The sequence below is a fragment of the Osmerus eperlanus genome, chromosome 7, assembly GCF_963692335.1.
Source record: "Osmerus eperlanus chromosome 7, fOsmEpe2.1, whole genome shotgun sequence".
Lineage (NCBI taxonomy): Eukaryota > Metazoa > Chordata > Actinopteri > Osmeriformes > Osmeridae > Osmerus > Osmerus eperlanus.
The window spans coordinates 7,039,228-7,183,406 of NC_085024.1; the positions used below are offsets into that span (position 1 = coordinate 7,039,228).

The 144,179-nt window shown below is 42.4% G+C and overlaps 3 protein-coding genes, 2 long non-coding RNA genes and 1 pseudogene across 9 annotated transcripts in view; 3 read left to right on the forward strand and 3 right to left on the reverse strand.

Annotated features, from left to right (window-relative positions):
* The window catches only part of nacad (NAC alpha domain containing), a 14,998-nt gene extending 2,334 nt beyond the window's left edge, over positions 1-12,664 (reverse strand). For both annotated transcript variants that reach the window (XM_062466844.1, XM_062466843.1), the window contains exons 1-4: positions 12,441-12,664; positions 8,674-8,960; positions 2,724-8,397; positions 2,340-2,579 (exon numbers count right to left, since the gene is read on the reverse strand). In XM_062466844.1, the coding sequence (XP_062322828.1) occupies positions 2,340-2,579; positions 2,724-8,397; positions 8,674-8,960; positions 12,441-12,525 (6,286 nt within the window). In that variant the 5' untranslated portion in view covers positions 12,526-12,664. The remainder of the gene's footprint in view (positions 1-2,339; positions 2,580-2,723; positions 8,398-8,673; positions 8,961-12,440) is intronic.
* Positions 12,665-14,334: 1,670 nt separating this feature from the next.
* On the reverse strand, positions 14,335-69,350 carry tbrg4 (transforming growth factor beta regulator 4). 2 transcript variants are annotated; one of them, XM_062464711.1, is made up of 11 exons: positions 69,245-69,350; positions 63,660-64,140; positions 22,138-22,455; positions 21,071-21,245; positions 20,598-20,755; positions 20,335-20,442; positions 20,053-20,197; positions 16,433-16,678; positions 16,132-16,243; positions 15,925-16,039; positions 14,335-15,290 (listed from the first exon to the last, which is right to left on the reverse strand). In XM_062464711.1, exons 2-11 carry the CDS (start codon positions 64,068-64,070, stop codon positions 15,189-15,191), a joined length of 1,890 nt encoding a protein of 629 aa, XP_062320695.1. In that variant the 5' UTR covers positions 64,071-64,140; positions 69,245-69,350; the 3' UTR covers positions 14,335-15,188. The 2 variants fall into 2 exon arrangements, with proteins under 2 accessions (XP_062320695.1, XP_062320694.1); XM_062464710.1 differs by lacking the exon at positions 69,245-69,350 and adding an exon at positions 66,302-66,322.
* A 36,957-nt stretch (positions 69,351-106,307) lies between these two features.
* Positions 106,308-108,492, forward strand: LOC134024120 (uncharacterized; annotated as a pseudogene).
* A 15,980-nt stretch (positions 108,493-124,472) lies between these two features.
* On the forward strand, positions 124,473-125,906 carry LOC134023938 (uncharacterized). The gene is made up of 3 exons (XR_009930818.1): positions 124,473-124,596; positions 124,747-124,797; positions 125,343-125,906. It is a non-coding gene; the product is annotated as an uncharacterized LOC134023938 (long non-coding RNA).
* Positions 125,907-126,078: 172 nt separating this feature from the next.
* On the forward strand, positions 126,079-126,600 carry LOC134023111 (uncharacterized). Its single transcript, XR_009930738.1, has 3 exons — positions 126,079-126,168; positions 126,337-126,399; positions 126,519-126,600. It is a non-coding gene; the product is annotated as an uncharacterized LOC134023111 (long non-coding RNA).
* Positions 126,601-131,538: 4,938 nt separating this feature from the next.
* LOC134024260 (uncharacterized) lies at positions 131,539-136,396 on the reverse strand. Of its 3 annotated transcripts, XR_009930866.1 has the most exons (6): positions 135,186-136,396; positions 133,791-134,003; positions 132,654-133,700; positions 132,318-132,486; positions 132,046-132,239; positions 131,539-131,953 (listed from the first exon to the last, which is right to left on the reverse strand). XR_009930866.1 is itself a non-coding variant. In XM_062466845.1 (5 exons), the coding sequence occupies exons 1-5, from the start codon at positions 136,348-136,350 to the stop codon at positions 132,104-132,106; spliced, it is 2,730 nt and encodes a 909-aa protein (XP_062322829.1). In that variant the 5' UTR covers positions 136,351-136,396; the 3' UTR covers positions 131,539-132,103. The 3 variants fall into 3 exon arrangements, 2 of the variants coding, with proteins under 2 accessions (XP_062322829.1, XP_062322830.1); XM_062466845.1 differs by having other exon boundaries at positions 131,539-132,239; XM_062466846.1 differs by lacking the exon at positions 135,186-136,396 and having other exon boundaries at positions 131,539-132,239; positions 133,791-134,445.
* Positions 136,397-144,179: the final 7,783 nt, after the last annotated feature.

The following is a 144,179-nucleotide window of genomic DNA, read 5'->3' on the forward strand; positions in this document are numbered from 1 at the left end:
GCACTCCTATGGAAGCAAATCAGTGACATCATGTTTTGAATTTTAAAATTAAATACTTAATATTGAAATGTAAACAACACCGAATTCACGTATGAATATATATTTCAATGTAAAAAAAAAATCAGATCAAAAAATTCAAGGCTCGAGCTGAAAAATTTCAAGCTTAAAATTTTTCGGCTCAAATTTGATAGGTACATTTTTGGGGGGCTAGAATTTTTTAAGATAAAAATGTTTTGGCTCGAATTTGAGCAACCTGAATTTTATTTTACATTGAAAAATATTCATATGAGAATTTGGTGTTTGTCTAAATTTCAATATGAAGTATTCAATGCCTTTTAAAATTCAAAACATTATGTCACTGATTTGGGGCCCCACAACTCCACCCAAATAGAATGACTTGCTCATCTCCCCCTGAATACATCAGGTGTGTTCAGGGGGACTTCATGCAGCGCCGGCTGCGCCAAATTCGGCTTCCAATTAATTTTCAATTAAACCGGGCGTTGACACTCGCGTAGGGCATTGTGGGAAGGCGAGCGGAGCGTTGCAAGTTGGATTTTCTCAACTTTATGTAAATGAGGAGCGTTAAACGCTAGCGTTGGCCAAGCTGATTTGTTTCTTGTTTCTTGTAACATAGCAACCGTTGGTCAGGGTAAACATTTGTAGGTTTCACAGTTTCAAGATGGAGGAGAAACTTATTATGTGAGGCTGGACACCCATTCTACCCACCTCACCTTCCCACAGTACACCACGCTCGGGGGGGTGTCCGACAGGTTAATACAGAGTTGTAGTTCTCTAAGATCACTGTTGTAGTCATGGCCAAGCGTGCAGACTTGGGTTCATGTACTCACGATATTGATCAAAATACTACTTTTACACAACATTTGTGTATATTTTACGAGCGCAAGATTACAGTAGAATACATGTTATGCCACTGGTCACTCAACCAGTCGTTTGTCAGCTGGGCTAGGGAGCTAGCAGTGGCACGGAACAGTCATGTAATGTGACAAGACTGAATTTAAAAGTATAAAAACACTAGCCTGGTCCTACCAGACTCTCAGACATTTCATTTGTACAGAGAGTCTGGGATCGCTCGATTGACAATCTTTAACTTCCTTGAAGGTGGGTACTCTGTTGAAGTTAAAAACTATTGTATCTGCCATAACCAATTGCTAGCGTTCGCCTTAGCCAACTCCTTTACCACCAACGGAGCTAGCTGGAAAATCAAACTTTTCCCGAATCCCGTGGGGAGGAGGGCCACAACATCATGGCCACCAAGAAAACTCAGCAAAGATTGTTCTTGCTCCAGCTTTAACTTCTGGATATTCGGCAGTTGTCACAACGGATCGAATGGCTTCGCTCGCATCTTTCTCCGCCGCTATTACTGAACTACAACTCAAACTAGCGAACGATATCAACGTAATCGATCTCAGCCACTCCCTCTGTTTGCTGATTGGACCACCAAAAATGTGGCTGGAAAAAAAAGATTAATATCCCTAAAGCTTAGACCTAGTACAGAAGGGAAATGAAAATTTTGCGGAAGTACGTAGGCGGGCAGAGCGAGGCTATAAAAACACACCACTGACAACATCGGCAACCCTGCACCATGCATTATTATTTTAATGTAATCTTTAAATTCAGGCTCGTCACATTACGTAACAGTGTTCTGAACAGAACTGGGTGTGCAGACACATAAGATAAGTTTCTCCTCCATCTTGAAATTGTAAAGCCTAGAAATAAATACCATGACCAACGGTTGCTACGTTACAAGAAACAAGGATCAATCCGATTGGCCAATGCTAGCGTTTAACGCTCCTCTTTTACATAAAGTTGAGAAAATCCAACTTGCAACCCTTCGCTCGCCTTCCCACAATGCCCTATGCGAGCGTCAACGCCCGGTTTCATTGAAAATGAATTGTAAGCCGACGCCCCGCGCCGCCCGCTCCGCTTAAGTGGACACACACCGTTAGACTTTTTGTCCGACTTGAGACGGCGCCGAGGCTAGGTCACTGTGACGTATGTATTCAAAGTACCGTGAGATTGATTAGAGAACTGCCGGCTTTGTAGCCGAGCGCATTTTCTCGAGAGCAACTGCACGGGTTCTAATGACGACACAGCTATTTCAGGACTCACACACGATAACTTTGACGTGTGTTTTGTGTGGAGTTTACTCGTATTGGGGGGGAGTGTTTTCATTTGGGGGATGTACTCGTATTAGTGGATGTGTTTTGCACTTCAGGGCCACCGTAAGAAACAGTACTGTGTAATAGTGATATAGGGAAATATAGCTTGAGACATATACTGATGTATAAGAAATGAAAAAGAGGTTACTATTTACATACAGTTGTTCTTGAAGGACAAGTCAATCTCCTCTGAAATCTTGTAGCTGTGGCTGATTGAACAGCCTGCCTGTCTGTCAGCAAGTGGGTGGGAGATGGAAGGCTGGCTCTCTCTCTGATTGGATGAGCCAGACTCCTTATTTAAATAAGAACTGCCTCTGTTTCCCAAAATCGCTCTGGGTTGAGTCCTGTGACCTTGTCGTTGAGCAGCACTGTCATCCTCACTGTCTGTGACCTCCTCAACTGCGAAAACACAGACACATAATACACACACACACATAACACACACACGTATTACACACATACATTATACACACATTTTATAAGAGGATGAATGTTAGAGTGTTGGGCTTTTGCCCATACAACTAAAGAAAAAATTTAATTCACCTCTGGGCCTCTCCTCCAGACTCCATGACTGGCCTGGTTTAGTCTGCCTGTGGGACTCGAGCTGGGGCATGGGCAAGGGCTGGAGGAAGGTGTGGGGTTGGGGGTCCAGGTCAGGCACTGTGTTTGGGACCCTGTGCTCCTGAGTGGGCTGGGTCAGGCTGGAGGGGGCTAAAGGTGGAGCTAGAGGCAAAGAGACACTTCTGGTGGGTGTGGTAGGTATAGGGGAAGCACTAGAGGGAGTAGAAAGATCGGTGATGCCCTGTTGTCCCTGTATGTTGGTGCATGAGTTTAGGTGTGTGTCTGGTAGGGAGGATTCTGATAGAGAAGTAGGAGGAGCAGGGAGATGTATGGCATCAGTGGAGGGTGGGGCTGGGGGAGGGGAGGAGGGGTGGAGAGGCTGGGACTCCTGTACCAGAAAGGGAACGGTCACCTCTGTCCCCTTCTGAGGGCTAGGGGGAGGAGAGGAAGAGAGTGGTGAGGAGGAGAGAGGGGGAGGGGAGGACGGAAGAAGGGGCGGGGAGGAGGATGGAGAGTGTGTGGAGGTGGAGATGGGAGAGGAGGAGAGTGGGAGAGGGGAAGAGGAGAGAGGAGGAGGGGAAGAGGAGCAAGAAGGAGAAGAGGAGGAGACGAGAGGGGAGGAGGTAGGGGGAGGACAGACAGGGAGAGGGGGAGGAGGAGAGTGTGAGGGTGGAAAGGAAGCTGTGCTCAGCTGTGGAAAAGAGATGTGGCCACTGCCAAAGTTGTTGTCATGTATGTCTTTGCTTCCTGTCTGGCTGTCTGATATGGCCCTGTTATCCAGTACTTCCTGTTTGAGGAAAACAGCAGCATTGCATTTGACAGGGGCAGGATTGGCAAGTTTCAGATTAGGATTGGACTTGGGGCTGGGGTAGAGGTCTGGAAAGTAGTCATCAGCACCGGCAGAGTGTCCACCAGAACCGGGCTGGCTGTCCTCTGTTATCTCTGACTCAGCCTCGGGGTAGTCCACAGATGTCCTCGGTTGAAATTGTGAGGGGCCAGGTTCACGGAGGGCCTTCTTGCCCCTCTTGGCTGTGGCTTTATAGAAGGCTTTGCCAGCCGCCAGGGTGCCATCTGCTTCGGCCTTATTTGGGACAGATAATTCCTTTAGTTCATCAGCAGACCCAGGGCTCGTCTGTGCTGGCCAGTCCAGCTGAGCTGCCCTTTCCCTGCCTCGGGCTCTGCCGTCCTTCCCTCTCCGCCCCGTCTGTGCTGAGACAGGTTTGTCTGTGCTAAGCTCACCCTCTGGGGTGCAACGTTCTGACTGCTCCACTTCTCTCTCAGTTGGAGAGACATTCCGCTTAACTGTCATCTCTCCTCCTTCGAGCCCTCTCTCCTTTCCTCCTTCCATCCTTGTCTCTGTCCCTCTCTCCTCCTCCTCTTTTCCTCCTGAGGTACTAACACCACTGTCCTGTCCTTGAAAGGCACCTTTGCTGGTTTTTGTTTGATCCATGCCCCTGTCAGTCACACCACTGATTCTGCCCTCTATGAGACCCTCAGTCTGAAGTCCTTCCTCCTCCTGTTGCTGCTGAATCTTTGCATTCTCTTCTTTGTCCTTGACAGTGGGGAGAGCTTTCTCTAAAGCACCTTTACTTGGCCTGGAGTCTGAGTGTCTGGTTCTGGGGTTGAAGGAACCAAAAGACCCTCCCAGTAGAGACAAGGTTATGTCACTTCCTATTAGTCTGGACATGCTTGTGTCTTTCTGGGTTTCAACCTCTGGCAGTGAGATACTACTGGAACTCTCCGCGGACGGGGAGGCCTGTGTTGTTTCTGATTGGAGCGTTGAGCTTCTTGTGGGTGTCCTTGGCTGATCAGGGAGTGGGGATTGCTCCTCGGTGAGTGGTATGTTAGAGATGGACTCCCTCACAGTTGCACTCTGAGGCCTTGCCTTCTCTGAGAGGGCATTCAGAGTCACACAGGGGGGTTTTGCCAGGGGGTAGAAGATAGAATCATGGTTGGCAGACTTTTTCCACAAGGGCTGTGTGTCAGTGTTATCACCTTCATGGTCCAGAGTCTGTAGGTTGCTGACATCATCCTCAGGAAACCGGGAACTTCCATCCTCTCCTCCGCCTGCCTCCGAGATCTCCTCGATGGAACTCCAGAGCGACAGGTTGGACTCCAGCCCTTCTCCAGCCAGCTCTACATCTGCCATCTTGTCTGGACGACCACAGAGACTGTTGTTGTCCTCTTCGTCCCCCAACACATCGTCCTCATTGTTCCCTTGAGTGCTGATGTTGGGAGCCACCGGTGTGTGTCCACTTTGTCCATCCATCTCACACAGAAGCACGCTCTCTGCATCCAACTCATATCCCTCCCCCAGAGAGAGGGAGAGGGACTCACCAGCTCCCCAGGCCCCAACACTAGCCCCAGACCTCAGCCCCCTGCCTAACTCCAGGTCTAACCCCAGCCCCATCCCATCAGACCCCCAGGACGCAGCCCCAAGACCAATTTTCCCCCCGGCATCTGTTTCCGAGTTCTCCCTCTTGGGGGAGATGGCCATGGGAGAATGAGGGGAGCCGAGGGCCCCGGGGCCCCCCTCCTCTGCGCTCAGAGTGTTCTCTCGCAAGTTCTCCTGGGCCAGGTCGCAAGGGCAGAGGTCAGGTGTCAGGCCCAGGTTGTCAGGCAAGTCAGTGAGGCCCTCCGGGTAGGTGGACACTGGGATGTTGCTGGAGTTAGAGGTGGGGTCTTTGGGGTAGGAAAGGAGAGGGACCCCCTTGTTTAGGTCATTGGTAGCAGTGGTCTCCTCCTGGCTCACAGAGGAAAAGGTACCCTCAGGGTTCTGACTTTCTGTTGGAGTGTTGCCATTCTTCTGGTCCAGTTCCTTCTCTGTGTCCTCCTTCCTCCCAGACCCCCCCATGGCCACTGCAAAACCACACACAGCCAACTTCTGGGGCCCGGGTGTCACCTTGAACTGTTTCCTGCCCCCAACATGTCTTGGTGTGTGCGATTGAGATGGCCGTGGCTTTATGAGCAAAGTGAAAGAGTCTCCTTCAGTCCGGTTTGTGAGTTCCTCCTCTTGAATGTCAGTGCTCTGTTTGTCCCTTTGTGACTTCATGGAACTCTGGAAGAGCTTCTCCTCCTCTAGCTCTGTTGTAGCTAGCTTGGGCTCAGTAGCAGGGACAGGGGTGGTGTCAGTAGCAGGGGCAGGAGTGGTATCAGTGGCAGGGGCATGGGTGGTATCAGTAGCAGGGGCAGGGGTGGTATCAGTAGCAGGTGCAGAATTGGTATCAGTAGCGAGGGCAGGGTTGGTATCAGTAGCAGGGGCAAATGTGGTGTCAGTAGCAGGGTCCGGGGTAGTGTAAATAGCAAGGGCTGGGATGGTATCAGTAGAAGGCGTGGTGTCAGGAACAGGGGTGGGAACTGGTGCAGCAGCAATAGCACAGATTAACATACTGTCAGTAACAGGACCAACAGGGCCAGGGGTAAAGGTGGGGGTGACAGCAGATTTGAGGAGAACAGAAGGAACAGGAGGGTTTGAGGAGCTAGACGAGATCTCCATTTCACTCTCACTGCTGCTGGAACTGTTGGATGACTCTGGACAGGCCGGAGGAGGTTCCACTGGGCTGGGATCTGGAGGACTATTACCTTCAGGTTGGCTCCGCGGAACTTCTGCTTCTCTCGCGGGGCTGGGAGGCCGCAGTTGGGGTTGTGGTTCTGTGGGGTCCAGCAGATCTGGACCTTGGGGCTCCAGGGATTCTGCATGCCTCTCTGTGCTGTACAGACGCTCGTCTTCCTCACCATTGTAGGAAGCAGAATCAAGAGAGTCGTCTGTTTCGTCATGGAAACAGAAGGACTCGTCCAGACCCTCATTGATGGACGTCTCTGACAGCGAATGAAGGAAGGAGGCAGAGGTGTCCTCTTCTGTGGGGTCCTCCACCAATTTGCCCTCACACTCTTCCTCATCTTCCTCCTCCTCTTCCTCCTTAACTGCTACCTCGACTTTGGCTTCCTTCCCCACTTCTATCTCTGCCCCCCCTTTATCACCATCATCATTTTTGTCATCCTCATCATCGTCGTCATCTTCCACATCTCCTTCCTCCTCTCCAGCTGCGTAGGCGTCAACGTCGTTCCCCTCGTTCCTGCTGTTCCCCTCTCCTCCCTTGTTCTCGTCCTCTGTGGGGAAGAGGGTGATTTCCATGGAGTCTGCCTGGAAGATGAAGCTGGTGTGTAGAGGGAAGGAAAGCAGGGAGGCCGGAATCATCCTCTCATCCTCTGGTCCATCGTGGCTGTAGGCTCCTGGGAAGAGAAGGAAGGGCCCAGGGCTCTCTCCATCCAGACCCTCTGAGGTGTAGGCTTCCAGGGGAAGGCCAGGGAAGTCTGGAAAGAGACTACTAGAAGCCATGTGTGGAGTAACAGGGCTGGAGCTCAGCTCTGGGAGGTCCTCTCCATCCTTCCCCACTAACTGCATCATCTGTAAGTTGAGATCCTGGGAAAAACAGGCCTCTAGCTCCAGCTCTAGGCCTCTTGGCAGGATTGGCTTGTGATACTCTACCCCCCCAGCTCCAGCCTCTTCCCCTGGGCAGAGAGATCCCTCAGACTCCTCTCCTTCCTCCTGGGAGTCGCTGCTCCGGCCACTGCTGCTCCTCAGTGGAGAGGAGTTCTCAGTAACCCAGCGGGGTCGGCAGCTGCCTTGAGACACCATGATCACCTCCCCTCTCAGCACCTCCTCCTCCTCCAGGATCACGTTCTCTGTCGCCCCCAGGCGCGATCGCATTCCAAAGCTCTCTGACAGAAATGGACGGAAATCTCCTCCCCTCTCTTCCTCCTTTGCCACGCTTCCTTGTCCCCTCTCCTCTGCCACCTCGTCTCCTATCTCAGACAGGGAGCCCACAAAGCATGCAGGCGCTTCTTGGGCATCCTGCCCCTCTTCAGCGAGGAGCAGGTTGGGGGAGGTGGAGGGAGAGGTGGAGGAGGTGTAGGATGAGGTCCAGCTGCCTCCTTCCGCTGTGATGTAGGACCCGGAGGGAGAGGTGAGGGGGGAGCATAGGTCCTCACTGTCTGAGGGGGAGGTGGGGGAGAGGGGGGAGGCAGGGGAGCCAGGATAGGAGCGGTGTTTGAGGTGTGAGGAGCGAGAAGCCATCTTGATGGGTGTGGAGGGGGCGGTGTAGTACAGGTCAGGGTCCAGCGACGATGGCACGCCCACTCTTAGTGGATCTACAGGATAGTCTGGTTCGGAGAAGGACAGAGCGACAGGATAGGCCAGCTCAGAAAGGGACAGGGAAGGCACTTCACCCTGGGAGGGAGACAAACCCGCCCCCTGGCTGTCTATCAAGTCAGCTGTGGTTGGCTCTGGGGATGGAGGGGGTGCAGGGATGAGAGCGGTGAGGAGAGGGGACAAGAGAGGGGCCGACGGCAGTACAGACCCTCTGTCTTCCTCCTTCTCCTGTTCTATCTGTGGGGTGAGGTCCTGGACACCCTGCCCAGTGTCCAGTTCACACTTCTCTGAGCCTGTAACTCTGGGTTGGGACTCTGAGGAGGTCTTGGGGACCTCCAGAACTAGGCCTCCAAGCATGGAGCTCGTCTGGCTACTCCTTCCAGCCACATGCTTCTTTTTCTGGCTCTCCATGGTTTTGAGTAGCGCCTCCTGGCCCATCACCACCCTTGTGTCCATAGTTTCTGGCTCCTTATAGTCACTTTCCACCTCTGAGCCTGTAAGAACCTGAAGAAGAGAAAGCATCAGGTGAGCAGTTACCGGCTCATTGGCAATTTTTGAGGTTTTATGACAGAGGGCTGTGGGAGCCAAGTTAAATATTACTTTTAAAGGCTAGTTGTTGTCACACAAAAATCAACATTTTTGATGAGGTACTGCTATCCTCTATGGAATATATAAACTGTTGAGTTGTGATTGTGTCGTTGACAAATGTGATGTTATTTCTTATAGAAGGTTACTGTATGTATTGGAATACACATAAGCACCTATACAGTAAACACACACCTTGATTCTTTCCATTTTTACTGGTACACGGTGCCCGCAGGGTCCATGACCCCCAAACTTCCCAGAGAGCCTGGGAATGTTGCCATGGCGATGGTCAGAGCCCTCGGGCTGGGGTCGTGGGGTCGCAGAGGAACTAGGCATGGCTCGGACCAGCCGCGGCCCAAACGGAGAGGTGCATGTTGGGAGCAGTTTTTGAGGTGTGCTAGGGGAGGGGCTAGAACCACTGTCGCTAGGGGTGGAGCCACTGTCACTTGGGGTGGAATCTGTGGAGGGATGCCTGGTCATGTCTGAAAGAAAATAAAAAAAAAAGAAGAGATGGTTCAAAAGAGAGAGAGAGAGAGAGCGAGAGCGAGAGCGAGAGCGAGAGCGAGAGCGAGAGCGAGAAAGAAAGTCTGTATAAACACTTCTGATCCTTGATTATCTGTAGTTTCTACACACACTATTTGTATATCCCTTTGGATAAAAGCGTCTTCTGAATAAATAAAATGCAAAAACGTAATGAGTGTATCAAAGAGATGAAACCCCATTGCAAAAGAATAGGTCTCCTGTCACTTCAGTCCTTTCATGTCTCTCCTTGAACCTTACTCTACCTCCCACACACTGACACTCTAATGCCATTGAAATGTCACACAGCATCAAACAGTTCAGTCCACTACCAGAACCTAGCACACATCTAGAGGTCTCTTGTTGGCCATCCTCACTCTCTGTCTGTCTGTCTGTCTGTCCCTCTACATAATGATTAGACTCTCAGATTAGCCAGATGCTTTTAGTGAATTACTGTGTCTGAGTCAAGCAAAAACACACGTACACACACACATCTCTGTCACTCTGTCTCCCAACCTCTTTCTTTCTCTCTACCACACCATCCACTCCACATGTCAACATGAATGAGCGATCACTGGGAGCAAATGAAAGGAATGAGCACTGAAATGGAGGCAAAGGGGAGGAGCGAGAGGAGTGGCCGGATCAGTCAGGAGATTTTCCATCATCAGAGTAAGCTCCATAGCTTCAAAACGCTTCAGTTTCACTTCATAAAATATCCTCACAGTTAGCATTTTCCACAAAAGTGACCCAGAAAGATGTGAAGCTCTGTGACATGTACAGTGATCGTACAGTGGCCTGTACAGACACCCTGGTATACGGGAAGACACACACTGAGAACAGGCCTCAATTCTTCTACTGAACATAACCATCCCACACTGACTTCAGTCCACAAGTTGATTGTCCATTATTGTATTCTGAGACCAGCCACATACACACACACACACACACACACACACACACACACACAGACTGCCAGTAATCCAGATATCTCTTACTAATGGACCCTGTTTTCCACAACCCCCACCTCCTCTCTCACTCCTTCCTTCCCTTTCTTTGCCCGTCCATCCTTTTCTCTCTGTCTCCCCGCTTCTTTTGCTTCTTCTGGATCTTTATAATCCTCCATTTAACCCTATCTGTCCTCTAATTCCATCAATCTCTGCCATCTTTCCCTTTCTCTTTCTTTATCTCCCTGTTTCCTTCCTCTATCTCTGTAGCTAACCTCTATGCAGTTGTAGCCGCCACACTGTCTCCATCATGGCCCCAATAACAACCCTTTGCAGTGTGTACATGTGTGTATGTGTGTTCGGTCTCGCTTGGGGGTTACATTTACATTGTCATTTAGCAGACGCTGTTATCCAGAGCGACTTACAGTAAGTACAGGGACATTCCCCCGAAGCAAGTAGGGTGAAGTGCCTTGCCCAAGGACACAATGTCATTTTGCACGGCCAGGAATCTAACCAGCAACCTTCTGATTACTAGCCCGATTCCCTAACCGCTCAGCCACCTGACTCCTTTGTTCATTGTAGTGCCGTTGCTGACTCATGTTAAGAGGCTAAGCCCTCTGTAAGTGCACACAAATATTCACACACACATTTGTTTATCACCAACACTAAAACTTGGGTAATAGAGGAGAGGTCAAGTGAAATTGCACGTCTCCCTACTGAGATAAAAATACTTGTTTTGCAACCTAACTAATCTACAGTCTGACCCCAAAAGTCACAGCACAAAATCCAGCACTCTCATGTAACATTTTAAGCTAAATGTGTCCCTGCATCTTCTTCTAAATATCCAAAACACCCCCAAGCATGCATGGTAAACACAGAAGCAACCCTTCTTCTTGCAAAGCCCCCTGCCAATTGCATATAGAAGAGCATGCTGCGGCAGACTGGAGCTGTGTCACACATGCATGCCCCACAGGGAGCCTCTATTTCAGCCCCCACTCCAGGAGAGTCCCAGGCCCAGAGGAGAGCTCCAGGGACCAATGGCCTCATATCCTAAGCCTTATTTGTGTCTGTCTATTTAAATGGTAAAATCCTTTCTCTCCCTCTTTCATTATACCATAGTTTATAATATTGTGCATTGGGAGAATTGTGATTTGTGGATTAAATGAAAAATAGTTGATTTTGGAGAAGTGGGGTAATACCACTGTTTAGAATATTGTACACTGGGAGAATTGTGATTTGTGGAAGAAATTAAAAATAGTTGCTCTTGGAGAAGTGGGGTAATACGTTACTCTAACTGGTGGTCAGGATTAAACAAATAAAGCAGTTTGATAATTGATACAAGTGCAACTAAGTTAACTGATACAGGTGCAAATATATATTATAAAATTATGTTTGATTGTACCTTAACAGTAACAGTCTTGGTTTCCTTAATACATAAACATAATTTGGACAGTAACTTTCCAGTTCCCACTGTGTGTGAGTCACAATGACGGAATATAAAACTGCAGTCTGTGAAACACACAAAATTCCTTGTTCTAAACAGAAAAACACCCGTCTCCCCATCCTGTCTTTTCCTCCTACCTCTCCCTCTTTCCTCTGTCCCTCTGTCTGTTACTTTCTCCTTCAACAGGGCATAAGAACACCCATCATCCCCCTTTCAGCCCTCTGTCCCTCAATATTTTTACTGTAAGACATATACTTTCATCCCTTTTTCCTTCCCTCTCTCTCTCTTTACTTTCACCCACTTTCCCTATCTCGTTGTAAGTATCAGTTTCATACACAACCAAGGTTGAACAGCAGTCCATAACAGTGAAACCAAGTCTCATTCTAAAAACCAAACATTCAGATTTGTTCTGACAGCTCCACAGCCAGGTGGCTGGCTGTAGCCCTGTATTCTGTACAGTGCTGCTGATGCTGCTCTCCAGCAGGGAGACATTCTGCTCCTGGCTCCTGCAGTGTAGAGTGGCGTGGTTGCTGTGTCATGGTCCAGATGAGACTGGGGAAGGGAAAAGAAGGGAAGGGAGGATTCGCTCCCCCTGCCCTCAGGAGCATGTACGGCCGCAGAGGGGGTGGGATAGGATAGGACTGGGACTAAGGCACAAGCATGTAAAGTGCATATGTGGTGACGGAGGGGGACATGTAATAGGTTATATGGCGTGATGGCTGGTGTGGGATTTAGGGATGGGGTGTGGTTTGTAAATAAAATGACGGGTTGAGGCCATGTTGAGAAAAGCGTGCAGTTAAAAACATGGTACACAGGAAAAAAGGCAGGTAGGCAGACAGGCAGACAGGAGAGACATTTAGACATGATGTAGATCTAATTTCTCCTCCTTATCTACTCCCCACATAGTAATTCAAGCAAGGATCTATTTCCGTCACTAACAGCTCTATTGTGCTCATCCTGTCTTCCTCTCTGTCCTTATCTCTCTCTACTCTTCTCTCTCCTCCTGTTTTCCTGACCCTGTCCTTCCATCTCCTGTCCTCTCCCTGTGGTCCTACCTGGTCCAGGAATCCCTGTCTCCTCGGCTCCCCGCTCCGGGTCTCTCGCTGTGGGGACAGATCTGTACGTACTCTCCCCTGGCATGCTTCTCTCTGGCTCTCTCTGGCTCTGACGCAACAATAAACCACGCAGCCGGAACAGCCAAGGTGAACATGGAGAGGGAGAGAGGGAATGAGGGAGAGAGAAAGAGAGAGAGGGGAGAGAGAAAGAAGGAGGGGGCTAAATGCTTAGCGACCCAGCACTCAGATCTTCCCCTGCAGCATGTGTCAATGTGTGTGTGTGAGAGAGAGAGGGAGGGACAGTGAGAGAGACAGTCTCTCTCTGTGTGGTGCAGTAAAGCAGAGCTGTGATGATGCTGTTGTTGCTTTTGCGGGTGTGTGTGCCTCACGATGCAATGTTTGAGTGTGTACGTTTGTGTGTGTAGAATCTGAGAAAGGGCTGCAGTATTCACTCTCATTACTTTGCTCCTGTCCCCTCTTTGTTGCCACCCCCCACCTCCAACCCGCTCCCTCCTTCTCCCCCTCCCTTTCTCCCAGACATTGGCTCTATCCTCAGAGATGATGTCAGCAGATTTCAGCTGCTGTCTCAGTGATGCCCCCGATTCTACAGGAGACGGCATTGTAGAAAATGGAGAAAACAAGGGAAGGATGGAATAGAAAATAAAGAAAAGTGACAAAAAGAAGACGAGGATAAAACCGTCTACATTACATCCTTTTCCACTTTGCCCCCAGGGGGGTCAGAAGGCACTTAGACAGACCCCCTCCCCCACCCCAGAGCATCTGCCTATTCTCTCCACCTCCTCTTCTGTCTCATCCCTTGTTCCTAGACTGCCATTTCAGTCTTCTCTGAGCCTCAGTCACAAGGAGGCGGGGAGAGAAGATGAGAGGGGGCGAGGGATGCGATCATCCCCGATAGTTTCCATGGCAATGCCAAGCTTCCCACGGTCGGGGCGTCGGGGCATTAAGGCTGTCCTGAGCCAGCTCGGCAGAAAGAAAATGTACCTCCCTCTAGCGCTGAAGATGCTGACAGCCTCACTACTCCACAAATGACAGCTCAAATAACATGGCAGCCAATCGGCATCACACTGAAGAATAATGGTCTCCCCTCGCCTTCTTTTCTCTCATTCCCTTTTTTTTTACTGATGGAAAATAGTTATTCCACCAGATATTAGGCTAAGGCCCTTCAAATCAATAGGGGGGGGGGGGGGCTGGTGGGGGGAGCTGGCTAGGCTTGGGGGGGAGGGGGGATCTGCTACTGAGAAGGCTAACCTATCAGTCAATCAGTCCATTAGCAGAGCCTTTGCGGGAACCGTTCTGCAGCGGAATTGTTCCGTGGTAGGCTGACTTGTACAGCCGATGTACTGTTACTGACCATTTTGTGACCTCACAAAAACATGGATTCTATTTGTGTTTATCAATGTTTGGATGCCATCTTTGTTTCTCCCTCTCACATTCTCACCCACAGCTTGAATGTGCTCAGTGTGATTCTGCTTTCTCAGAAGATCCTACTCCACTGTCCTCCCTCCCTGTTCTTCCTCCAACATCTGTTCTCTGCCACCCTCCAACTGTCCACTCCTACGCCACCACACCCACCACCCTCTCCGGCCACCCACACACACACACCTCAGCCGCCCATCTTTCTTACATCAGCCATGCTAATGTCCCGTAGTAAAAAGATGTATTGGTCTGGGATATGGAAAGTAGTGTGTGTGGGTGTCTGTGTATGTGACCTACGTTGCCTTAGTACTTGGTAATGACCAGGTGGACACACTGCATGTCATACCTCCTTAAACACACGAGTGAACCAGGGGGGGAAGATGTTGTTCTGTTATAAGCAAATGAGTAAGAAGTCCCACTTGCAGCACAAACAAATCACCTTCAGATAGAGACAGGATGCCACAAAATTTGTCATCTTTATTAGCATGGGCGTGAGCTACAACACTTTGCAAGACCGACCACAGACTGTACAGTCAGATTTAAAGCTTTTCCTGTGTGTGTGTGTGGACCAACCACCTAATGGAATACGGATATGTGGTTGCGAGTCCACCGTCTTCTACCACCTTAGTTATTCATTAGTGGTTGTTTGCATGTGGTGTGCCATGCAATATCGTGCTCTGTCTGAATATCACACTACTGTCTAGATGACACACCTCATGCTACCTCACACTGCACATTCTTACATACAAACCCCAAACTGGCAAGACACACCCTCAGACACACTAAGAACATTAATAGGTGCACACACACACATAATCCTGAAAACATATTAGGGGTCTTTTTTTTTTACAGGATTACAAATAAAAACGTTTTTTAATCTAACATCACAAGTGTCAGTGATATTTAGTTAATCAATTCACAAGTCATATAAAGCTCAACATTCATGGCGTTGATTCTATGATACCCACCATGCGCTTTGCTCCAAGGCCAGAATGTCACTTGGGGACACATCTTTTTAGTAACAAAAGACGACTTTTCTTTGATAAAGAACTCTCTCTGTTTCTCTCTCTCTCGCTCACTCACTCTCTTTCTCAGAACTCTCATGTGGCATCTCCATAGTAACAGAGAAAGCCCCACGCATCACCAAGGGAACAGAGGTAGAACAAGTGCTTTGGATGCAGTCTTGGATGCATGACCAGACTTATTAGCACTTAAATTTAATTTTGTGTGTGTGTGTACACAATATGTGTATGTTCAGTGTTGGGTGTGGCTCCGGCTAAGTCCATTGTGCAGTTCATTGGTCAGGTCAGGTCATTTAGCCATGTCCTCTGCCACAGCCTTCCCTATCTTATCCTTCAAGTACGCCACTTTCTGTCTATCAGACTTTAGCTCCACCCACTCATAGTACGGCACCTGGAGAGGGACAAAAGGGACTGGTTTAAGAGCAAGAACAAAAGTACACAAGCATCATCACCATGCATCTCTATTCCTAGGTGTGACTGTCCGACGTCCATCAATACCTTCAGCCCCTCCAGCTATACAAAATCCAGTAGAGATTTGTCCCAGGTAGATTCAATAACCTAGTTTACCCAGTGTGCATCACTGTACACCGTCAAACTCGAGGCCTTGGAGTAACATCATTGGCTAAGGAGATTGGCCTAGATGAGACAGAGAGCTAGGATTGGCCTAGATGAGTTGGAGCTGCCGCTGTTTTCCCCCCCCCTGCTTCGGTCTGAATGGCAAGCCTATTTATAACCAGGGGCACCAGCTTGGTCTGGTACACAGTGTCACACTATATGAGCCAACCTGGAAACCCTGTACAGATCAGCATTGGGGCAATGTGGTTTGCATAGGGCAGCATTAGCATTGAGGCTAACTAGTCTGCATAGGGGCAGCATTTGCATTGAGGCTTTGTGTTTTGCATAGGGCAGCATTAGCATTGGGGCTAACTAGTCAGCATAGGACAGCATTAGCAATGAGTCTAACAAGCCTGCATAGGGCAGCATTAGCCTTGAGGCTAACTAATATAACACCCTCCCTGCCACACCTGCACAGTGATGAAGCCATCCAGTTGCAAATGCCGTTTCATCATGGTGAAGCGCCCCAGCAGGTCTTTACTTCTGGAGCCAAAGTGAGGGAACTCCCAGGCCAGGAACGCCAATCTGACAGAGAAATACAGAGGCAGAAAAGTTGAAATAAATAGATATTTCAAGAGTCTGACGCTGAAGAGGGATATCTCCCCAGCCACACTCACCTCCGTGCCCCAATAGGTAGCAGTTTGTTCCCTCCTCCAGCGGGCAGGTGAGGAGCAGTCAACCCCACAAGGTCCACTGGCTTGTTCTCACTGTCAACAACCATCTCACCATCTTGGAAGAATGATGCATGACAAATACAGCCATTAAAATAACATAACATATTTCAATACAAATAAAAGGACAACTCAATTGCAAAAGTATTGGAGTGACAGATTCTGTCAGAAATTGTTGTCATTGCGTAGCCTCATGTTGGAACTAATCGAGGTGTGTGAGACAACATATGCTCCATGACCTCCTCACCTATGGTCCAGCCGTGCACAGTGCTGACCCCAGTACGCAAAGCCTCTGGCCTCTCCCCCACCAGGGCCTCTAGTGCCCCCTTCAGCCCACTCTGCAGAGGCGAGAGGCGGCTGGCCGCAGGGGGGGGGGGCGGCCCGGGGGGTTGTAAGGAAACAGTCTTTGCCGAGTCTGGATGCTCTAACTGAAGTGTAGCAGCGATGTGAAGGAGCTTCAGACGATAGTTTACTACCCTGGACGGACTTCCCTCTGCAGACGTGTTTCAGTGTGAGAGAAAAAGTGAAAGAAAATAGAAGATGAAGAAGAAAAGGACAACAGAGAGAAGAAAGAGGCAGACCGTGTAAGAAAAACTAAAAGTACAGTGACATAGGCCACCACGTTTCTGTGAGAATCCCAAGTACACCAAAGTCATAGTGAAACTAAAGACAGAGTGAACCAAGGCAGGCTGCCCTCTACTGATCAGTATGTACAGGGTTCTTGCAGGTTTCAGTAAGTCAAATTTAAGACCTTTTTGAGACATTTTAAGACCATAAAGATTGACATTTAAGACCTACACGACGCATTACCCCAAAAAATATTCACATCAAAGAAATTCTGAAAAAAACATTTTATTTCAATGAATTCAGTCATTGAAAAACCATACATTTAATTTACAGATAAAACAATCACATTAGTAATTTTTGAATATTTTTGGGGCAAAGTTTGCAGCGAGCCTTGTACCTGGAGCTGGGTACCGCTTGTAACCAACAGCGGAAATCGCTGTGATCTAGCCATGTCTCGTTGAAAGTACACTTTCCCATTTTCCACACGTAGCCGAACTTTAACAAACTCTGAGGAAGCGCAGACGTATTTCGCGGGCAGGTATTGCATTTATAACAGGATTTGTAGTTTTATCACCGTGTACGTACCAACACCAATATCCCCCAGAAAGAACTACAACACACCGAACCAACGTTCTGAGGGCAGCGTTCTGCTGGTTTCGTTTGTAGAGCTCCGCTTTGTAGGCTGCGACTCAATACTTTTTTGCTACTTTGTCATAACTTTCTGCGGCCAGCGGTTCTGGAAATGAACGAGGGTAAAACCTTTTTTAGACCTGACTAAATGAAATTTAAGACCTCGGATGAAAATCTGGCCGTTTTTAAGACGTTTTAAGGCCTTAACTTGAAAGTTCCGAATTTTAGACTTTTTAAGACCCCGTGGGAACCCTGTATGTAGGATCCTCTATGTTCACAATCTGAAGATTGACTTAAAATCAAACTGAAGTCTGGGTATGTGTGCTGCTTACCTGGGACATCCATGTGTTGTTTGACTTGTGTTTATTGGCCAATTTGTTATGGCATTCAGTGTTTCCCATACATTGATTTATTTGTGACGGCCCGCTACAATAAAAAAGTTATTTTATTCGATACATTTTTTAACTGTTTAACATGGCAAAAAAAATAATTGGAGAGCTGGGCACGGTGCATTGATACACAAAGCTCCTTCTGGCCCCGCTCACGTTCTCTCTCTCTCTACAACGGACCAGTCAGTGAATAGCCCCCTCTCTCCGCACATGCTTTTGATTCAGAACATGAGTGGGAGGAACTGCTTTTTCCCTCAGACAAGACGGCAGGAGAATCAATCCAGAGTTTACGAACGGTTAGGCCCGATCCTAATGTCCACCCTAACAGACTCATGGACTTTGAGGTGCGTTCTCGCCAAGTCTGTAAGGGCTTAGGGCTGTCCCACTGTCAAATCGTCAAGTGCGCGAGGGCTCTATTGCAGACATTTTGAACCCTTTATGCACCCTTTTTGTAAGTCAGTATTTTTGCAGACTTTGGCTAAGGTAATTGCCTACAATTCACAGTGTTGTGATGTGAAACCATAGACTGTATATAAAGATGGACATAGTCATAGTAACATCACCCATTGGTTTGTGAAAGCCTCGATTTTTGCACTTCCAAAAAAAAAAAAAAATGCACATCCGGGTCGCCATCTTAGCTGATTTTTGGAACCAGAAGTGACCATATTTGGACGAGAGGGCGAAGTTGTGAAGGGGCGAAGGACGGGTCCATGGGCAGGTCTGACTGAGAAGCCATGAGAATGACTGAGAATGGCCCTTCTCCTCTACTTGCCTCTATGCACCTGGCTAGTAAACTGTGCGAAGTCACTACAAACATCGTCAGCTTCCATCAAGAAGACCCCCCTTGTCCAAACGGGCTGTCAATCACAAAGACTGGATCTGTCAATTAAGCCAGCCATACCCCCAAATATACTGATCTTTGAGGCCTAATATCTACCTAATTATCAAATTATTTTTAGATGGACTAAGACACTGCTAAGAAGAAGTGAATCTAGCTAATTACAACATAATGAATTGTGGATTTTTTGGGGGAGTCAATTAGAGTTTTTTGGAGCCAGCCCCTGGCAACCATTGGCGGTATTGCACTTTACGCAACTTCCACATTGGCATTCATTTTTCAGCCCCGGAGGTTGCTCCTTGCGTGAAACACGTGGGTTACCATACCAAAGAAAGCCCGGTAACGAGAGAAAAGTCCCGGTGTTGTGTCCCCAGATGCACCCCCGCCTGGAAAAGCACCCCCTTGCGGGAGCGCATGTACAAACCACTCAAATCAAAAAGTTTACGATTTTGTGTTGATAGCAATCAAACAGAGGGGAGACAGCTGTCTTACATTGTAATTTTTGGTTAAGAGAATAGAAGAGAAGAACGTCAGCACCACGACATCGCATTCTGAGGAAATATACCCCAGCTATGATTACGGAAGGAAATTTATTTTGTTTAGCAGGTTCAAAGTATTTCACATGGCTGTTTTGACCGTAGGTCTAGGCTACGAAAACAACAGCCTTCTTATCCAGAATATCAGCTGTCCTGAAAACGGACCAAAGGTTCACATGCCTATAGCCTACAAAAGACAAGTACTAAAACATCTATATGTATCAACATCAAAGTAAATGTTCTCACCATCAAATCCTTTTTAAGATAGGAAATATTACTCTTACTGTCAATGAAATCAATGAAAGAATTATAATCCCCTTCCTACCATGGACTATTCTGTTTTCAAACCTGCCAAACCTATACACATATTAAATGTACCTAATTCTGGGGTAAAAGGGAAGAAACATATGCGGGTGGAAGGCTTTGTTTTCCATTTGATGTACATGCTAACTTTGACTAGGAAAGTTTCACATGCATGACACGTACTCTGGTTACTCATACTAGTCTCCTCAATATACAGCAAGAATAATTTGATGCTGGGATATACAGAACAGAAATTACAGGGGGGTGCATTGCATGGCAGGGCTGTATTGTCTTGCCACGCAATGCACCCCCCCATGTAATGTGGCACTTTCCTTGTCAGAGTTAGCAGGGGGTGCATTTCTATGTAAGTCTGTATGTACACTCACATTAGACCGATACTAGAACCTAGGTTTGGGCTAAGCCCCTAATGTTTACAATGTCTTGCTCCCCCCCCTGCCTACCACCACAAATATAATCTACTTATGTGGGAAACACTGTGGCATGGTATGTATGAGTGATCTAAGAGTGATCTAATCATGTGCTGGCTGTATGGGAGAGGGCTGAGGGGGGTAGGGTGTGTGTGTGTGTGTGTGTGTGTGAGTACCTGAGAGTTTGGTCAGGTGTGGGTGCTGTGTGAAGCTAGTGAAGTACTGTGGTCGGGACTGCTGCAGAACACACATAGACCACAGCACATCTGTCTGGAGGTGGGGTTCCAGGCCTGAGAAGCTGCTGTCCAGGGCAGAGTGGACCTACACACATACAGGGATGCAAATGAGGAAAATTAAGGCTGTCTAGAGGCCACAATATGTGCACTACTGTTGAGAGTTGACATAAAGGGATAGCTACTGTTAACAGTTCAACATTATCACCTTCTCAAAATTGTTACCTTGTCGTAGAACTCCCATTTGCTTGCCTGGAAGCCAAGCTTGGCCAATGACATGATTAGATTACAGAGCTGTAAAGTGTTATAGGTCTGATTGTTCACAATGTAGTGCTGGGAAAGGAGCAAGAGAAAAAAAGATTAATGCTACATGTAATCTGGGTCTGAACACCTCATTGATATGCATTAGCTCACCGACCTAAAGCCAAAGTAGCCAGAACTGGTGGACACAGGTGGACAGCTGTAACTCTTTTGTCTCTGGGACTCACCTCTGTGAAGGCCTCAAACAGAGGCAGATGAAGCCACTTGAGGAAGGCCAGAGACTTGGCACAGCGGGTGACATCGACAGAGCTGAGCTCAGGCACCCTGGGTAACAGTTCCGACGCCATCCGCTGGGACACCTGGGTGTGATTGAAGTTAAGCTTCCCTGATGGAACAGGAGAGAAACTATTTATAGTATTATGTATTTTGACTTACATTTACATTTACATTTAGTCATTTAGCAGACGCTCTTATCCAGAGCGACTTACAGTAAGTACAGGGACATTCCCCCAAGGCAAGTAGGGTGAAGTGCCTTGCCCAAGGACACAACGTCAGTTGGCATGACCGAGAATCGAACTGGCAACCTTCGGATTACTAGCCCGATTCCCTCACCGCTCAGCCACCTGACTCCCGACTTCAGAGACAGGAGGGATATACTCAGATTGTGAGTGTCCAGGTGTATGTGTGTGTGTGTGTGTACCATAAGCAAAAGCCATGTCCAGCAGTAGGGGCGTGTTGAGGTCGGGGGAGGGTTTCTGTAGGAGGTGATAAGATAGGGCTCGGAGCAGGGGGACAGACCTTCGACTCTGAGAGGCCATTGCCAAACACATCCTGCGGATGTCCTCAGCACTGAACCCCTCCATCAGCTCCAGTGCCTGAATGGGACAGAGGGAGAGGATGGAGAGATGAGGGGAGCAAGAGGAGGAAAGGTGAAAGGCAAAAACACATCATTGGTACAGTGGCACAATGGTTCTATGGTGGGGTAACCAGGTGAGGGAGTTAAGTGAGGGGTCAAGTGATTAGATATTGACTTGACACGTGGAGGTCACAAATAATGATTTCTGTATTACTTTTATAATGTTAAAGTAGTTGCATAACCATAAGTTAGTTCTTTGTAAGATGTGACTAGAAAATGTCTGGGACATTAGTGTAAGTCCGAGGTCACAATGTTACCAAAGTGTATACTTAACGAGGAAAATAGGAGTAACGTCAAGGCCATTTCTATGAACTATTTAAGACTAAACAAAAGTCTAGTCTGTCAAGTACCATGAATGCGGTGTCTTCTGTCTGTGCTTATGAAGGCTATGTTGATTGTCACCACCTGACATTTCTTGTGAGAGTAAAACCTCCCATATTGTGATACTATTTAACTGCCCTTCATTCCTGTATTCATTGTCCAGTCTTCTGAGATGCTCAACCTGAGAATATCAGACAACTGCACCTTATAGATCTGTAATAAATGCTTAAGATTTTGTCTTGAACTTTTATTTGGCAATTTACTTAATTGACTTATACTTTCATAGCATAGGGTAAAACAAGAGACCTCTTCACACGTACACTAGCACTTTTTTGCCATCATAGTTCCAAATATTTCTAGGGTAGATTGTCTATTCTCTCCCACAGCATGGCATAGCAATGGTGGTCCTGCTTTGGCCATGATAATCGACACGAGTTAACAAGTGAGGTAAGCCATGGTTTTGGGAGGGGATTTTATTACGCGCACTTGTCTGGTGAGCTACCAGGGCAACCAATTTTTACGTGTGTTACCTTGTCCTCCAGTCTGTCCATGAGAGCAGGGGACAGATGTCCTGCTCTGGCCATCAGAGTGCTGACCGTTCTCGGGTCAGAGATCTCAGCCCAGCGCAGCTCCAGGTGTTTCAGTGCCGCGCTAACTATCTTCTCCGGCTGGCCTTTCCGCCCCGTGCCCCAGTCCACCAAGTAAGCCAGCTGCTTGTAGGCGAGTCTGCGTATCCGCCACAGCACCTCTGTCTGGACAGAGCGAACCACCGCAGCCCCGGGAGGGATGTTCAGGGCGGTCAGAGACCGCAGGACTGAGACAAGGGTGCCGTTCCACACCGTACCGATCTAGGTGGAAAAACAAGATCACAGGGAAAAAAAGAAATGAATAAACCCAGCTAAGGCTGTGAAATATGACCAAAATCTCATATCTTGATATCGATCGACAACGATACAGAACATTTCCTGTAAATTCAATGAATAAATAGTTCATATAAAATAACCACACAGAGTGGCTAATTTCGTATTTTCTCTTATTTATTATATATTCAACAAATAAAAAGTATTTATTGATATTTATTTTTCTCAAAATGTTGACCATTTTGGTCACATATGCACACATTTCACATACACATTTCATCCCGAAATTATATCTGTACAACCTCAAATATTTGGGAGTGTAGCGGACTACTTGTACATAATTCACGGGACAAGTTCAAGTGGACACTGCACCTTTAAGGTTGCAGTGAGCTCTGGACTATGTTGTGGGTAGCTAGCTAGGTTTTCTGTTAAAAAAGTAATAGCTGTTTATCAATCCACGTTTTCTCTGTTCTTGTGTTCTTGCAAACTCGTTTTACATCATATTTCATAGCCAAGTATGGTTCCAATCCAAAAAACCAAGTCACCAAGACCGCCAAAAATACCCAGAAGTGTTCTTGATCCGCCCCTTTTATCGAGGATGCATCATGGTAACTTGGCCAGCAAGAACGCATATGATTTCCCAGAATTCTTTGCAAGATGTCAGGAGAGGCCATAGACACATACAAGTAGACACAGCAAGGGTTCTCTTTCAAGATGGCGTCCCCATTCATTTCTATGAAGTCGCTCTGGATAAAAGCGTCTGCTAAATGCATAAATGTAAATGTATGAAAAGTGCTCAATGGCGCAGTGAGGCAAGCGAGAGCGCGAAACGGACCGCGCCATCTTTCCAGTTCTGGCCTGTCCGGTCTTGTGCAGAACAGTGGCTCGCCTTGTTCCTAGCACCGAGCAGGCCCCCACCCCTTGCCCCTCGGCTTGAAGCAACAGCCCCGGTGGATGTAGGTGGTATGGCATTTACGGTTAGGCACCCGGCTCTTCCGGTCGTTTTTATTCTATTAACTCCAGTCAACATTTACAAAACTATCTCCCCCAATAATTTTTTTATTAATTAGTTTTCTGCAATTTTAATTAATTGCAGAAAACTGTCAGAATGTGGTACAAGTCCGATCAAGAAGCAGATACATGTGAACTTTACGAAAATCAATACTATTAGTACTGTAGTATTATACGTGCAGGGCCTATACTTTGCTCTTTTTGCTTTGTGTTTTTAGTTTGACTGCTTAAGTTTTGCGTCGGATTAAAGAAACTTGAATATCTGGCTCCGTCGTTGTTCTAGCTCGGCAAAGCAAGCTAAATTAAGCCTACATATGTTACTATTATAACTAGAAAGTGCATTTCCTGCAGAAAATGCGTTGGAATGCTGAAAGATTAATTAATTTATTTTTAATTGCTGAAAATACAGAAATGAGAAAATACCCGCAAGCTGAAAGCTGAAATGAATTTCAAAAATGTGTGAGTCACACAAAAGAGGCAGTGTGGAAGCTGAACTGCATCATCTAACAAAGCTAAGAGCTTAAATAGCCTACAAAGCTGAACTGTTAAACAGAAGAAGAAGTAGGCTAGCTAGTCGTAACAAGAATATTATAGTTTTAACAGCTGAAATTATAGTTGGGATCGTAATAGCAGATCATGTAGCCTATCATTGAGTGCGTTTACTCGGCTTTCTTAGTAGGATTCAATGTGTTGATGGAATGAAACATACAGCAGTAGGGCCGATACAGGAAGACACGGCGACACTTTGTTGCAGAAGGATGATGGTGCAAGTTTTGTCCGTGGAGCATACAACAATTAATAAAAAGACACATGTAAACGGAGTAGCCTAATCGTATTATTGGCATAAACCGACAATTAGTAATCGGGTTTCTCATGGTCAAGTGAACGCACTCAATGGCGTAGTAGAACAAAACAGTTCCATTAGCAATAGTAGTAAAAGAGATATTAGCAGCATCTGCAGAATTAGTAGGTGCTCTTAGTCTTTTAATGAGACTAGTTGACTTGTCTTGTGTCTCCACTAATAAGCTAATACCAATCACCTGTGTAAGAGACTGAGTGGCGCATGTCTGTTTGGTTGCCACGGTGAGGGTGCAGCTATGATTGTTAACGCGCTGAGGGCAGAGCATAGATTTAATATAACTAGAGGAAGCAACTTTTGTCTTCCAAGATGGCGTCCCCATTCATTTCTATGAAAAGTTCTCAGTGGCGCAGTGAGGCAAGCGAGAGCGCGACTCTTCCGGTCTAGCTTTAAACAGTGGCTCTTTTTTTCCCTAGCTCCGAGACCTCGTGCACGCTTGCAACTAGCTGTACACGTCATACTTTGCGACAGCCATTGGCGAGCATAGATTTATATGGTTGCGAGCGTGTGAGCTAAGGCATTGCAGTGGCAGAATGGGGTACAAGTCCGATAAGAATCAGAGACATGATGCAAACTTTACGTAAATGTATGTTGTCATTGTATAGTATTCCTTTCACTTGGTTGTTAAAAATAGGCTATTCTAGATGGAAATCATCACATATGTTGCTTTTTTTCTTGTGATTTGAGTATGATTTCCAACGCATTGTATCGGATTAGATAAACTGTTAACATGAACAACTAGCTCCGTCGTTGTTCTCGCCAGGCAAAGAAAGCTCAATAGTTATTTTGGTAACAGAAATCTTCCATAATGCAGACTTACCATAGCTTACTATCAACTGTATTTTCAAACGAAATGCCACGAAATTCACACTGCCTTCAATTTACATATCAGTGTAGAAATGTGGCCTGTGTTTTATATGTTCTACAAAACCAAACGCCTATTAATGGATATAACGTGATCTAACAAGACTTGGAAATAATGTAATAAATAAAAGCTTGAGAAGTATGTCTAAAATATACTTTATTTAACATTTGCCTTTGAAAGGGGCATATTAACAGAACTAGGCCTATATACAAGACGTTTCTGAAAAGAAAAAAAAAACTGGATGAACTTCAGCTTCTGGTGTGGAAAAACAGAGACTTTCATCCATCTTCCGTTTTGTGCTTTACGGAGACATGGCTGAGTGAACTGATCCCAGACTCTACAGCTAGCAGGTTTCAAACTGCTGAGAGCGGATCGTGACCCTGTGCTCTCTGGCAAAACGAAAGGCGGTGGTATTTGTTTTTACATTAACAGTGGCTGGTGTGAAGATGTGACAGTGATTCTGCAGCACTGTTCTCCTGATCTGGAATCATTTTTTATTAACTGTAGATCTTTTTACTCGCCACGAGAGTTTGCATCATTCATTCTGGTTGGCGTCTACATGCCTCCGCAGGCTAGCGTCAACGAGGCTCAACGTGTGCTCGCCAGCCAGATACTGAGTGTGGAGCATGAAAATCCGGATTCCTTCGTTATTGTGGTAGGCGACTTTAACAAAGACAATCTCACTCAAGAACTCCCAAAATATAGACAATTCATCAAATGCCCTACCAGAGAAGGAAACACCTTGGATCACTGCTACTCTACAATCAGCAAAGCATACCATGCGGTCCCCCGAGCAGCACTGGGTCACTCTGACAACGCCATGGTCCACCTGATTCCTGCATACAGGCAGAAGCTAAAGCGCTGTAAGCCTGCTGTGAGGACATCAAAACAGTGGACCAGTGAAGCTATGGAGGATCTGCGGGCGTGCTTGGACTGCACTGACTGGGACATGTTCACGACTGCTACCAATAGTCTGGATGAGCTCACAGAGGCTGTGACATCATACATCAGCTTCTGTGAGGACTGCTGTATACCAACACGCACCAGGGTGAGCTACAACAACGACAAACCCTGGTTTACAGCTAAACTCAGAAGGTTGAGGTCAGCGAAAGAGGCCGCGTTTAGGAGTGGGGACAAAGACAGATTCAAGGAGTCGAAGAACAGGTTTAGCAAGGCGGTGAGGGAGACTAAACGACTGTACTCGGAGAGACTAAAACACCAATTCTCTGCAAACAACTCTGCTTCTGTCTGGAGAGGGCTCAGGCAGATTACCAACTACAAGCCCAGAGCCCCCCACTCCACTAACAGTGCGTGTCCACTGCAGCGACGCGAATCGCTTGCCATCGCTCGCCTTCCCACAGTTCACCACGCTCGGGGGCGTTTCAAACAGATTAATGTAGAATGTAGTTCTCTAAAGTCACTGTTGTAGTTGTCATGGCCAAGTGTGCAGACTTGGGTTTACGTACTCGCAACATCGATCAAAATACAACTTGTATACAAAATACAAAACTGTTTGATAGACATACACGTTGACATGTGTAAAAAACGTTTTATTATATTACTCAAAGTCTCTGCTAATCTGTCGATACGATAGGGAGTTCCAGCCGGGCTAGCTAGCTAGTTACCACAGAACGAAGTTACGTAATGTGACTAGACTGAATTTGAAAGTACAAGCACCAACAACTTCGGCAACCTTGCGCCATGCATCGTTTTTTTTGTATTAACATCTCTGTACGAATACAGCTATGTATCGTACAGGACTGGGTAAGCAGCCACACAAACGATTAGTTTCTCCTCCACCTTGAAACCTAGAAAGCTAGAAATGTTTACCATGGTTGCTACGTTACGAGAAAAAAGAAAACACTCCGATTGGCCATCGCTAGCGAAAATCGCTCCTCATTTGCATAAAGTTGAGAAAATCTCAACTCGGTCGCGTCGCTACCCACAATGCACCACGCAAGCGATTCGCCTGGCTCCATTGAAAATGAATGGAAAACATGTTGTTGCTCGCATCGCGTCGCTGCAGTGGACACGCACTGTAACGACTCCCGCCTGGCCAACGACCTGAATGAGTTCTACTGCAGATTTGAAAGACAATTGGACAGTCCTGAACTACCCCTTCCCACCCAGGAGGCCTCCCACCTCCCCCCCTCTACAGTGACGACTCTCCATTCAGGAGGGTGAAGTTAACAGAATTTTTAAGAGGCAGAATCCCCGCAAAGCAGCTGGGCCGGACTCTGTCTCTCCAGAGACAGAGTTAAGCACTGCGCTGACCAGCTGTCTCCGGTGTTTACCTACATCTTTAACACCTCCCTTGAGACATGCCATGTGCCAGCCTGTCTCAAGTCCTCCACCATCGTCCCTGTGCCCAAAAAGCCAAGGCCAACAGGACATAATGACTACAGACCCGTCGCCCTGACCTCTGTGGCAATGAAGTCTTTCGAGCGCCTGGTGCTGGCACACCTTAAATCCATCACAGACCCTCTACTGGACCCCCTGCAGTTTGCCTACAGAGCCAACAAGTCTGTGGACGATGCAGTTAACATGGCCCTCCACTTCACCCTACAGCACCTGGACTCCCCAGCATCCTATGCCAGGATCCTGTTTGTGGACTTCAGCTCTGCCTTCAATACCATCATCCCCGCCCTGCTTCAGGACAAGCTCTCCCAGCTTGTCCACAAGTCTCTGACTCCCGGTCCATCAGCACCGGATCACCTCAGGGCTGCGTCCTTTCTCCTCTGCTCTTCTCCCTGTACACCAACAGCAGCACCTACAGTCATCCGTCCGTCAAACTCCTGAAGTTTGTGGACGACACCACCCTTATTGGGCTCATCTCTGGTGGAGACGAGTCTGATTATAGGTGGGAAGCGGCCAACCTGGTGACCTGGTGCAGCCAGAACAACTTAGAGCTCAATGCTCTTAAGACAGTGGAGATGGTTGTGGACTTCAGGAAGAACACAGCCCCACTCACCCCCATCACCCTGTGTGACTCCCCAGTCAACACTGTGGAGTCCTTCCACTTCCTGGGCACTATCCTCTCCCAGGACCTCAAGTGGGAACTGAACATCAGCTCCCTCATCAAGAAAGCACAACAGAGGATGTACTTCCTTCGGCAGCTGAAGAAGTTCAACCTGCCAAAGACAACGATGGTGCACTTCTACTCAGCCATCATTGAGTCCATCCTCACCTCCTCCATCACCGTCTGGTACGCTGCTGCCACTGCCAAGGAAAAGAGCAGGCTGCAGCGTATCATCCGCACTGCTGAGAAGGTGATTGGCTGCAATCTGCCTACCCTCGAGGACCTGCACACCTCGAGGACCCTGAGGCGAGCGAGGAAGATTGTGGCCGACTTCTCCCACCCTGGACACTCCCTGTTTCAGTCACTCCCCTCCGGCAGAAGGCTGCGGTCCATCAGGACCAATACCTCACGCCACAAAAACGGTTTCTTCCCTTCCGCTGTTGGCCTCTTCAACAAGGCCAAGGGACCACACTCACTCTAATGACTTCCTGCTTAAAACACACTGCTTTTTGCACTGCATTACAAAATTGTATCTTGTACATTTCTATTTTTTGTAATATTTGTATTTTTATATTGTAAATTACGGCAACTTATATTTTATTTTATTGTACATTTTATTTAATTTTAATTCCACTTAGTACTGCTAGTTTATGTACCCTTAGTATAGATAGTCCACATATTTAAATTTTTAGGTCCCTATATGTTAATTGTATGCACCTTCCTGCCAAAGCAAATTCCTTGTCTGTGCAAACTTTCATGGCGAATAAATCCCATTCTGATTCTGATTTCCATCAGATATAAGTGGGGGTGAAACAGTCACTGAGGACCTTCATTGTCCCACAAAAGCAGTCTGGCTTGATGACACGATAAAAAAAAAAGAATAATGGGTGTGTTTAACAAAAGCTTCTGAAGGCAAGACTAATCATATTTATATCATTTCTTATTGTGGTTATCACTTAAAGTATTAATCTTCGTCTTTGCTCCAGGTAGACATGTCAACAATCTATGCTCACGCTTAACATAATGTAATATTTGCCATCATGTCATGAACGTAAAAACGTTCTTGACAGAAAAATCTAATCTGTTTTAAAATAAAGGGAATAAACTATATTAACAACATTTCATGTATGTGTGACAACCATTTGCTAAACTTGCTACAACAGGGCAGGCAACTCAAGCCATTTCTCCCTGTGCTCATTCAATATGGCTCATTCAGCTCCAGGTAAATCGGCTATCGGCCAATGTGAACTTTTGTGCTCGTGCCGTTAGTATCCGCGAGGACATTTGCAGGCAACTTTTATTGACATGAGCAAATAAATGGGGTGCTAGTTTACCCATTTCGGATTGGTTTCAAATTTAGCAAAAATCAGGAAAAATTATTTTATGGAAAAGCTAGAAGTATGAGCCAGGTTCGAGAATAGAACAAAAATGATTGGGGGAGATAGTTTTGTAAATGTTGACTGGAGTTAATAGAATAAAAACGACCGGAAGAGCCGGAAGTCTAACAAGAAATGCAATACCACCTACATCCACCGGGGCCGTTGCTTCAAGCCGAGGGGCGAGGGGTGGGGGCTTGGGGCAGAGCGAATAACAGAAATGTAGCTAGAATCCACACCTCAAACAAGTTAACCTAGACGCAAAACTATACGTCCAATCCAAAAAATAAGAATAAGCCTACTACTTGCTACATCCATTCAGCGACGAAGTGTTGTACACATACCCTTTCCGTTTTGAGTTAATGTTATGTGTTTTTGAGTTAATGTAATGTCGTTTCCGATTTGGGGGAGCGTGTCTTTGTATTGGGGGGAGGTGAGCACGTCATCCTATTTGGGGGAAGTTGATTCGTATTTGGGGGGAGTGTTTTCATTTGGGGGATGCACTTATATTAGTGGGTGTGATTTGCACTTCAGGGCCACCGTAGTTAAAGGTGCACTTGATATTGACACCTGTGACACCAAAAATTCAGTAGTCGGTGCCAATACCAGTACAATAACACGATTCTCGATGCTGATTTCGATACCATGTTAAAAAAGGGTTTTCTAAGATTCCATGTACTTGAACTTCTTTATTAACCCATAGAGGAGTAGCGTCGCACATACAGTTAGGTCCATAAATATTTGGACATTGACACAATTTTCAACATTTTGGCTGTGTATACCACCACAATGGATTTGAAATGAAACAATCAAGATGTGCTTTAAGTGCAGACTTTCAGCTTTAATTTCAGGGTATTTACATCCAAATCAGGTGAACGGTGTAGGAATTACAACACATTTTATATGTGCCCCCCCCCCTTTTTAAGGGACCAAAAATAATTGGACAAACTAACATAATCATAAATCTAATTGTCACTTTTAATACTTGGTTGCAAATCCTTTGCAGTCAATGACAGCCTGAAGTCTGGAACCCATAGACATCACCAGACGCTGGGTTTCGTCCCTGGTGATGCTCTGCCAGGCCTCTACTGCAACTGTCTTCAGTTTCTGCTTGTTCTTGGGGCATTTTCCCTTCAGTTTTGTCTTTAGCAAGTGAAATGCATGCTCAATTGGATTTAGGTCAGGTGATTGACTTGGCCATTGCAGAACATTCCACTTCTTTGCCTTAAAAAACTCTTTGGTTGCTTTCGCAGTATGCTTCGGGTCATTGTCCATCTGCACTGTGAAGCGCCGTCCTATGAGTTCTGAAGCATTTGGCTGAATCTGAGCAGATAATATTGCCCGAAACACTTCAGAATTCATCCTACTGCTTTTGTCAGCAGTCACATCATCGATAAATACAAGGGAACCAGTTCCATTGGCAGCCATACATGCCCACGCCATAACACTACCTCCACCATGCTTCACTGATGAGGTGGTATGCTTTGGATCATGAGCAGTTCCTTCCCTTCTCCATACTCTTCTCTTCCCATCATTCTGGTACAAGTTGATCTTGGTCTCATCTGTCCATAGGATGTTGTTCCAGAACTGTACAGGGTCTTTTAGATGTTTTTTGGCAAACTCTAATCTGGTCTTCCTGTTTTTGAGACTCACCAATGGTTCACATCTTGTGGTGAACCCTCTGTATTTACTCTGGTGAAGTCTTCTCTTAATTTTTGACTTTGACACAGATACGCCTACCTCCTGGAGAGTGTTCTTGATCTGGCCAACTGTTGTGAAGGGGTTTTTCTTCACCAGGGAAAGAATTCTTCTGTCATCCACCACAGTTGTTTTCCGTGGTCTTCCAGGTCTTTTGGTGTTGCTGAGCTCACCAGTGCGTTCTTTCTTTTTAAGAATGTACCAAACAGTTGATTTGGCCACACCTAATGTTTTTGCTATCTCTCTGAGAGGTTTGTTTTGATTTTTCAGCCTAACGATGGCTTGCTTCACTGATGGTGACAGCTCTTTGGACTTCATATTGAGAGTTGACAGCAACAGATTCCAAACACAAATACCATACTTGAAATGAACTCTAGACCTTTTATCTGCTCCTTGTCAATGAAATAACGAACTCCCATGAGGGAATAACATACACCTGGCCATGGAACAGCTGAGCAGCCAATTGTCCAATTACTTTTGGTCCCTTAAAAAGGGGGGGGGCACATATAAAATGTATTGTAATTCCTACACCGTTCACCTGATTTGGATGTAAATACCCTGAAATTAAAGCTGAAAGTCTGCACTTAAAGCACATCTTGATTGTTTAATTTCAAATCCATTGTGGTGGTATACAGAGCCAAAATGATGAAAATTGTGTCAATGTCCAAATATTTATGGACCTAACTGTATGTGATCGTTCGAATGCGGGTCTCACATATGCGATTTCGAACATTCCAACTGAATATTTTCCGATAGACAAAAACTATGCAACAAACGCTTTAGTATGGCTTCAAAATGTACTAATGAGAAGGCTAATTCAACCAATCCGTCCGACTCCGTCCGTCCGTAACGGAGTCGGAGAATATAATTCAGCCTTAACAAGTAACAATAGCATGGTAGTAGAATTGCTACAAGTATTATGCTAGCTAATTTAGCCTGGAAGCTAACGAAAGCTAGCTAGCTACTGTACCGTTTCGGATAAATAACTTGCGCTGTGTGGACCGTCGGAAATATTTAGAATTTACGTCTAAAATACTTGAAAAATATCAAAATGTCATAACAATACATAAAAACATGTGCAATATAGCATAGAACAACATAATAAAGTGCAATTGATGCTTATAGTGCAACAAATACTGGAACACTGAAGCGTATGCTGCCCCCATCAGTTCCGGAACCGATGCTGCTAACACTGGCATCGTCGCTAACGGTGCCTCAAAAAAATGGGCATCGTCTGTGTTTTGACATTTTAGAACTGGAAGGTATCGGTAGTATCGGTTCTCGTGACATCCCTACCTGTGATACATATTGTACAATTTCAGGTGTCGATAACCATAAATCAATTCTAGACTTGCAACTCCCACTAAGTTGTATCCATGAGAACTGTCTATAACCCTGGTTTTTACTTCTCCAAATATCAATAAGTGAATGGGTATTAAAAAACCTGTGAAATGTTAGATTATAATGATTATTGGTAAACTTAGAAGGCCATCTGTCAAGCCAGTCATCTGGCGCCATATTAAAATCTCCACCCATCAAAACCAAATCTGTGTGATACAGATCCTTATAGAGAGTAACAACATCAGTAATCTTTGTCAATAACATTATATTTTCTGTATTATTGTTATAACCATAAATGTTTAACAAAATAAGGAAAGAGCCTTCTATATTGATGATAACTACCAACCAATTACCGTCTTTATCAGTTTTGTGAGTAACCACTTTTCCAGGGTTCCTATTAAAACTAATTGCAACTCCAGCAGATTTATTTGTACCATGGCTGAACAAAATCTTGTCCCTAAATTCAACATTTCCTGATCTCAGACATTCCATTTCTTTCTCCATCTTTGAGATTTTGTGCTTACAGTCATTGACTTCAGCTGCATTGAATTCTAATGTTTTAGCTAGGCTAGCAGTTAGTGTGCAATTTTGCTTCAGTTGCATGCTGAGATTCTCCAGTTTTTTTTCTTGAGTGTCGAATCTAGCAGCCAATGTGTTTATTGCTGCAAGTATAGCAGAATTTGTTACCTCATCTTGATTTGGTTTGATTACCTTCCGAGTATGTGCCCCTTTTGATGGAGTTGATGGCATAAAGCCACACGTGTCTTCTCGACTTCGCTTATCTCCTTGGCTATCAGTATCCATCAAGTCCACCTTAGCATAGCCATGATCGACTGATGATGGCTGACAACTACTTTCTTTATGCTCTGATTGAGACATTTTACCTTTTTTCCTGCTGGAAAATTGTCATTTTTTCAAATCAAAAACTTCTGTGGGGTTATTTCAAGTATATTCTTACTTTGAACAAGAGCACTTCACCAATACGACCGCTTAGTGCGGCATCTTGCCGCCTCCACGTGTTGATGAAGAAAGTGTTTTGTCCGTCTCTTCATAAACGGAGTGACTAAGTTCAGTTGAGTTCTGGATTTTAATAAGTATTTATCAATCTGCAGATTGGGAGAGAAAACCAGTCTTCTGACCATAAATGACAACACAACACCAAGCTTAGGTCTCAACCAGGTCTCTCTCCGCTCCGAAAGCCGGAGGACCATCTTTTATAGGGCACAAGAATGTAAACATAGATTGTGACAGTCAGGCAGTAATGACGTTTCAACAGTCTCAGAGAAAGAGATTCACTGCTCCCAACACATGACAACTCTCAGACTAGAGTTCATAGTTGGAGCTCTCCTTGTAGTCATGACAAGGAACGTTTAGCCAGTACTTTCTCCTGACCCCGAACATCTATTAACCCTGACACATAGACACAATATACTCTTATTAATAGCAAGCTTACATGAGAACGTACTAACTAGTATCCAATGACTAGTTCTATAAATTAGTGAATAATGTAAGCACACAGGAAATCCCAATTTCTTCCACAGTGTACAGCTAGTTGCAAGCGTGCACGACTGTTGGAGCTAGGAAAAAAGCGAGCCCAGAGAATGTCTCTGGCGAGCCACTGTTTAACGCTAGACCGGAAGGGCCGGAACTGGAAAGATGGCGCGGTCCGGTTTCGTGCTCTCGCTTGCCTCACTGCACCACTGAGCACTTTTCATAGAAATTAATGGGGACGCCATCTTGGAAGACAAAAGTAGCTGCCTCTAGTAATATAACTCTATGGCTCCGAGACTCGTGCAGACTTGCAACTAGCTGTACACGTCATATTTTGCGACAACCAGTTGCGAGCGTGTGAGCTTAGGCATTGCAGTGGAGTTAATGGGGTACAAGTCCAATCAAGAAGCAGATACATCATGTGAACTTTACGAAAATCAATGCTATTAGTACTGTATAGTATTCCTTTCACTTGGTTTTTAGAAATATAGGCCTATTCTAGATGGAACATACGTTCCACATATGAATCAGACTCACCAAATATACGTTGTTCTTTTTGCTCTGGGTTTTTAGTATGACTGCTGAAGTAATGTGTCGGATTAACCCTTGTGCTGCCTTCGGGTCACATGACCTAAAGGTTAACAACGAACCATCGTTGTGTTTACCCAATTTTACCCAATACAAAAACAAATAAAAATAATTTTCTTTTAACCTTCGCAATGTGGGGGGGTCTGAGACAGCCCAGTGGTCAAAAGAAAATGCTTCACTGTTTTTGTATGCGGTAAAGTTGTCGCAATACGACGGTGGGTCACAATTATGGAGTTAGATTAGTTTCATAATTCACAAACAAACGTAACACGATTCACAAATGTATTTCATGATTCACAAATAAATGTAACGCGATTCACAAATGTATTTCGTGATTCACAAATGTAACACGATTCACAAATAAATGACCCCATTACATTTGTTTGCAACCTGACAAACAGGAGTTACAAATCGGAGAACACGAGTTACAAATCCCTGCATTTGTGTGTGTGGATTTTTGGAACTTTTCTGACGCGCTTTGATTCACAAATGCATTTTTTCAAAAATATATTCTCTGCAGCATATCAGATGTCTCTTCCAATTTTAGCCAATCACAGCTAGCTTGCTAAACGTTAGCCTAGGAAACACTTAAAATTACTAAACATGGATCCTGCCATTCTCAAGAATATTCAATCACGTATGATAATCGGTTTAATGAGATTAACAAGGAATATTTCACCTGCATGCTACCAGACGACAGTGCTCGTGATCTGAAGGAGACATTTTGTCCGTTATTATGGCAGGTTGTTGAAGTCCACATAGACACGTTAATGTATTTGGCAAAAATTTGAAGAGACGATCTGATGCAGAGAATATCTTTTTGAAAAAAATACATTTGGGAATCTAAGCGCGTCAGGAAAGTTCCAAAAATCCACACACACAAATGCAGGGATTTGTAACTCGTGTTCTCCAATTTGTAACTCGTGTTCTCCGATTTGTAACTCGTGTTCGTCAGGTTGCAAACAAATGTAATGGGGTCATTTATTTGTGAATCGCGTTACATTTGTGAATCACGAAATACATTTATTTGTGAATCATGAAATACATTTGTGAATCGTGTTACGTTTGTTTGTTTGTTTGAATTATGAAAATAATCTAACTCCATACACAATGACTGATGGGTCAGAATGACCCGAAGAACACAAGGGTTAAAGAAACTGTTAACTTGAATATCTGGCTCCGTCGTTGTTCTAGCTCGGAGCTTAATTAAATAAGCCTATAAATATGTTACTATTATAATGATGATGAGTGTTGCTTTACTATTACTAGCTTATAGTTATTGTTAATGCCATCATTGGCATTAACTCTCTTCTTTTGCTCTCGACGAAGGCAGTCGCATTTTCTCCCTCTCCTCCCCCTGACCTTCCCTGCTTGGCTTCGTATTGTCTTGTCTTGTCATATAGTGAGAGACTCTCTCCGCAACCACTCTGCAAACTAAGAATCATGGAATTGATTAGCTGGTCTCTCAACGCAATTGACACCATCTTCTCGAGGAGGAGCTTGGGTTCGGGGGAACCTGACTGTCCTGCCGGGACGTTCGCAGCTGGCTACTCGATGGACGCGTGGGAGAAGTGGCGTGTCGTGTGCCTGGCGGCGCTTTCCGTGGAGGACATTGAAGACATCTTCCTATTCGGAACCGTGATTACAGGGTTTCTGCTGATTGGATTGGGCGCTGCCCTGGTTTATCGGAAAATTGATGAAACGGTAACAGCTGTCAAAAGCCCCCTAAGGGTGCCCGACATGATTGATGCGCTGGGAAGAGCTGTTGCAGCTCAGACTGCGGCTTTTAACCGCACTTTGGATAACAACACGGAGAAGCTCGCGGCTCTGCAAAGGAAGTTGGACCGACTCGGAGACCTGTTGGTCAAAGAAAATGAGTATTTGTGAAAATGTAATGTGGCTACTCGCCCAAACAACCCCAATCTTATCTGCTTTCGGCCCCGTACCCAGCACAGGCCTTGGCCAAGACCGTTGCTGGAACAACAACTCCCCTGGAGAGTGCTGCTGCGAGACTCTCTTGCCGTCCCTCCTCCTCCCCCCTTCCAACAGACACCGTGGATTGCTGTCTCTGTCTGGGACATGAGCAAGGCTGTCTCCATGGCAATACAATCTGCGAACTGAGAATCTGCCTGATTGTGGACAGGCGAAGGCGCTAGAGCCCGACCGATATATCGGCGGGCCGATATTATCGGCCGATATTGGGCATTTACCAAACTATCGGTATCGGCATTTATAATGGCTGATAAATGAATATTAATGTTTTTTTTTTATTATTATTATTTAAGTGTCATATCTTAAGTTTGTATTTTTATACATTTCATTTATCAGAAACTGCATTAACATATTATTTTAGTGAGGAAATAATAACAGGAGTCAGATGGCTGAGCAATTAGGGAATCGGGCTATTAATCAGAAGGTTGCCGTTTCGATTCCCGGCCATGTCAAATGACGTTGTGTCCTTGGGAAGGCACTTAACCCTACTTGCCTCGTGGAATGTCCCTGTACTTAGTCACTCTGGATAAGAATTTCTGCTAAAAGTGACTAAATGTAAACTACAAATAACTACTGTTGGGGAAATCAGTTTGTTTTGTTACGCGTTTATGGATTTTTAAAATATTTTTTATATCGGCCGATATCGGAACGCAGATTTTTAAATCACCAAATATTTGTATCGTATCGGCCTTAAAAATCCTTTATCGGTCAGGCTCTAGAAGGCACCAACCCAGGCCTATTCATACACTAACTTTCACCTACTACAGATATGCCATCACATCCACCGTCCCCCATCCAACGCCTTCGCCTGCTTCGTTCCCCCAGTGTGCCAGGCGGGTCTGTGACTAGCGCCTATCATGGCTGCTGGACCGGATGGCTGCTTGTCTGCGCTGGCTTACCTCCATACCCCCTCCCCGTTGCAAGTTTCTGTAATGTTGTAAAATGTATGTGCTTGCGTGCTGAGGTGTTTTTTTTCCTGTTCCCACACTGTACTCCTCTAGGAGTATAGTCTGGGGGTTGCCTTTTTTTCTCTCCTCCCCTCTCCTCATGTTATGCTGTAATTCTTCCCTTAACTTGTCTTCCCGTCCTGTCTACCCCTTGTCAGTCTGTGTATATGTATGGACGGGGGGATTGCCACTTTCGCTAGTGTAATTACTATGTGACAGGCTATGTTGCTGTCACTTGTGTACTTGTGCTGTAACAATAAAGTTCTACTACTACTACTATTGTGGTGTTAACTGACATAACGTTACATAACCATAACAATATTGTGGTTATCAGACATGATTTATATATCTTTGTCTTTGCTCCAGAAGACGTCAACAATCTATAATGCCACGATTAACATGCCACGATATCACTTATTATATTACGCTATAATTACGTTTGTCATGCCATGAACATAATAACGTTCATTACAAAATGTTTTAATTTGCTTTAAAATAACGAAAATAAACTCTACAAACAACCGTCGTGTATGTGTGCAAACACTTGTAAAACTCTCTACAGCTAAGGCAGGCAACTGTAGATTATGAAGCCCTTTCTCCTTTCCCCTTTTTCCCCTCTCCCTTTCCTCCTCATTCAGCTCAGGTCAGTGATCGGCTAATGTTCACTTTTGTGCTTGTGCTCTGTTCGTATCCGCGAGCACATTTCCAGGCAACTTTTCTTGACAAGCAAATAAATGGGGTGCTAGTTTACCCATTTAGGATTGGTTTCAAACTTTGAAAAATTATTCAATGAAAAAGTCTTTTAGAGTTTATTCAATGTTCGAATAAACATTTGAGATAGTTAGGGATAGTTAGGGAGATAGTTTTGGATATGTTGATATGTTGACTGGAATAAAACCAACCGGACGAGCCGGGTACCTAACCGGAAATGCAATACCACCTACATCCACCGGGACCGTTGCCTCAAGCCAAGGGGCGAGGGGTGGGGGTCTGGGAGAGGCGGAAAAACTTCATAACTTTACGTTTTACTATTCATATTTCAGCTAAACGGTACGTGAATATCAGCATCTGAATTCAAATGTGACGAAAAATTGTCGGTGTAGTTGCTGAAAATGTGCTTATTTTATTGATGAAACGGCTAATTTGTAAATTTGTTCTGACTTTTCGATAACCTAGCTAGCGAGTCCAGGGTATTGCGCAATAGCCAAAAAACCCCCGTCTCTATTCATTCTCCGTCCTTGCAGTCTTGCAAGACCGTTCTCGCAAGGATGCTTTCTAGAACGTTCAAAAGAACATACTTGCGTTCTTCGTATTGATAAACAGACAATGTCGTAGTAGGTCAACTTTCCAACTACTTACAGGAGCATTTGTGCGAGTGCAAATTGTTGTGGTGTGACTTGTTTTCATTTCTGTGTAAGAAATATTAATCTTTATCAAGTATTGCACAGTCAGTCAGTGAAAAGGTTAAGAAAGCTTTATTGCTTGCGGCCGAAAAGAAAGCGCGAAAGAGCGCTTGGGTTGAATTCGTTTTCAACAAACAACAAACTACGTTGCTCTGATTGGTTGTATGTCTATCCAATTGAGTGAAGAGGCATTTTTTTCCGGGTTCAGTTGAAACACGCCCCATACTCACAGCCCAAGGGAGCGGTATCAGACTCATATTCTGACTAGAATTATGAGTATGACAACGTCAGGCTAGGGAGAACTGTCACTCTCGGGAAACTTCTGGGTTGTGAACTGGTTGCAGTTCCACTCTGGTTCCATATGAGGGCGCTCAACAGTGAGTGCAGAATGAATGGAAATCTATGGAGCTATACCCCTCAAAATCCACTTTTCTCAGGATATATTTTTTTGTCACGCTTTTTAAGCGTTGCTTTTTTGTTCTAAAGAAACTTTTAAAATGTCAATGATGTCATAGAGCATTCATTAGCAGAATGCTAGCGTGTTATGGGCAACAACAACTCACCCTGTAAGAAATCGAAAGGAAATAAGTACTCGTTCATTCAACTTTCGACCTATAATCCATGTTGAATTTGCACAAACTACAATCAAATCTGAGATTTCTCAATGACTGAGAATTCTCTCCCTTAAAGATCCTGTAAAGTAAATTCCATGTTTTGCTTTTAAGTACATTATATACGTGTGAAATGAGTTCCTGAAAGCAAAACTTTGTCGCACTGAAATGTGGAGTTAGACCGAAGAACAGTTTCTCTTCCGTTTTCAGATCAAGTTTTAATGGGCGGAGCCCAAAAATGCCCTATCTACGTCATTTCGCCCCATCTACGTCAGATCACTGAATGGCTCTCCTGCTGTACTGTTATTGTAGCTTACATCAGCTAGCTAGCTAGCTTCAGGATGTCTCCCACCAACCGCAACTGCATCTTCCCTGGATGCAAGAACTCCAGCTGCGCTGCAACGCCATTTAAGTTCCCTATTGATAATGAAAGGAAAAATAGGTGGATAGATTTTGTGAAGAGCCACGCTCATGGAAAGTTCGGATAAACTCCAACAGCCGCCTCTGCGCCACTGACCATTTCACGGCGGACAGTTTTAACATGGACCAGAGACAGACAGGGTTCACCAACACACGGCTTCTCTTGCAGCGCGGAGCCGTACCGAGCATCGCCCCCCCGGCCGTTCATCCTCCGGTCGCACCTGGACCATCCACCGCCGCCAGCAGTTCATCACTCAGTTCTGTGTGCTTGTTATAATTATACTAGATAACTTTTCCAGAGGTATCTCTGCTATAATTAGTGCAAACCGCTAACTTGATATTAGGCTACTCGGTGTAGAATGATGGTATTTTGGTGAAATGGTAGCTAATGTGTTTGTGTGTGTGTGAAGTAGCCTAGTTGGAGAGCTCACTGTCTGCTGTCTCTGGTGTCCATTTTTACTGTACAGCTCAGGGGAACATGTAATTTATATGCATCTGTATGTTTCACTCATTGAACAAATAAATTCAAATTCTATACGGTTTTGTTCGGCTTGACATAGCGTCCATTATCTGGGTCGGAGGTAGGCACTAGGCAGCGAAGGGCGGAGCTGAAGCTCCTTCAGGCGACACGCCCCCCCAGTCTCAAGCAGAGAAGACTGCTGATTTTTTTCACGATTTCAAAGCCTAATTTAACATATTTGTCGGTGTTATTTTTTCATTCGAATTTGGATGGGTAGTTCATAACACATTATTCTGTGGTGTGGCGAACTTAAAACTTGTTTCCAGGTCCACTTTACAGGATATTTAAGAAAGGGAGAATTGGCTGAAGCTCAGATTTAGCTGGGTCTGCCCACTCGTCAGCTCATCACTGAGTCTGCTACAAGATGGGGAACAAGGAAGCAAATGATTGAGAGGGTACTGGAGCAGCAGGGTGCCCTTACCAATGTTTTGGCCACTGACAAGAAATCCAGGCATCTAGTCCCTACCTGGCAGGATATGGAGGTCCTAGAGGCAGTCCAGAAGGCTCTCAAACCCCTTCAGGACTTCACAGCTGCTCTGTCTGGTGAGGACGATGTTACTCTCTCATATGTCAGACCTGTGCTTCATCTTTTCAATACAAGTCTCCTGGCACCTGATGAGGAAGATACTGAGCTTATTGAATCCATCAAGACTACCATTGTGGATTATCTCAACACAAAGTATGCTGACCCAGCCACTAGTGACCTATTGGACATGGCCTCACTTGTGGATCCAAGGTTCAAAACAAATTACGGTAACACTTTAGAATAATGGTCCGTTGTTAATTTTATAGTTGGTCCAATTTGGTCGTTGTCTCTCATGAACAAAGCTGTATCAAGGGAGTCAAGTGGCTGAGCGGTTAGGGAATCGGGCTAGTAATCTGAAGGTTGCCAGTTCAATTCCCGTCCGTGCCAGATGACGTTGTGTCCTTGGGCAAGGCACTTCACCCTACTTGCCTCGGGGGGAATGTCCCTGTACTTACTGTAAGTCACTCTGGATAAGAGCGTCTGCTAAATGACTAAATGCAAAAATGCAATGTATCATCTGCCAGTTGACTAATTCGGATTTATTTTTGAAAAATAGATAGACCATGTATATTGGGACTATTCAGAACCTTGAGCGAGAGTAACTCCACAACAATTAAGAATAAAAAGGGGGAAATTGGGCAGCCTTGACGCACAGACCTGTTAACAGGAAATCTTTTAGAGGTATTGGGATAGATTAATACATTACTATTAATATCCTTGTATAACATTTGAACTACAGCTATAAAGGATTCCCCGAAACCAAATAAATCCAAAGCTTTATATATAAAAGGGTGTTCGACCGTATCAAACGCTTTATAAAAGTCAAGAAATACAATGAGTGCCTGTGACTCCACATACTCTGAGTAATCTAATAGATCTAACACCAACCTTATATTGTTTCTTATATGGCAATTAGCCATGAAGCCAGTTTGGGTTTCATTTATAATTTCTGCCAGATTTCTTTTTAACCGTCTAGCAAAAACGAGTGCAAACTATTTATAATCTACATTCAGAAGGGTGATTGGTCTCCAGTTTTCTATTGATAGAGGATCTTTGTTTGGTTTTGGTATCAAGCTAATTATTCCTTGCTTCATTGTTGTAGACATTTCCTTCCTATCAACACAATCTCTATACATTTCCAGAAGTGGGTCTTCAATAATACTCCAAAAACATAAGTACAATTCAGTAGTCAATCCCAGGATCCTTCACAGTTTTCATTTGTTTTAAGGCCTCTACAAATTCGCAGTTCGAAATAGGTTTTTCACAGTTAGTTCTAAATTATTCTGAAATGGTGGGGACATATGTTTTAATGCTATTCAAATATTCCACACAAGATAATGGTTCAAATTTGGATATGTATACATTTTGGTAAAAAGATCCTATATGTTCTGCAATTTCTTTGTGATTAGTGCTAACATTGTCTTTAATTTTCAGTGTGGAAATATTGTTTCTTTTACACTTCCGTTTTTCCAATGCAAAAAAATAGCTAGTGTTTTTTTCACAATTTTCTAACCATCTGGATCGTATAAAGGATCCTTCAGCAGCATCTGTGTACAGTGTTTCGATGTCATTCTGCAGTTCCATTAACTTTAGTTTCTCGATTTTTGAAAGATCTCTTCTATTCAATAAAACATTCAAGTTTTCCATAATTTATTTTTCTTTCGCATTACTAACCTTTTTAATTTCTTTGCTGCGTTTAATAGCAATTTCTCTCATTTTGAATTTGAAATATTCCCATTTCTGAATATTACTCATTTAATTTTCATTGAAAATATCTTTAGCCATTAAATTAACAGAAGATTGAAAGGTTTTGTCTTTAAGTAATCTATTATTTAGCTTCCAATACCCACGCATTTTATTATTACTATCTTTTGAGCCAACTAAGTGTATAGAGATCATTTTGTGATCCGTCAAAGGAGCATAACGATGTGAAACATCAGATATGTATTGCAGGCAAGAGGTGGAGGTTAACCATAAATCTATTCTAGATTGTTGTATACATCTTGAATTACACCAGGTAAATTCTTTGTAACTTGGCTTAAAGAAACGCCATGCATCTGTTACTGATAATTTCTGACATAGATAAAGTGTGGCTTTAAACTGTGAATATTGAGAAACTCTTTCTGGAATTCTGTCTACCGAATCATCTGGAGAATCATTGAAATCCCCGCCTTCCATCCTCAGAGTTGAAATGTTCTAAAGTATCACCTGTAAACTTGTTAAACAAAAAGCCGACCCCTGCAGAGCGATGAGAGGCATGAGACAAGTATGCTTGACCCCCCCACTGACTTTTCCAAAATGTACTGTCTGTCTCACTGGAATGAGTTTCTTGTAAGAGGATTATGTTAGCATCAGTTTTCCTAATAAAAAGAAACATTGCTTTCCTTTTAGTATCGTCCCTAAGTCCCCTAACATTAAGAGAAACTATTTTTAACGAGCTGAACTTAAAATCAGTCATCTTTTATAAAAATTAAGAAGAGAACAAGAAAAAGAAAGAAAAAAGGAGCACAATGTCTTGAGAACTTTAACATTACATTTAGTCATTTAGCAGACGCTCTTATCCAGACCGACTTACAGTACAGGGACATCCCAACAAAGCAAGTAGGGTGAAGTGCCTTGCCCAAGGACACAACATCAATTGACACGGCCGGGAATCGAACTGGCAACCTTCAGATTACTAGCCCGACCCCCTCACCGCTCAGCCATCTGACTCCCCCTTAACAAATATAAGTCTTGGATAAGTGGGCTTATTATTTAGGTTTCTCAAGGAATAAGTGTTAGAACCTTTTAAGATCTTGAGTACCAAAACAGAAATGTAACCATATTAATTACACATGGATTGTGCATTCATCAGAAATTCAACCTCTTATCAACTAACATTTGTCCAACCTATTCGATACCAGTTTTTAAAAAGAGGCAAATATAAGCTGTGATCAGAGTCAAGTGTTGTTACCAAAAACTTAGCTGGATTCTGCTGTGACTCTTTTCCCGTCAATGATAACGTCCGGGCCACGCCATGAAGTCTTCTTCCCGTCTTTCCGCGCTTTGTCAACGAGAGGCCAAAGTTTATTTCGACATTGTCTCTCCCAGTATGTTAAATCTTCAGCAAGTCGCAGATTCTTCTCCTTCATCTCGGTGGCGCTCACTGAAGCCCTCCAGATCCTCTGCTTGAAGGTGCGCATGGTGAACTGTATTATCACTGGACGTGGTCTCCTGTCTTCTCTAAGGCGTCCGATCCGGTGTAAGGTATCGATGAGAAATCCCAACTTGTTTTTCTCCTCTGGAACTATTTTGCAGAAAATGTCAAAGATGTGCTTCCTTACATCTTTTGCAGTCTCCCTGGCAGCCTCCGGGAGATTGAGTAGGTTGAGGTTATAACGACGACTGTAACGTTCAGCTTCTTCAATCTTTGTCTCTTGTTCGGAGATCCGCCGATTCACAGCTTGCACTTTGTCAACAGTCAACTTCATCTGGAGATCCATCCCTTCAACGTTTTCTTTGATGGCCACGATGTCTGCTGAGATTTTTTTTATATTTCTTTCAAGTGAAGAGAATCTGCTAGATAAATATTTGATGGCATTTAATATGTCTGTGTTGGATACCGTCTCCTCTTGACTGTCTGAACAGACTTTTTTGGAAATAGGACTTGCAAGAGGGGATTCAGATAAAGATGAGTGTATAGGGAATGTAGTTTCATTCTCGAAATCCATCACAAGGGTTCCCCTCACCTCCTTATCTCGCTTTTGCTTTGGCATGGTTGACGGGTGGTAAGGAAGCTAGCTTGAAGCAGGCGGACTAGCGTTAGCTACACTTGGTTGAGGTTGTCAAAGTCTATATTTCTCCCGTTAATAAATCTTGGAATCTTGGACTAACTCATTACTCGCAACTTTCTACAGAATAGTCCATTATATTGTAGTTTTCATTGTAGCAGCTGGTACTCAAAACTTTTCAGAGCTTAACGGAAAACATGCGTGCTGGCCGCCACCTACCCGCCCCCTCCTCGTTGGCTTCCAATTCATTTTCAATGAAACCAGGCGTTGACGCTCGCGTAGGGCATTGTGGGAACATTTGTGTAAAAATACAGAATTTTTACTAGTGCAAGATTACAGTACAATAAGTGACCACCGGTCACTCAACCAGTCGTTTGTAGGCTGGGCTAACAAGCTAGCCGTGGCACAGAACAGTCACGTAATGTGAACAGACTGAATTTAAACGTATAAAAACACACTAGGGACACTGACAACGTCGGCAACCCTGCACCATGCATTATTAGTTTAATGTAATCTTTAAATTCAGGCTCGTCACATTACATATCTTTGTTCTGAACAGAACTGGGTGTACCAGACACATACGATAAGTTTCTCCTCCATCTTGAAATTGTAAAACCTAGAAATGTTTACCATGAGCAACAGTTGCTACGTTACAAGAAACAAGAAACCAATCCGATTGGCCAACGCTAGTGTTTTCACGCTCCTCATTTACATAAAGTTGAGAAAATCCCACTTGCAACGCTCCGCTCGCCTTCCCACAATGCCCTACTCGAGCGTCAACGCCTGGTTTAATTGAAAATTAATTGGAAGCTGACGCCCCGTGCCACCCGCTCCGCTGTAGTGGACACGCACCGTAAGGCAAGTCGACTGGATTTGGAAAATGGACCGGCCGGGATTTGATATTTTCGTAGCTGCAAAAAGACGTACTAGCAGTCACATCAAAATTGCCCGCATAATCATACAGTATGATCAAATATTGGGGGGGACGTCTCCCATAATCATACAGCATGATCAAATATTGGGGGGGGGGGATGTTTCCCATAATCATACAGTATGATCAAATATTGGGGGGGACGTGTTATAACGTTAATATTCATAAACTGGTTTCCACAAACAACTCATTTGAGGCACAAGCTTCTGAAATGTTATGACCATGTTAAGAGTAAAAAAAACAATTGTTCACTTTTTAGACATGTTACTTTTGTTATTAGTAATTGGTTATTCTTTCTTAATTGGTCATAGTTCACAAGTAGTTCTCACTGAGGATATATTTATTCAGTAATAATCAAATACCTACCAAGGAACTACCTTTGTACTAAATTTGCTATTAGCTACTTACTGCTTAGTTAATCTTGGTTACATTTACATTTAGTCATTTAGCAGACGCTCTTATCCAGAGCGACTTACAGTAAGTACAGGGACATTCCCCCCGAGGCAAGTAGGGTGAAGTGCCTTGCCCAAGGACACAACGTCATTTTGCACAGCTGGGAATCGAACCGGTAACCTTCAGATTACTAGCCCGACTCCCTAACCGCTCAGCCACGTGACTCCCACATGGTTCCATATTAGTTAATAGTATTAAGTTTGGTGTTATTGTTGTACTACTTATTACTTCCTGCATAGCTACTCATTAATTAATGAATTTTCAAAAGCTTCAGCACTACATCTTAATATAGGGAAATGTGAAATATTGAGTCTATTTGATACTGATGATGAGTACATATGCAACATTCCGTTGAAAAAAATCTGTCAAATATTTGGGAATTGATGTAACCAAAGATATGTTAACCACATAACAGCTTAACTTCAGGGACGTCAGGGAGTCAGGTGGCTGAGCGGTTAGGGAAGCGGGCTATTAATCTAAAGGTTGCCAGTTTGATTCCCGGCCGTGCAAAATGACGTTGTGTCCTTGGGCAAGGCACTTCACCCTACTTGCCTCGGGGGAGAATTTCCCTGTACTTACTGTAAGTCGCTCTGGATAAGAGCGTCTGCTAAATGACTAAATGTAACTTTCTCCCTAGACAAAAAAAAACTAAAACCATTATGAATACAGTTAGGTCCATACGTATTTGGACATTGACACAATTTTCATCATTTTGGCTCTGTATACCACCACAATGGATTTGAAATGAAACAATCAAGATGTGCTTTAAGTGCAGACTTTCAGCTTTAATTTCAGGGTATTTACATCCAAATCAGGTGAACGGTGTAGGAATTACAACACATTTTATATGTGGCCCCCCCCTTTTTAAGGGACCAAAAATAATTGGACAAACTAACATAATCATAAATCTAATTGTCACTTTTAATACTTGGTTGCAAATCCTTTGCAGTCAATGACAGCCTGAAGTCTGGAACCCATAGACATCACCAGACGCTGGGTTTCGTCCCTGGTGATGCTCTGCCAGGCCTCTACTGCAACTGTCTTCAGTTCCTGCTTGTTCTTGGGGCATTTTCCCTTCAGTTTTGTCTTTAGCAAGTGAAATGCATGCTCAATTGGATTTAGGTCAGGTGATTGACTTGGCCATTGCAGAACATTCCACTTCTTTGCCTTAAAAAACTCTTTGGTTGCTTTCGCAGTATGATTCGGGTCATTGTCCATCTGCACTGTGAAGCGCCGTCCTATGAGTTCTGAAGCATTTGGCTGAATCTGAGCAGATAATATTGCCCGAAACACTTCAGAATTCATCCTACTGCTTTTGTCAGCAGTCACATCATCGATAAATACAAGGGAACCAGTTCCATTGGCAGCCATACATGCCCACGCCATAACACTACCTCCACCATGCTTCACTGATGAGGTGGCATGCTTTGGATCATGAGCAGTTCTTTCCCTTCTCCATACTCTTCTCTTCCCATCATTCAGGTACAAGTTGATCTTGGTCTCATCTGTCCATAGGATGTTGTTCCAGAACTGTACAGGCTCTTTTAGATGTTTTTTGGCAAACTCTAATCTGGTCTTCCTGTTTTTGAGACTCACCAATGGTTTACATCTTGTGGTGAACCCTCTGTATTTACTCTGGTGAAGTCTTCTCTTAATTTTTGACTTTGACACAGATACGCCTACCTCCTGGAGAGTGTTCTTGATCTGGCCAACTGTTGTGAAGGGGTTTTTCTTCACCAGAGAAAGAATTCTTCTGTCATCCACCACAGTTGTTTTCCGTGGTCTTCCGGGTCTTTTGGTGTTGCTGAGCTCACCAGTGCGTTCTTTCTTTTTAAGAATGTACCAAACAGTTGATTTGGCCACACCTAATGTTTTTGCTATCTCTCTGATAGGTTTGTTTTGATTTTTCAGCCTAACGATGGCTTGCTTCACTGATGGTGACAGCTCTTTGGACTTCATATTGAGAGTTGACAGCAACAGATTCCAAACACAAATACCATACTTGAAATGAACTCTAGACCTTTTATCTGCTCCTTGTCAATGAAATAACGAACTCCCATGAGGGAATAACATACACCTGGCCATGGAACAGCTGAGCAGCCAATTGTCCAATTACTTTTGGTCCCTTAAAAAGGGGGGGGGGCACATATAAAATGTATTGTAATTCCTACACCGTTCACCTGATTTGGATGTAAATACCCTGAAATTAAAGCTGAAAGTCTGCACTTAAAGCACATCTTGATTGTTTCATTTCAAATCCATTGTGGTGGTATACAGAGCTAAAATGATGAAAATTGTGTCAATGTCCAAATATTTATGGACCTAACTGTATGTGGCTTCAACGTGACCTTTCTATTTTTGGAAGAATTCTCTTAACCAAGGCTGAAGGCATCTCAAGACTCAACATCTAAAGAAATTAACAACATACTTAGCAACTTTGCTTGGAAAAACCGACACCATTACTTAAAAAAAGATATACTTTCTGGGCCAAGGAAAAAAGGGGGTTTTGATTTGTAATTTTTTTTTGATTTAAATAACACATTCAAGATAAAATGGATCAAAGAATGTCTTAGAGCATCAGACTCTCTGGTACTTTATTCCAAACAATATATTTAAACAATTAGGTGGTCTTCACTTTCTACTCACCTGTAACTATAAGACCACCAAATTGCCCATAAAATTATCCAAATGTATTCAACAGGCCCTCCTAGCGTGGAAATTATGTTACAAACAGAAATTTTCCCCACACAAAATCATATGGAATAATTTTAACATAACTGTTGGTAAAAAGTCAATTTTCAATCAGAAGTGGTTTGATAGAGGTATATTATATGTTAATGATCTATTTGACACCAATGGCGCATTGCTTAGCTATGATCGATTCCTTCTCATTAAGTCCTTTCCTGTAACGAGTAAAGAATTTAACTCTGTGATAAAAGCCATCCCTAATGGCCTATCCCACCTGTTGAAGAGTCACCTCCAATTTCAAGAAGTACTAAGGTTAGAACCCCACTTGTTTTTAAATGGTATAGACATTATGGATATTAAATGCAACAATAAACACATACGTAACACATTATTTGAAAAAAGGAGGATTAGTCCCAGAGGGAAAGCTTACTGGAATAACATCTTTAATGACATTGACTGGCAAAGAGCATGACTTTTGCCATACAAATTCTGTATTACTAATACAATTAAACAAGTGCACATTAAAATGTTACACAATATATATGTAACAAACTTGTATTTATCTAAATTTTTTTATATTGAAAATAAATGCTCCTTCTGTAATAAGGATTCTGAATCTTTAACTCATCTGTTCTACCACTGCTCATCTTCACTTACCTTTTGGACTCAGATTGAAAGATATGTATTGTGTAAAACTAAGATGACTTAAAATTGACTGCAAAAGTGTCATCACTTGTTTTGTTCATAAGAATACCAATTTAGAATTCATAATTAATTTGATTATTTTATTTGGCAAATTCCATATACACAAAAGCAAATATGCACAGGAGACCCCTAATTTTACCAGATTCTCACGTGAATTTGCATTGTATACTGACACGCTGGTCTTGATAAACACAACAAAAAGTAATAGAACGATTAAAATTTACAGAGAGCTCTTAGATCGTAGATTAGCATCATCCTTTTTTTTTGTCGTACTGAACTTTTGCTTCCAATTATTGTAATGTATTTGTCCTGGGTATCTTTATTATATATTATTTTGCTGATATTGTTTAGTTGTTGTTGTATTATGGTTGATGTGATGAGCACTTGTCTATATGTTTTTTTGTATGTTGTATCGCAATAATAAAAATAAAATAAAAAAATTGGAAGCCGACGCCCCACGCCGCCTGCTCCGCTGCAGTGTGAACGCACCGTTACACTATACATTAACGAAAGCTATTTGTCCTGAAATCCATGTCATGTTTTCCCTATACCTTTGTACTCTGGTGCACCGTCAATGAGTGAGTTTGGAGCGCGAAATCAGACAGACATTTGGCACATTTTTATGGATGGTAAATATCCAGTAGGATTTGGCTAACATAATCCCTTAGATAACGACTAGGTGAATTTCACTAGAATTTCGATTGCAATACTATACAGCTTGCAGTGATGGGCAGTATCGTCAACGCTACTATCTTAACTACATTTGTCAGTAGTTTGGCGGTAACGTCACTATTTACAAAACCAAGTAACTTTTCAGCTCTTTTATTGATCAAGTAGCGCAGTAGCGTCCTCAAAAGCTAATTTCTCCTGGACATTTCTGATGTTCATACATAAGGTTGGTGGATTATTGTGTTGACAAAGCACTAAAAAAAGCATCTCACATATCCCGTTCTGCAGTTCACGTTACAACCGATTTCACGAGAGCTGAGTACAGCGAGGGCTGTCATCGTCTCATCTCCACTCAAACAGCGCCTGCGCGGCCAGTCTGACTAGATAACAGCAATTGTGTATTAGCATTGTGGATTAGGCTATTGTTCAATAAATAAATCAGAAACTATTTTAGCCTTTATCTGACTGACAATTGTGTTGATCACTAACATTGCATTGACTTGGCATGCAGTTTGTTTAACTGAAAGTAGCTACTAATGTATCAAGCTACTTTTGACAGATTTTTGTAACTTAGCTTGCTACATTTTTATGATTGGTAGCCATCTGTGTAGTGAAGCTGAATTTAGTAGCTTAGCTCACTACACATATCAAGTAGCTTGCCCATCACTGACAGCTTGTATGAATGGGACTTTTTACAAGCTAGCCGACAGCTAGCAACAACTGTAGCTAGCGTTTTGGGCCACTTTCCTGTTCTCTGAATTGGATTATCTAGCAAATTATTTTTGAGTCCTGCCATTTGTTCTTTCTTCCTTCATCATTTTCATCCCTTTGGAATTGCGTTGCTGTTGTATTTCGCAGTAGTGGCCAATGCTAGACTCATTATAGAGTGAGTTTGGGTTAGGGTTAGCCATGTACTTATTACTTATTTAGCCATTATGTTTGACTCAGTTTCTCATCACAGTTTGTTGAATCTTTTTATCAAGATGGCGCCGTTTGCCTAGGTTGCTAGGTGCGCTCTCAGAGGCAGAACCCACGCAAAGCAGCTGGGCTGGACTCTGTCTCTCCTGACACCCTCAAGCACTGTGCTGACCAGCTGTCTCCGGTGTTCACCTACATCTTTAACACCTCCCTGGAGTAGGGATGGATATCGAGAACCGGTTCTTGTTTAGAACCGGTTCCCAGTGAATCGATTCCTTGGAATCGTTAGCAAAATTCCTTAACGATTCTGTTAACAATTCTCTGTGCCGTTAAACAATTAAAATGCTAAGTTTAATAATGGATTAAAAATCGATATGCTCAGTTTAATAATGGGACACGCGAACGTCTGTCTGAATAAACTATAAAAGTTCGCGCATAGACAGACTGCAGAAAACATGGCAACTAGGAAGAAGCGTTCTAAAGTTTGGTTGTATTTCACACGACAAAATGACAACAACGCCACTTGTAACGCGTGTAAAAAGTCTATTTCGTCGAAGGGAGGAAATACTACAAATATGAAGAAGCATTTAAAGTTACTGGAACGTCATGTGTTCGATGCATGCAGCAGCGCAGCCAACGTTCGCGCTTCATCTCTAACTATCTAAGGTAGAGCTAAACTGCTCAAAAGTGATCACAACCACTTGTTACTGTGTGAAGCAATTTGCCTTTATTGTGTGTAGTCGATCTAGTTATCTTCTGTCCCGTCGTTTGAAGCATACATTAAAGCTCCGGCATTTGTCTCCCATTAGTATTGATCTTATTGATCATTTCACATTATCGGGGCGGCGTGTGTTATCAGCAAACGTTCGCGTGTCGCATTATTAAAATGAGCATATCGATTTTTAATCCATTATTAAACTTAGCATTTTAATTGTTTAACCTTTTAATAGTCCTGTTAAATGTGCCTGAAAACGCCTAAACAACATACCCAAAGTACATTGAAAGCTGTTGTTGAACCATTTGGAGTACATGCATGTAAATGGTCTCTTTTGAAAGATGACACTGAAGTTATTTCCCCTGTTGTTAGGACCCCTGTAAGTCCTACTGGTGTTGAGTAATAGAAGCTTGAACACAAGGAAACTGAAAGTTTCTATCTCCGACTAGATTTAGTTTTGAAAACAGAGGCCTGAAGAGGCCTAGAGGTGGTAGGTATTAGCTCATTTCAGAGCCAGTCAAAGCCAGTTTGAGAAATTAGTGTGTGGGGTGGTGCAGGACGCACAGACCTATGGCTGTAGAGGGGAACATCGATAAGAGAATCGATAAGGAATCGAATCGATAAGCAGGAATTGATAAGGAGTCGGAATCATTAAAATCTTATCAATACGCATCCCTACCCTGGAGACATGCCATGTGCCAGCCTGTCCCAAGTCCTCCACCATCATCCCTGTGCCCAAAAAGCCAAGGCCAACAGGACTCAATGACTACAGACCCGTCGCCCTGACCTCTGTGGTAATGAAGTCTTTTGAGCGCCTTGTGCTGGCACACCTCAAATCCATCACAGACCCTTTCCTGGACCCACTGCAGTTTGCCTACAGAGCCAACAGATCTGTGGATGACACCATTAACATGGCCCTCCACTTCACCCTACAGCACCTGGACTCCCCAGCATCCTATGCCAGGATCCTGTTTGTGGACTTCAGCTCTGCCTTCAACACCATCATCCCCGCCCTGCTTCAGGACAAGCTCTCCCAGCTGAACGTGCCTGACTCCACCTGCAGGTGGATCACAGACTTCCTGTCTGACAGGAAGCAGTGCGTTAAGCTGGGAACACAAGTCTCTGACTCCCGGTCCATCAGCACCGGATATCCTCAGGGCTGCGTCCTTTCCCCTCTGCTCTTGTCCCTGTACACCAACAGCTGCACCTCCAGTCATCCGTCTGTCAAACTTCTGAAGTTTGCGGACGACACCACCCTCATTGGGCTCATCTCTGACGGGGATGAGTCTGACTATAGGTGGGAAGCTGACAACCTGGTGACCTGGTGTAGCCAGAACAACTTAGAGCTCAAAGCTCTTAAGACAGTGGAGATGGTTGTGGACTTCAGGAAGAATACAGCCCCACTCACCCCCATCACCCTGTGCGACTCCCCAGTCAACACTGTGGAGTCCTTCCGCTTCCTGGGCACCATCCTCTCCCAGGACCTCAAGTGGGAACTGAACATCAGCTCCCTCACCAAAAAAGCACAACGAGGATGTACTTCCTATGGCAGATGAAGAAATTCAACCTGCCAAAGACAATGATGTTGCACTTCTACACAGCCATCATTGAGTCCATCCTCATCTCTTCCATCACCATCTGGTACGCTGCTGCCACTGCCAAGGACAAGAGCAGACTGCAGCGTATCATCCGCACTGCTGAGAAGGTGATCGGCTGCAATCTGCCTACCCTCGAGGGGTAGGTCCAATCAGCGAACAGATGGAGTGGCTGAGAACAATGACATTGATGTTGTGCATTAGTTTGAGTTGTAGTTCAGTAATGGCGGCGGAGAAAGATGCGAGCGAAGCTATTCGGTCTGTTGTGGCAATGCTTCCGAATATCCATAAGTTAAAGCCGGAGCAAGAACAATCCTTGCTGAGTTTTGTTGGTGGCCATGATGTTGTGGCCCTCCTCCCCACGGGGTTCGGGAAAAGTTTGATTTTCCAGCTACGGCAGCTAGCTCCGTTACAGTAGTGGTGAAGGAGTTGGCTAAGGCGAAAGCTAGCGATTGGTTATGGCAGATCAGAGTGGCTCTGAGCAGATCCAATAGTTTTAAACTTCAACAGAGTACCCGCCTTCAAGGAACTTAACGCTTGTCAATGGAGCAATCCCAGACCCTCTGTACAAAAAAAAAAAAAAGTGTTACCGTGTCACCTTATTAGCAGACATCTATGTTTTTTTAATTTTTTTATTTACCATTTCATAAATAATGGAGGCTATGCTGGAGGAAATCATTTTGCTTCCACTTTAGATTAAAATAGATAGGCTAATAGATTGACAATAGTCCAAGCCCCATGGTGCTATCATGTATGGTTCAAAGATGATCAAGATTTACCTCTTTACATATGCAAACAACTGAAATGTATATCAATAGAATCTAGAACTAACCAGAGGTCAGAAATGGAACACACAAATTATGAAATTCAAGTTTATCTAACTGTTTATCTAACTATCTAACCGCCAACTGATGAAGTCAGGATTCCGCATGTTGATAATTGGGTGCTTGCTTCGAAGCAAGCTATTGTTCGCGCACATCACAGTTGCGTCTTGATCAGACAAGAAGACACACTCGATCTTTCTATCAACGCGATTACTATTGATCAAAACAGAACGAGGGTTCGGATGTACCTATTATTAAACATATTCGCAGACATGCACTGCACGAGTGATTCATTGCGATGACGGCTCCAATAGAAGTTATAGTGAGCACATAGAACTTTATATATATTTTCTAATCAATGTATTTATTCCCAGGTGTTTTGCAATTTCCTTTTATTTTCTTCATGCCTACACTATATATTATCATTCCTGCGGAACAACAGTTTACTGGCCGCTCTGTCCATTCGCGCACCTCACAGTTGCGTATTGATCAGACAAGACACGCTTATCAACTCGATTACAATTGATCAAAACAGAACGATACTTCGGCTGTAACCAACTTGAAACATACTATTGAGAACATATTCGCTGACATGCATTGCACGCGTGATGAACACAGCTTCACAGCTTCTTGTTTTTTTTATCGCAGACTTTTTTTTTGCCTTAGGCGCTTTTGTGTGTTCACACCCATTGTCGTGCCGTTCACGTGGGTTTGGGGGGCGGCAGGGGAAAACCTAGCCTGGCTCTGCCCTCCTACGTACTTCCGCTAAATTTTGATTTTGCTTCTGTACTAGGTCTGGGATATCGGTGTATTAGTCGGTTTTTGGAAACAACATTTTTGTAGGTCCAATCAGCGAACAGAGGGAGTGGCTGAGAACGATGACGTTGATGTCGTTCGCTAGTTTGAGTTGTAGTTCACTAATAGCGGCGGAGTCGCTGCCGAATATCCAAAAGTTAAAGCCGGAGCAAGAACAATCTTTGCTAAGTTTTGTTGGTGGCCATGATGTTGTGGCCCTCCTCCCCACGGAGTTCGGGAAAAGTTTGATTTTCCAGCTACGGCAGCTAGCTCCTTTACAGTAGTGGTGAAGGAGTTGGCTTAGGCGAACGCTAGTGATTGGTTATGGCAGATCAGAGTGGCTCTGGGCAGATCCAATAGTTTTAAACTTCATCAGAGTACCCGCCTTCAAGGAAGTTAATGCTTGTCAATGGAGCGTTCCCAGACCCTCTGTACAAATGAAATGTACGAGGGTCTGGTTAGGACCAGGCTAGGGAAAACCTAGCCCGGGGCGCCAAATGTGCCAGGACCTCCACCAGCGTATAAGTAGTATTGCCAAACTTTTTTGTAAGCGCAAGGCGCAATGTGTTACAGCCTATTGAAAAGTCAAATGTTTTCTAGTGCTGTCCAGTGTTTCCCCTAGGTTTACAGCTTTGGGGGGGTTGGTAAGGCGGCGGCGGGGGCGACGACCATGTAGAGACAGAAATGACATGCCATCGTGTAAATAAGATTAATAACATAACGCCATTTAATTTGTTTAATAAAAACGCTATAGACCTGTTTTATAGGAAAGGTAACCTTAAATGACTTATTTTGTGATCAGGCGCTATATTTAAAAACTATATATATATATTAGGGGGGGCGGGGCGCCGCCCTAATATAATGGTAGGGGAAACACTGGCTGTCAGTTAAACGCGTTATTAACGGCATTAACGCAAACCCAAATTAACGGCGTAAATTTTATCGCGCGATTAACGTTCTTTTTGGCCTAGCAAACTTTGTAGTTTTTTTCACATGCTGTTGCAAAAACTACTGACCTTAGAAAAACTACAACACCACATCGGATCGAGCTAGACAGGAAACAAAACAACAGGCACGCCACACACACTTGTTTGGGCTTGCGAGCCAGCTAAAGAGTAGTAGCAGAGCCCGTTTACGGATATTATACATTCTCTGGTAGTAGGCTAACGTTACGTTTTGAGTGGATGGCGAGCGCGAGACGCCGAAATGGATGCCAATAAGATTCTGAATGGAAAGTTTACTTTTAAAAAGTTGCCAAATGGTTCCATTGACAAGACCAAAGTGATCTGTGTGTTTTGTCGTTTTGAACTGAGCTATCATCGCAGCACGTCCAGTCTGAAATACCACTTGATGGCCAAGCACACAGCTGATGCAAATTCTCCGCCCCCTCGTGAAAGCCAGGCGATTGCAATGTTGTTTTCAATAAAAAACATTTTCTCTAAGCAATCCGAACCACTTTTCCATGTTGATAAGAGCATTAAAATGAGAAAAAGGATGGGACAAAAAGAAATCAAGGGACATTTAGAATAGATAAAAATGTGCGATTAATTGCGATTAATCTCGAGTTAACTATGACATTAATGCGATTAAATATTTTAATCGTTTGACAGCACTAATGTTTTCGTATCGCTTCAGATTGTAACTTCTGTGGGCCTTCTATTGCAGGACTGTTCAAATTTGTAACTGCGTCAAAACAATTCAAACACGAAACATTGAAGCTTCACAATGACAGTATGAAGCACGCGAAGTGTAGAGACTATGGAGGATTATAGGGGCCAAAACTAAATAAATAAATACTTGGATAAATAAATAATTATATAACACAAAGCTTAAATAAATGACTAATTATATAATGAAATGCCTAATTGACATACAAAATATATAAATTACAAATTAAATGAGACACTAAATATATAAATGTTACATGTATTTGTGTGTATATATATTTACGTTTTAATGTGTTCACATTTATTTATTTATACTTACATTTATTTATTTATCCTTACATTTATAATTTGTAACTTGCTGCAGCAAAATAAATCCGTCATCACCAAGTCAGGGGGCGGGTAAAAACCTCTGGTGGTTCAACTCGAATCGACTGCTTTTGACTCATTCAAGATGGCAGCACCTAGTGCGGATTCAATGAATGAAATATTGCATGCTACAGTGGTCGAAATGTTGTCGGTAGCTGAAGAGATGGAGGCAACTGCCAATTAACTTTTTTTTTTCATCATATTGAGAGCTTCGCTGAAATTATAGCAATGATATCGGCCCTGACTGACACAGACATCAATGAAAATGTGTTCACGATCCTCGGCGAGATGGTACAGCATGGGCGAATCGATCTCAAGACCGATAGTATCGATACCAACGTTGGTATCAGTAGCTTATTGATTGATACTGGCGTGATAAGATCGATACTTAAGTTTCAATTTCTGTTCTCTACATTCAGTACACAATTCCCTTTACATCATAGAGGTTGTAACTTGTGCAAACACCATCTAACTTCGCCCAAGCTCACTTTGCCCCTCCCCTGCTAGGCTGTGAGTTGTTGCCGGCGTGTACGTGCAGTAACACGACTCAGCGGCACACACTAACAGTATTTTTGACAAAACTCTTTGTCCTGTGTTTTATTTTGCCCATAATCACAAACAAGTAATTAAAGGAAAAATCATTAAATGATCATGAAAATTCAAATTTTTTATTTTAATTCAAATGTTCATATTGATGTTGCATTCACTTCATAAATTATGAGGCATTGCACCCTCGACACGAAGGTAGATAAACTGCTTTTCTAAGTAAAAAGTAATATTGCAAATCAGCAATATTGGTATTGGCAGGGGCGCCGTATGGCCCTGTATTTACTCCTTGGTATCGGATCAATAGCACATTTTGCAGTATCGCACACACCTAGCAGCTGCAGAGTGAGGCGATAGAGGATCCCTCTATATCGAAGAGAGCTTGATCGACTGGTTGAGCCTGCCTGGTGTGTAATACTGTTCATTCACCAATCAGAGGCTTAAACCCACCCCCTAACTTGGTGACGTAGACAACGGATTTATTTTGCTGCAACAAGTTACACCGTGGATAAATGTAAGGATAAATAAATAAATGTAAGGATAAATAAATAAATGTAAGTATAAATAAATAAATAAATGTGAACACATTAAAACGTAAATATATATATATACACACAAATACATGTAACATTTATATATTTAGTGTCTCATTTAATTTGTAATTTATATATTTTATGTCAATTAGGCATTTCATTATATAATTAGTCATTTATTTAAGCTTTGTGTCATATAATTATTTATTTATCCAAGTATTTATTTATTTAGTTTTGGCCCTATAATCCTCCATAAGAGACAGGTACAGCCTACATATCCCGTAACGCAGCAGCACTCCCGACTGCATTTCGGCATTATTTTTCCTTATGAGTTCAGGAGTCTGCCCATCTGTGCCAACCATAGCATGTTGAAATCTAAAATAAATTCATTTTGCACTTCAAAATGTAGGCCCACTGTATTTTATATTGCAGTAAATCTATCCCAATCAATGTTAAAGAAAACACTAAGGCATGTGGTTTAAAAGATGGCAAGTAATTAAAGTGCACATCTGTATGCAATACAAGTTCATTATTGTTCATTATTATCCAGAGCGGATTACTATAAATAATTTGTGCGACCAAATCATTTTTGGCACCAGTAACTGAAAAAGTTAGTGGCGCAAGTGCCACCAGTGGAAAAGGTTAGTGTAGAGCCCTGGCAGTAGGTGGGTGTTTTCGCTATCTAGCTGCTCTTGCATTCCTTGCAAATCAGCATTAATAAAAAGCAGATGAGAAAGAGCTAGCTAGTCTAGCTAACACTGACAATTGCTCGTTGCTTAATCAGTGATTTAGAAGACCATACTGTTCAAACTTGCTAAGAAAATTTAATGTAGCGAACTAGCAAGCTTGTCTAAAGACACGCTAGCATGCTAGCGCAGCTAGCCAAGAATACCATATTTCTTATAAACGCCACCCTCAAATAATCGAATAATTACGGTATGTAATAATTTATTATCTTTAGTTGATCGTTCACCTCATGTAGCTACACGCTGACAGAGAGAGATTAGCCCTGTTAAGCTAGCACTACTGTTAAAGATCCTGTAAAGTAAATTCCATGTTTTTCTTCTAAGTACATTATATACGTGTGAAATGAGTTCCTGAAAGCATGTGCAAAGCGCTAAAACTTTGTCACACTGAAATGTGGAGTTAAACCGAAGAACAGTTTCTCTTCCGTTTTCAGATCAGGTTTTAATGGCCGGAGCCAAAAAATGCCCTATCTACATCATTTCGCCCTATCTACGTCAGATCACTGAATGGCTCCTCCTGCTGTACTGTTACTGTAGCCTACATCAGCTAGCTAGCTAGCTTCTGGATGTCTCCCACCACCCGCAACTGCATCTTCCCTGGATGCAAGAACTCCAACATTTAAGTTCCCTATTGATAATGAAAGGAAAAATAGGTGGATAGATTTTGTGAAGAGCCACGCTCATGGAAAGCTTCGGATAAACTCCAACAGCCGCCTCTGCACTGACCATTTCACAGCAGACAGTTTTAACATGGACCAGAGACAGACGGGGTTCACCAACACACGGCTTCTCTTGCAGCGCGGAGCCGTACCGAGCATCGCCCCTCCGGCCGTTCATCCTCCGGTCGCACCTGGACCATCCACCGCCGCCAGCAGTTCATCACTCAGTTCTGTGTGCTTGTTATAATTATACTAGATAACTTTTCCAGAGGTATCTCTGCTATGAGTTAGTGCAAACCGCTAAATTGATATTAGGCTACTCGGTGTAGAATGATGGTATTTTGGTGAAATGGTAGCTAATGTGTTAGAAGTAGCCTAGTTGGAGAGCTCACTGTCTGCTGTCTCTGGTGTCCATTTTTACTGTCACAGCTCACGGGAACATTTCATTTATATGCAACTGTATGTTTCACTCATTGAACAAATAAATTCTAATTCTATACGGTTTTGTTCGGCTTGACATAGCGTCCATTATCTGGGTCGGAGGTAGGCAATAGGCAGCGAGGGGCGGAGCTTCAGCTCCTTCAGGCGACACGCCCCCCCAGTCTCAAGCAGAGAAGACTACTGATTTTTTCACGATTTCAAAGCCTAATTTAACATACTTGTCGTGTTATTTTTTCATTCGAATTTGGATGGGTAGTTAATAACACATTATTCTGTGGTGTGGCGAACTTAAAACTCGTTTCCTGGTCCACTTTACAGGATCTTTAACTTAGCTATGATGTCTTGTTATTGTCAGAGAATGTTTAACCCTCGTGCTGCCTTCGGGTCACATGACCCAAAGGTTCATAACGAACCATCGTTGTGTTTACCCAATTTTACCCAATACAAAAACAAATAAAAATAATTTTCTTTTAACCTTCGCAATGTGGGGGGTCTGAGACAGCCCAACGGTTAAAAGAAAATGCTTCACTTTGTTTTTGTATGCGGTAAAGTTGTCGCAATACGACGGTGGGTCACACGGCTGATGGGTCAGAACGACCCGAAGATAACACAAGGGTTAAAGGCCATATGGCAGGTTTATTTTTCCAACAAATTTGCGCTATTTGCTTGTTGGTAATAAACATTTAAACTGATATCCATTGTATTTGATGTTGTTGGGTGTCACAAAACGTAATATAATACGAAAAAGTAGCTACTTTTTGCAATGATTCTTCTTTCTCCCACAATGCATTGCATGACGTCACTTTGGGGAGACGACAGACCAAAGCCCGCTTAGAGACCATTGAAATCGATTAGAAATAAACACTAGGCTAGTACCAGAGAATGTCTAATATGGTATCTGCTAGTACCATCAAAACGAAATGTGTTTACAACATTGGGGAAAATATTTAATTAGGGATGATCTTGGGGGGATTTCTAGGTGGGACTGGCAAGTTAGCCCATAGCTAGCATGATGTCTTCTATTTCTAGATCTAGATAAGTTTACCGGTAGTATTAGTCTACTTATCTGAACTACAACTAACGACATGATTGACCGGGACAAGTGGAAGAGAAATGTAGCCTACTTGCCCCACTGGACAAGTTTAAACTCAAACAAAATAAAATGCCATGTTACTTGCACTGGCCAGCTTGCAAATACTGAGGATAGCCTACCGAAGTTGAGTTAGCCAATGTCGTTAGCGATGCTAGCTAACATTAGTTTGCTAGCTGTATAGAACATTTCACTGGGTCTTGCAGCTGTTTGATTGACTGAAATTATTATGAAATGTTATGTTCTACTAGCCATTTGCCTACTTTAGCAAGTCACAGTATTTCCATGCCCTGATAGTGTAACTGAGAAGACGCAGTAAATAATTCCTCTTTCAAGTAATAAGCCCCCGTTCAAGTGTTGAGCATTAAATTAGCTACACGGTCTGTAGAGATATTGGGACGAAGCTGCAATACAGTACATAAGTGTTTCATTCTGCAGAAATTGTGTCAATGTTTAATGTAACAAATAAAAAAAAATATATAACACCTCAATTGTTATCATTTGTATAATATTACAGCTCATCTTCGTTGGTCAAAGGCACAATCTTTACCTGGACGTGACTTTTGTGCATGGAAAAGTGAAACGTAAATGTAGGCTACTTGTCCTGCCTCAAAAAGTTAATGTCAGGCCCTGAATGATCACTGTCACTAGATATAAGGAAAACGACTTTCACTAGGTGCTATTCACTGACAGTAAAAACTATTTTTTGTATATGTGCACTGCTGTTCGTAGACTAGCTCCAGAGCTCGTTGCTGCGTTGCTAAATGATAGCAACTCACCAGGACACTTCAACAACTCTCCACTCATTGTCCTCGGACCATCCATTTAATTGGCTTTGACGGACATCAGGTCTCGGCAATCCCTCATTTGCCCTCTCATGTCTACTTGGTTCAAAATTATACGGCTGTGGGCCATCATACACATTAGTGGTTTTTGCCACCTCTTCTTCATCCCAGTCAGTCGCCATAGTTCTAGTACTAGGCTGAGGCTACTCTCCTCCACGACTCCCCAACATGACGTCATCGCCGAATTGCAATATGCAATTAGCTAATATGCTAATTCTAACACCAAAAACGACAAAAACTGGTCTTTAACACCATTTGGAGACACCATTTGGAGATATTTTAAAGGATATACATATCTTGAGTGCTTCATGTACCCATTAATTAACAGTAGCGTTTAACCTGCCATATGGCCTTTAATAGGGGAGAACTGCCACTCTCTGGAAACTTCCAGGTTCTGAACTGGTTGCAGTTCCCCTCTAGTTCCATATAGGGCGCTAACTGGCAAGTGCAGAATGAATGAAGGTCTATGGAGCTATACCCCTCAAAATCCACTTTTCTCAGGATATATTTTCTCTAGTCTCGTAATTTGAATGTTGAATTCGAAAGGGGAGGCAAAAAAAAATACACAAGTACACATGTAAAGTCGCTTTTTTGTCTTAAAAAGCCTTTTAAAATGTCAATGCCGTCATACACATCGTACGACCAAAGATAATGCTTTACGGCAAGCTCTGGTCACTTCCTTTTTGCTCTCGAGGCATCGACAACACAGCTGACAGGTTAGGCTCTCCCTGTCAATACACATGCTAGAAAGAGTTTTGGCTTGCTAATGTTGTTGCTAATGTTACTAATGCTCTGACATTCTGGTTCCGCTTCGGATGCCATCAAGCGGGATCTCTGGTCCTAGTCAGTCCTTCACTAACTAATCAGCATTCATTAGCAGAATGCTAGCGTGTTATGGGCAACAACGACTCACCCTGTAAGAAATCAAAAGGATAAATACTCCTTCATTCAACTTTCGACCTATAATCCATGTTGAACATGCACAAACTGCAATCAAATCTGAGATTTCTCAATGACAATCAGGCAAAAGAGACAAATTTACCCATTTAGCTCCATAGACTCCCATTCATTTTGCACTCGACCGCGATCACCCCCAGTGGAACTCTGGTGTAACTGCAACTGCGGCTTAAAGGTCCCATGACATGAAATGTTCACTTTAGGAGGTTATTTAACATTAATATGAGTTCCCCTAGCCTGCCTTTGGTTCCCCAGTGGCTAGAAATTTCGATAGGTGTAAACCAAGCCCTTGGTATTCTTCTCCGCCTTTGAGAAAATGAAAGCTGAAACGCTCGGTTTTGAAAATGCTGGTTTATAGGGAATGGACAGGCTCTCCTTAGACAGGCTCTGTTATTGTCTTGCCAGTTGTAGCAACTGTAGTTGAGAGATTTCTGCAACTCTGTGCCCACCAGTGTTTGTTGCCAGCATGTCCATTCAACAGTGCAGGCTATTGCTGCTGTACTGTATCTTTCTAATACAGATACCATAAACGACATAAATTAACTTGAAGGTGTGTGTCTCCTTGAGTCCAAGTTGACAGTGGTTACACACCACCAACACAGCTCCGCCTACCTGTCCAGCAACCGTATCCATCATATCCTGCAGCCTGGGATCCTTCAACAACTCTGATTGGTTTAATTCAGAGCCCCCTTTCTGGCACTGAGATAATCTGACCATGGCCACTGCAGCTTGGTTGCCATTTCCTCCTCGCTCAGCCCAAGCTAACAGGATATCCTGCTGAGACTCCGCCGTCTCTAGAAGCTCATCGAGCTGTGTGCGTTTGGGGACTGTGGGAAAGTTCTCATCCTTGGCCACACTCCTGCCTTCACACAGTGGCCTCCCCAAAGGCCCCATCCAGGCATGGGCCCATAGTGTCTCTGTAGGCGCAGCTGGAGGGGCAGATAAGCGGGCAGTTGTGGCCTGAGAATTAGGTGAAGCCCTGGATAGAAGACGGGCATATCGGCCAAGTAGACGGCTGGTCATGGAGGAGCACAGTTGAAGCACCCAGACCAGAGAAACTTGTTCACAATATGGCAGCCAGAATCACCTTCACCTGAGGGAGAGACGCAGAAAGTTCAACAGAGAATCAGACATGAGAACCAGGGGCCTCATTTATCAACCGTTTGTATGCACTAATATGTGCGGAAACCATGCGTACGAATGGATCCATGCAAAAGTTGCGATTTATCATGACAAGAGATTTCTTGGAAGTGTGCGTAAATCTAAGAATGGTCAATACTATGCGTAGCTGAGTACGAACAATTCACAAAGTGGTGAAACAAGGCAATTGCATTATGAACACGGGAACTCTATTTAGGCCTATAAGATTTAAATCAATAATAGAAGCATTTCGCAAGGATTTCCATGAAATATTGAATTCATGAAATATCGTAATTATATAATTGAACACCATAAAGGGAGTTGTTAATATTGTCGAATTGACGTACCGTAGTGTAATGCATGATACAACAATAACATGCTCGTGGACCACTATAAAAGATGGTCAATTAACACGGCATATCTAATATGAAGATGGCAGATCTAGCTGTGTTTAGAAGATTTAGCACACGCTGCATTTCGTCAAGAGTGGCTATGACTTTTTCGTACAAAGAAGTGAGTGGCTCATTAGCATAGTTTCCCTAAACCCATTTTAGTGGAATTATGCAAGGATCTAGGACCAACTTTACAAAGACAAACAAGGAGAACGAATGCCATTCCAGTGCACATTCAGGTGCTATCCACCTTGGCTATCTTGGCGACGGGCACTTAAAGCTTAAGCTTGCTGATCGGTCTGGCATCTCACAACCCTCCATCAGTCAAACGATGCCTGATATTTTACACACAATCATCAGTAAATCCCATCAGTAGCCTACATCAATTTCCCGTACACGCCTGTGTACAGCTACGGCCTGTTTCGCACTTGATTTTAACCCTTGTGCTGTCTTCGGGTCACATGACCCAAAGGTTCATAACGAACCATCGTTGTGTTTACCCAATTTTACCCAATACAAAAACAAATAAAAATAATTGTCTTTTAACCTTCGCAATGTGGGGGGTCTGAGACAGCCCACCGGTTAAAAGAAAATGCTTCACTTTGTTTTTGTATGCGGTAAAGTTGTCGCAATACAACGGTGGGTCACAATGACTGATGGGTCAGAATGACCCAAAGATAACACAAGGGTTAAATCAAACAATTTGTTTTGTGTTTTTTCTGCCAACGAGCGCCTCTGAGAAGAAGATGCGTTAACAGCAATCGCTACCTTTTCCCAAACAATATTCTTTTTTTTGGTGGTCAAACCGTCAAAGCACCGGTAAGTGTTCCAAATAAAATGTTGTGGTTGCACTCAACCTCCGACACTAAAACCTCCATTTCCTTTTGGGAAAAATTATTTTTCTTTCCTTTCTTTTCTTGCTACATTTTCATTACCAATATCTAGTTGAACTTGTTAGCTCCCTTTTTATTGGTGGTGATTCAACTAATTTAGATAATATGGTCCGTTTCGTATGCAAATACTTACCTGTTCTGATAAGCTTGTGCACAAACAAGTGAGATTTATCAAGGAAAATATCCTAGAAGTGTGCGTACGCCGCTCGTACGAATGTTTGATAAATCGCACCTTGAACTGTCATGGGAATATTTCAAACATCCACGTAAGAAAAATTTCTATGCACGCTTGATAAATGAGGCTCCTGGTCTGGAAAGACAAAGAAAAAAAGCATCTTTCTTTTCACTGCATTGACCACTCATTTGTCAAATTAATTCTGTGGGACAAATATGTAAAATACAGTAGTAGCTAATATGTCAAACAATTTACACTAAAGATGGCATGTCCCTAATGATCAATCAGGTGGGCAAATTGTAGATCGATCTTCGGGTCATTCAAAATTGACTATGATAATAAAACTAGTTATGTAACTAAAAACCTGCAGAATAGGATTGTGTAAAGGGTGGCCAAATGTCCCGTATTAGCCGGGAGGTCCCTTATATTAGGCCTAATTGATTTGTCCCATACGTGACCTCCCTTGTCCCATATATATTGGCTGCTAGGCTGCTCTAACCACTGACTGATACAACAGCAGCAGTGCTGGTCACGACACATGAGAATGATCACCGACACCTGTCATCAGTCCCCCTCCCCTCAAACGCTTTGTATACGTTAGGAAAATGCGCCAATTAATCTTGCTATCATTATGACAAATGGCTTCAGACATACCCGCACTGCTGCGGCAGGCCACCTTTTGTTCCGGTTTTGTCGCCCAACTGGTTTCCACGCTAACTGGTTCCCCAGCTGTGCGTTCACATATCAGTCTTCCTCTATCACCTGATTCGTCACAAATTCACAAACATTACTGTCGATTTTCAAGTCGGATCGCATATTTGCTGTGGCAAATATGAAAGTATGAAAGTATAGGCTACGTACGCACTACATTACATCCATTCACGACAAAATAAATGGAGACAAAATAAAACATTTGCAGGCTTGCATGAAGTGGGATTCGATTGCTCTAGAGCAAAAACACATTACACCAAAGCCCATTGTTTTACACTGCGAGCTATTCTAGCTCTTAAGAGATTTGGTAAATTGTTACGTATTTATTAACTACGTTGGACTTCAGGTAACATCTTGTTTTAGCTTCTTCTAAAACAACTGGTTCCCATAGACACTACCCGAATGTAGGCTACTATATGCACGTATTTGGGGTTGTTTCGAGGCTGTAGCCGTATTTTCTACGACATCACAGCTCCTTCTGACACCACATATTAAAAATGTATACTAAGAACGTCGCTGCTAAGCCAGAAAATACGATCAAAATAGCCTACGCGTAACCATTTGAAACACAACATGGGTCTATTCGTTTCCTATGCGATTTCGTGTATGGCTGAGTGTTTCTTCGCTATATCTTTTGAAATCAATTCATTTCATAATTTTATATTCTGAACAAATGTAGTGAGCACTACATTACAGCCATTCACGCCATAATAAATGGAAGTTAAGAAAAATAAAATATTCGAGTGGGATTCGATCCCACAAGCAAAAACACATCTATCATTGTAGTTCATTGCATTACACCGCACGCCACTGAAGCACATGGGAATTTCAGTAATTCAGTCACGTATTTACTAACTACGTTGGCCTTCAGGCAACATGTTGTTTTGGTTCTTCTGAAATAACTACCGTAGACACTACCCCAATGTAGGCTACTCATCACGTATTTTGGGTTGTCTCGAGGCAATATATAGCCATATTTACCACAATATCACAGCCTCTTAATGACACCACATACTGCAAAGTAATACTTAGATTGTCGCTGACAATATCAACTTAAATGCGAACACTGCCGAGTAGTAGCCTAGCCTATGCATGTAGTAATATTCTACCCGCAACACAGTACTGAAGGTGTCCAATTTTATTTGTGACTAGCATCCAGGTAACATTGTGAGGTTTCTATAATACATACATTTGTATTTGATGTCAAACAAACACACCAACACTCATGTAATGCCATCATATTGTCTTTATTATGTGAAGCACGACACATGTTTGTATGAAGTACTATAAACAATGGTCAAATCTCCTTTGAATATCCCTTTTTAAAAGCAGTCACAGAGGGCTTCACATGTGCCCATAGATCTGCCCCTCAACCAACCTCAATTCTCAAGGAAGACAAGGAAAAACTCCCAGAAAAACAAATGTCAGATTAAGCAATGGTAGCCACAGGCTGGTGCCATGTGATTGGCACAACATAACAGGGAAGCCGGGTAGATGGGTTTTTCCTTATCTTCCTTGAGAATTGAGGTTGGTTGTTGAGGTTGTCGAGGACCCTTCATTAAGGTTGACCCGTAATGAAGGGTCACATAAGTAGTAGTGCTTCGCAATATGTGGTGTCATTAAGGGTCTGTGATATCGTGGTTAATATGGCTATTGCCTTGAGACAACTCCAAATACGTGATGAGTAGCCTACATTCGGGTAGTGTCTACGGTAACTAGTTGATTCAGAAGAACCAAAACATGTTGCCTGAAGGCCAACGCAGTTAACAAATACGTGACTGAATTCCTAAAACACTCATGTGCTTCAGTAGCTTGCGGTGTAATGCAACGGATTATACCAATGCATGTGTTTTTGCTCGTGGGGTCGAATCCCACTCGAATCTTTTATTTTCTTAGCTTCCATTTATTGTGGCGTGAATGGCTGTAATGTAGTGCTCACTACATTTGTTCAGAATATATAATTATGAAATGAATTGATTTCAAAAGATATAGCGAAGAAACACAGCCATAGGCTACACGAAATCGCATAGGAAACGAATGTTTCCACGTTGTGTTACGCGTATTTTGATCGTATTGTCTGGGTTAGCAGTAACGTTCTTAGTATGAATTTTTAATATGTGGTGTCAGAAGGAACTGTGATGTCGTGGAAAATACGGCTATTGCCTCGAAACAACCCCAAATACGTGCATATAGTAGCCTACATTCGGGTAGTGTCTATGGGAACCAGTTGATTCAGAAGAAGCCAAATCAAAATGTTACCTGAAGGCCAACATAGTTAACAAATACGTAACGATTTAGCAAAATTTTGTGAGCTGATATGGCTCGCGGTGTAAATCAACACTTTCGTGCGCACGTATTTTTGCTCTAGTGCGATCGAATCCTTCGCAGCCGCAGCAAATATGAGATCCGACTTGAAAATCGCCAGTAATGTTTGTGAATTTGTGACGAATCTGGTGATAGAGGCAGACTGATAGGTGCACGCACAGCTGGGGAACCAGTTAAATTGGGAACCAGTTGGGACGTAACACCGGCGTAGGCTATTTAGTAGTGACAAAGTTGGCAACCCTAGTTGTGTAACATCTACGCTGGAAACCTTACATAAACCCACATTCACGTACGGTAAGTAGTTAGCAACACAGTAGGCATTTTTCCACAACTAGCTATAATGTTCATAAGACGCCTCGGCAAACTCAAATGTTAAATCAATGTGATAAACGATGCCTCTGACTACTTTCGTGAAGCAACTCTGACCTTGTCAAGAAAGAGGTGCGCTGCACTTACGAGATGCACTAGACAGGTATGCTTCATCTTAAAACTAACTATAAACGCCTCGACTCCTGTGAACAATGCCGACCACAATTAATCTCAACTTGTTTTTGATTTTACCTTTCAAATGAGGATGTGGGATGTAACCGACGACATTCACATGGACTTCAGTTGTTACCACAGTCGCAGAAAAACTACGTAGTAAGCATAGTATGTCACATGATCATCGGACGACTCGTTGATTGGCTACTTTCTTTTCCCTACTTCTGATTCGTCTGACCCTTGACACATTAGGTGCGTTCGACATTAACTGACTTCATGCAGCGCTGCAGGCGGCTGACTTGAAACAGTGAATTCTGGAAGAGCCTGTTTAAGGAGAGCCTGGCCACTCCCTATTAAGCCCCATTGTACCAAATTTTGTTGCAGTTCCACCAGAGTTCCCCTGGGAGTGATCGCGGTCGAGTGCAGAATGAATGGGAGTCTATGGAGCTAAACGGCTAAATGTGTCTCTTTCACTTGATTGTCGTTGAGAAATCTCAGATTTGATTGTAGTTTTTGCATATTCAACATGGATTATAGGTCGAAAGTTGAATGAACGAGTATTTGTCCTTTTGATTTCTTACAGGGCAAGTCGTTGTTGCCCATAACACGCTAGCATTCTGCTAACGAATGCTGATTTGGTTAGTGAAGGACTGACTACGACCAGAGATCCCGCTTGATGGCATCCGAAGCAGAACCAGAATGTCAGAGCATTAGCAACATTAGCAACAACATTAGCAAACCAAAACTCTTTCTAGCATGTGTATTGACAGGGTGAGCCTAACCTGTCAGCTGTGTTGTCGATGCCTCGAGAGAAAAGTGGAAGTAACCAGAGCTTGCCGTCAAGCAGTATCTCAGGCCGTACAATGTGTATGACGTCAATTACATTTTAAAAGGCTTTTTAGAACAGAAAGGCGATAAAAAAAAAGGGGTATAGCTCCAGAGACCTCCATTCATTCTGCACTCGACCGTTAGCGCCCTCATATGGAACTAGAGTGGAACTGCAACCAGTTCAGAACCCGGAAGTTTCCCGAGAGTGGCAGTTCTCTCTATATTAGACATTCTCTGATTCTGGTTAGACTTTTTGTCCGACTTGAGACGGCGCCAAGGCTAGGTCACTGTGACGTAGCCATCAAAGTACCGTGAGATGGATTCGAGAACTACCGGCTGTGTAGCCGAGCGCATTTTCTCAAGAGCAACTGCAAGGGTTATAATGACGACACAGCTATTTCATGATTGGCCAGACTCACACACGACAACTTTGACGCGTGTTTTGTAATTATTCTTTTTTTTTATTTTATTCAACATTGTTTGCAAATACAGTAATACAGTGTTCAACAATTACATGTTCACTTACGTAACAAAAGTATTTGTGTCAGATTAAACATAACAAATCTGCAGACACTAGAAACACTTCAATGAATTAATAATGTATGCAAGGGGATATACGACACAATATAAAAAATAATCAAAATAAAATAGAAATCCAGCATCATTATAGGATAGCATATCGACATAATTTCTCTAATTAGTCTGTGTTACCACAGATTTGATCTAAAATTTTAGAAGTTTTAATAGCTTTTTTATTGTGTAATTTAGAAATAGATTCAAATAGCATTTTAAGTTCAAAGAGGAACAAATTTAAATTGGGCTTGGAATGGAGTACTCTTGCTTTATGAATATGAAATTTACCAAGTAGACATAATAATTTAATTGTGATGTCTATAAAGATACAACCAGTATTGGAGTTCAGAAACAAAACCATTTCTTCAGAGATATGTACCAATTTGTTGGCACGTAAATATTTGCGTCAAAACATCCGTCCAGAACTTCCGTGAAAATGTGCATCTATAAAACAGATGAAGAATGGACTCATCTTGACCAGAGCAAAAACAGCATAGCTGTGAAATATCTGGTTTAAATTTATTTAAGAAGGCGTTGCAAGGGTAATATTTATGTAAGATCTTCATATGAACTTCTTTAGTTTTATTTGAAATAAAAAATCTATGCGGATCTGACCACACACATGCTATCACCATTTCAGAGAAATTAGATTTCCAAAAGTGAAGTGCTCTGTGAGAGTCACTGTGAATCATCGATATTGATTGCCTGATGTGAAGATTATTACATTTCCTGTCAGTAAGGTCTAACCCATTAATTGACAATCGAGGCATCTCACCCGTGAAAGACCCATATGAGGTCTGGGTCTTTACAAGAAATAGCAATTTCTTTGAGATACTTTTAACAACCTTTTCATATTCTTTACGTGACAGGTGTGCACCAGTCTTTTGAGTAAGTTCCTCAAATGTATATAGATCACCACTGTCATTTAACAGATCTAAAATGAAAATATTATCCTTAAACCAATTGGAGAAGAAAATTGACTTATTCCTACACAACACATACTGATTGTTCCATATAATACATTTGTGGAGAGAGAAATTGTGATTAAAAGCTCATTTCCAGGCGTCAAGAGCTTGTTTGTGAAAGTTGCCCAATTTTACGGGTAGTTTACTACATTTGAAATTACAAGATAGTAAGAATTGAAGACTACCACATCGTTCAAATATCAAATTTTGGATATAAAACCAAGGATCATTGTTCTGATGTACGCAGTGCTTAAGCCAATTGATTTTAAATGTGTTATTCACACTAATAAAATCTAAAGTGTTATATCCTCCTTTTGAGTAAGCTTGGGTGATTGTTTTGCGACGTACATATTCTGTTTTGTTTTTCCAAATGAACTTGAATAGGAGTGAATTAATGGCCGCACATGTCTTTGGATCAACATATAGAGATAATGCTGGATATACTAATCTTGATAGTCCCTCTGCTTTAGACAATAAAACTCTGCCATATATAGAAAGATCTCTTTGCAACCAACAATTAAAAATTGTCTTAGCTGTTTTTATCTTCTGAGCAAAGTTCAGATAAATTCTCTCAATGGGAGACCTGCTAATCACAATACCAAGATACCTCACTGATTGCCTTACAGCTAGGCCACCAATAGAGGTCTTATCCGACAGGTGTACAGTCATTATTTCGCTCTTACTATGATTGATAGAAAGCCCAGAAGCCCCAGAAAAAAATCTTTAAAGCATCCAGAATCACAGGTACCTGTAGTTCATTCTTCAAAAAAATGTGTCATCAGCCAGTTGGCTTATGATAAGAGAATTTGCCCCAATGACGAGACCTTCAACATTTGTACAGTGTACAGTATACAGGTTAAGGAGCTCAGCTGCTAGCAAAAATAAGAATGGTGATATAGGGCAACCTTGTCTAATTCCTCTATTAATATCAAATCAGGGTGAAGTACCTTTGGACAAGGAGACACTGCTATTAATGTTTCTGTAAAGAGTTAGAATTATATTTTGAAAGTTCTTTCCAAACCCAAAACGAGAAAGAGCCTCCTGGATGAAGTGGTGTTCAACAGTATCAAAGGCTTTGTAAAAGTCTAGAAAAAGTATAATTGCGTCATCATCAAAATAGTCACAATAATCTGAAATATCCAATACAAGGCGTATATTGTTGGAAATGTGTCTTCCTTTCATAAAACCACTCTGAGTAATAGAGATTATTTCATTCAGACAAGGCTTAAGTCTGTTAGCATAGACTGAGGCCAGCGTAAGGTTATAGGAGGCCAGTTATCTAAGAAGAGAGGATCCTTATTAAGTTTAGGAATTAAAGTTATCAGCCCTTGTTTCATGGAAGAGGTTAACTCTGTATTGAAAGCACAATCCTTAAAAACCTCCAAGATCAGAAGACGTATTTCATCCCAAAACGTTCTATAGAATTCAAAAGGCAGACCATCAGGCCCTGGAGATTTCTTTAAGGGAGACTTTCTAATCACAAGATCCAGTTCCTCTAACGATATTGGCTGATCACATAAATTCCTACTTTCTTCACAGATTTTTGGGATGAAAGTGCCAACTTGGTCAAAGAAAGCTTAGAAGAGTTTGGGTCAAAGTTCGAGGAATATAGTTTCTGTTTCTGAAAATTTGAGACATAAGTAGAGACAATTTTTTCATCTGAAGTACACTTATTATCTATATTGAGAGTACAAAGTTTCTTTGCCTCACTGCGTTTTTTTTCCAGACTAAAAAAGTATGCAGAGTTCTTTTCCCCAAATTCTAACCATTTAGCTCTAGATCTGACAAAGGCGCCTTTTGCCTTTTCCAAATATAAGACATTCAATTTTTCCTGTAAGGAATATAACTTTTGTTTATCCTCATCACTAGGAGATGGATTATCTAACAAGGTATGTAGACCACTTATAATTTCCTCAATTCCTTTTGCCCTGTTATTTGCATATTGTTTGCCAAAACTAATTGAGAATTTTATATGTTCAAATTTAAACAATTCCCACATAGAGATTGAAGACAAGTTAGGTTTAGAAATAAATTCACCTAAAAGTGCTTTAATTCCAAGACAATAGGAGGGGAGTTGCAGAAATGAGCAGTTGAGCTTCCAGTAACCAGGTATCCTGCGCTGATTTAAGTTATTGTCACACAATGTGAGATTAATGGAAGAATGATCAGTTAAAGGAGCAGGAGATATTTCAGTAGAGAGCAGAGCGTTTAACAAGTTGTCAGAAATAAGACAGAGATCAATACGTGACTTTTGTGACATATCTGCTTTGAACCAGGTGAAAGTGAGGGAGCTTGGGTTTAAATGCCTATAAGCATCCAATAACGATAGATTTTTGGGGTATTTTTACAAAAATACCCCAGTACTGGATTTGACATGTTCCCAGTGCCTCTAGAAGGATATCTGTCTGAAATAGGGTTAGGGACTTAATTAAAATCTCCTCCAACAATTACAAATGCTGATTAGTGATGGGCATTCCGGCTCTTTTTCGTGATCCGGCTCGTATGGCTCAGCTCACTAAAAAGAGCCGGCTCTTTTGGCTCCCGAACGGCTCTTTAAAAAAATACATGTTTTAACTATGAATTTGACTATGATAGGTGTGAAAACAATTTGAATTAAATTATGAAATGAAATCATACTCGACCGTAACCACATATCTTTAAAAATGCATTGATTTGTCATGGCTCTCCTCCGAGTTTTGACTACTCTCTGAGTGTGTGTGAGTTGGCTCGGCCCTCCCTCATGCAGGATTGACAGGAACAGAATGTGAGGATGATCGTGTGCGCCTTTGAGCCTCCAAGTATTTTTTTGTTGTTCTTTGAATTAGTCAATTATTTTAAATACAATTAAAATTCATTATTTCATAATCATTTAGTTTTTATAGGCTGTATTAATCTATTAAAAATAGAGTCGGCTCTTCAGATATGCGAGCCAGCTCCCGATGTTCACCTTCAAGAGCCGGCTCTTAGAGCCGGATCGTTCCCTTCGTTTCCTTCCCCTTCATGTCCTCCACCTCCTGACCAGTAAACTCCAGGGAAGATGTAAGCTCACGAATTGAGGTTGTTATCTTTGACGCAACTTTCAACAGCTTGTAGCTTTACCAGGAACTCATCTTGCCTTTTACCAACCTTTTCAATTGCTGCGAGGATATCAGCATTAGACACGTTAGTGCTGAGTCGCGCCGGCGAGAGTGAGACATCTTTTTAGATATAGGGCTGCAAGAGGGGGACTCAATAGGTGTCAAATCGGACGAGCAATAGTCATGTTCCTTTGAGTGTTTGAGATAGTCGTGATCTCTTTTCAGGCTGTCGGGATTAAAAGACGAATCCATATCTTCTGTCTCCGTAGGGAGTTGTGAAACATTTGTTGACAACGACATTTCAGACATTAGCCAGTACAGTAGCTAGCTAAAAAAGTAGTTAGTTGCCTGGTGCCTCAGTTTAACGGTGCAAACTCAGAAACAAAAATGTTTTGGGCCTTCCTGGTTAAAAAATCACAATTAGTTAAACAACTTGATCATTAGTAATACATTAGCACGATGTATGTGTTAAATGGGTAAATACGACTAAGTTCTGCACAGAAGTTTCCCTCGGCGTTAAAAAGGCATGTTACATCGGCGCCATCTTGGCCCGACCATTCGTTTTGTAATTATTCTGACACCTTCAGTTTCGCCAACACTGAAATCCGGACCAAACAGTTTAATTGAATTAAAAATGTGTTGAAGAAAGGGTTTTAGTCCGCCTCTTCACTAACGGAAAGACTTAAGTTTAATTATAAATAAAGTAAAGTAAGCAAACAGCGCTTGATCGGCCATGACTGACGTTAGCAGCAAACCACGAGAAGCTGGAATGTCCGACTTTACAGAGCCGTTTTCAACTCCTCCCCGACTGCAAGCGGCTACTCTCGCCGGTCGTTTCATGCAGCCGCAGTCCATGTCGAACGCACCTATTGAGCCTCCTGGGTCCGTGTACCTTGTGGCCATTGGTTTTTCTATTTTGCAACCCGTGTTGACAAACGCAAAATAGGGCCGTAAGATCGTTTTGTCATTTTAGTAACTCAAACACACTTAAGTATTACGGCTTGTTTTTGGTTGTTTCGTTTTTTTTGGAATAATGAAATAACCATATAGGCTAACACAAATGGTATAACGAGCCATTAATTGATGTTTTGATCCTTTATGCTGATATCTGCAAAAGATGAAAAATAGGCTCGTAATATCGATTTGTCAATTTCGGATGTCAGAACCAGATGATGGGGAAATGCGTGGTTTCCGTTGTTTTATTTTGGAATAACGGAAGAACCATATAACACAAATGATATTACCAGCCATTTACTCGTTTGTTTAATTATGCCATATCCTTTATGCTGGTATCTGCAAAAAATTAAAAATAGCCTCGTAATATCGTTTTGTCCATTTTGGATGTCAGAACCAGATTATGCAAGAAACACTCCCCAACCCTCCCTCCCCCCACCTAAATTACCGCTTTCAGTTCTGTTGTACGTTTTAATGAAGTGCATTGAGGCAATCATAGTAAGAAAGTTGAGGTCATGTGAGGCTACCTTTGCAGTTTACATATAGACACTCAACTGACAGAGACTGTTGTGGATACTTTTTTCAAAGTTGTGATCATATTCTATGTCCAAATTCTACTTCTTCAAAGTCCAAAAACAGCACGGAGCAGCAACGAGAGGGTTCCCAGGAAAATCTGATTTCCTTTGTCTGTGTTACACCTTTTATATCCAACAAATTACACCCCTGAAATTTAATGAAGTGCATTGAGGCAATCATTGAGCAAATCTTCCCTTTTTATTTATAAAAAACATAATATTATTTTCTCATGTAACTTTTATTCAGTTTGGATAAAATGTAGAGTTAACTTGACCCAAAACATTTGAATCTATTCAAGTTTGCAAAAGGCCATTGTAGTGACAATACAATTGTTGTCCTTACATCCATCAATGTACAATACGTTTTAGCCAACATCAATGCATTCATACCCTGTTACACACAATTTAAAAATGTCCTTTGAAAGAAAATCACTGTTCTGCTTGTGATGATTCGTATATTAGCCTACATTTCTGTGCTTAAAGTTAGTATACTAGCTTGAGACCACCATAGCTATGGGAATGAGAGCGAATGCAATTAGAGAGGTGGCTGTGTCTACATACAATTTTTCTTGTTGTTTGTTTATAATTTACATATAAATGTGTAAACAACAGTTAGTTCCAACCAAGTAGGTATTCTTTAATTGGACAGGAGGCATTCCATGAGTGCTGACATTTGACAGACTCAGACAGCACGAGGGGGGGGGGGGGGGGGGGCGTCAGTAACATTGGGGCCAGTGGTTCTGTTAGAGGGGCCAGTTACATTAAACATTATTGTTGTCATATAGTTTTCTTCGCTGCAGTGCAGGCATTAACAGGAAAAAGCAGTGGCACCCCCAGAAATGTTTTATAGGAGTAGCCAGATGGGGCCACTGAAATCCTGGGGTGGCTTTCCAAAATCAAAAGCCATAACTGAATTTCAGGAATTGTTTTATGCTGTTGTAGTATATAGGTTATTTGAAAACAGCAGCGGACTGGGGAAGGGTGACAGGATCTGAGTGTGGAGATACGTGGATTTTTATGCCGGAATGTTTTATATACAGTACACAGTCATCTTTTGTGCAGAATACAGAGAGTATAGAGACTTGTTTAAACAATTGGAAAACATGAGAAGGTAAAGAAGTGAGTGGAGAAAAAGAGAAGCAGAAATGTGCAACACCCTCCTATTACCATTATCTCTAATTCACTCTCCTCAGTCTCATCTGTGTTGTATGTCTGCAAACTGCTATAGTATGGGCCTACACAAAAGTTATTAAAGTCATTGGACTTGTGTGGGGAGGATTTGACAAGTGTGATGTCTATATTCCTCCACAGATACCATGGGCTTGATATGGAGTTGGACCAGTTACTATTCACTTTGACTTGATGGGTGTGACCTGTGAAGAATGAATGGCACCATGCAATGGTGAAGGGCTATAACCCAGGGTTGATTGCAACTGGTGTTGTAAAACACATGTAGTAGGGCAGAATAGAGGAACTGGGTACAAGGTACTGGTTTGGTCCCTGGTTAATCCCCAAAAATGTTGCAGAAACAGCAGAAAATATTAGATGGCATTGCATCAAGGCCCAATTGGAGCAGAAGTCATAGGATATTTACAATTGTAGTAGGCCAATAGATCTGTTTTAAAAGTTCAGGGGTGTAATTTGTTGGATATGAAAGGTGTAGCACAGACAAAGGGAATCAGATTTTCCTGGGAACCCTCTTGTTGCTACTCCGTGCAGTTTTTTTTTTGAAGAAGAAGTTGAATTTAGACATAGAATATGATCAGTGATCACTTTAAAATAAGGCCTATATCCGGTCGCTGACTTTCTTAGAAGAATATTCAAATTTGGTGTAGAACCTTCTTTATTTTGTGAGGCGGCTGATGAGACTCTGGAACCATGCTTCAGTCCGATGTAGGCCTAATCCAATTTTGCATTGAGGCTCGATTGCTCTGCGAGCAATTTTATCGTTCATCTCATAGTGTTAATATTACTAGAGGAAGCAACTTTTGTCTTCCAAGATGGCGTCCCATTCATTTCTATGAAAAGTGCTCAGTGGTGCAGTGAGGCAAGCGAGAGCGCAAAACTGGACCGCGCCATCTTTCCACTTCCGACTCTTCCAGTCTAGCTTTAAACAGTGGCTCTTTTTTTCCCTAGCTCCGAGACCTCGTGCACGCTTGCAACTAGCTGTACACGTCATACTTTGCGACAGCCAGTCGCGAGCATAGATTTATATGGTTGCGAGTGTGTGAGCTAAGGCATTGCAGTGGCAGAATGGGGTACAAGTCCGATAAGAATCAAAGACATGATGCAAACTTTACGTAAATGTATACTGTCATTGTATAGTATTCCTTTCACTTGGTTGTTAGAAATAGGCTATAGGGTTAAATATAGGGCTATTCTAGATGGAACTCATCACATATGATGCATTTTTTCTTGTGATTTGAATATGATTTCCAACGCATTGTATCGGATTAAATAAACTGTTAACATGAACACCTAGCTCCGTCGTTGTTCTCGCCAGGCAAAGAAAGCTTAATAGTTATTTTGGTAACAGAAATCTTCCATAATGCAGACTTACTGTCAACTGTATTTTCAAACGAAATGCCACGAAATTCACACTGCCTTCAATTTACATATCAGTGTAGAAATGTGGCCTGTGTTTTATATGTTCTACAAAACCAAACGCCTATTAATGGATATAACGTGATCTAACAAGACTTGGAAATAATGTAATAATTAAAAGCTTGAGAAGTATGTCTAAAATATACTTTATTTAACATTTGCCTTTGAAAGGGGCATATTAACAGAACTAGGCCTATATACAAGACGTTTCCATCAGATATAAGTGGGGGTGAAACATAGTCACTGAGGACCTTCATTGTCCCACAAAAGCAGTCTGGCTTGATGACACGATTAAAAAAGAATAATGGGTGTGTTTAACAAAAGCTTCTGAAGGCAAGACTAATCATATTTATATCATTTCTTATTGTGGTTATCAGTTAAAGTATTAATCTTCGTCTTTGCTCCAGATAGACATGTCAACAATCTATGCTCACGCTTAACATAATGTAATATTTGCCATCATGTCATGAACGTAAAAACGTTCTTGACAGAAAAATCAAATCTGTTTTAAAATAACGGGAATAAACTATATTAACAACATTTCATGTATGTGTGACAACCATTTACTAAACTTGCTACAACAGGGCAGGCAACTCAAGCCATTTCTCCCTGTGCTCATTCAATATGGCTCATTCAGCTCCAGGTAAATCGGCTATTGGCCAATGTGAACTTTTGTGCTTGTGCCCTGTTAGTATCCGCGAGCACATTTGCAGGCAACTTTTATTGACGTAAGCAAATAAATGGGGTGCTAGTTTACCCATTTCGGATTGGTTTCAAATTGAGCAAAAATCTGGAAAAATTATTTTATGAAAAAGCTAGTAGTATGAGCCAGGTTCGAGAATCTAACAAAAATGATTGGGGGAGATAGTTTTGTAAATGTTGACTGGAGTTAATAGAATAAAAACGACCGGAAGAGCCGGAAGTCTAACAAGAAATGCAATACCACCTACATCCACCGAGGCCGTTGCTTCAAGCCGAGGGGCGAGGGGTGGGGGCTTGGGTTCATCTGCTATGCGCCCTCTGCTGACATCCTGAATATGTGACTGTCAAGCTCGTGGGAGCAACTTCCGGGTCACAACACAAAAATCTAGGCAAAATTGAGAAAGAAGATTTCCAGTCCGTGTACTTTGCGGCCAACGGATTTTCGTTTTGAAATTAGAAAACCAAAATCGGCAAACGAGCCATTTTCCGTTTTGATAATAGAAAATGGAAAACGAAAAAACGACCCGTTATCTCATTTTCTTTGATGTGCTTAAACATGGAAATTGGGAATAAAAATAGTGTGTGGAAATCTTCTTTCTCAATTTTGCGTTTATTTTTGTGTTGTGACCCGGAAGTTGCTCCCACGAGCTTGACAGTAGGTGCGTTCGACATGGACTGACTTCATGCAGCGCTGCAGCCGGCTGCAGGCGGCTCACTTGAAACAGTGAATTCTGGTTAGACTTTTTGTCCGACTTGAGACGGCGCCGAGGCTAGGTCACTGTGACGTAGCCATCAAAGTACCGTGAGATCGATTCGAGAACTGCCGGCTGTGTAGCCCATAGATATATAAAAATCCGTCGTCCGCGTTGCCGGACAACGGAGTCGAACGTCCGCACATGGCGGCCATCTTGCTACAGTCAACTCGCTCACCCATAACATGCTGATGCTACATGTACTTTTTAAATGACCATAACTTGCTCAATTTTCAAACGATCTTGAAACGGTTTGGTTTGTTATCAACGTCATAGATGTCGTTATGCCACTGCATACTTATGAATATATTTTATATAATATATATAATATATATAATATATTTTTTTTTTATAGAATAGAAGTATGTATTGTTGGCGGTGTTTTCTTTTTTAATAGCCTATTCTAAATTACACTTTCATTCTTGCCATGCAACTTTGAACGCGGAAAATATGAGTGTCAAGGCCATTTCTAGGAGCCCTATATCTAAAGACCTAAACAAAAGCTATCTAGCATGTGGCGTCCTCTTTCTGTGCTTGCAAAAACTGTTGATTATCACCCCCTGATGTTTCTTCTGAGAGTAACATATTGTCATACTATTAACTGCTATTCATTCCTGTATTCTTTTTCCAGTCTTCTGAGATGCTCAACTTGAGTGTATCAGACACCTGCACTTTAAAGATCTATAATAAATACGTTGATTTTGTCTTGAATTTGTAATTGGTGATTCACTTCATTGACTTGGTACTTTCACAGCAATTGGTACTTTCACAGCAATTGGGTAATATCTTCAGTATTAACCCTGTAAGTCAGGGATTCCCAAAGTGTGGTGCGCGCGAGCTGCCTCTAGGGGTTGTGCAGAGGAAAAATGTAATGGTGTAATAATTAATATTAATCCTTTCATTTTGTAAATCAAAAAGTGTAGTCAGAATGCAACATTATAAATTAAAATTGAGATTAGCAATAGGCTAAATTCATTTGTAACTTATTAGCGCCACCAAGCCAGCAAACACATCAAATAAACTCCATATAATTAAACTACACTGTTGCCACATGTTGGGAAATAACCAAATACAAGCAACATTTATTTTTTTTAATGAATAATGCAAACTTTACAAGCATGAAACACACTGTATTGTGGTCACCTAGACTATTCTAGGTCGTGGTTCAGTGAAAGCACGGCTTCTTCAGTATAATGTGTATATCCACTGCAACAATAGGACAAAGGAACACCAACAAAATGTGAATAGCCTACAAACAATGAGCATACTACAGGCTAGAGCTGATTCTAGGTTTTAAAACTGGGAGTGCAAAAGGCATGATTAATTATTTAAGTTTTTAGCTTACAAAAACATTTAAAAAGATGTATATTAGATCTTAAAATGTATAATTAATCATTAGAGTACAACAAACCATGATAGAACATACAACTCTGACATCACCTAAAACATTTCTAAAAACAATCGTTTTTTTACATTAATTTGAAAATGTAAATGTTTTCATCCCAGCAGTAAATGCACCCCCGGTGAAATTGCCTATAGGCTGTGCACAGTTGGCTACTCTATAGTTCTCAATAAAGTCATTTTAACATATATGAAACATGTAGCCTATTGCACGACTTTATTAAACTCAATAGGGTTTGAAAAAACATCACACTGGTGACAGTGACAGGCGGCGACGTACTTAGTAGGTGTGTTGTTTGGCGACGAGACGACGTGTGTCTCACACGGCTTTGTGGCGATGTACTTATCTCAGACGTACTTAATAGGCGTATGGTCTTTATGGCGGGCGGAAAGGGACAATCTTAGGTTTACCAGGAGAAGGAGCAGCCTAACCCAGACATCCCAAGTCTCCCGGAGGGTCCGGGAGTCTTCCGCATTTCAATAGCGGCTCCCTGACGCCCGCAAATGCTGTACAATATCCCGGAAATCGGGGATTTTGTATTTCGAGCGAGCCAGAGACTGTCTAATGGTCATTTCTTGCAGGTTGGGATGTCTGCTAACCATACGTCGCCGTCTGACCGTGTTGATTTTTGAATGGGACTGAAAAAGAGAGACTGGAGGCGACTTGACGGCGACAGCATGTAAGCAGTAGCGGAGCCAGAGGGGTGTCCGGGGTGGCCAATCAGATGTCAGGGGTGTCCAGTGCCACCCCGGTCATTTGGCTTGGCCTGGAATCGAACTGGCAACCTTCAGATTACTAGCCCGATTCCCTAACCGCTCAGCCACCTGACGCCACCTGTATTAAGTTTTGTTTTGGGCTTTTCTTAAGACCAAGCACAGTAGGTGGGCGGTCATAATGTATCAGGGTCAAAGGCTTTATGCAGAGACCAACTTTTAAGGGTAAAGTGGTTTTAAACAAGTTAGGGATACTTTGACAATGTAAAGGGGCTGTTAGGCTTTTAACTGACAAGCTTGGCATTTAATGATCAGCGAGGGACACAATCAAATACTAAGGGAAAGATATAGACTGGCAGTTTATGAATTAACTCGTCTCTTTTAAGCACGAATTGTGGTTATTTTGTTACTTATGAGGTAACAGAGTTGAAGAAATTATTGTATGCGCGTTCCCAAAGAGTTGTCTTTGTAGGTGCGTCCCATGATCGAGCGCCGGAGGGCGAGGATAGTTTGGCTTGAAAAAGCCCATATTTGTAGTTCACTACCACATGATATTGTAGTTCTTTTATTGTTCAATATTGTGACCGTTTTACAATGCTATGAGATTGTGCGACTGTTTTATAGTGCTATGTGATTTTGTGACTATATTCTAAAGTGCTGTGTGATTCTTGCTGCAGTAAATCATAAGAGTTGGCTACATAGAATACCGTTATGAAATTTGTGACATATACTTTGTATTCAGATACATTGTAATTCAGTATGGGTAATCTAGCTTCCAGTACGGGAGCGATAGAGACGTTGTTAGTCCAGCCCGATATATGTTTGATTTACATGGAATTCAAGCAGTGTCAAGCATTGAGAAATGGTATGCGTGGACTAATCATGACCTGAGACATTGTTTTCCGCTGGAGGGAACGTTTGATGTAAAAATATTGGAGCTTTTAAAAGCGTTTTAAAATACAAGGAAACAAGTCGGACGTGTAAACAATTTGTCAGCTGGCCAATGTTTATGATATGGTTAACTGAAGCTACGAGACGACGTGGCATTGTCTATCTTGAGAAAATACGGTCAGATCAAGCTAAAACTGATTCTGATAGAGAAGCTAGGAATGAGCCGGAGCATCTTGAGAGACAGAGACAAGATGAACAGAAAAGTGAGCTAGAACGTTTTGAGCGAGACAAACAAGAGGCTGCTAGAATTGAACTGGAGCAGTTTGAGAGACAGAGCGTCCGGGAGTCATTGTTAAAACGTTATCAGACTGAACAAAGTCATAAAGTGAGGGAACTCGAGACATTGCTTGAACATGCTAACATGAAGTTGCTTGAACAGACTAACAGTGCCAAAACGAATTGTGAGAAGTTAGTAGTTGTGAAACAGGCTTAAGGTAGCGCTAATTCTCAAGGGAAACAAGAGAGACTACCTAAGATTTGTAGCCTATTTACCGACGATGAAGATGATGTTGTTGCTGTAGCTGTGGCTATGCAGAGGAGAGCCAGAGACAGGGAAAATGCAGAGTTAGTGGAAGCAGCGGGTCAGGTGCAGCCAGCACAGAACCTACAAGAGAAGGTTGAGGTTCATACCACAGAAAATATGATTGGTGAGGTTAGTCAGGAAGGCCTAAGAACAGAAGAAGCACTACTGCTTATGAGGTTGAGGAAAGGGTTCAGGTCAATCAAGCAGAGAAAGAGAGCCCCAACCATGAAAGGCCTGTAACTATCAGTTGAAAAGGAATTTGTTGTGCAAACTGAACCAAAATGAAATGCACTACTGACTTTTTCTTATCTATTCCTTAGGATAAAGAACACTTGGCCTAGAAATCCCATACACATCCCCCAGCAGTGGAATGCAGAGATTTTAGCGACCGCAGATGTGGCCTTGCTGGAAGCTGGGCCTGAGCTACTGTGGTCCACACACGCTAATCATATTGGGCGCATTAAGAATGCTACCCAAGTTGTTATTATCATTGATTGTAGTACGACTCTTGAGAACCGTACCTCAGTATGCTAGTAATAGAGAAGTAGGGAAAGGTATTGTCCCAGTTATTGATGCTTTTTTCATAGGTAGACTTAATGTCAATTTGATCCTTTAAAGCTAATAAAATACTTGGAAGTTTATTATGGGTTTATAAGCAGGTAATGCGTGTGTTATACATCCTGTTGTGCCTAACCCTGTTACGATACTTGGCAAGTAACCTTGTTACTTTCTTGCTCTGTGAATGACTATTGTTTGCTTTCTTCTCTGTTCCCATTGCAGAAGAGAGCCAGTATCTGCTTGCATTCACGTTTCGCCAGGTCCACTATACATTTCAGTTTTACCACAGGGATACACCGAATCACCTACGTTGTTTAGTCAAGCATTACGAGAGGACCTCCAGGATATCACTTTAGCACCCGGCTCTACTCTGGTGCAGTATATTGATTACCTTTTTGATATGTTCTAAGAATCTTGCCTCCTGCCAACAGGACACTATTGCTGTATTACATGCACTGGCTGAGAAGGGCCACGAGGCCTCAAAGGCAAAACTGCAGTTATGGTGTGAGGAGGTCAAGTATCTGGGCCATACACTCAAAGGTACAGAGTGTCTATTGACGCCTGATAGAGTGGAGGCCATCCGATGGATACCGAAGCCTAGAACACCAAAACAACTCAAGTCTTTTTCTAGGTTCAGCCGGGTAGTGTCGTCAGTGGATCCTTGATTATGCCGTGTTGGCTAAACCTCTCTTTGATGAAGGGCCAGACTGATACTCACTTGTTGTGGAACACTGAAGCTGATAAATCATTTGTATCTCTCAAGCAGGCCGGGACCCAGGCGCCAGCTCTCGATCTGCCAGAGTACACCAAGCCATTCACACTGTACTGCCATGAGGCCAAAGGGTTTGCCCAGGGTGTACTGACCCAGCAGCATGGTAATCTTAGGAGGCCTATCGCCTATGTGAGTTCTTCTTTAGATACTGTGGCAACAGGTTTCCCCCTGTGCTTATGAGCAGTCTGTGTTGCGGAAACATGTGTGGAGGCAACTGCAGATATAGTGTTGGGGTCGCCCTTGGCAGTGATGGTTCCTCCCGCAGTAAGTGCTCTTCTGTTACGGACCAAAACTCAACACCTGTCAGCCACTAGAGCTACAAAGTATGAACTGATTTTGTTGACTCAAAGTAACATTACGATCCATAGATGCTCCCCATTGAATCCAGCTTCATTGTTGCCCACCCCTGATGATGGTGAACCACATGACTGTGAAATGGTTGTCGATAAAGTGCTAACACCCAGATCTGATTTGTTTGACAAACCTATGGATAATGCTGAACTTGTGTTGTACGTAGATGGATCTTCGTCCCGAGCATGGGACGGCTCCCTAAACTCCGGATATGCGGTCTGCACGGACATTCGAGACATTCAAATCTGGTACACTGTCTCCACAATGCACTGCACAGCCGGCAGGGTTGTTTGCTTTGACAAGGGCATGTTGTTTGTCAGAAGGCAAGGTTGTAAATATTCACACTGACTCGAGGTATGGATTTGGAGTTACTCACGATTTTGGTGCCATATGGCGAGAAAGAGGTTTCATTAACTCCTCATGTGGAGGAATCAAGAATGGAAAGATGATTGATAATTTGTTGTCTGCAATACTACTAGCGAGAAAGCTAGCTATTGTTAGGTGTGAGGCTCATACTAACAATACAGATGATGTTTCAAGAGGAAATGCTTGAGCTGATTTAGCAGCAAAGGCTGCGGCCAAATCCTCTGATGTTTCCCAGGTCTAGTGATGCTTTCGTCAACGAAAATTATGACTAAATATCGTTGTCAACGAACCTTTATCAAGTGACGAAAACGAGACGAGACGCAACGTAAATGCTGGTCATGTGACGATGACTATAATTAAATGTATAATGCAATATCGTTGACGAATAAAAACTAGACGAAATGTAGTATACAAAATAAAAACGAGACCTAATGTTATAACGTTATTTCATCTCGTTTAGTCACGTTATTATTATTATTAGCTAACTCATGAGGCTGTGCTTAATGTGTCTCATTTTAACGTTAGCTTTAGACGTTAGCTACTGAGCTGAAACCGACTCAGTCTGAGACAAACGTGTGTGACTAGCGTATGTGTGTTTGTTTGTGAGAGAGTGTAAAGTGGGTTACCATGTGTGACTAGTGTGTGTGCGTGTGTATTTGTATGAGACAGTGTAAAGTGGGTTCTTAGTTCCTACCTGACTGACTGCATGTGTACTACCCTTACAAAAAATAAGTATATTAAAGTATACTATAAGTATAGTAAAATATGGATAGTACACTTCACTTTTGATATACTTTTAAGGAGTATACTTAGAAAATAGTTCACTTTTGATATACTTTTAAGAAGTATACTTAGATAATAGTTCACTTTTTATGTACTTTTAAGTATAATTTGAAAATAGTTCACTTTTGATATACTTTTAAGAAGTATGCTTCGAAACAGAAAATTGTATAAATTTCTTCTGGAGTAAGATGTACGTTTTCTATTATTATACAGAAAAAACTGTCAAAATATTTTTTAAGTAGGCCTACATTACAGGTTAAATTCTTTAGATCCATCTCATTCTAATTATTCATGTCTAGGAAAATCTATTATGCATTGCACATTGAATCTTTTTTCGTACTGAAGCTGTAACCTTAATTACTGCCAAAACATTTTGAAGCCCTATACTCTTATACTAATAATTATCAATTGGAGTATTAATGGAAAAAACGAAAAAGCTACTTGAGAAAGAAGCAGACAGAAGGGTTGCATTGTGCATTTGAAGGTTACACTGTCAAACTGACTGAAGAACGAAATAAGGACGTGAAAAAATGAAGATAGCGTGCCTCATTGGCTGGTCAATTCCCATGATGCAAGGCGGTAAATAATGTAAAACTTTGCAGATAAGTTTGCCGTTTGTTCGAAATACAAATGTAACTTCATGAATTTCGTTTTTTTAATGTGTCTGCTTAGAATGTAGTGTTTTGTTGCGTGGTAATTGTCATTGTTGGGGGTTTACCATTGTAACCATGTGTTAAATGAGTGTTACGTTTCATAAGAAGAGCTGGATTTACACTACATGAGTGTACACACAATAATTAGCTTCTTTCAGCTAAGGATCTGCGGTGTCACTTGGCGAAGGACCCCGTTCTCGCCAAGTGATGCAAGATCAACTACGTGTGAAGGGCCCCTAAAAAATTTAACATATTAGTAAATCAGAGTAAATTGACATTTATTAAGTTTACTTCTTGACGTACTTACATTCATTGAAAGTGCACTTGAAAGTATTGCATAGCATACTTTGAGGTACTTTAGGAAGTATACTTGATGAACTGAAAGTGCACTACACAGGCTACTTTACAGTATTCAAAAGTAAACCTGAAATACACTATAAGTGTACTTTAAAGTGTACTAAATGACCTAAAAAGTGGGCCAATTCAGTTTACTTAGTACAAGAATAGTATATAAATAAGTACACTGCTAGTATACTCTTAAGTACCATGATTTACATTTAGTCATTTAGCAGACGCTCTTATCCAGAGCGACTTACAGTAAGTACAGGGACATACCCCCCGAGGCAAGTAGGGTGAAGTGCCTTGCCCAAGGACACAACGTGATTTGCACGGCCGGGAATCGAACTGGCAACCTTCTGATTACTAGCCCGCTTCACTAACCGCTCAGCCACCTGACTCCCGATAATGATGATAATAGTATACTTTTTATACTAAGTATACTTACAAAATAACTAACTTTAAGTATACTTCTTTTTTTGTAAGGGTAAGAATCCCTTGTTGGCCAAATACTGTTTTACTAGTTTTGTCATTCACATAGAAATCACACTGAACTGAATTTGGCATCAACAACATGACTTTGAATACCTTATTCTATCTAGACCAATACATTAAACAAATGGTTTTGGCGTTAACATGCCTCCTGAGACTACTGCTTAGACTACTTATGTTTTGATTAAAAAGACACTAAAATACAATTTTCATTGACTTAAACTAGACGAAAATAGTCATGGATAAGTCTGACTAAAATAAGACTAAAATGCTCAGACTTTTAGTCGACTAAAACTTGACTAGACTAAAAAGAGTATGAACGTGAGTAAAACTAATAAAAACTCAAATGACAGCTTGACACAAAGACTGGACTAAAACTAAAATTAAAACAGGCCGCCAAAAACAACACTACCCAGGTCTCTATATTTTTTTGTGTCTCAGCAACCGGAAACACGCACTCCCTCTCTTCATGTTGTGGCGGACCTTCAAGCCGCTGCTGATAACACTGAGAGGGATGGTTGGTTATCTGTTGGCTGTGTGAAAGATTCTACGTGCATTGTTCCCTTGGTTGGCTCGCATGGCGCACGGATGTGCCCATACGAGCAAGGGGGGTATGGTCTCAATAGTAAATACAGATTGGTTTGCACCTGGTTTTTCCACAAAGGCTGAGCAGCATTGTGCTCAGTGTCATACCTGCCAGCAGCATAATCCCGGAAAGGGACCAAAGAGAAGAGATGCAGCCCACCCGCCACCAAGTGGTCCTTTTATTCATTTACAAATTGATTTTATGCAGATGAACAAGTGTTGTAATTTTGAATATGTAATTGTTGACATGTTCTCGAAATCGGTAGAAGCCTACCCATGTTGGAAAGTTGATGCTACCACGGTAGCCAAGATTCTCATTAGAGATGTGATCTGTAGATATGGGACCCCCACAACTGTCCAGTGATAGAGGTTCACATTTCACAGATCAAATTGTTCAGGAACTTTGTAAAGCGCTCCAGATCAACCAGCATTTCCACTGTCCCTACCACCCACAGTCTGCGGGGGCAGTGGAGAGGCAAAATGGAACTTTGAAAAACAAGCTAGCCAAGATATGTGAAGAAACTGGCCTAAGATGGCCTGATGCACTCCCACTAGCTCTTATGGCCATGAGGTCCACTCCCCAGAGGAGGAATGGACTTTCCCCACACAAGATAGTTTTAGGGAGACAAAAGAAATTGCCTGTCTCTCCCCCACTATCATTGAAACAGATAGATGATACAATGTTAAACTTTTGTTACGCCCTAATTAGAGCAGCAAGGGTTGTGCATTCACAGGTGAAAGCTGCCCTGCCTGAACCCATTGGGGAGCCATGTCATCCCTATCAACCGGGAGACTGTGTACGTGAAAGTGCACAAACGGAGGACTGCCCTCTCACCGAGATGGGCCGGTCCATACCTGGTTTATCTTGGTGACTCACACAGCTGTGAAAGTGGAGGGTCGTCCGACATGGATCCATGCAACACACTGCAAAACGGCCCCTTGCAGCGGCTGATCCGGGAGCAAGTTCCAGTCCAGCGGACCGATTTGAGCCAGAACCAGGACCCCGCCATCCAGCACTCCAATCCAGTGGCACTGAGAAGGACGTCCCAAAGGTCACCCACCCGGAGGTGTTGAAGACGTCGAAAGGTGAGTCACATGTGGAGAAAGCCAGAGAGGGGCTGCTGTTGCTACCATGCCTCTCTTCCCCATGTGTGATTCATGAAGCAGATGACAGCACCCAGATGGGAAACCAGAGAGAGGAGCCTGGAGAGGGGAAGACACTTTCAGTCTTCCTCCGGCCTCTACATGAGACAAGAGGATACTGTGGCGGAGGCCCTCGGTTGTTTCAAGGAAACCGAGGCCGCTGCCTGAGCTACGATGAGAGATGAGATCCAGACATACTGACGCACACACCTGACAGACATTTACTGATACCGGACGCACGAGTCCACAGACATCACATACGTACATGAGCCACACCGAGAGTCACTATCGCACGCTCCCAATCATACTGATGTGAACATTGAGATTCATCATAAAGCACACATGAAGAACAATCTGTACAACAACACCTTACCGTGGACGGGAAAAATGACTGGACGCAGCATTAGAGGGGACAGACCTTGCAGGGTTTGTGGTTAGAGTCCCAAGCATTCTGGAGGTTATCCAGGGATATCTGTCCCTCTGTCAATGGCTGATATGTGTAAGGTCAAGAAGTGGCCTTGTGTAGGGTTGGATGTAACAAGCCCTCAGACCTGTAGATGGGTTGCCCCTGCACCCCTTTCCCAAACATTGGTGGCACCGCCACAAGAGAAGTATTATTAATGCAGATGCTAAGAAGCTGGGATCACATCATGTGGATTCAATAGTACACAGTCACTTTTCACGTTTTCAGCTGCCATTCTTCCTGTGTATGGTGTTATCACTGCCTTTAGAGATATTAGGAGCTTAGCAGTAGGGTTGGAGTCCATTGGTAATGAGACAACCGACGCCTTAACTGCGGTTGCTTCTGAGATGAAGGCCATGAGGCAGGTAGTGCTACAGAACCGTATGGCACTGGATTATCTGTTGTCAGCTCAGGGAGGTACCTGTGCTGTGACAGGTCATGACTGTTGTACTTTTATCCACGATGAATCTGCTAATATCACAAGTATGGCTGCTCACATTAAAACATAATTTCAGCTTTGGGGGAACCTGAAGCTAGGAATTGTGCTGACTGACCTCAGCCATAGGCTACACGAAATCGCATAGGAAACGAATGTTTCCATGTTGTGTTACGCGTATTTTGATCGTATTGTCTGGGATAGCAGCGACGTTCTTAGTATGAATTTTTAATATGTGGTGTCAGAAGGAGCTTTGATGTCGGGGTAAATACGGCTATTGCCTCGGAACAAACCCCAAATACGTGATTGGTAGCCTACATTCGGGTAGTGTCTATGGTAACTAGTTGTTCCAGAAGAAGCCAAATCAAGATGTTACCTGAAGGCCAAGGTGGTTACTAAGTACGTAACTGATTTGAGTAATTTCCATGAGCTAGAATAGCTTGTGGTGTAAAGCAATGGCCTTAGGTGTATTACGTGTTTTGCTTTAGTGCGATCGAATCCCACTTCATGCGAGCCTGCAAATGTTTTATTTTGTCTCCATTTATTTTGTTGTGAATGGTAATGTAGTGCGTACGTAGCTTATACTTTCATATTCGCCACAGCAAATATGAGATCCGACTTGAAAATAGCCAGTAATATGTTTGTACGAATCTGGTGATAGAGGCAGACTGATAGGTGCACGCACCGCTGGGAAACCAGTTAGTTCGGAAACCAGTAGGGACAGAACACCGGAAATGAGAACGTTTCTTTTGACATAAAGTTTAGGCTGTGCCACTGAAGCCAGCGACGCACCACACAAGCTTGAGTTTAAATACATTATTTAATGTTACATTACTTACTGTACATGCAAGTCTTGATTTGCTTAAATGTACATGTATGATGCTGCTAGTACACCACGGCACGATACTCGCTGTATCGTGCAACATCTATGCACGTTGTATCCATGCGTCGTTGCTAACGTGTGCTGACGCTGTGACGTAGGCTAGCACTGATACCCTTTGTTGACAAAAGGCACTTTTTGCCACAAAAACTTAAGTTCAGCCTAAACCGTGCAACGGAACGTAAATCCCAATAGAAGCAACGCAATCGAGAACAAGACGAACATTTTGACACCGCCGTTTTCTATGTAGTCCAAATATTGACTGATCCTTAGGGGTGGGAAAATAATAATAACTAGAGAGGGTACAATTTCTGGGGAAATTGTAGGGTGTGCTTGCTTGCGTCGGTTGCACAGGGGTCCGTTTTTGAATGACATTTTTACAACTGATATTTATGTATATTTTATATAAAAATGCATACTTATTATTTATAAAGATTACATAGATTTAAAAGCATTTTTTTTTGCTGCTCATTTACAACTGAAAATACGAGTGAAGTGTAGAATGAAATAGATGTCTTCTCATTTCCCCTGCAAGAGGCAGCCTCATCGTTGAATCAAAACGAATACATTTGGCAGACCGGTTTAAAAATTGACCTAATCTCTATGACTTAAACGTCCTTTTAAGTTTTTTTCCCTTCTCGTGATATTTTAAGGAATTTAGTCTACTCATATTGCATTCATTCATGAATAAAGAACCCCCTTTGAAGATTATTCTACGACGTTACCGGCAGTAGAAGATGGAATCGCGATTCAAACAGTACCATCTGCTAACTGAAAATATGCCCCCAAAAACGTAAATAAGCTTGACATTTATTTAGTGGAAAATCGCTTTCATAAAAAGCTCAGTGGTAGCGATCATTGTCAGTAACAACGCCAAGTGCGATATAGCCCTGTGTGGAGAAGCTGCCCCGGTACTACGGTACAGTACTAGACTACTCCTGTGTTCGTTCGTCTTGGTAGCGATTGCGTTGGTTGAATTGGATTTAACGTTCCGTTGTACGGTTTAGGCTGAAATTAATTATTTTCATGAACAGATTGACAAAGTTTAGGCTGTGGCAATGAAGTTAAGGTTAGTAGTTAGATAGACTTTTGGTTTAAGTAAGGGGAGTGCCGAACATGTTCTGTCGCCGTTTGACTTCCTACAGCTGTGTAGATGTTTTTGTAGTGTCTCGGGTAGGCTACAGCGTTGCAGTGAGCAACACTGGTTTGAAACCACAGGTAATTATAATTTCACCCACAAATCGTTTACTTGTAATGTAATGTCATAATAAATCCTAAAACGAAAATGTATTTGTGAGGAATGTTTATTTTAACGATTGAAAACAGATGCATCATAGACCACTGTAGTATGTGTTGCCCGGGCAACAGAGGCTAATGTCATGATGCTAATACTTCAGTGACATAGTAGACTACTGTTTCCGAAAGTAGATGTACTTCCTTAATAAAATCAGCTTATATTGTACATTACACGTCACAATTGTGTGTCATATCACAATGTAAAATTAGTAAATACTTATCACCCTGGCCTCTTTGCTTGTGGCGTTTCTGCAGCTGCCTTGCAGTAAAGCAGTTAGCTTAGCTATCTCCCAGAAGTTAACGAGCTGCTAAACTAATGTTCTGCTAGAGGTAGTCACGCGAGTTTTCGTGACGTTAGTGACGTAAGTAGCGTCATTGACTGTGGCTAGCAAGTTAGCCACCGTTAGCTTCACTTTTCGCCACAAAAACTTAATTTCCACTTAAACCATGCAACGGAACGTAAATCCCAATAGAAGCAACTCAATCGCTACCAAGACGAAACTTTTGACACCTAGGTTGTCTATGTAGGCCAAATATTGACTGAGTTTTAGGGGGGCAAAAAGAATAAAAAGAATAATAATATATATGTGAGAGAACAAAGGTTGTGCCCTTGCCGAAGGCAAAGCACACCCAATAAGATATATGTGAGAGAACAAAGGTTGTGCCCTTGCCAAAGGCAAAGCACACCCAATAATATATATGTGAGGGAAACAAAGGTTGTGCCCTTGCCAAAGGCAAAGCACCCCCAATTACCGTTACTTGTTCTCGCTAAAGCAGTATTATTTTCATTAAAAACTTGTTTGTAAACTTGCGATATGGTTCTTAAGAGTGTAGAATTATTTTGTAGTTAATTGTCTACATAGCATTGCCAATAGTGTCGTTTACACTGAATTACAGTTTTTCCCTCATTCACTTAGATGCAATAACCAAATGTGTAATCTCATTCTAAACAGTGTTTCAAAAACCCACACCATTAATCAAATTGGCCACTACACTATGACTGGTTGCTCTTCTAGGTAGACAGAATGTACGCTCTCTTGTACATTTCCAAATTTTTCTAATTACATTTAGTATTTTTTTTTTAGCAGACGCCCTTATCCAGAGCGACTTACAGTAAGTACACGGACATTCCCCCAAGGTAAGTAGGGTGAAGTGCCTTGCCCAAGGACACAACTTCATTGCCTGGCGGAGAATCGAACCGGCAACCTTCTGATTACTAGACGGATTCCCTAACTGCTCAGCCACCTGACTCCCTAATTAAACAGACAAAATGTGTGTTTCTTGTAAATTTTACTATTTATATAATCAAATAGCCAAAGAATTCACTAAATAACCTGGTCAGTAGTTCACTCAATACAAAAGGCCAACTTTATATGTGATATGTTGTTTTAATGTTGTTTTTAGCAACATGAATACACTAATATTAGCTTTCTTTCAGCCTGCTAGATAGCAAGTTAGTCAAGGGCTGTCATATCTGCTCCACTTGCTCTTGTTTTGTTTTCTTAAGATTAACAAAGATAATTGTCGTTATCTGCTCCACTTTCCACTCTCATTTTACTTCATTGACTTTCAATTCAAACTTTAAGAATGTTACAGAAATGTTGTCAAGCTCTGCTAATTACGTTTACAGTTTTTTTCAACTGCTTACACCATTTCTTTTTACTTGTCCTCTTTTTTTCAAAACTTTACACACAAATCCAAGAATTGCACACACAAAATGCAAAATGCCTTGCATCACTTGCAAAATGAAGCACTGCATTCAAAATATCACAAACACGTCTCAAAAGCAAACATTTGTCTTGCGTTGCAAAGACCTTTACCATTATATTACATTTGGTGATATATCATATACACACAGTTATTCAAAACCTAAAGCTCTTCTTTCATGAGATCTGTGAAGGAATGATAACATACTGCTAATCAATGCTGCTATACCAATCACTACCTTATATACATATATACACATATATTATGTAATGCTCTATACTAAAACATGTATCCAATTGTGATCAATTGATTTAATAAAGAACATATGAGATCATGCAACAGGATGCTTTCTGTGCAAGTAAGGTCGTGCTGAATGCTACCGATGGTAGCTACTACACTCATGCAAATCCAACACGTCTGCTGCGACCGGGAGTCCCCCATTTCACTCCAAGCCCCTCTCGGACCACTCGGGGCGCTGTTCGACCCCCTATCAAGCCTAATCAGACAACAATATCACAGGATTATCAAGATCCAGGGTATGCTAAGACTACCCACAGCCCATCAACACTTAGAGGAGCTAACACTGCTAGTGTTAGACTGTTGCGCCACTGAAAACCAAAAAGAAGTACACAAGCAGAACCTCCCCATGGCTGAGAAATCAAAATGTTAGTGAAACGAAAAGAAAATGCCGTGCAGCAGAGAGAAAATGGAGGAAAACAAAGATCACTATCCACTACAATATCTACAAAGATACACTAACCACCTATAACAAAACCATCCGTCTAGCAAGGAGAGAATATTTCTCCAACATTATTACAGAAAATGCCAGAAATTCCAGAGTTCTTTTCTCCACCATTGACCAGCTGCTAAACACTGTCCCTGCCCCACCTCCATCCTCAGCAGTAAAATGTGAAGAGCTTGCTTTGTTCTTCAAGAACAAAATAACTTTGATCAGAGCTAGTATTATTAATAGTGGGGTCGAAACTGACATCAGTAGATTCTGCAACATAACCATGAGCACATTTACCTGTATCACACACTTAGTGAACTTTCCAAAATTGTCAACGAATCTAACTCCACAACCTCAGATATTGATCCTATACCCACAACATTCTTTAAGCGAGTGTTTGATAGTGTCTCAGGTCCGGTGCTAGAGATTATAAACACATCCCTTAGAACTGGTGTCTTCCCAGATGCCTTCAAAACAGCTGTTGTAAAGCCCCTATTAAAGAAACCCAAATTGGATAACAGTCTACTTGCAAATTACAGACCAATATCAAACCTTCCATTTATTAGTAAAGTACTGGAAAAGATAGTTTTAGTCCAATTAAATTCTTTTCTTGAAGAAAATAACATCGTGGAAGTCTCGCAGTCAGGTTTCAGGAAATATCACAGTACTGAAACTGCTCTCACCAAAATAATTAGCGACCTCAGACTAAACTCTGATGCAAATAAAGTCTCTAACCTTATCCTGTTAGATCTCAGTGCAGCATTTGATACAATTGATCACGACATCCTAATCAATAGACTGGAAAAGCTTATTGGGTTCACGGATAGTGTATTGAACTGGATGAAATCATATATCACAGGAAGGAAGTTTTATGTTAGTTAAGGTGACCATAGGTCCAAGAAACATGAGAACTGCTACGGGGTTGCTCAAGGAAGCTGCTTAGGTCCATTACTTTTTTCTCTTTATATGTTACCACTCGGCGACATAATCAGAGAACATAACATAGATTTCCATAGCTATGCGGATGACACACAACTATATATATCCACTGAACCCAACGATGCAACGGCCATCAATTCCATTACCAACTGCCTGTTGGCAACAAACAAACGGGAGTCAGGTGGCTGAGCGGTTAGGGAAGCGGGCTAGTAATCTGAAGGTTGCCAGTTCTATTCCCGGCCGTGCAAAAATGACGTTGGGCAAGGCACTTCACCCTACTTGCCTCGGGGAGAATGTCCCTGTACTTACTGTAAGTCGCTCTGGATAAGAGCGTCTGCTAAATGACTAAATCTAAATGGATGAATGATAACTTTCTTAAATTAAATGAAGACAAAACCGAAGTCCTACTATGTGGCCCCAAATCCAAAAGAGAGATGCTTATTAAGAATCTTGGAGGCTTAACCCCCTGTCTTAAACCAGAGGTGACGAGTCTCGGTGTAATCCTGGACTTGAATTTCAACTCTCACATTAATAAAGTGACCAAAACAGCTTTATTTCACCTGAGGAATATAGCAAAGGTACGACCATTCATAAACCAAAATGATGCAGAGAAGTTAATTCATGCTTTTATATCCAGCCGGCTGGACTACTGTAACGCACTTTTCACTGGTCTTCCCAAGAAAACCACTGAAAGACTACAGCTCATTCAAAATTCTGCAGCTAGATTATTAACCAAAACTAAAAGGAGAGAACACATTAGTCCTGTCCTAGCTACTTTACACTGGCTCCCCGTTACCTTCAGAATTGACTTTAAGGTCCTTTTCCTCACATACAAAGCTCTACACGGACAAGGACCTAGCTACATTGCTAACTCCTTTATAAACTACACACCAGCTAGAACACTGCGATCATCAAATGCAGGCCTATTAGAGGTCACCAGAAGCAGTCATAAGAAGATTGGTGATTCGGCCTTTGTCAATTATGCCCCAAAACTATGGAACAAATTACCCATAAATATTACACTCTAGACATTTTTAAAAGACAGCTTAAAACCTACCTTTTTACCGAAGCATTTAAGTAATTTTATCTCAAAAGGGTTTTCCTACTTTTATTAGTTATATTATTGTAGAATCTTGGTTTAGTAAATTTGGGTCATTATTTGACTTGCTATTTTTACTTTGTCTAGGTCAGAGTTGGCGAACTCTGATAGCGTACAAGAACTCTGGTCGCGTGAAGTATTTAAACAAATATGTAAAACAATCTGTATTCTTGATCTGAGGCAAAGGATCCGTTAACAGAGAATACGGCCCATACTCTTGACCTGGGGAAAGGATCTGTTAACAGAGTGTATGGTTTTATATATACAGACTAGGGGTGAACCAAATGTATGTGTGTTACTTGTAATCCTACTTTTATTAGTTATTTTATTGTAGAGTCTTGGTTTAGTAAATTTGGGTCATTATTTGACTTGCTAATTTTACTTTGTCTAGGTCAGAGTTGGCAAAGGATCTGTTAACAGAGAATATGGCCCATACTCTTGACCTGGGGAAAGGATCTGTTAACAGAGTGTATGGTTTTATATATACAGACCAGGGGTGAACCAAATGTATATATTACTTTTAAGATGCATGTTTAAAGTTGTTTTCTCTCTTGAACAGAGATCTTATTGTGATTTTTATTTTTGTTTGAATTGTTTATCACTTGTATTATTGTTTTTATTGATTTTATTGATTTTATGTAAATCACCTTGAGCTACAATTCTTGTATGAAATGTGCTATATAAATAAAGTCTTACTTACTTACTTACTTCTCCTGGAGACACGACCCCCCCCCCCCTTCCTTGGAGACGCAGCTCCCATCTCCCTGCACGCCATCAGGACCTTGGGGCGATCTACTCCCTTCCCTGGAGCCCCCCTCCCTTGGATTACCTCAGACCTGTGGGTCTTGTCTGCCCCCCTCCCTGAGTAGACCTGTGGGTCTTCTCCACCACCCCCTCCCTCTCCGAACATCACCAGATCCTTGGACTGCCCACCTTGTGCCACCATGAACACCCTGGACATTTAATTGGACAACCACATTCCCACCCCATGGTCTTCTGACCAATCGCCTGTCACAGACCTCCCTCTCTGGGGGGGGTACAAGACCTGTCTCCCGAGGACAGGGAGACAGAACTTGGTGTGGGCAGAACTCTCTCTGATCTCTGTCACGACCACTTTCTCAACGAAGGCCTTCGTTTGTTCTATTCTGAGACTCTGTTTCTGTGAGACTGCTGTTGCATCATCGACTGATTCATTGTACTAGACTACGAACATCTTGTGTTGTTTTCATTGTGTATCTTGTGATTGCATCATTACTTACATTAAACTACAAATAACTTGGTCCGATATTTAACCCTTGTGTTATCTTCGGGTCATTCTGACCCATCAGTCATTGTGACCCACCGTCGTATTGCGACAGATTTACCGCATACAAAGACAAAGTGAAGCATTTTCTTTTAACCGTTGGGCTGTCTCAGACCCCCCACATTGCAAAGGTTAAAAGAAAATTATTTTAATTTGTTTTTGTATTGGGTAAAATTGGGTAAACACAACGATGGTTCGTTATGAACCATTGGGTCATGTGACCCGAAGGCAGCACGAGGGTTAACCTTGTATTATTCTCCACTACCCAGTTACACATCCTTAACAGATCCTATGTAAATTTCTGTACAAGATTGAAAGACTAATGGCAGAGATGTTGAAAAATTCATGGTAAACATGAATTTTGATTGAAACCAAACTTTTTTTTTTATGTAAGCATTTGTGGTTTTGAATACAATATCAGACAGTACGAAAGAAAAGAAATACATCAACCGGGAGTCAGGTGGTTGAGCGGTTAAAGAATCGAGCAGTAATCAGAAGGTCGCAGGTTCAATTCCTGGCCGTGCAAAATGATGTTGTGTCCTTGGGAAGGCACTTCACCCTACTTGCCTCGGGGGAATGTCCCTGTACTAACTGTAAGTCGCTCTGGATAAGAGCGTCTACTAAATGTAACTGTGTGTAGTAGGGTTTCATTTTGGGTTATTTTGAAACATCACTTTTTTCAAACATTTTGAAAAAGGTGATTACAGTATTCCAAAGGAATGGTGTGAATGTCTTCTCTTACAGTCACTGTACTGTTGCACAGTATGATACAGTAATCCACCAGACTGAGACCAATCATGCAGTGGCACCTCAGTCAATGGATGCATGGGTGCTAAAATATATGTATTTGTATACTATACCGTGTGTTGTGCTGAAACCGCAGTTATGTGTACATTAGAACATGTGTATATTACAGTAGATTGTTACATACCTGTTATCATTTCTACAGTAAAGGTTCAAATTATACCCACCACTGTAAATTGATTCAAATTAGGCTATTTATAGACCTATTCTAAAGCCTTGATTGGTTGGTGTTGAGTAAAGCAATGAGTGTTTGCACATGTGAGGAGTTAGTGTGAGCCACTGATGAATCAGTGTGGCATTTTGATTGGTTGTGTTTGAAAAAGGAAATCAAGATACTTCCTGTTAAAAATGTGTGTGTAAAGGCCGAATTATACTACTCCCTTTTCACGGAAATAGGGAACGCCCTCTCCGATGTGGAACGCCCTCTCCGAGCCCCTCGGAGAGCTCTACCACCTCATGAGCGGAGCTAGTTCAGGCATGGCACTCGGGCAGCGCGTGCCATATCACCCATTGCCGTGTTCTCAGCCCAAAGGCTTAGCTTGATAGGTGTTGGAAAAATTGAAGATGTAACACATTTATCCTGTGTAAGAATGATTCTGTGTTCAGCATTCCTTGTGTGTAGAGAGAGGCCTACCCCCAAATCTGAACTTTGGGTAACACGGGGCATATGTAAACAAGGTGACCTGGGCTGACCACTCTCTTACTGGAGAGGCCATAAAAGATGTCTGGCCATATCTGTGTTGGGTGAATCATATGGTCAAGCTTACAGGGGTCAAAGAGCGCACACACGCGTGCCAGGTCTATGCAAGGGAGCCAATGAAGAAGAGCCATGGGACATTTGCATGCCTTTGTTTGAACCAATGACTGTCAAGAGCAGTTCTGTTTAAATAGGTAGCTAGCACAACATGCTAGCAGACCAACTTTGTAGCACAATGGCGTGTGATGTTTTTGTCTCCTTGTGGGCCGGCCGCAAGCAATAAAGCTTTCTTAAACTTGTTCACCGAATGACTGTGCAATGCTTGATAGATTAATATTTCTGACAATAGGCTGCGCTATAAAGTCGCACACATGCACGCACACGCGTCCTCGATTACCTTTGTGTTCAGCGCTGCTGCCATTGCTGGTCGCGCCCCGTTCTCTGTGTTGTGTTGGCCTGTCTGTCGTTCGCATTTCCCTGTCCGTCTCTTCGGTCTCGGACGGCGTGTGCGTGTTTTGGGGATCTGAACAAAGGTTTTGAGCTGCTTCCTTATGATTCTCCATCCGAGGAGCCCTGCACCGATGGGGTCGGTGGAAACTCGGGGTGCCGAGTCAGGCGCAGTTCCCGTTTGGCCTTGTCGGCCAACATTAAGGACTGTCGGTTGTACACCATGGGGTTCGGCCACTAGGAGCTGTTTGTTCCTTGAGTGCGGCGAGGCCGTTCCATCCGCTCCCTTGCATGCTGCCGGGGAAGGCTCCGGCGAAGGGCGGCTCCGTTTCCCGTGCTGCTGTTGTGCTGTACAAAAAGGGGGCTCGCGTTCAGGAGCCGACCACGAGCACTCGCGGCATATCTGGCATATCCGAGGAGCGACATTTGCAGGTACCGTCGTGAATAACGTTCAGGTTTTCTCGGTGCACTGACCTGTTGGCGGGCGTCTGATCGATTGCAGGGTGTAGGGTTGGACATATCGTGCAAGGACAATGCAATGTGCATGCTTCTCAGTCTACTAGCAGTCAACAATAATAGGAGCATGAATGCATTGCTGCACAAGCCCGCATCCGAAGAAGCAGCCAGAGTTCGCTAGGTAGCTACTTTAGCCATTAGTAGTGTTACTGTTACTAAGCTGCCCTGTTTGTCACTGCTTGACCGAGCCAAACAGAAGTGCTTGCTGTATTCGCGCCGTTTAAATTGGTTGTTAGAATCGTGGAGCAGATCCAATCTACTCGCTCGCATTTGATGACGTTTCATTCAATTCCGAGCAGCGGTATGATGAATACAGCGGAAGCACTGGAGTACATCGTCCTAGTGACATTTGAAGTAGCCTAACAATGGAGACGGCAAACGTTGTCGGTTAATAGCAGTAATAGTTTAATAGGATGTTTCCCGTAAAGGAATGAATCTATGATGCTAATCCTGCTGCTATTTCATATACTACTATGTCTCTTACTTAAGAGACGCATCTTAAGGTCCCATGACATGCTGTTTTGGATGCATTATACAGCCTTAGCGGTCCCCTAATATTGTAGCCTATCTGGTCTACGCTCATTTGCACGCATGTTGTCTTATGACATCATAAGAGGAACATTTTCAATTGGAGCATTGAGCTTCTTTTTCTCAAGGCAGAGAAGAATACCCTGGCCCGGTTACACCTTAAGATATACCAATGTGTACTGACAATGCTGAACATATGTGTCTGATGTAATCAATGCGTCAGATAATGAGTAACGCTAATGATGAACCAAGAAGCTTGTGAGACGGTCTGCATGAAGCCAGCTATACTGATTGCAATAGGTATCTGCATGCTGCAGGTAGTCTGAAGCGACGCTTCCACGATCTGTGCCCTCGTCAAAGGGCAAGTGAATACCGTCAAGCCCTGCCTAGCTTCGATATTCTTATACATACCATGATGCGTTCTCTGTGAGCCCTCTGCCTGTAAACATATCTGTGCTGTGCCCTTTGCAGGATGCACCGTTTCGAGTCCGGCAAGCTGCAACCGTGTCCATCAAAGCATTGGTGGCAGGTGTCCAGTTGTAGGTTCGGTGTGCAGATCCTTCATCATGCAGCCTTCTTGGGAGCCCGTCTATCTGTGTTGTTATGAGCAGTGCACGGAAGCAGCGGGCTGAAAGCAGACAAACATCTTCCTAACACTCCTCCAACCCTTTACTGCACAAACTACTGTACTGTCCACTGAGACAGGGGTGCTTCGTGCTAAGCCCACACCCAGCTCGATACAGTGTTTCTCGGGTTCTGCAGTGTACAGGTACCCCCACTGTGATGGTCCAAACTAACTACCTTTTTGTGCCCCCGGGAGACACCTGATGAGCCCCTGTTTACCAGTGACGCAGCCGGCAAGGCCACAACCAGATCGTGGCTCACGCAACTCCACTAAGTTCTGTGCGAGTGTTATGGCCTGTCCCCGGAGCTGTATACGGCGTATTCCTTCCGGATCAGGGCGGCTGCTTCTGGTGTCCACGTCCGCGCTGGACGTTGTGGAAGCGCAGAACTCATGAGCGCTTGAGAACAGAGACCGGGACTGTGTCGGGCGATGCTTGCAGCCGGTACACAATAAAGGCCTGCATTGGATAACGCTCTGCGACTATCTACTCTAGGCCGAGCAGCTGAGCAGGCGCCCTGGAAGCCGAGCAGGCGCCCTGGAAGCCGAGCAGGCGCCCTGGAAGCCGAGCAGGCGCCCTGGAAGCCGAGCAGGCGCCCAGGAAGCCGAGCAGGCGCCCAGGAAGCCGAGCAGGCGCCCAGGAAGCCATATCACCCATCGCCGTGTTCTCAGCCCATAGGCTTAGCTTGGTAGGCGGCGCTATAAAGTTGCACACATGCACGCACACGTGTCCTCGATTTCCTTTGTGTTCTGCGCTGCTGCCACCCACCACCATCCCCTTCTCCCCCATGTGGTCTGTCTGTTCTCCCCGTGGGGGATTTAACTTGTTGCTCCCTGCCTCATGTCATGCATGCTGCAGTGAAGGCAGGGAGCGCTTCCCCATGTACATCCATTCCGCCAATGGTAAACCATTTGTCATGTGTATGAATAAATGGAAATGTGAAATCAATCACGTGAGTGTCTTGACTGAACTGATTTTCCTGACCATCCGTCCGCTAGTCCGTCATTTTACGAGTAGCATGAACCGGAGAGCTGCAGTTTCAGGACCGCAGTTTCAGGACCGCAGTTCTAGGACCCTCGTTTTATCTGACAGCGCCACCTAGCTAATTGGATAAACATGGACCGGAACAAGATAATCAATATTTTCCTGCATTTTCCTCAATATTGTAGGGTTAGAACAAGATGGACGAGAATCAGAGTGTAAGTAGCTATTGTGAATCGCATATGGTTATGTGTAAAACAATTCTGGTGTCTTGAATTGGACAATTAAGTTAACGTTAGCTAGCGTTAGTTAACTTCAACTTTGCTGTCAAAATAATTTCACGACACTGGAGTGGTTTTCAACGTCAAACAAACTAGCACTAGCTAGCTACACACAATCATGTGTTAGCTTTTAATAGCTTGCTTCAAAACGAACTGTAAATTGTTACTCTTTGTTTATTTGTTTAATGAAGCAGTAGCGCGACGTATGTGAATCAAGTATTGTTCAACATATTTAAGTTAGCTAAACATTTAAAACAATTCTGGTACAATTATCTGTAGGTGTCTTGTATGATAAAGCCAGCACATTAAAAACAAGTGGATTTGATCTGTCAGCTAAATTAAATCTGCAGGCTACTGTCTTCAGTTTAAATGCTTGTTCAATAATCTTAGCTTTACGGTTTTAATAAAGTTAAAATAGTATTTTGATTCAGTAATAGGCTTGGGACTCATTTAAGTCTGTGAAATGTTAAATTTGACCAATTATTCTCTCTCTCTTTTTGAAGATGCATATAACCATCCAAAAGGGAAGGTCCTTCCCAGAATTAAAAAGATGCACCACATGCTGCAAGGACTTCCACTGCCCTTTCTGTCCCTCTCATTTGTTTCAACCTACAAAACTGAGCAAGGTCATCGCCCATCTAGAGAGCCATTTCAACCGGTCAGTTTTCCATGAAGGTAAAAGCAAAAAAAAATTCTATGAAGTTTCAATGCCATGCATTAAAAGCAGACAATCAATGATTTGTTTGCTCTGACCAGATATTTGATTCAGACACTTAAGTAATATATAGGCCTGATAATATTTCTATCTTATGTTTTAGGATACACCATTCACAGATGTGGGTTAAATTGCCAACCACAATTGCATTACCACTCCATCCACTGCCAGGCAATGCTTTCACGCAAACCAGACTTCATTAAACACTTGGTTTTGAAGAAGAAACACCATTCAATATCCACCACCATCCCAGCTCCGACAACTCCCTCCATCCCAACTCCGTCAACTCCCTCCATCCCAGCTCCGACAACTCTCTCCATCCAAACTCCGTCAACTACCTCCATTCCAACTCCGTCAACTACCTCCATTCCAACTCCGTCAACTACATTTAGTCATTTAGCAAACGCTCTTATCCAGAGCGACTTACAGTAAGTACAGGGACATTACCCCAAGGCAAGTAGGGTGAAGTGCCTTGCCCAAGGACACAACGTCATTTGGCACAGCCGGGAATCGAACTGGCAACCTTCAGATTACTAGCCCGATTCCCTAACCGCTGAGCCACCTGACTCCCTACCTACCTCCATCCCAGCTTTAACACTCACTGTGCCAACCACCCCAAGTGGACAGACGCAAAGGGTCCGTGTGAAGGCAGTACAGAAGAAAAAATGCCCTGTATGCCATTGTCTCATGAACAAAATTAATCTAAAAAGGCACATGGAAAGGAAGCACACAGGCAAGCATAGGGATATAACAGCAAGTTCCCACCTTCAGAGTGAATGTATAGATCCAGTGAATGGAGTCTATACTGTCCACAAATCTTTTCATGGTGCCAGTATTCCTCTGCATATTCAGTACAAAGTATGGGGGGAAAATCACGGAAGCATTGGTGGTTCAGTGGTAGAATTCTCGCCTGCCGGGGAGTCCCGGGTTCGATTCCCGGCCAATGCACTGCTCTTGCGTGGACCGTCGTTGGCCTTGCTTTCAGTTGATTTGGCCTCTTTGCCGTTTAACCTCGTGAGCTAGCACGGCGCTCCAAGTCAGACTACCGTGTCCTCGTTAGTATAGTGGTCAGTATCCCCGCCTGTCACGCGGGAGACCAGGGTTCAATTCCCTGACGGGGAGAAATGCTAGGGGAGTCAGGTGGCTGAGCGGTGAGGAAATCGGGATAGTAATCCAAAGGTTGCCAGTTCGATTCCCGGTCATGCCATCTGACGTTGTGTCCTTGGGCAAGGCACTTCACCCTACTTGACTTCACCCTACTTGCCTCGGGGGGAATGTCCCTGTACTTACTGTAAGTTGCTCTGGATAAGAGCGTCTGCTAAATGACTAAATGTAAATGTAAAATCAACATGTTTCCTGTGAATCCACCGAGTGCCAGGAGTTGGCATGGAGGAGTGGATTGAAAGCATATCAATGCATACACCTTCAATCAATAATATATTGTACCTCCTATCCCTCTTCTCCTGTACTTCTTGAAGAAACACTCACTGAGATGGTAAAAAGTAAGTGGTTTGGTGAGGAGAGAAAGAAGGTCTGCCTCGATCGTCAGAACCTTGCCAAAGGCAACCATGTACCTCTGTCTGTGTACTCCATCATAGGAACCCCTGAGACAAAGAAATACATCTCAATTTATGAACCCACAGTTTCATATTACAGTCGACTGGGAAGAGTCATGGTGTCGTACAACACAAAAACAATTCATGGCACTGTCCTTGTTCAAGGACAAAGAGATCATGCCCACACAAATATATTGCCAAATGGCACTTATTTCAGACACACCGCGAACTGTTTAGGAAAGTCCGGAGCACTGATGAGGTGGAATGCCTGAGTTCAGCCACACCAACAGGGGACGAAAACACTGACCGTCAAGATGATGTTGACCTGGGGGACATAGCTTAACCATCTAAAGGTGACCAAAAAAATGAAAGGCATGGTTCAGTACATTCTGAAATACAAAAAGCTACCTGCTGTTCTGCCAGAACATTTACGGCTTCCATCAGTGGAAAAAGAATACCCAAGGCACCTCATTCCAGAAGAGATGATGTGCCAGCACTGCTCAGGCAGTTTGCCACTGAATGACCCTGTCCTCATTACACACAAGGCCAAAATCCTCACCCAGTCACGTATTGTTGAAGGTAGGTCAATGATGTTGATCTATTGATACTATTCCAATATACCATTGTAGTTTCTTGTAAACTGTACTATGTTTCTTGTTTAATTGTTTTATTTCTAGATGTGTCAACCTACTGTAAGTCTTGCCATCAATGTGGATCATACTACCGGTACCAAGAGTGGAAAGATGGCCTACACAATTTTAATGACCACATACTCATTGATCGCCCATTATGTCTAACCATAAGGAACATGCTGAAGGTAACTTTTGATCTATCTTAAATTATCTTTATTAATCATTTGTATTGGGGAAATGTACAACATAATTAATGTTCTTATTCTTCTCCCTTAGGTCCATACTGCAGTGAGCAGAGTGGTGGAGTATTTAGAATTGACTACAGGTGTACAGTTCCCCTCAGCTGACACAGATCTCCATGGGTATCTTCACTTTGAAGCACTTACAGAACATGATTACCAGTATTCTTGTGTGACCTGTGGTGATCATCCACCAGTGGTCATCATGGACCTCCACAAGAAGGCAGCCTTTCATTTGTCAGGTAATAAAGCTTTCATGGAATGTACAGATTTAGATGTGAGTTACAGACCAGATTACTCTCTGAATTGATCGTTTTCACATTGTCTCTTTAGTGAGTGACCTTTCACAACCACCGGAGGACATCAATGGAGAGGTTAATATGGAAAGTTTTTGGGAGGCACTATTGATGGAAAGGATCAGTCGAGGATTTGTCGCAAGTAATGCAATTAGTAATTATAAATGAGTTAACATGTTGGACCGTTTTCAATGACAGCAGAATTGTGGAACTTATGAGCTAAAATAGATCCAATAATTTAACTATATCACTTAATTTCAACTTGCAACTTATTGACATTTCTTGTGTTTTCATATTTCCAAAGGTTCCGTAAACAATCCATTTGCAGTACCACCAACATACCACTTTTGGGCACCGTGGATAGGGAAAAAGACACGCGTCTCAAACCATGTCCTTAACACGAAATTTGAGTCCGTCCACCAAAACCAGCTGAGGTCCGTGAAATAACAGTCTCAGAAGACCGGCTGAGAGAGGAACTCTACAAGCAGAAGGTAAAAAAGTATTTATTATAATTCAGTTTTTATTAGTAATTTACAGGTCATTAATTTTCATGAACATACAGCTCCTCACACCTTTTCTTTTATATCTGATAGGTTCAAGTGGTAAGGACATTATGTAGGGAGTGTGGATTGGATTCCTCTGGATCACGCAGTGACATCTTCCAGAGATTGTCCAATGAAATGAAGTCACGCCAAACGTACGACAAGGTTTTTCAGAAGATTTGGGCTGCCTCAGGTAAGCTACATTTCACATAGTGTATGTGGGAGCTACTGTTATTAAGAACGGTTTTGCCTGTGGTGGAATAACTTCCAAAAGTTGTTAGTTTTGGATTATCTGAAATGTGCCTTCATATTGACTGAAGATGAAAATCTCGTCTGTAGGATAAACAGAGGTTGTCTTTCTACAATATGCTTCTTTTGCCTTTTTTCATCTCAGGCGGTTGGGCTGTGATTATGTGCCTGTGCGGAATTGTATACAGTATTAAGTGTAACATTCGAGCTGAAAGCCCACGTGACACGTGAAAACACATGCCAAATATTGTGATATATGACTTTGCACGTGGACTAGCAACACACATGAATCTCAGACAACCAGAAAGACTGCCCTTCAATCCATTTGAAGGACGGGTAATGTCCCCAAATCAAGAGAACAAGCCAAAGATGAAAACTATGACCTCTCTATGACCGTTTCCATGAGGATAACACAAAGGATGCCCGCGATGCTCTGAGGAAGCTTGGCCTGGTCCCACAACTTGCCGGAAAGGTCAACAGTCAAGTAGCAGAACAGCTGTTTGCAAGAATGAAAAAAAATAACTACTTTTTGAATATGTCTTTACCATCAACCCATCTGTTTCTCATGAGGAATATCATCCACAATTACAACATCCTCAAAAACAAACAACGAGTGGACAACATAAAAAAGGTTTTTGAAACAGAGGTAGCAATGAACAGCAACAGCCAGGCAGTTCTGGGTAACTTTAAATGGGGATCAGATGGCTGAGCGGTTAGGGAGTCAGGCTAGTAATCTGAAGGGCGCTGGTTCGATTCCCGGCCGTGTCAAATGACATTGTGTCCTTGGGCAAGGCACTTCACCCTACTTGCCTCGGGGGAATGTCCCTGTACTTACTGTAAGTCGCTCTGGATAAGAGTGTCTGCTTAATGTAAATGTAATGTAATGTAAATACAGTTTTGCTATTCAATTAGAGAGGGTACAATTTCTGGGGAAATTGTAGGGTGTGCTTGCTTGCGTCGGTTGCACAGTGTAGCGGGGTTTGCTCGTTTAAGATTAGCAATACTTAATTTATAATAAAGTATGTAGTTCTTGGGGGGGGCACCACCTCTTATTGTTAAAGGGATAGAGGAAACCTTATTGAATAATATTTAAATAATAGCCTTCGTAATAATCAGTCTAATCTTAAGTCGTGAATTCTATGAAAGTAGAGCAGATCAGATAACGTGAGTGATACGCGAATGTTATACACAATTATTTATTTAGGAGAATGTAATTATAATGAACAAATACCAGATAAGTTATGGGTTAGTCAGAGTAGTACAGTGGCTGGATGCAAATGAGGGCGAGCAACACAATGGCTGTGTAGAGCGCGTGTAAAGGGGGGAGGGAGAGAGAGGGGTAGAGAGGGACAGGTAGGCCTTTGTGGTAACAATGGACGAGCAAGGGCAACTGACTTAGCAAGGGTTAAGCTAACTCATTTGTAAATTACAATCAAACATCAACAATTTAATCACAACATGCCAATATGTCACAGGTAAGAAATATTGCAAATCGTAGTTACTTTTGTCGGTTTGAAGAAGGGTAGAGTCAATGGTTTCGTTATCGTCCAACGAAAATAGAACAACGGAATCCTTGGCCAAAGTTCCGGGTGCTCAGTGAATTTGCAGGTTGAGAGGAATAGTTTAGAAATGACGCGTTCACTTCAGTTTAATTCCTACGAACAAGCGGGGGTGATTGTACGTTTGGGGGTTTTATACTCCAAAGAACAAGGGGGGGGTCCCCGTGAAGGTGACCTCTTTCATTGGTCAGTTTCCCCCCACCTGGGCGTCGTCCTGAGATCTGCCTAGGTGTGAAGTAGCTGTACCTTTTGAGTTCCGTTATTTCAACTGTCCATGGAATGCTCAAACTTCAGAATATAACAATAAAACATTCGTAAATGGTTTTGTTAGTATGGTACAATCATTTTGATATCAAGATTGGCTGACTTAACTATACTTGAAGGGAAGTTATAATCAACCTCAATTAAACAACGTTGTAAGTAAATGGGAAAAACACACATTATAACACATCAACTACTGTCATTGAAATAGTGTCCATGAGCCATGTAGTCCTTGATAATATGTTTGTAAATCCACATAAGAAAGTTCTTCCTTGTAAATCCTTTGTCTGATACTGTGGGCCGTGTGGCCTCTGTATCTGACCCCATGCTGGGTCAGAAGCTTTGAAGCTTCTCCTCTGGGAGAAGGACAAAGGGGGAAGACCCTTTCCTTGTCGGGGGTAGGAGAAGGTGTGATGGTACCGTGCTTTGTCTGTGGACTGTGCTACATATCCCCCTGCTGGCAACGTCCGATGATTCAACGTCGTCGGGCTGTTGGCACGTAAGAAGAGCAGAGAACAGACAAACACGACAGTACGATAGCATTTCTACTGGACACATTGGCATGAGTGGACTCTAAACAATGTAGGAATCAATGGGGCTAACTTGGGTCCTATTACTAAGTTTCTCTGGCTAAGGTTCTATGCCTAAAAATGAAAGGAAATAAAAGGAAAGGGAAAGAAAGGAGAAAGATTAAAATAAAATAAAATGATAGGAGTGGGAGTGGGCTTTGACTTCCTGGAGTCATAAACCTCATTTGTCAGGGGCCAGGGTAGTTTGGTTATGAGGCGTTGTAGCCTATTATTTTGACAGTACCTCAAGGTCATTCATGTTGGGTTTTCTGGTAACAGATTAAAAAATTTGATAGATTGGTGGAGCCATATTTGTCTCATGACAGTATTTTCCTATTATTTTTGGTTTAAAGGAACATTCATTCTTGAACTTTGAGGCATTTTGGCTAAGGCACCTGTTGTGCACTTGTTTCGTCAGCAATTTGACAGGGTCAGTTTGCTGGTATAAGGCCAGGCCAGGCCTCTGTGCATGGCCTGTTGTCCCTGCGAGTAGTGATGGTTTCTTCCGGGGGTTGTGCCAGCTTGTTGCAGCTGGGGTGCTTCTTCTGGGATGCTTGGTGGCCATAGTAGGTCTTCCTACTTTCTGCACTCTCATCCATTTGGCATCATATGACTTCTTTTGGACCTGTGATGCTTCTCGTCGCAGGTGGGTTTCTGATGGCACCCGACGGTCATGGCGTTGTGTTGATTTTGTTTGAGTCTTGTGTCTTGATGGGTGAGTGGCGTAGCTCTGGGGCGGTCTGGAGCGGCCATCTAACTCATGGATTCGGTCCTCTTCTGAGAGATGTGGATCAGACGTGGAATCTCCCCCCCCTTCTACTGTGAAGACTGTGTTTTGGACTTCAGGGTGAGGCAGTGGATAGGGCTTCTCGACGTTGGTCCACATCTGGTTTCGTTTGAAGTCAATGAGGGGTTCCAGTCTGTTGAGTAGATCGTGTCCAATCAGCAGCTTTTCGGTCTCAAGCGGTGAGACATGGATGGGGTGGATTAGGGACATTTCCCCAAACGTTAGCTTCAAGTACAGCGTCTCTGTGACTGGAGCTTTGTTTTGGGTGAAGCTTGTGATGTTGAATTCACTATCTTCACTTTTAATCCATCTTCTGTTTGACCTGGCTATTCCTTTTAGCTGAGCGGCCAAGGTGGGTGCAATCAGGCAGATTTCTGCACCCGTGTCCAGCAATCCTTCGCAGGGCACTTCATCTTCAAGTGTGATGGGGACATAGCTTCTGTTAGCTCTTCCTTTTCTGGAAAGCTCACCCAGAAATGTGTGTAACTGTGGGGCTTGTTTGTGTGTTGTTGTTTCTGGAGGTCGTCTTCTTGTGGGTTTGTGGTGTTTTCGGGTCCTGTTCCCTTTCTTCCATCCAATGGGGAGCATTTGAGGTGTGTTTTCCGTGTTGGGGCCTTCTAGTCATGCTGGGTCTGACGGATGTCGTCCAGGGCTGTTGTGTTCGTTTTTGTACGGTGTGGGTCTTGTTGAGTGGTTTCTTGCGTGATAGGAGTGTTGTTTGTATTCATAGTTGTTGTCGGGTTGTCTGTTGTAATTGTTTTGATATTGTTCGGGTCTTGTTGAGTGGTCTCGTGCATTATAGGAGGGTTGCTTGCAGGCGGGTCTGGGTTCGTAGGGTCTCTGGAGTTCTCTTCCTTCTAGTTGTAGGTGTGAGTCTGATTCCACCACATGGACATTTGAGTCTTGGGATCGATTGTTGTTCGCCCATGATTTATATGCCATGTCCTTCAGCTGCAGAGCCGTCATGGTTTCCTGGTTCGCGAAGGTCGTCATGAAGGGTTTTATGGATTGGGAGAGGTTGTTGATGAACACTGACTTGAACATGGGAGTTTCTTCTCCTCCGGGTTGGTTTTCTGTTGCGAAATAGGCTTTCCGGAGCCTCTCAGAATGTCTTTGGGTTTTCGTTGGCCTTTTGTTTTGTGTGCAGGGCGGTAGTGCAGCAGGAGCCTTTACTTTCTGAGTGCCAAGCCTTGAGGGTCCGGCAAGCCATGTCATAGCTGTGGCGTTCTCCAGCAGGTTGCCTGTCAAGTAGGGCTCTGATTGAGCTGGAAGAGGTGTTCTTCAACAGGTACAGCTTGTCCGCGTCTGTAGCTGTAGGCAGGCGTTCGAGATTAGAGTTCAGTTGTTCTAGATACATCTCAATGCTCTGAGTGGGATTGTCTGGATCGAACTTCTCTATGTTCCTGCTAATTTTCAATAGCAGATCTAGTGACACTGCTGGTGGCAGGTCATGCATTTCCCATGCATTTTGTGGATAGGCTGGACGTGAGGGTTCATCATCGTCATCCCATCTGTTTGGGGCTGTGGTCTGACCGCGACGTTCAGGTTGGAATTGTAGCTCCATTTTCTGGTCATCCAGTCTTCTGCTCTGCTGCTCCACATCTTCTGTTCCCCTCGTTCTTCGTGGATTCGTGTCAGCTTGGTACAGAGATTGGCTGGGAGGGGATGTATCCCTATATGGTCTTCTTGTTTCGTATTCTGAGTGGAGCGGTGCTTCAGGTGATTGCAGCTGTCTTGGGTACTGGTTTCTTGGTTGCAGATCCATTTCTCTGATGTCAGTTCTCCACCTTCGGTCGGTGTTTGAGTTTTCTTTGTCTAGGATCGTGGCGTTCGCTTTGTTCAGCTTATGAATGGTAGATAGTAGTTCCACTTTTGTTTCATGTAAGTCTTTCTTCATTGTCTCCCTGTCAGCTGTGATGTGTGAGAGATCTTGGTCCAGGTGTTGGAATTTTGTGTAGAGAGTGTGCAATTCTTCTTTTAGGTGGTCGTAGTCTGCTACTTTTTCATTAGCTTCATCCAATATCTTAATTGTGTTTTCCATGAGGGCGGTTGAGTCCTTTTTGCTTTTCTGAACCCCCTGCATTTCTTCTTTTAGGTCTCCCAGTTCCGTAGCGAGTTCCTTGTTCTCCTGTTGAAGTGTTTCCCGGATATCTTGTTCAGTTTCTTTCGCCTTGAGGGCATCCCTGAGGGTTGTTTCCTGTTCCATTAGCTGTTGTCTAGCTCTATCCAGTTCTCCAGTCAGGTCACTGGTTTCTTGTTCCATTAGCTCCCGTCGGTCCTGTTCCTTTTCTTTTTCTTTGAGGGCATCTTTGAGGGTTATTTCCTTTTCCATTAGTTGTGTCTTAGCTCTTTCCAGTTCCACAGCCAGGTTGCTGGTTTCCTGTTCCAATCGTTTCCTGTGCTCTTGTTCTCTTTGTGCCGCCTTGGTAGCATCCTCTCGATCCTGGAGAGCCTGTGTCCATTGTGTGTTGACTTTTGTTATTGATAACCTGCGTAGTGCAGCATAGTTGAGACCGAGGCTGGATAGGCATTTGACAATTTGGGATTTGCTCAATATTTGGCCTACATTTTCTATGACCACTTCTTGAGTTTTCCTGGTGATCATATCGGAATTTAGATCGGTCAGCGTTTCCACATATCTTGGGTTTTCTTTTTCGGATAGGTGGACAATCAGTTTCTCAGCTTCCGTGAGGTGAGACATGTTTGGTTCGGCTACTGGAAGTTATTAACACAATGCTATTGTGATAATGTTGATAGGCACTTTAGTTTTGTAGTGGTTCTCTTTTTGGCAACAATATATATACTTTTCTTTTCCTTTTTTTTTTGTTTACCAACTTAATATTAAAATTAAAATCAGAAGTTAATATTCAAAGATTAACAATCAAAAACTGAGATTAATATTCAGAAATTAAAATCAATATCAAAGTCACCATCCAGGATCAAAGGTTCAGAAAATAAATAAAATTGTTTAACAAATTAATATTAAGGTTAAAATCAGAAGTTAATATTCAAAGATTAACAATCAAAAACTGAGATTAATATTCAGAAATTAAATTTAACATTAAAGTCACCACCCAGGATCAAAGATTAAAAAAAAAATTGTTTACCAAATTAATATTAAAATTAAAATCAGAAGTTAATATTCAAAGATTAACAATCAAAAACTGAGATTAATATTCAGAAATTAAAATTAATATTAAAGTCACCTTCCAGGATCAAAGATTCAAACAAATTATTTATTCTTTTAGGCCTATATTAAATCTTAATTTCAGTAATCTTGTTATATTATCTATAAACGATTAGAGAATTTAGATTGAGTAGCTGTTGATTTGTTTTAGCCTAAACTGGACTGAGAAAGTACAATGTATTTAAATACTATAGCACATTAAGTTAGCCGGTTTAGCTTGTAGAATCAAACAGATAATGAACTAAATTGTTGCTGCATCTATAATGTAGCTTTATATTGGGCAAGGGTTTTACATTCACCTCGAATTGAATGCGAAACAGTGAAGCTTCTTTTCGAAAAGCTAGTTTATCAATTTCGGAATTGTTTAACAATATTGTGGCAGTACAGGCTGCGTTGTTCGGCTACTTCCAAACAAAAGTCCTTTTGGACTGATCGCAGATAGAGTGGGCAAACTAAAAATAATACACTTTACGTTTAATTATTATTTAGCGATTGTTGTTAAAGTTGTATATTGATGAGGGGTAAATAGGATTACAGTTCAGTATGGTCAACAACGCCGATATTCTGACAACTTCCACTTTTAAGTGCGCGGAATGAAAATCAAATTACAGGTCTTTGTTCACGAAAGGTAACTATTTCCGGTTAAGCAACAATAAAGGTCCTTAAATAAGCAGCTTCTCCTGTCTCAATAATTATTTTACTGTTACTTTACTGATTCTAGAGGTTGAGTGTTTACATTAATGTTGAATTACATGCAACACAAAGTGAAGCTTTTTCCGAAAAGCTAAGTTAATCAATTTACCAATTGTTTAACAAGGTAGAAGCATATAGCTTAATGTGGAGAGCTGCGTAGTCTCCTTCAAAATCAAAGTCCTTTTGGACTGATCAATGTCTGTTATCTACCTCTAACTAGACAATGGCAACTTATCAGTTGCTTGGTTGATTTACTCAACCCAAATGGCCAACACTACTATAATACACCTTTCCGAAGCGTGTATGGTACCAAAATAGTAGTGTTGTGACTCTATAAAAAGGTTCTTATGCCTTAATTTAGAAGCGCTGCCTTTGTAGTTTCACAAGATGAAATGAGACGGGTCGCAGTGTCACTGCGCACGCGCGTACCTCCGCTCAAGTCTAGCTTTTCCGAAGCTAGTTAGTTACACACAGCCAATTGTTCACGACAAAGCCAATTCAATGAGTACACAGCACAGTATTCAAACAGTGTTTAAAACCGTAGCTATCTGGGGGAATAGTTAAATACAACGGAGCGTTAATTTAACCAAAAGGGTGGGAGGGTGGGTTTCAGACGGAAAATGTATCTCCGTTATAGATCGCTCATTTCAATCTGTTTCAAAGCCTCACACGGGGCACCAATATGTAGCGGGGTTTGCTCGTTTAAGATTACCAATACTTAATTTATAATAAAGTATGTAGTTCTTGGGGGGGGGCACCACCTCTTATTGTTAAAGGGATAGAGGAAACCTTATTGAATAATATTTAAATAATAGCCTTCGTAATAATCAGTCTAATCTTAAGTCGTGAATTCTATGAAAGTAGAGCAGATCAGATAACGTGAGTGATACGCGAATGTTATACACAATTATTTATTTAGGAGAATGTAATTATAATGAACAAATACCAGATAAGTTATGGGTTAGTCAGAGTAGTACAGTGGCTGGATGCAAATGAGGGCGAGCAACACAATGGCTGTGTAGAGCGCGTGTAAAGGGGGGAGGGAGAGAGAGGGGTAGAGAGGGACAGGTAGGCCTTTGTGGTAACAATGGACGAGCAAGGGCAACTGACTTAGCAAGGGTTAAGCTAACTCATTTGTAAATTACAATCAAACATCAACAATTTAATCACAACATGCCAATATGTCACAGGTAAGAAATATTGCAAATCGTAGTTACTTTTGTCGGTTTGAAGAAGGGTAGAGTCAATGGTTTCGTTATCGTCCAACGAAAATAGAACAACGGAATCCTTGGCCAAAGTTCCGGGCGCTCAGTGAATTTGCAGGTTGAGAGGAATAGTTTAGAAATGACGCGTTCACTTCAGTTTAATTCCTACGAACAAGCGGGGGTGATTGTACGTTTGGGGGTTTTATACTCCAAAGAACAAGGGGGGGGTCCCCGTGAAGGTGACCTCTTTCATTGGTCAGTTTCCCCCCACCTGGGCGTCGTCCTGAGATCTGCCTAGGTGTGAAGTAGCTGTACCTTTTGAGTTCCGTTATTTCAACTGTCCATGGAATGCTCAAACTTCAGAATATAACAATAAAACATTCGTAAATGGTTTTGTTAGTATGGTACAATCATTTTGATATCAAGATTGGCTGACTTAACTATACTTGAAGGGAAGTTATAATCAACCTCAATTAAACAATGTTGTAAGTAAATGGGAAAAACACACATTATAACACATCAACTACTGTCATTGAAATAGTGTCCATGAGCCATGTAGTCCTTGATAATATGTTTGTAAATCCACATAAGAAAGTTCTTCCTTGTAAATCCTTTGTCTGATACTGTGGGCCGTGTGGCCTCTGTATCTGACCCCATGCTGGGTCAGAAGCTTTGAAGCTTCTCCTCTGGGAGAAGGACAAAGGGGGAAGACCCTTTCCTTGTCGGGGGTAGGAGAAGGTGTGATGGTACCGTGCTTTGTCTGTGGACTGTGCTACAACAGGGGTCCGTTTTTGAATGACATTTTTACAACTGATATTTCTGTATATTTTATATAAAAATGCATACTTATTATTTATAAAGATTACATAGATTTAAAAGCATTTTTTTTGCTGCTCATTTACAACTGAAAATACGAGTGAAGTGTATAATGAAATAGATGTCTTCTCATTTCCCCTGCAAGATGCAGCCTCATCGTTGAATCAAAACGAATAAATTTGGCAGACCGGTGTAAAAATGGACCTAATCTCTATGACTTAAACGTCCTTTTAAGTTTTTCCCTTATAGTGATATTTTCAGGCATTTAGCCTACTCATTGCATCCATTCATTAATAAAGAACCCCCTTTGAAGATTATTCTACGACGTTACCGGCAGTAGAAGATGGAATCGCGATTCAAACAGTACCATATGCTAACTGAAAATATGCCCCCCAAAACGTAAATAAGCTTGACATTTATTTAGTGGATTTATTTAGTTATTTAGTTCGTCTTGGTAGCGATTGCGTTGGTTGAATTGGATTTAACGTTCCGTTGTACGGTTTAGGCTGAAATTAATTATTTTCATGAACAGATTGACAGTTTAGGCTGTGGCATTGAAGTTCAGATTAGTAGTTAGATAGACTTTTGATTTAAGTAAGGGGAGTGCCGAACATGTTCTGTCGCCGTTTGACTTCCTAAACAGCTGTGTAGATGTTTTTGTGTCTCGCGTAGGCTACAGCATTGCAGTGAGCTACACTGGTTTGAAACCACAGGTAATGACAATTTCACCCACAAATCGTTTACTTGTAATCTAATGTAATAATAAATCCTACAACGAAAATGTATTTGTGAGGAATGTTAATTTTAACGATTGAAAACAGATGCATCATAGACCACTGTAGTATGTGTTGCCCGGGCAACAGAGGCTAATGTCATGATGCTAATACTTCAGTGAAATAGTAGACTACTGTTTCTGAAAATAGATGTACTTCCTTAATAATATCAGCTTATATTGTACATTACACATCACAATTGTGTGTCATATCACAAAGTAAAATTAGTAAATAGTTATCACCCTGGCCTCTTTGCTTGTGGCGTTTCTGCAGCTGCCTTGCAGTAAAGCAGTTAGCTTAGCTATCTCCCTGAAGTTAACAATCTGCTAAACTAATGTTCTGCTAGAGGTAGTCACGCGAGTTTTCGTGACGTTAGTGACGTAAGTAGCGTCATTGACTGTGGCTAGCAAGTTAGCCACCGTTAGCTTCACTTTTCGCCACAAAAACTTAATTTCTATTTAAACCGTGCAACGGAACGTAAATCCCAATAGAAGCAACTCAATCGCTACAAAGACGAAACTTTTGACACCTAGGTTGTCTATGTAGGCCAAATATTGACTGAGTTTTAGGGGCGCGAAAATAAACAATAATAATAACTAGAAACGGCTGTTCCTGCGAAACAGCAGTGAGAATGCTGAAAACCTGAATGGGGATAGCTGACCATGCTAAAAAAGCGGAAAATTGTGAAAATTTAGTAGAAAGTTATAAGCTGAAGCTTCAAAGCAACCGAAAGGTATTTTTGAAAGGGGCTGGAGCAGCATTCCAACAATGATTTGAAAGGATTTACCATTACTTTTAAAGGGAGAATAATTTGCACAAAAACCTTAATATTTTAAAAAGTATAAAAGTGAGAAATGAGAAAATACCCGCAAGCTGAAATGAATTTCAAAAATGTGTGAGTCACACAAAAGAGGCAGTGTGGAAGCTGAACTGCATCATAACAAAGCTAAGAGCTAAAATAGCCTACAATGTGGGAGAAGCTGAAAGCTGAACTGTTAAACAGAAGAAGAAGTAGGCTAGCTAGTCGTAACAAGAATATTATCGTTTTAACAGATGAAATTATAGTTGGGATAGTAATAGCAGTAGCAGATGTAGCCTACCATTGAGTGTGTTTACTCGGCTTTCTTAGTAGGATTCAATGTGTTGATGGAATGGAACATACAGCAGTAGAGCCGATACAGGAAGAGACGGCGACACTGTTGCAGAAGGATGATGGTGCAAGTTTTGGCCGTGGAGCATACAACGATTAATAAAAAAGAAGACGCGTTTGAGTAATCGCATAACTAATTACACATGTAAACGGAGTAATCGTATTATTGGCATAAACCGACAATTGCTAGTAATCGTGTTTCTCATGGTCAAGTAAACGTACCAATCACCTGTGTGAGAGACTGAGTGGTGCGTGTCTGTCGTTACGGTGATGGTGCAGCTATGATTGCTAACGCGCTGAGGGCAGAGAATAAGAGAAATGTAGCTCGAATCCACACCTCAAACAAGATAACCTAGACGCAAAACTGTACGTCCAATCCAAAAAATAAGGATATTTTCCGCGACCCAAGACTCTGCCGAAACCAGAGATATTCTTTATATGTCTGTGCAGTCAGAAATACGACTCTACCTGCAGTTTCAAAAACGTGTTCCTTTTGCTTTCCTGGTGCTTGTTTGTTTGGTTGCCACGGTGATGGCGCAGCTGTGATAGCTAACGAGCTAGGCAGAGAGAAAAACGAACATTTACCTAGCATCCACACCTCAAACAAGTTGACCTAGACGCAAAACTATACGTCCAATCCAAAATATAAGGATATTTTCCGAGACTCTGCCGAAACCAGAGATGTCCTTTATATGTCTGTGCGGTCAGAAATACGACTCTATCGGCAGTTTCAAAATCTTGTTCCTTCTTGCTTTCTCTGACTGATTTTACTCACCTCTCCATTGAAGTTAGTGAGAGAATTTGAAAGGCTGCTCTCGCTTCAAGGCTCATAGCTGAAAATCTGTAAATGTGAGCTCTTTAGTAGTTACATTGGCTGAAAGAGGACAATTTTTCCTACATTTTAAGGTATAACTTGTTTCTGTAAGTTAAACTATATGAACGTTAGAGGAATTTGTTTGACAAATTAGTTGAATATCAGAAAAAGAGCAGCAAGCAGAGTGTGCCACTCTGCTTGCTGCTCATTCATAAAAATCAAGAAGGAGCAAACATTTTAATGTATTTCAAACTGTCATAATTCAAAATTGGCTGAACATTTGAAAAAGCTGAATCATTTGGGAATAGCTGAATGTCTTGTGAACATTTTAAAGGTTGAATGGTGTCTCTAGCTGAAAGTAAGCTGAAGTAGTTACGTTTGAAAGAGGAGGAAGGTTTTTAATGATTTGAAAGGATTTACCATTACTTTTAATGGGAGAATAATTTGCACAAAAACCTTAATGTCTTAAAAAGTATAAAAGTGAGAAATACCAAAAGTCATAGCCATCATCTCCTGAAGGAGCTGAACGTTTTGATACAAAAGTTGTAGGAATCGGTTAAAGTATGCAGAACGAGTTAAAGGCCAAAAAACGGCGGAAGAACTAAGAAGTTGATACTAGAAACCGCTGTTCCTGCGAAACAGCAGTGAGAATGCTGAAAACCTGAATGGGGATAGCTGACCATGCTAAAAAAGCTGAAAATAGTGAAAACTTAGTAGAAAGTTATAAGCTGAAGCTTCAAAGCAACCGAAAGGTATTTTTGAAAGGGGCTGGAGCAGCATTCCAACAATGATTTGAAAGGATTTACCATTACTTTTAAAGGGAGAATAATTTGCACAAAAACCTTAATATTTTAAAAAGTATAAAAGTGAGAAATGAGAAAATAGCTGAAATGAATTTCAAAAATGTGTGAGTCACACACAAGAGGCAGTGTGGAAGCTGAACTGCATCATCTTAACAAAGCTAAGAGCTAAAATAGCCTACAATGTGGGAGAAGCTGAAAGCTGAACTGTTAAACAGAAGAAGTAGGCTAGCTAGTCGTAACAAGAATATTATCGTTTTAACAGCTGAAATTATAGTTGGGATAGTAATAGCAGTAGCAGATGTAGCCTACCATTGAGTGCGTTTACTCGGCTTTCTTAGTAGGATTCAATGTGTTGATGGAATGAAACATACAGCAGTAGGGCCGATACAGGAAGACACAGCGACACTTTGTTGCAGAAGGATGATGGTGCAAGTTTTGTCCGTGGAGCATACAATGATTAATAAAAAAGAATCATGTAGACGCGTTTATTGAGTAATCGCATAACTAATTACACATGTAAACGGAGTAATCGTATTATTGGTATAAACCGACAATAGCTAGTAATCGTGTTTCTCATGGTCAAGTAAATGTACCAATCACCTGTGTGAGAGACTGAGTGGTGCGTGTCTGTCGTTAGGGTGATGGTGCAGCTATGATTGCTAACGCGGTGAGGGCACAGAATAAGAGAAATGTAGCTAGAATCCACACCTCAAACAAGATAACCTAGACGCAAAACTGTACGTCCAATCCAAAATATAAGGATATTTTCCGAGACCCAAGACTCTGCCGAAACCAGAGATATTCTTTATATGTCTGTGCAGTCAGAAATATGACTCTACCTGCAGTTTCAAAAACGTGTTCCTTTTGCTTTCCTGGTGCTTGTTTGTTTGGTTGCCACGGTGATGGCGCAGCTGTGATAGCTAACGAGCTAGGCAGAGAGAAAAACGAACATTTACCTAGCATCCACACCTCAAACAAGTTGACCTAGACGCAAAACTATACGTCCAATCCAAAATATAAGGATATTTTCCGAGACCCAAGACTCTGCCGAAACCAGAGATGTCCTTTATATGTCTGTGCGGTCAGAAATACGACTCTATCGGCAGTTTCAAAATCTTGTTCCTTCTTGCTTTCTCTGACTGATTTTACTCACCTCTCCATTGAAGTTAGTGAGAGAATTTGAAAGGCTGCTCTCGCTTCAAGGCTCATAGCTGAAAATCTGTAAATGTGAGCTCTTTAGTAGTTACATTGGCTGAAAGAGGACAATTTTTCCTACATTTTAAGGTATAACTTGTTTCTGTAAGTTAAACTATATGAACGTTAGAGGAATTTGTTTGACAAATTAGTTGAATATCAGAGAAAGAGCAGCCAGCAGAGTGTGCCACTCTGCTTGCTGCTCATTCATAAAAATCAAGAAGGAGCAAACATTTTAATGTATTTCAAACTGTCATAATTCAAAATTGGCTGAACATTTGAAAAAGCTGAATCATTTGGGAATAGCTGAATGTCTTGTGAACATTTTAAAGGTTGAATGGTGTCTCTAGCTGAAAGTAAGCTGAAGTAGTTACGTTTGAAAGAGGAGGAAGCTTTTTAATGATTTGAAAGGATTTACCATTACTTTTAATGGGAGAATAATTTGCACAAAAACCTTAATGTCTTAAAAAGTATAAAAGTGAGAAATACCAAAAGTCATAGCCATCATCTCCTGAAGGAGCTGAACGTTTTGATACAAAAGTTGTAGGAATCGGTTAAAGTATGCAGAACGAGTTAAAGGCCAAAAAACGGCGGAAGAACTGAGAAGTTGAAAAGCAATAGTGAGAATGCTTAACAGCATTCTCACAATAATAATAATAATAATAAAGAGAAACAGGAAAACAATAGTGAGAATGCTTAACAGCATTCTCACAATAATAATAAATAGAAACAGGAAAACAATAGTGAGAATGCTTAACAGCATTCTCACAATAAAGAGAAACAGGAAAACAATAGTGAGAATGCTTAACAGCATTCTCACAATAATAAATATATATGTGAGAGAACAAAGGTTGTGCCCTTGCCGAAGGCAAAGCACACCCAATTAAAAACAGCACATTATTATTCACTATATTGTTGAGATATCTATTAATATTTTCTGGAAATCGAGTATCCTCAGAGACATCCACCACTGTTCAACCTGATCCATGGAACACTGATGTACCAAGTGGTGAGTAATGGGGGGGGAATGGACGTACAGTGCACGACTCCTCATGTTGTTCTTGTCCTGTCATACTTTTAATTTTGTTTTATGTATGTTAGGCAGCATGCACTGAAATGTGTGACTGGTGAGCTTCATTGTGTATTTTTACTTTAGTTTTGCCGGAAGCAGTGCCCCAGACAGTGGCCCTTGGTGTTCCCCAGACAGCGGCCCTTGGTGTTCCCCAGACAGCGGCCCTTGGTGTGCCCCAGACAGTGGCCCTTGGTGTGCCCCAGACAGAAGCCCTCAACGATTCAGCAACAATGAAGCCTTGGGAAACAGACTGAAATCCTATCCAGGACCAGCTGGTATGATAATAAGTACAAATATTTCCTATTTGTCATGGTGTACACTCTTATCTCACTAAATGCTGTTATTTCCAGCTTGATTACGTGTTGGACACAGGAAGTCCTGCTTTGGAAATTATTGTTAAAGAAGGTCCAACATGTATTACAAGTGAAGAATTCTTGAGTCTAGGGCTGCGAAGAGACATGGATTCTACTGTGAGCAGTGTGAAGTTGGAAACATGAGGAAGGGAAAATCCATGTTTGTATTAATTTTTCTGGTTGTTCAGTTTTGATTGTTTCTTGCAGATTGGGAATGCTTGCATGAAATTGATTCATGAAGCGGCTCAGCAACATGTATGTTATGTATATACAGAAGACTAAAGCCTAAATTGATCAGAATATTGTTGTTACTATATTGTGTTATATTTTGTCTTTTCAAATTTGCTGTTTTTTTTGTACTAGGGCAAAGACATTTATATAGAGGTCATGTATGTTGTTCCTACTTGGAAGCATACACAAACCAACATGACTGTCAACTTTCCAGTGAGTGCATATTAAATAACAAAACAGGTATGGCTTCACAAAAATATAGATCTGCATAATGACAATATGTTGTTTCATTCATTTAGGAGGATGTTGACATGAAAGACTTCTTAGTCTTTCCGGCATGGACCACTGCAAACGGGCCAGAACACTTCATTCTCTGTGTAAGGGAATGTTACTGTTACCACAGTATACTACATAATAGTGTCTATAACTGTAGTGGTTAGTAAGTAGTAGTAAGTAGTGTCTTAGTGTATTTATCTAGGTGTGTTATAGTGTATTTTAATAATTGTGGTATTTATAAATGCTTTATATTATGTTTTCCTGGTCAGTTGTAAACATTAATATATTTCAAATGTTTTTAATTTCTCTATCATTTACATCTATACACTTACACAGATATATATTTCTTGGACTGCTGTTCCATAACTTGACCACTATAACTGTCAACAGTTTATTCGTTTTTTATTCCAAACAGAGTAAAATCCATCCTTCCTCCCTGTCATAAATACTTCTCAACTCAACTCTTTACCCATTACCACATTATAGATCATGAGGCCCCTCCTGAGAGAGATGCTCTTTTTAGACTCGCAGTACACAATGCATGAGTCTGGCTTCGGCGATGCTGAGTACAGACACATTTTTAGGTCCACAGATGAGACATACTGTATGCCAAGTTCAGATGGCAAATTATGTTTTGGCAATTTTCCTAGAGCCTGTAATAGTATGTTTCTATAGCCTATACAAGCATGTTTTGGCTATGTTCCTACAGCCTGTAATAGTATGTTTTTAATGTTTCTATCGCCTCTACAAGCATGTTTTGGCTATGTTCCTATTGCCTTATGTCTCAGTGGTTGTAAACATCAACCTGTTTATTGTTTTATTACTTGGCTCTGATCAGTGATTTTTTTTCTCAAATTTTACAATCAAACTTTTACATTTACACGTGACACCTACTATACATGTAGCAGCCACTGCAGACTTATGTGCACCATCACTGATGAACTGTAAATTAGAGTATTTATGCCAAAATATCCTGTTATAATTATATATATGTTTTCTTTTTGTATAGGAATATTGCTCAGCAAATAGATCCTGGGAGCTGGACTGAGAAGACATGGCATGATATTGGGGTGAATAATAAATGCATAGTTATTTAGATACTACAAAGAAATATTACTATTGCCCGTACTCTTGACTTCATATAGAAGTCATCATGTGACGGAGAACACAGCAGCTGTTAGACTTATCTGTCATGTTTCAATTTCTTTTTATGATTTTAGGGCTTGCCACACCAGACCTGTGGAAATGACTGTGGGATATTCATGCTTATGGTAAGTTTACAGTTGTCTTGGAAAGTATATGCAGGCTTCTGTTAACATTGTGAATACAATGCTTTGTTTTCCATCTTCTCTGTATCTCCCCCCCCCCCCCCCCCCCCAAAAAAAAAACAACATACATATTGCAACATACTATACTAACAAATTTATCTTGGAAAAAAAAGGATACATTAATAACTAAATTCTCATAGTCACTGTCAAATTTATTTCAGATTGACATGCCTTCGATTCCGAAGTGGTGGTGTCTTTTACTAATGGAGCGTTTTGAAATACAAGGGTATGACAGCCCTAAACATTGTGTTTATTAATTCCAATAACACTTCGAAGGTCACTTTTAGATTATCTAAAATCTCAGTCAAATATCAGCAGCGTGTCAGAACATCTGATGGCTACATAATGTCAACCATCTACAGATAAACAATCAGTAGACTATCACTAACAAGTACTCTACATGGAAGATTCACTCATGTCAATTGTGCAACAATGCCTTAGCTTTTTCCGTTGCAATACTTTCTATTAATCATATTAATTTTTGAAAGGTATGGCCAGAGGTTTGCCTTCTGGACTGATGAGGCCTGACGTTTGCTGCAGGGACAACTTGACCCAGTGTACAGGGCGGCAAGACCGAGTGGCATCACTGAGGATCGTCCACTACACATGCAAGCTGTCACTGACCGCACTGCAGAGGAAAAGAGACAAGTGGACTTCATCGTACAGTCCAAGGGACTTTACTTTGACAATGTTCACTTATTTTTTTCTCATCAAAGGAACATCAACAGATGTATCATTTCACTATGCCGGTCATTTATTGTCTCTCTTTAATGTATGTATTTAATGTCAGTTGTTCAATGACTACCACACAACACACTCATTCCAATTCCCACTAAATAAATGTTTCTGTACATTGATTTGCCCATAGGGTGTATTCAATGGAAAGCTTTCGTCCTGGTTTCCTCTGAAGACCTCTTCCCAGGTGCCTGTCTACCTCGACAGTGAGGAACTACAGGACACCCTTATTGCCTCTCTGAAGGCAGTGCTGAACCGAACACCAACCAAACTGAGGTTCACAGATGAAGTGCAGTACATCCTTGGTGTTCTATTTCCAGAGGTAGGCCTAGCCATGTAAAGTATTTGTACATGTTCCTGCTCCTGCACTTTCAAAGCCTATATAAACAAAATGCCTACCATGTTGCTACCTATGTATAATGGCTTGAGGTACAGTATTGGCATAACAGTGTATTTCAATTGTTTAAAAATTAACCATATCATTTTTGTAGGCCATCATATAGGCCTGAGTATTCTCAAGAATATGTCCCTGCAGGATGCAGAAAAGGTGTTCATCTCTGGACCAGTTTATCATCAGAGGTAAGTAGAGAATGTACATTTTCTGCACAATGCCATACAACTTTATCATCTAATATTAATACCTGTATTATCAACCACTTCAGTAATGCTAATTAATGTACACTTCTTTGTTAGTGTAACTGATATTTATGCTTACCTAGAAATAATATTGTCTGTCTACTATTTCAGTGAAGTGGAGGAGTTTGATAGGGGGATATCGAAACAATTGCGCCCAGAAGGGAGACCATTCTAGTAAGTAGTGCTGTTACTGACTTCACAATCTGGGGTTTGAATATTGAAGGGTCAGGACAAGTCAAATATCCATAATGTTTTTTTATATTTGTTTTTCTTGCTTCTGTCTCTCATTGAAGGATGAAGTTGTATGGAGGATATGAAGGGGTGATGGAGGTCGATATGGAGGGGCGATTGTTAAATAAACAATGTATATCTTGAATCTGCCCTGAGAGTCGTCCTTGTGTCTTGCCTCTCTAACATTACACATTTGTGGTTGAGGTTGAGTGACTGCAAAAGCCATAGCAAATAGAATATAACTTAACTTTTCCAGAACTTTGTGGTGTCAGACACATACAAAATGTAGTATGCACACAGGCATGTGCAGTATTTACAGGTATATGAAAGATGACATCTGATCCACTGACATGGTCAGTGGATCAGATGTCAATGTTTTGGTCAATGTTTTGTTTCATGTCCAATACAAAACAGTACATCCTAGCATTCCCATCCACACCAAAGGAAGCATCCTCATGCAGCCCATCCATTCACCATAGAGGTTCATCACCAGCAGCAGAAGAGAAGGAAGTGGTGGATCCTCCGCAGCCCCATCCATCCCACATCACACAAAGAAAACGTTTGTGATGACATGAAATAAAATAAAGTATAACAGATTGGAGTTTAACTTATATTTCCTCAGATAACTTTATTTATGTATAATAAATAAATCCAAGATGGCGCCGATGACAGCTGCCTCGGTTGCTAGGTGCGCTCTGTTTTGTCTTGTTTTGTCTGTTAATTCAGTGTTCTGCCCAGATTTCCGGGGTTCTCTAACAAGAGAAGTACTTCTAGCCAGTGCCGCGCTAGGCTTTGCCCATGCAGTGAAACGCCGAAGAAGGGGAAAGCGAGCGGGAGCGCTAGTTCGGCTACGCAGACGTGGAATCCGAACAGTGCTTCCAAGTTTTTTCCTCTCCAATGTTCGGTTTTGTGCTTCACGGAGACATGGCTGTGTGATTTGATCCTGGACACCGCATTGCATCTGGCAGGCTTTCAACTCGTGAGAGCTGACCGGGACACAGCACTCTCCGGCAAAACCAAAGGCGGTGGTATTTGTTTCTACATCAACAGTGGCTGGTGTGTAGATGTGACAGTGATTCTGCAACATTGTTCTCCGGATCTGGAATAATTTTGTTATAAACTGTAAACCTTTTTACTCGCAAAGAGAATTTGCTTCACTCATTTTGGTCGGAGTCTACAGGGCGCCGGGTCCACAGGTTAAAGAGGCCCAACGCATGCTCGCCGACCAGATTCTGAGTGTGGAGCGAGCAAACCCGGATTCCCTTGTTATCGTACTCGGCGACTTTAACAAAGGTAATCTTAGCCACGAACTCCCTAAATACAGACAATTCAGAGAAGCCAACCAGAGAAGAGAACACTCTGGATCACTGCTACACTACAGTCAGTAGAGCCTACCACGCCGTCCCTCGTGCAGCACTGGGTCACTCTGACCATGCCATGGTCCATCTGATTCCTGCATACAAGCAGAAATTAAAGCTCTGTAAACCTGTTGTGAGGACATCAAAACAGTGGACCAGTGAGGCTATGGAGGATCTGCGGGTGTGCTTGGACCGTACTGACTGTTGGACTGTTCACGACCGCTACCAATAGTCGGGATGAACTCACAGAGGCTGTGACATCATACATCAGCTTCTGTGAGGACTGCTGTATTCCAACACGCACCAGGGTGAACTTCAACAACGACAATCCTGGTTCTCAGCAGAGCTCAGAAGGTTGAGGTCAGAGAAGGAGGAAGCATTTAGGAGTGGGGATAGAGACAGATTCAAGGAGTCGAAGAACAGGTTTAGCAAGGCGGTGAGAGATGCTAAACGACTGTACTCAGAGAGACTGAAGCGCCAGTTCTCTGCTAACGACTCTGCTTCTGTCTGGAGAGGGCTCAGGCAGATTACCAACTACAAGCCCAGAGCCCCCCACTCCACTAACGACTCCCGCCTGGCCAACGACCTGAACGAGTTCTACTGTAGATTTGAAAGACAATTGGATTGTCCTGATCTACCCCCTCCCACCCATGTAGCCTCCCCCCCTCTACAGTGACGACTCTTTCCATTCAGGAGGATGAAGTTAACAGACTTTTAAGTTAACAAGAGGCAGAAGACCCGCAAAGCAGCTGGGCCGGACTCTGTCTCTCCAGCCACCCTCAAGCACTGCGCTGACCAGCTCTGTCCGGTGTTTACCAACATCTTTAACACCTCCCTGGAGACATGCCATGTGCCAGCCTGTCTCAAATCCTCCACCATCATCCCTGTGCCCAAAAAGCCAAGGCCAACAGGACTCAATGACTACAGACCCGTCGCCCTGACCTCTGTGGTACTGAAGTCTTTTGAGCGCCTTGTGCTGGCACACCTCAAATCCATCACCGACCCTTTCCTGGACCCACTGCAGTTTGCCTACAGAGCCAACAGGTCGGTGGATGACGCCGTTAACATGGCCCTCCACTTCACCCTACAGCACCTGGACTCCCCAGCATCCTACGCCAGGATCCTGTTTGTGGATTTCAGCTCTGCCTTCAACACCATCATCCCTGCCCTGCTTCAGGACAAGCTCTCCCAGCTGAACGTGCCCGACTCCACCTGCAGGTGGATCACAGACTTCCTGTCTGACAGGAAGCAGTGCGTTAAGCTGGGAACACAAGTCTCTGACTCCCGGTCCATCAGCACCGGATATCCTCAGGGCTGCGTCCTTTCCCCTCTGCTCTTCTCCCTGTACACCAACAGCTGCACCTCCAGTCATCCGTCTGTCAAACTTCTGAAGTTTGCGGACAACACCACCCTCATTGGGCTCATCTCTGACGGGGACTGACGGGGACTGACGGGGACCTATAATCAGACTGAGTCTGATTATAGGTGGGAAGCTGACAACCTGGTGACCTGGTGCAGCCAGAACAACTTAGAGCTTAATGCTCTTAAGACAGTGGAGATGGTTGTGGACTTCAGGAAGAATACAGTCCCACTCACCCCCATCACCCTGTGCAACTCCCCAGTCAACACTGTGGAGTCCTTCCGCTTCCTGGGCACCATCCTCTCCCAGGACCTCAAGTGGGAACTGAACATCAGCTCCCTCACTAAGAAAGCACAACAGAGGATGTACTTCCTACGGCAGATGAAGAAATTCAACCTGCCAAAGACAATGATGGTGCACTTCTACACAACCATCGAGTCCATCCTCACCTCTTCCATCACCATCTGGTACGCTGCTGCCACTGCCAAGGACAAGAGCAGACTGCAGCGTATCATCTGCACTGCTGAGAAGGTGATCGGCTGCAATCTGCCTACCCTCGAGGACCTGCACACCTCGAGGACCCTGAGGCGAGCGAGGAAGATTGTGGCCGACCCCTCCCACCCTGGCCACTCCCTAATCCAGCTACTCCCCTCCGGCAGAAGGCTGCGGTGCATCAGGACCAAAACCTCACGCCATAAGAACAGTTTCTTTCCATCTGCTACTGGCCTCTTCAACAAGGCCAAGGACTCCCATTGACATTCATTCATTATTTAACCCAGTATCTGATTGCACTATTGCACTATGTTGACCACTCATGCTGCTTATTCTTATCCTTATTCTTATTTTTATATATATTTTATTTTATATTTAAATTGTTTTATTCTGAGATTGTTTAGTTCTTAGGAATAGTTAAACTTCAGTACCTTTACTTAATTTAAGATTCGTATATGTTTAGTGTTTGCACCTCCCTGCCACAGTAAATTCCGTGTTTGTATAACATACATGGCGAATAAACCAAATTCTGATTCTGATAGAGCATAGAATCAAATAATGAAATGAATCACAGAATACGTACATTGTACATATACATATAAATAAGTATTTTGACTGTGGAGAAGACAGAACCCTGTGTGTGTGTGTGTGTGTGTGTGTGTGTGTGTGGAATTAAATTATCTGCAGTATGAATCAAGGATTTACTCATGTTTAGTAGTTGTATTCCCAACAGATGTCAGATCAGATTCAACTTTATTGTCATTACACAAGTACAGGTACAAGGCAACGAAATGCAGTTTAGGTCTAACCAGAAGTGCAATAGCAGCAAGTGCAGGATATACAGTGTAGTGCAATAAAGTATGGACAGAAGCTATCCGTGTAAAGTGTAAAAATGCAGTGGAAAGTGATTGCATATTACAGTTAGAATTACGGTGCAAAATGCAAATGTAAACAGTTGGTGCTGTAAATAACAGTCGGCAGTGCAAATGAACATAATCCAGTTAAGGTATTGTAGTGCAAGATGCATAAGTAAACAGTTGTTACTGTAATAAACAGTCAGTAGTGCAAATTGACATTCCAGTAGTGCAAATAACAAAGTGAAGGCAAATGTGAGGTACACTGTAAAAACAATCTGTCGATTTTACGGTAAAATACTGGCAGCTGTGGTTGCCAGAATTTTACCGTAAAAAATATGGTGACCATGTATAAGGCATTACGGTATGATTTTTGAGAACTGTAAAATGCAATGTTTAAAATTGTGTTATTTACAGTAAATTACTATTTTAAAAAGTATATGTCATAAACCTGTTTACAGTAATTTGCTGTCAATATAACAGGCAGAATGTAAACTATCTTACAGTAAACTACCGTAATAAATATAGTGACCATGTATAAGACATTACGGTATGATTTTTTAGGAACTATAAATTTCATGGTTGTAAACTGTTTTTCCAACGGTAAATTACTATGTAAAAACCAGATCTATTGTAAACCAGTTTACAGTAATTTTCTTTTAAAATAACAGCAATACTATGAACCTTTTTACGGTAAACACAAAAAATTGTATAATTTACAGTAAATTACTGGCAGCTGTGGTTGCCAGAATTTTACCATAAAAAATACAGTGATAACATATAGAACATTACGCCAGTAGTATGCCAGTAAATTTCACAGTTGAAAATGTTTTTTGTTTGTGGTAAATCTCTATGGAAAAACATATATTGTTAACCTAATATAATGTAAACTTTCAAATCAATTCCAATGCATCAATAACCAAGCAAACTTACTGCTAGTACCATAAATACTTCAACTTACTGAATATTGTGTAATAAGGAAAGGTTGCTTCTGGGAACAAAAACCAAGTCAAAACTGGAAAGCACAACTCAAACTTTAATCAAGTCACGGATGTTCAGAGCAGCTTCCAACAAAAATGGCAACAAAATAGCTGTTGCCTTGATCTTAGTGTTCAAGTAATAACTTCTTATTGTTTGACTTACTGAAAGTACAGCCTTTAACAAAAAATACACACAATTGCTGCTTATTGCTCATGTAATCAAAAGGTATTAGTAATTCAACAGAAAATGCACAATGAGCCAGTTTACATAAATTTAACAAAATCGCTTATTTTAACCCTTAAGTCGACCGAAAAGAAAGAATACAGAAAATTATTATTATTGTGTATACCGTTTCATACCAGTTTATACAGCTGGCGCTGTGCGGTCAGACAACAGTTCAGTTGGATAGGTCCGTCTTTAACATGTCCCTCTCCAATCCTGGTCAGCGAGATCTGCGATGAGGGTAAGGACCCTTAAGTTGACCGAAAAGAAAGAATACTGAAAATTATGATCATTTGCAGCCCTTGTGTATACTGTTTCATACCAGTTTATACAGCTGGCGCTGTGCGGTCAGACAACAGTTCAGTTGGATAGGTCCATCTTTAACATGTCCCTCTCCAATCCTGGTCAGCGAGATCTGCGATGAGGGTGAGGACTCTTGGGTTCACCGACAGCTGTTTCTTGTTCTTCTTTGTTTCAACTTTTGTGCCCCTCTCCGGATTGATCATGAAGAAACACCTTTGAACATAATTTCATAATCAAGGAATCTTTTTATTTTATTATCTAATAAAAATATAAATAAAAACACTTATTTACCTCTGAATGAACTCAAGTGTGGAGCCCAGTTCCACGGGATAATGGATATTGAGGCAGTAGTAGGTTCCAAACATCAAACAGATGGCAGAGATGAAGTTGGGGATGTGGTCATTCACGACCTTGCCATCTACACTTAGCATAAACTGTCTTGAGGCATAGCAAGACGTTCCTGCAAAGAACAGACAGGTAGAATAACAGACCAGCCATTACCATCCAGAAGAAGTCTTACCAAAATTGCTAGGCTTTGAAGCAGCACTTTAAAACATGACAGTGAATGACAGTTTTCATGTAATACTTCCTAACATTAGCTTAATGAAACTAATTATCAACACTTACCACATACAATGATGCATGGTGTCACAGGCAAGCTTTCCACTTGTACTTCGTTTGCCAGACATGTTTGTTCCACATAGTGGAAGAGGTTCTCCTCTTTTTCATTAAAGTACGAGAGAAGAAGGAGTATCATATCCTTGACATCTTCTGAGCAGCCCTCTAACGGTCCTCTCAGAATTTCCAGCTTTGTGACAGCCTGAAGAACTCTTTTGCTCTTGTCTGCACAAAAGGTTCTCATTAAGTCCAGAAGCCGTTTTCCCTTTTTTTCAACATTGGTGAGGAAAGTCTCTTTCAGTGATATGCCAGTGAGCTCTTGGAAGTGGACTGTCATTCCAATCTCCTGGAACAAAAAAGGCCACTCCTCCATGAGGGATTGCAGATCTGTTCCCTGGTTTATCTCTTTACGTTGGGAGTAGTAGGTACACTTCATTAGAGTTTCTACCTCGCCTGGGGTGAAGTTAGTCTGTTCACTGAGCGCTTTAATTTGGTCTTTCTTCTCTTGTTGGCTTTCTGGTGTCTCACTCACTGGCATATATTTCATGTCCCACTTTACGCAACCATAGGTGTCCTGCTTAGCTGCCCTTTGTTCATCTGGGATTTCATCTGTTTCGTACTCTTCTGACCCCTGTTTGCGCTTCTTAATCCTTGGTGTTGAAGACCGCTTCACATTTTCAATCCAGGCTTGTAATTGCTTGACTAGTGAGTGATATCCTTGTCCAATCACATCACCTGCTATGACATCTTGCAGTGACTGTGGATACTTTGCAACCATTTTTTTGGCAACTTCTGTGGAGGCTTTTGTATTGGGAGAGGCACAGGCTTCCATCATGAAAGTAACAACAATCCGGACCATTTCTCTATGTAGCCGTGGACTTGGCCTTTTCCCCCTCTCTAAACACTGCATCAAGCCTTCAGGAAACTTTGTCCATGGGATCTGGAAGTCGTCAACCCAGTCTGCAGCAGTAATCGACGGGGAGAGACTGACTGAAGAGCATGTTGAGGAAGATGGAGGAGACAATGCTGACTGGCTATGGCCTTCATTGGTTTGTGCTGTAAAGAATGGAATCAACAAAATGTATTTAAAGTATGTTTTATCCTTAGTTCAGACCTACTTCAAAAAAGGTTGTCAAAATTACTTACTGGTTTGTTTCCAGGCAGCTACCAATCTTCTTGCTTGAATTGGTCTCAGTGTTGAAAGCAGATCAGCTTCCTGGATGAAGTGAAAATACTCGCTGGTCTCTACCCCCAATGATTGGAGTGTCTCCACTAAATTATCCAATACTGAGGCTGGGAGGTCTGGTATCACATTTGTGATGGCACTGCGAATGTTGATTTGCTCTGGATTATCCATTTCTGAGTATGTAAGTGATTAAAGCACAATTAACCACAGAATGACAGTCCAAGACAGTTAACAATGTGATAACACACTGTGTTTCAAAGGAACTATTTGGTATCCATCTTTCATATAAGATGGCAATGGATAGAAATCAATCAAGTCACTGATGTTAAGACACTGCATCTTTTCATTGTCTTTCCTAACTGAGTAAAGGTGGTAGTCAGAAAGGAATTCTGCTGTGTACACTGACATCAGAAAATGAACAGTGTCATTTTTAATCCAAATGAGCACTAGTTCACCAAACTGCACTGAGTCAATGTTCCCTGTGATAAGGAATTGCCCTTTTTTATATGACGTTCCCTTATACAGAATTTCTGCTGTGACCTTTGTGTTGGTCTCAGTGAAGCCAAATTGTCTGACTGCATCTTGAATGGCTTTACTGTATAGTCCTGAGTAAAATGGACAACCATTTTTAACTTGGAAGACAGCCTTGCCCGATCCTGCTGAAAGATACGCATGTAACAGCTGATGTCTTTCAGACAGAGTAAGACAGAGGTTTTTGAAATTTTTCAAATTCCTTGCACATCTCTTGAAATAACTGTGCTTACTTTCAAAGCGCATTGTCCATAATCTGATCAGGGGTCCACATTTCAGAATCATTTCTGGGTAGTGACGTAAATAATGATGCTTTGGTTTCAGGCAACATTCTGGGAATAGAGCTTTTCTTGACTCTAAGTATTCTTGAATAAGAACATCAAGGTATGCAACCTGAGGGACAGAGATTTTCTGAGCACATATCATGTCCACAATGTCTTTCAGCTGCAGAGTCAACTGCCACACATTATCTGCTTTATCTTCCACTCTGTCACCAATTATGAGAGGCAACAGCCTTAGAAAATTCCAATTCTGTACAGCTTGACCTGAGAGTTTAGTTCCATGGGGGCTGACCTCACATGGTTTTGTAGAAGCATCGGAAGCGCAGTATTTAAACTGTTTAATCCGTCGATTCAGAATGGAATAAGTGAACCAAGCCTTTTTCTTTATGAAATACTTAAGATACAGTGCAACATCGTAAGACAAAACACCCTCAAAGATGTCGTGTCCCAGACAAGGTGGCAAACCTGGCAGACAGACATTAAAGTATTTCAAAGAATTAAAGACCGACTTAAACTTTACTCCTTCCACATCTGTGGATGTACCTTCGGTCTGGAGGCGATCAACAGCAAAATTGTTGTTCTCAATAGTCCTCTCTGGTCCACACAGATTTGGATCACCCTGAAAGTCAGATCTGTTTATTAAGCAGTACCTACAGAAATATTTTGAGGTGCTGAAATTTTCAGTGAATCCACCGATGCAATGGGAGCCCAAATTATCTCCAGCAATGCAATACAAGGTTCCCTTGACTGTTTCATTTGATACAACAATCCCATTATCCTCCAATTCCTTCAAGTCTGTTATTAGTTCAGAGAACACCTTAGCATGCCCAAACGCTTTGAAATCTTTCTCTCTACACAATAACACAAGTGACATGTGGTCTGTATCAGACCGTACATGAAGTGGTAAGTTGGCAACAGATGCATAGACAGCTAAAACTTTATGTCTTGTCTTGGCAGAGCCTAAAGGGTTAACTACTTCGAAGGCATCCTGGTATAGAACTAACTTGACACATGATGGATTTTGAGGAGAAAAATCATTGTTTTTGAATATCTGACCATCCCTAATGTCACTTAGAACATCTGAAGGAGATTCGGGTGAGTGCTCTCCTGACACACAGTTCTGCAACTGATCAGATTCTAACAAACATTTCAAAGTCTCTCTCACAGGCACATAATAGGCAAACCTATCTATCCTGTTCTCATCTCTTCCTAAAAATATTTTCTTGGGCTCCACATAGTTGAATTTTTCTTTGAAAGACTTGGCTCTTGAATAATCTGTTCGCATTGGCCCTGTATGACATGCAGTGAACAGATCAAATCCCTTGACAGCCTCACAAACCTTGGTTATGTCCTCATCTGATAATGAGGTGTCATTTTTTAGCAGTGAACTAAGTTTACTCAAAGTATATGTTTGACCCAACTCATTTATGTTTTGCATTTCCTCAACAATGTTCTGTATAGTTGAAGCAGGCAGAAGGAACTGCCACTGCAATCTCAAGTAGAACAAACTCACGTTTCTAAGATAAAGATCACTGAAATTTTCAGATATGTCCAAATCGACTTCATCTGTGCCTGTCGCTGGACCTGCATAACAGTGAGGGACAATGTCACCTGACTCAGGTGGAGTAGATGTTGACGGATGAGAAGCAGATTCTCTATACACATCACTTACACTGCTGTCTGTAAAACCTCTGTGCTTCCGTGACATATGCGCGGTAAATGAAGACTTGACTTGGAAATCTGTATTACATCCTCTAACTGGACAACTTACAGCACGTCCTTCTACAATATGCTCCTTCAAGTGAGCAATCAGTTCATGGGTATCTTGACACTGGTGTTCACACAAGGCCACTAACGTCACTGTGTCCAATCCCGACCGCTGTAAACTACTATTGTCCAAACCCGAATGGGGTTTGGACACTCAGTTTCCGGTCTTTTTGCCAGCATTTTCTTTTGCTATCGCCAGCAAAGTGTAAGTAGTATTATTGTAGGCATACCAAACAATCTACGTGTAAAATTTCATGAACATATATGGACGTTTACATGTCTAAATAATATAGGAAAGTTACTTTGGCCGAAAGACCACTCGGCGACACTCGGGCGACGCTTGGGCGACGATCTTTACTCTGACAAGTGTGTCTGTGTTGTCATCGTACTGCTACTATGGGTTAGCATATGAGTGTATTTCAATGCTAGCTTAACACTACTTTGTCTTGCCAATGAAAATACACGATCATGTGTGACGTGATCTGTAGTCGAGGGGAGGAAGGGATGGGGGCTAGCAAACTTTGAGAAGAGTTCAACAAAACATCCAGCAGGTGGTGGTATACAGTCAAATTGAGATTTTATCGCATAGTTTGGAGATGTTGAAGCGTGATATCTTATTGTGGAGGACATAACTACGTCCCCGGATATGTTGACAGCATTGATGGTCAGTTTGGTGACCCTGGATCAAGTTAATATCCCCGGAAAAACAGCAGCGGCCAGTGTTTAGAAGTGCGGTCGGGTTTGGACAAGGGTAGCGCACGGCTAATTTACCGGCGCCAGCGTCTTTTGACCGGCTCTAGTAAAGGCTAAGCTAACTCTAAATTTTTTAACAATATTTTGCTCGAAAGGTAAGAAGTTAAAGCTTAACGTGAAATCAGTAAATCAGCTGAAAACGTGATACGATTATTTTTATCAATATTTGAAGTGGCATTTTCTCAGAATGTTAGCTAAAAACCGGTCGGGATTGGACACAGTGACGCTACACATTTAAAAGTGGTAACAGCCGTCCAGACTGTTTCATTAGCAGATACAACATTATGCCTCCGGTAAAAATGAGCCTTAAAAGCTCCATACCTGCAAAATGTCTGCTTGCATCCATCTCCAAAGCACTTAAATAAACAGCGAGGTTCGTTTCTGTGGAGTTTGCAGTGAAGCACATAACCTCTCAAAGTCTTAAGAGACTTACCACAGAAATCACAATTTACCATTGTGTATGTTCGACACAACATACACAATGTGGCAAAAGACAATTTAACCCAACTAACATTTAGCAAAATTAACACATTTTGTTAAGTTAAGCAAAACTAGCATTCACCTTTCAAGCAAGGGCAACACAAAACGGCAGAAAAGCCCGCGTTGTAGAGCTAGCATACCTATGTTAACTAGCCTAACATTATTACAAAGCTTTGTTTGCTATCACGCTGGAACAAATTCTTTAGACATGCAGACATATCTAATGAAGATAATTTTACCACCGTGCTCTTAAGTCGAGTTGTGCCATCACAAAATAGAGCTAACTAGCTGGCTAGCTAGTTAGTTAATCCTCAAAGAAAAAACTAACATACTAACTCAACTAACATTTAGCAAAATAACACATTTTGTAAAGTTAAGGAAAACTAAAATCCACCTTTTATTATTGACACCATCTTCATGACGCTATTGACACCATCTTCTCGAAGAGAAGCTCGGGTTCGGGGGAACCCAACTGTCCGGACGGGACGTTCGCAGCTGGCTACACGATGGACGCGTGGGAGAATTGGCGTGTCGTGTGTCTAGCGGCGCTTTCCGTGGAGGACGTTGAAGACATCTTCATATTCGGTACCATGATTACAGGCTTTCTGCTGTTTGGAATAAGCGCTGGCTTTGTATATCGGAAAATCAAGGAAACGGCTGCAGCCATCAAAAGCCCCGTTAGGCTGCCCGACATGATTGATGCGTTGGGCAGAGCTGTTGGAGCTCAGACTGTGAACTTACAACGCAGCATTGATTACAACAGGGATAAGTTTGCGGCTCTGCAAAGGAAGATGGAGGACATGGAGACATTCCTGAAGGGTGGACGTGAAAATTGAGTTGCGGCTACTCGTCAAAACAACTACCCCAAACTTATCCACTTTCGGCCCCGTAACCAGCACAGGCCTTGGCCAAGGCCGTCGCTGGAAAACAACTCCCCTGGAGAGCGCTGAAGCGAGACTATCTTGCTCCTCCCTTCCCCCCCCATCCAACGCCTTCGCCTGTTTTTGTAAATGTTGTTGTACTTATGTGCTGAGGTTTTTGTCTGTTCCCACACTGTACTGTACTGGAGCATTGTCTGGGTGTTGCCTTTTTTCCTCCTCTCTCCTCATGTTTACCTTGTCTTGTCCTGTCTACCCCCTTGTCATGTTTGTGTATTAGAAACTGCAAGTGGCAGCTCGGATCTAAGATGGATTCGAGAGACCGCAGATAGAGTGCGGCTAGTTTAGATCAACACTTGTATTATTGTTTTGTTGATTTTATGTAAAGCATTTTGAGCTGCAATTCTTGTATGAAAAGTGCTATATAAATAAAGTCTTACTTACTTACTTACTTTTAAGCGAGGGCAACACAAAACTGCAGAAAAGACCGCGTTAAATTTAACCTGATGCATGTAGCTAGAGCTAGCACACCTAGCCTATGTAGCTAAACTAAACTAACATTAGCTACAAAGCTTTGTTTGCTATCACAGTGGAACCAATTCTTTAGACATGGAGACATATCTAAAAGATAATTTTACCACAGTGCTCTTTAGTCTCGTTGTGCCATCACAAATTAATCCTCACAGAAGAAAACCCAAAAATGCCTCACCTTAGCTCAGTTTGAATTGTGTGACCGTTACGTTGCGCGTGTCTCTTTCTCCTGTGTGTGTGTGTGTTTGTGCCCGCGCGTCTCTGCCTCCGTCACTGGTTGGCGGGCCTCAGCAGAGTGCACACAATATTCTCCAAATACTCTGCAGTCACAGCAGGCCCGTTTTGAGGATTATAATGCTGAACTCAAAAAGTACTCAAAAATTCACATCTGCAAAATCTGACATTCTGGTGTTTCATTCTGTCCATACTGACTGTATTTTTTTTTTATTCAAACATTTTTTACCATATTCTTTACATCCTATTTCCGTATAAATTAAGGTGTGTTCTTGCTGAATTGTAAACAGTTTTATACCATCAATTACAAGTATACATGAGCAAAACCTGTAATTTAAACAGCATCATACCGTTAATTTTAGTGTGAATATTTTTATGACATTTCCCCGTTAATTTGATAAAGTATTATATTTTCCACAGTAAAATGATGTGGTTTGTACACGTTGTTACCGTAAAAATCAAAGTTCAGCACCGTTTGTTACTTTAGGGTAATTCCATGTATATACTACAATGACATACTGTTTACAATTTTACAGTCATTTACCGTTGGTATTTAACAGTTTTTTACTGTAAATTTTATGAACATTTCTTACAGTGTAGGAGAGTTAGCAGTATATGAGGGGAGTGGATCAACGGGGGTTCGAGTTCAGTAAAGAGACAGCTCTGGGGAAAATTTTTTTCTTTAGTCTGCTGGTCCTGGTCCGGAGGCACCTGAAACGCCTGCCGGAGGGCAGTAGAGAAAACAGTCTGTGGGCTGGGTGAGAGGAGTCCTTGAGGATGCTGCAAGCTCGATACAGACAGTGTTTCCTCTGGATGTGCTCGATGGCAGGTAGTGGAGTCCCTGTAATGCGCTGGGAAGTTTTCACCACCCGCTGCAGTGCCTTGCGCTCCGCAACAGAGCAGCTCCCATACCATACTGCGACACAGTTGGTCAGGATGCTTTCTATCGCGCAGCGATAGAAGTTCACCAGGATCGCCGAGGAGAGATGATTCTTCCTCAGTGTCCTCAGGAAGAAGAGGCGCTGGTGAGCCTTCTTGACCAGGCTGGAGGTGTTGGTCATCCATGACATGTCCGCCGAGATGTGGATCCCCAGGAACTTGTAACTGGAGACACGCTCAACAGCCATTGCATTGATGTGGATGGTGTCGTGTGTGCCTGTAAGACTCTTTCCTGAAGTCCACGATGAGCTCCTTCGTTTTAGTGGTGTTGAGGAGCAGGTTATTTTCAGTGCACCATGTGGCCAGGTGCTGGATCTCCTCCCTATAGGCAGTCTCATCGTTGTTGCTGATGAGACCAATCACCGTAGTGTCTTCCGCAAACTTGGCGATGAAATTAGATCCATACATAGGCTTGCAGTCGGAGGTGAAGAGGGAGTAGAGAAACGGGCTTAGCACACGACCCTGTGGTACACTAGTGTTAAGTGTGATGGATGTGGAGCAGGTGAGTCCTGATCGAACATTCTGGGGTTTGTCAGTTAGGAAGGCCAAAATCCAGTTACACATTGAGGTGTTGATGCCCAGGTCTCCACGTTTGGCTATTAACTTGGTTGGGATGACAGTGTTGAATGCTGAGCTGAAATCAACAAACAGCATGTGTGCATAAGAGTTCTTATTATCCAGGTGAGTGAGCACAGAGTGCAGTGCCATGGAAACGGCATCCTCTGTGCTCCTATTGCTGCGGTAGGCAAACTGGTGTGAGTCCAATGTGGATGGTAGAGAGTCTTTTAGGTGTTCCAGGACCAGCCGCTCAAAGCACTTCATAACGATGGGTGTGAGTACTACAGGGCGGTAGTCATTAGTCAGATGTGGTTACATTCTGTCAAAGGCACTAGAGATATTCCACAAACACAAGCCTAGCATGTTTTTTTAGTTTTTCCAGATGGGAGTGTACATGATGAATGTAAGGGCAGCATCATCTAGACTTCTACTCTTCATGTAGGCAAACTGGAGTTGATCTGCCAGGTTCTGGACTGTCTCTTGTAGTTGCAAAAGTACAGACATTCAAAACTCTTCATCACCACTGATGTAAGAGCTACAGGTCGGAAGTCATTGGGAAGTCTGGGTCTGCTCTTCTTTGGAACAAGGCAGATGGCAGAGGTCTTCCACAGAGCTGGAACTGTGTGTCCCTCCAAGGACCAGTTGAACAGTTCACAGAAGACAGGGCCAGTCTCCAGGAGCTTGTTATTACTGATGTTATCAGGACATAATGCTTTGTTGACTTTGGCACTTTGGTGAAGTTAAGCCCATCAAAGCAACTCCAGAACAAGTTCAGAGTATCTGCAAATGTGCCCCAATCCTTAAAGCTCATGTTGCAGGGTGTACATTGGTTCTCTGTAGTCCCAGAAAACGTTTTAAAGCCACTCCAGGCATCACACCTGTCCACATTGATATATTTTCCACCTTTTCTTTAGGCTATCTTATCTTCCTTAATTAGCTTACTTCATTTTATCAAATTATACTGGATCTTGACACCTATGAAATATGTACATTTGTTTCTCATTTTATTTGATTTTAATTTCTTTAATTATCCAATGTTTATTATTCTAACATATTTTCAAATATTATACCTTTCTATAGGCTCTTATTAGAACATATTTTCAAATATTATACCTTTCTATATTATTCGAAGATATTTGGTGGCCAAGCCGCGAAGCGGCGAAGCCACTTAAGTGTTTCTACCTTTTCTTATTAGGGGCCAAGCAGCGAAGCTGCGAGGCACCTATTGTTATTGTTAGTATTATTATTATTAGGGGCCAAGCAGCGAAGCTGCGAGGCACCTATTGTTATTGTTAGTATTATTATTATTATTATTATACTTCTTAAGACTGGGTGTCTATGGCAGGCCCTAGAAGCGCTTGGTCGAAAGTTGTGAAATTTAGCACACTCATTAGGGACAGTCCCCTGGTCCAATTCACAAAGTTTCATGTCCCATACTTGGGCACTCTAGCGCCACCAATGGGTCAAAGTTGGACTTGTGTTTACACACTCAACTTTTGAACCGTATGACCCATTTTCAAAAATGAGGTACCATTGGATTCCCTGGACCAAGACGAGTTCAACACACCCTATGGGGTCAATTTCCGGTTATATAGATTTTCCGCTATTTCCGATTTTATCAAAAACCTTTGAAAGCCTACTCCTCCTACAATCTTTGTCAAATCTTCTTCAAAATTACCAGATATGCTCTTCAGACCAAGCCGCACAAAAGTTATGGTAGAGCATTTTGATACCTACAACCGTTTGTCCGTGACAGCCAATCAAAATCAGCAGAAAAGCCGCCAAACAGGAAGTGAAGTCATATCTCAGCAGTTGTTTGAGGCAGTGAGACTAAATTTGGTACGCCGCCTCGGAACCTTATTCTGAGGATGTCCTCCAAAAATTGTGTCATGTGACTAAAAGGGGGCGTGGCCGGAAGCATAAACGTGTTTTGGCTAATAACGGTTGAAGTGTGTACCTTAATAAAGTAATTTCTTTGTCTCTTGATGTCTTGTGAGATATAAAGCCTGACTATTAATAACTTTTCATAAAATTCGACTGGACGTGGCCGCCATTTTGGATTTCATGGAAAAGTGTAAAAACCTTTTGCACGCCCCAATTTTTGTCCAATGTTTACCAAATTTGGCAAATATGATCTTTAGACCCAGTTTCACAAAAGCAATCAGATGGATTTTCAATTTTCAAAAACGTTTGTTCGGTAGAGACGATCAAAAGCGGTGGCGAAGCCGCCAAACGAGGCGCAAGAGCATATCTCAGCAACCATTTGCGCGATTGTCACCAAACTTGGGTTCCATCGTTCCCATGAGGAGCAGAGGAGGCCTGCAGTGTTATACCATAAAAATAACTTTGAACTCTCAGTACTCTTGAACACAAACATATATTTCAACCAAACTTGGTGTGTTGCATGAGTGCAACAGGTTGTTGTGACTTAATTGTTGCACAAGTGCTATGGAAGCCATGTCCTGCTCTGGACTGCTTGGCCCCTCCATTGCTGCTTGCAGCTATATTTGGTCGCGAAGCGGCGAAGCCACTTAAGTGTTTCTACCTTTTCTTATTGGTGGCCAAGCCGCGAAGCGGCCAAGCCACTTAAGTGTTTCTACCTTTTCTTATTATTATTACACTTCTTCTGCCATTGGAGTCTATGGCAGCCCCTAGAACCGTATGGTAAAAAGTTGTGAAATTTGGCACACTCATTAAGCACAGTCCCCTCTTTATATTAACAAAGTTTCATGTCTCCCATTGGAGCACTCTAGCGCCACCAACGGGTCAAAGTTGGACTTGTGTTTACACACGTAACTTTTGAACCGTATGACCGATTTTCAAAAATGAGGTACCATTGGATTCCCTGGGTCAAGACGAGTTCAACACACCCTATGGCGTCAATTTCCGGTTATATAGATTTTCCGCCATTTCCGGTTTTATCGAAAACCTTTGAAAGCCTACTCCTCCTACAATTCTTCTTTAATCTTCCCCAGAATTGGCACACATCATCGTCAGAGCAACCCTCACGGAAGTTATCCAAAGATTTTTGATTTTCAAAACCGTTTGTCCGGTAGAGCCAATCAAAATCGGCAGCAAAGACACCAAACAGGAAGTTGGGTCATATCTCAGCCAATCCTTGAGAAATCAACACCAAACTTGGTATGATGACTCGGAACCCTCATCTGAGGATGTCCAAACAATTTGGTGTCATGTGATCACTGGGCGTGGCCGCAGGATGCAAAAATGTGTTTTGGCCAATAACTGTTGATTCGTTTGCCTTTATTAAGTGATTCCTTTGTCTCATGATATCTTGGGACATCCCGTGTGTGACACATGATAACTTGTGATAACAGCCGAATTGATGCGGCCGCCATTTTGAATTACTGAAAAAACGTTTTTTCTGTACTCCTCCTAC

What these genes read in the sequence shown, in the direction of transcription:
- tbrg4 (XM_062464711.1), bottom strand. Translation starts at nt 64,070, where the DNA reads ATGACCAGCCGTCTACTTGGCCGATATGCCCGTCTTCTATCCAGGGCT. An exon ending in TGGATACGGTTGCTGGACAG is followed by an intron (nt 22,456 to 63,659) that starts GTAGGCGGAGCT and finishes TTTTCCACCTAG; the next exon opens with ATCGGTACGGTGTGGAACGG. An exon ending in ATGGCTTCATCACTGTGCAG is followed by an intron (nt 15,291 to 15,924) that starts GTGTGGCAGGGA and finishes GTCCCTCTCCAG; the next exon opens with GTGCCGTACTATGAGTGGGT.
- LOC134024260 (XM_062466845.1), bottom strand. Translation starts at nt 136,350, where the DNA reads ATGTCACGGAAGCACAGAGGTTTTACAGACAGCAGTGTAAGTGATGTG. An exon ending in TGATCGCCTCCAGACCGAAG is followed by an intron (nt 134,004 to 135,185) that starts GTACATCCACAG and finishes TTACATACTCAG; the next exon opens with AAATGGATAATCCAGAGCAA. An exon ending in ACACTTGAGTTCATTCAGAG is followed by an intron (nt 132,240 to 132,317) that starts GTAAATAAGTGT and finishes TTATGTTCAAAG; the next exon opens with GTGTTTCTTCATGATCAATC.